This window comes from Strix aluco, chromosome 1, assembly GCF_031877795.1.
Source record: "Strix aluco isolate bStrAlu1 chromosome 1, bStrAlu1.hap1, whole genome shotgun sequence".
Lineage (NCBI taxonomy): Eukaryota > Metazoa > Chordata > Aves > Strigiformes > Strigidae > Strix > Strix aluco.
The window spans coordinates 7325096-7469274 of record NC_133931.1 but is presented as its reverse complement, the minus strand read 5'-3'; the positions used below and the strand labels follow the sequence as shown (position 1 = coordinate 7469274).

General features: G+C 37.3%; 1 protein-coding gene across 4 annotated transcripts; it reads left to right on the top strand.

Moving 5' to 3' along the window:
• The first annotated feature begins 39372 nt into the window (after positions 1-39372).
• Positions 39373-138292, top strand: KHDRBS3 (KH RNA binding domain containing, signal transduction associated 3). 4 transcript variants are annotated; one of them, XR_012624314.1, is made up of 12 exons: positions 39373-39890; positions 65065-65183; positions 76733-76849; positions 83877-84023; positions 89854-89993; positions 101120-101230; positions 102567-102759; positions 115038-115120; positions 130285-130343; positions 133636-133785; positions 135148-135204; positions 137572-138292. XR_012624314.1 is itself a non-coding variant. In XM_074834184.1 (10 exons), exons 1-10 carry the CDS (start codon positions 39803-39805, stop codon positions 133725-133727), a joined length of 1146 nt encoding a protein of 381 aa, XP_074690285.1. In that variant the 5' UTR covers positions 39373-39802; the 3' UTR covers positions 133728-134244. The 4 variants fall into 4 exon arrangements, 3 of the variants coding, with proteins under 3 accessions (XP_074690285.1, XP_074690153.1, XP_074690377.1); XM_074834184.1 differs by lacking the exons at positions 135148-135204; positions 137572-138292 and having other exon boundaries at positions 101123-101230; positions 133636-134244; XM_074834052.1 differs by lacking the exons at positions 135148-135204; positions 137572-138292 and having other exon boundaries at positions 133636-134244.
• Positions 138293-144179: the final 5887 nt, after the last annotated feature.

The following is a 144179-nucleotide window of genomic DNA, read 5'->3' as shown; positions in this document are numbered from 1 at the left end:
AATCATCCTTATGTCAACAGAATTAAAAATTCAAATGAAGCTGTATTATCACAATCAGTTACACACTTAGATGAGAATTCATATTAAGTGCAATATGAAATATGGGTATCATAACAGCTGAGCTATCTCTAGATGTCTTTCGGGTATCATAACAGCTGAGCTATCTCTAGATGTCTTTCAGGTTGGTAAGTAATAACATGCTATTCAGAGACGCAGATCCATACCCTTCATCTATTCTAACAATGCAAGCACAGATTTCTTTTTTGTTCAGTGTCTACCTATTTTGCTGTAGATAATTTTAGTACTATAAGTTCTCTTGATGGCTATTTACATAGTGTTTCTGCTCTTCAAAGTGACCATGGAGCTCCACAAGTATTGCATGTCAGTGCTTTTCATATCAAATGAGTTCAGTTTAAAATTTGAAGGTTTTTTTCTTCACTGCTTCCATCCCTACAAAGTCAAGCCCGTGCCCACACTGTGATAGCCAGAGCTGGGGTTTTCCACAGCAAGTGCCACATGGACATACCCACCAAGAGTCTGGAGGCTGTGTTTCAGGGCCATGTTTGCTCCAGCATGTACTTACACATCCAGAGTTTCTAACTCCCACAGTCATCTCCCCAAGACCCAGCTCTGGTATCTAGACCCACTGAATACACATGGCTCAGGTGTTTTTTCCTTCTGTATCACTCCTGGCAATAAAGGTGGTGTCACATTTTTATCCATGCTGTCTTCAGGTTATGTTCCACTGTCTCCACATGATGCTAATTTCCATCCTTACAAGGATATTTTCTACAGAACAGTTTTCTCTTGGTGTAACTTCGGGGAAAAGCAAATGGCAATAGGGTTATGGAGGTGTTATTGAATTGTTACTGCTGGCAATAAAGTGCCAGCAGAGAAAAGCACAGTTTGACTGCCATATCCCAAACTCAGTTACCAGCTCTGACAGCCAAGGAAATGAAATGAGTACATATCTTTTCACTGGTAAAGTGATCACATTTGACTCAAAGTCCCTGAAACACTGTGCATTTGGAATGATAGGTTACAATTTTTATAGTCACTAATCAGAGGCGAAACATGATTTGCTACAACTTCTTCTAATGCAGACATCTGGATGATATAAGCTAACTGCACCCAAAAAATCCTACAAAAACTGAAATTCTCACCCAAAGTTTTGCAATAACCATACATACCTACAATAATAGCTTGAGCTCCCTAAGTTTTATAGCATGTGTGGTGCACCGCTGTGGTAGAATAGTATACATTACAGTCATTTGTTTTTCAGCACTGAAAATTTAAATAATGTTAACCTCTCTTTAGGTTTGATGTAAATTTAACTTGCTTATATAGCAAACTTCAGTCTTTCCCTGGATAAATTCTGCATTCCTCTTCTGTCTTGACCTTTGAAAATCTTCCCCATGACTACCAATCAAAACACTCTATACATCAGAAATTCTTTCAGATCTTGCTGGAAGATTAATCATTCTGTATTCCAAAATATTCAGTTGAGAGTCTTTTAGTTAGTTAATTTCCTCAAATCACACTCGAATAGTGTCTAAGTAATAAAAACTGGCAGAAATGATTAGTGGCAATATCCTACATTTGCCATTGAAAAGGACACGAATACTTCCAAAGATATTAATTCCCCAAAGTGTACTTTTTGCTTCCTAAGCTAGACCCAGTAAGAGACTCCTATGCCTGGAAGCTAATATATGACATTTAGAGGTCTGATTCCCCCCAGGCAGAATCCAGAACTCTTTTCTGAGTGTCTGGACTCTGGGTATGAGACATAGAGAATAACATACCACAAAATGAGACTCGGGGAAGCTACTGTGCTGAGCAGAAAGCTGACAAGAGTATTTATGCTCGGAGTGCAGCCATTTAGGTGGTGTCAATAAAAAGCACTGTTGGGATAACTTTGGACACAGCTTTAAAAGAGTTTAAAACCACCTCTGCTCTGTCTCCTTACACAATCTAGTTTCTTTTCAGGAATAGTGAGAATCTAAAGATAATCCAAATATAAGAGCAGACAGGTTTAAGAAAGGGCTGTCAAGCTACATCCACCAACTCTCCCAAAGCATGCTGGCAATTAGCACAGACACACTCCAAACAACTTGCCAAATTCAAGCCTTGCCATACCCAAGAATATGTGATGAAGGTGTATGTGTGTTTGCAGAGAGTGTCCATGCTAATTTCAAATCCCTGCTCCTTCATCTGTTGTCCGATGGAAAGTAGAAAGGTAATTGGATAAGAAATAACCAAAAAGGGGGCTCTGGGATTTGCTGCTCTAACATGACGCACCCTCTCTCACAGGGCCTCAAAGTTCCTGTGGTTGCTATTCCTACAAGTTTAGTTTCTCCTTTCTATTGCATTGGAAACATACGTGTCCAAGGGAAAGCTCTGAATTTAAGCAGAGGGGGGCAGGTCTTTAACAACAGGGTCATGTGGGTGCTCATCCCTTAATCTCTGCGCGTTCTCACAGAAAGTTATTTTAATTCCCCTGCATATCAAAGATTCATTGTATAATTACGTTTATAATAATTTCTCCTTGGAAAGTACCAACAGGGTTGTTCAAGATGAAAGACACTTCAACAAAACATTAGTTATCATCGTGATATTGGGATTTATCATTTGCAAACTGTACAGATAACAGTCTTAGTAGCTTTTCCTAACTTTATGTTTGTGCTCTCACTAATTGGTATCTCTCTTGGGATTCTTCACCACCAGATGGGTGACCATATGGATAGGGACACTTGTTTATAAACCCTGTTATTTATGCACATACAAGGCTACCTAGGGAAAATAAACTTCCCCTAGATTTTATTAGGGAGACAGATATTAAAGTATTGTCATTCCATAGTGGCAGAAATTGCATTTTTCTTGTCCCTTTTCAATAGAAGCTAGAGAAAAAGCTCAGGTTTCAGTTGGGGTTTTTTTTTATACTTCTTAAAGAAAGTGAGGACTTAAATCAGTAGTAAGGTAAAAAGCTATTAACTGTTCAGCTGCATCGCCTTTTCTTCTCCAAAGAAAGAACACAGAATGTTAAAAGGGAAAAAAAAATATATCTTGCAACAGGACTGACTCTAACAAAGAATAGGTTGTTTGATTATTGTAGAGTGCACCAGAAATACCAGCTGGAAAACCAGCAAATGAAACCTGCATTTTAAGTCCCACCAAGAAGGACAAGGGGTCCAGATTTTGATCTATTACATTAGCAAAAGTTCAGAAAAAGTTTAGTAGCTCTAAGCCAACAATTATTTGCATTCATGCTGGTGTACTTGAGATCAGACCCTGGCCTGGAAACTGTAGTAAAACTAATAATATTAGAATAACACTTTAGGCTAATGATAATTTTCATTACTTAATTTGCCGTTTACCTAAAGCCATTTAATCCACCAGAAAAATTAATTTGCTGTTAAAAGACCTTTTATATCCCATTGACTTCAATGGACATTGGATAAACCTTTATGAGTTCACAGTAATTTTCAAAAGGAAATGAAGATAAATAGTAGCTAGTTTTAATATTGGTCAGTTGAGACAGTACAAGGAATACTATGAAACAATTTATACTAAATAATTTTTACATAATTCCTGTAAGTCAGCAAAAGAGTTTTTTCTCACATGAAGTTAATAATTGTATTACTAACACATACAACAAGTGCTGTTGCACAGGGCCTTACATTGAAAATGCAACTGCTTTGCATGCTGTCTGTGACATCAGTCCTGTACTGATACACCATATGAGTAAAACCTGCAAAATCATCAGCCCACACAACAAAACATCTATTTATATTTTTCTGTAAGCATTAAACATAGTCTGATGTCATTGTTGGACAGAAGGACTGAAACATGGCCAAGTGGTATAAGCAATGAAAGACAAGAGTTCTCTCCATCTATTCCTAGCAGGGCTGTTATGTTCATCCTTAGGCATCACTGTCCAACCTCCAAGGCCTCATCCAGTTTCTTCCAGCCCTTGATCTTCCAGGCTGGGAACCTTACTGGGCTCTGATGGGGGCTTGTTCACCTTCCCACTTCATGGATAAAGGGAAGAAAGAGATAGTGTCTGGGTCTCATCAGGACATGAAGTCAAATGTGAGCAGGGCCTGAATGTGAATACAGGAGCTGGGAAACAGAATCCAAGCTGCTGAGCTTTTTTGTTTGTTGTGTTTTGTTTTTTGTTTTCAGATATAGCTCAAGAAACTGTTCGATTTGTGTTTAGCCTCTACAGCCACTTAAAAGATAGGTTGTAACAAAGCACAGCTTACATTTTCAAACTGTTGGTTTCATCAACACAGCACTGCAGGGAGTTTTCACAAAGCAGCTCAGTTCTAGAGCCCAGTGTGCAGGAATGCCCTTTTGAAACCCTGTAAGGGAAATAACAAGACAACATGAAATGGGAGAAGTACTCCTCTGCGCTATGGTTCTGCAGTTAATTTGTCTGAAATTCCACCTTGCTTGGATATCAATCGAGTTAATTCAGCTGTGAGGTTAAATTTAGGTAGAAGGTTTACATCGGCACTTCTCCCCCTTCCCTATAATCCCCCAGTAATACTCACAGCAAATAGCTGTTAGGAAGCATTTCTTTACAGAACGAGTTGTTAGGCGTTGGAATGGGCTGCCCAGGGAGGTGGTGGAGTCCCCATCCCTGGAAGTGTTTAAGAGTAGGGTCGACGTAGCACTGAGGGATATGGTGTAGTTGGGAACTGTCAATGTTAGGTTAATGGTTGGACTGGATGATCTTCAAGGTCCTTTCCAACCTAGATGTTTCTGGGATTCTGTGAAATGCAGCAGCAGGTTGGCTACCCAAGTACTGATTTCTCACAACTACTTAAAAGATCCACACTTTAATGACAGAGTAGCACAGAAAGTGTTTTCTAAGGTCAAAGGTTTCTTCCTGTTTACCCAACAGCCACATTAATGTTGCTTTCACACAGAATTTACGGCTATGTCTATACAGTACATTAAACAGTGCCAGGAAATAGCCCCAGCCACAGGTATTCAATTCTCTGTATGCACTGTTAAATCATTCAGCTGGTCCCTGGTGCTCTTTTGGCCCACGCTAACCAGCAGTCCCCCAAACAATGTCCAAGAACAGTCTGGGAGTTAGCACAGGCCAGGGATCACTCCTAAGAGGAAGTTTGGATGTAGCCACCCTATTTTGGGAGCTACAAATCTTCAGTAGTATGGACATTAGCCATTAGTTTCAGGGGCAGACGATGGTCTTGGTTACTTTTGACTTGTTAGAATAATAGCAGTCTATGATTTTGTTGTATGAAAATGTACATGTCAAGAAAGAGATGCTTACAAAAGGATGAAATTTATAGCCGTCATAGATCATAAAAATCACATTTCCATTGTATCAGCCAGCCGTGCATGTTATTGAGGCAGTTTATGAAAATAGTGGATATAGGAGATGAAGATAATTCCAGACAAGATGGATCCAACAGATACAATGTACTGTGAGGGTGACCGAGCACTGGAACAGGTTGTTCAGTGGGTTGTGCAGTTTCCATCCTTGGAAATATGCAAAAGCTGTCTGGACATGGTCCTGTGCAACTGGGTCTAGGTGGCCCTGCTTGAATTTCAGATGTCCTTTCCGATCTCAACCAATCTGTGTTTCTGTGATGTTAATGAAGAAAAATAATTTTAAATTCTTCTGGTTTAATTGTGTCAAAGGCCACAATGAAGATGAAGGAAAATGTCCCTCCTTCTGGACTGTTTTGTAACAGAATTGATTGTCTTAGTGTGACTGCATAAGGCATAGGCAGCAGAGAGCTTGACCCATAAAAATACTCTGCTCCTGGATATGTTTCTACACTATAGTGCACAGGAAAGTGGGAAGGAGACTGGTGAACGGGTGATCTAAGAGATTTGAACAAAGATGAAAAAATATCTTTGCCACCTTTCCTTTGTAGTGATAAAACATCAAACCCTAGTACAGACTAACTCAAGCTGGAATGCAACTTTTTCCTTTAAAGGCAGAATGTATTTCTCACAAAAGGTGATGAATTGTCCAGTTTCTTCACAGAACAGGAAAAGCACAGGGTATGAAAAAGAAAACTTCTTTGTCATGAATTGACAAGCATGTTATTAAGGCTATTTATTCTGCAAATATGCCTCCAGAAGAAGTAAGCTGTCATCCTGTCATCTGAAAGAACTGCAGAGGACAACAAGTAGGGTGGACATCTGACCACTAGAAACAGGGCTAAGATCAGTGCACTCACTTTTGTCCACAGGTTGCAGGATAAAAGGTCCCATATCCCATAATTCATCAGGCTTATTGAGCCAGATATATGGCCACATCTGTGGTCCTATTTACTGAGTATGCTCGAGTGGTTAAAGCACCAATAAATCAACTTTTACGTAAAATCTGCAAAGGAAACATCTCAGATGTGTCTTTAATATTTCACAGCTTGAAGAGGGTTATTGCTCCCTTACCTCTCACTTCTCAGAGGGTTGAGAGTTTGAAAGGCATGTCTATACCACGTCCCTCTCATATCAACTGCACCACATGTTATTCTGTCTAAATAACTGACATTCTGGATTGGAGTTATCAAATGTTTCTTGATAACTAAGTAGAAATATTTTGACTCTATTAGTAAAATATATATTTAATCACTTTTAAGAAATCTATATTCATGGATTTTTTTTAAATTGCCCTTGGACACTGGAGCAATTGATGGTACTAGGGAGAGCAACAGTTCTTACCACTGAAAATGGGCCATGGCTTCACAGAGATCACTGCTCATTAAATGACTGGTGTAAGAGGAATTAGAGTCAGATCAGGGTGGAGAGGCAGGAAAGGGTGTTGCCAAGTAAAACAGAAGTGGAAGGAGTAATTCCAACATGGGGCTCAGCTCAGCTGATACCTACCAGTGAAACACCTCAGGCAAAGCAGGTTTCTCCTCCTGGCCTTGAACTCATTGCTCATGCCCAGAATTGCCCTGGTCAATCAGATAGGTCCCTACCTCATGCTTTCTACCTGGGCCATGACAGGGTAAAAAGAGTAAGCAAAGTACGTCCACAGTGCCTTGACAATCCCATCTAGTCATAACCAGCATATCAACAGCTGCCTGGAAGCTGCAGATTATGTGTATATTCTCAGTGATACTTGATGGCACTACCAACATTTTCTATACCTTGTATCACTTTGTACATTTCTCCCTGGTAGCAGACTACAGTAGCTGGAAAAGAGGATTTCTGTCCCTGCTGGTCACTAGGATGATGTTTGAACAGGTAGGTGTAGCTTCTTCAAAACCACTGTGGCTGACAAAAGCCTTGGACCACGGTCTCACTTTGTGAGTAAGAGCTTCTAACCACTTGTCTTGAAGGTAAAGGAGTGACACTACCACTGATTCTCTTTAAAAAGACAAGAGTAAATCATCATCGTATGAGCTCTTTGAGAGATAATTGTAGGGGCTTCTCCTAAAGAGAGGACTTTGGGTTCTAGCTTCCAAATAGCTAGGTAAATCTTTCTGAAAGACTTTGTTGAGACTTCTCATCTCTGGGAGACAGGGTTGAAAATTCATCCACTTGCTTAAGAGATTCACCAGACCACATGGAGAGAGGTCAACCTGAGATCTGAAATGGCTGAGTTGATCGAATACCTCACGATAATCAGAGGAGTGGTTTACTTATGTTTATATGCTCTCATTGCATCTTACATTCATGAGAGACCTTGCACCTTACTAATCCAGAGAAAACTGTTCACTCATTCTTAGGGCAGTTTTCTTGCATAAGGGAGGGAACAAAGAGAGAGGAGGGGAAAGAAAACTATACCTCTGGTTGAGTTTAGCCTTTTTCATGAAACTTCACCCTCATAGGTGCACATTCTTAATTTTCTTTCTCTGCCTAAATCTTCCTGTACACTGGATAAAAAGTCAAACCTCTGAGATCTGGATGCAACCCTAGGCATCAGGGAACTCCACTTGTAGGTACTTAAGTCTTACATTGAATTAATTCAACAAGAGTCAATACGCTACTGTTCAAAAAATCTCAAGGCCCAGTAACCACAGGTCAAACCACCATCAACAGATTGGAGCTCTGTTGCACTTTTCTAAAGACCCTCTGGCTGAGTTAAATTTTCTTCTTCTTCATTGCTCAAAGACAATGAGTAATATGGAGAAAATTATATGTCTTGGAATGGGCAAAACAATTCAGGAATCCCCCAAGAAATGGGTATTTTGTTGTATAAGTGAAAAGTATTTGCACCATCATTTTAAAAATAGGCCCTTGTGTAAATCTGCAATAAACAATTTGGTGCCTGACCTCGTGAAAATAGATATTACAATGGATAATTTAACACTTCAGTAATTCAGTTATTTACCATTTTTATTCCTGTTATTAATAATATTTGCAACATAATTCATCCAGTTTCTTATCTACTTTTGTATCATTAGGATTAAGTCACACTGGAATTCCATTTTTAAAAACATATATTAAATGGTAGTTGTTGCTCTCATGAAGGTAATTCCTAATGGACAAGACACGAGGTGAGTGTCTGTGCCCTCACAAATACACCGACTAATGGAAAAGCTTGGAGAGCTGAATGAGATAAAGAAGGAGTAAGTAAAAGTGGAAGAAGAGATTTTGAAAACAACATATTATTTCAGCATTAGTCATCAATATGCATAATTTAGAGTTAATCAATAGTGGCAATTACAACTCCTTACTGACCTAACCATTATCAGATGGCAATATTATATAAATATTCATGTTATTGGAATGGATTACCATTATTATTCACAGCTATATTAATTTTTATAGTGACATAATGGTCAAAATCCTTTTCATCCATGTGTGGCATATTAAAATTTTAGTTTTGGTAGAAAGAGATCTGCTCCATCCATCTTAGCGCAGTTCAGCTGCTGATGAATTTTCTGATTACTTAACCCTGAAGAAATATTCCTGCTAAAATGCCATTTTCTCTCCTCTAGACACAATTTACATTTCAGAATAGCAGGACAAGTGCTGGGAGGTGTCAAGCATTTATAATTTGACTTCAGTGAAAGTTACAGATGCTTGATACTTTTCAGGTCATGAACCAACGTCTGCTTCTCTAGCTACTGAAACACCGATGCTGTCCACTGTAATTTGAGCTCACTTTCAAATCATGGATTTGATTGTCAATTGCTGGAGTTAATGGCAGTCTTGTCATTCATCCCACATGGGCCAGAGAGAGCTACATGCACAGAAAAATAGAGATTTATTTCTCATGATTGCATTGAGTATTCTGTGAGGGAACTAAGTAATAGTAAAGCTGTATTTATAGAACAGATTTTATACACAAGTCATAAAAGTACTTTACAAATAGCAAAGGCCTATGCTTCATGTCCAACTCTCTCAGCATTCGGATTAACTCTTGTGGTAACATTTGGTTAGCCTTTGCTCCAAGTTCAAAGCTCCAGGTAATCAACAAAGTATTTGTTTATCAACAAACCAGAAGAAAACACTTCTGGAAATAATTATTTAGTTTATCTAGCCAGTAAAACTAGCCATAAAAATATCAAGTTTGGGTTTTATATTTTATACTTAAGTGACAAAAATTTCAGTAAGTATTGGCATATAAATAAGATAAAAATCTAAAGAGATAAATACATAAAGATATTACTCTGATGTTTACATATAGCCATGTATTTCTGTGCCTAGAGATTAGATGGTGTTTTGAAGATGATCATATGTATTTCACATATTCACCTTTGGTGTCTATAGTATTTCTGATAAGTATTTTCTAGGCAGAAATGCAGAGTTATACTGATGTTTCAGCAAGGGTCTGCACATGTGTTGGCCAGCTGATCTGCGTTTGCACAATTCTGAAATTTCCCAAATGGGCTGACCATCTAAGGAGTGGAGACTTTGAGTCTTTCTGCGTCTGAAGGGACACTGGACACGTTACAGTTCACAGAACTGCACAAAATCTTCTAACTCCACTCAAACTAAAGTTTCAGGCCAAAAAAAAGATGTGACTGAGAAAATGTCGACATATGGTAGCCATAAACCATGGGTTCTGCAAAGCAGAGATGCGAAGCAGAAGAAGAAAGGTAAATTAAATGTCTTGCAAGATGTTACAAATGAAAAATAATTCCATTAAGAGTTGAGTATTAAAGAAATCTCACCAGTGGGGTGACAATGACTGTGCACCACTGTCAAGATCTCCACAAGTTCACAGCTCTATTTATCATAGTTTTTGAAGGATTTTGATCTTGAGAGATCTTCATCACTTATAAATGAACCAGTCATTAGTAGTCTTTTATGTATCTCCAGAGAGCTATCACAGCTCTCATTAACCGCTGTATCTAAACAACTGAAATCTCCTGTATTTTCAAGTCTGAGTCCCTACCCATTACCATGTCCTGTCTTACAGAAGCAGAATAAAGCCTGAATAAATTAGGGTAAACCACAAATCTTTCAACACTGCCTCAGTGTTTAGGATGTATATAAGATATATTGAACTTAATAGTTCAGTCTCAAAGACTTCTTCAAGAAAATGAGAAGAAAGTAAAGGACTGTCACAAAATATTTCTTCTGAACTGACAGAACTGGGTTTTTTCCACCAATTGTTGGTGATCTAATTTATATCATTAATTTGCAGCTATAAATGTAATCATTTAGGTCAGTAAAGAAACCTGTAATAAGAAGGTTTTTCTGCAAAACCAGTTTGGGCAATTATTGAATCCTATCAAGAAAAGCAGCTGTGTTGCTTGTTCTTTTTTGCCAGTTTTCCAGAGGAAAAAAAAAAATAAATCCAGAAATGAGTTGTCACCTACTTCAGTTTCCACCCTTTCCTTTATATGGTTCTTTGTCTAAGACTGTGTAAAAATACTGTATGTACTTAATTAATGAAATAATTTTGCTTCTCTCAGTCTTACTATTATCCTTTATTTTAGCTAAAAATGTAAAACATATCTGTACTGAACTAGAGAAAAGGTCCATCTTGCTGAGTCCTATCTGTGACAGTGGCCAGTAGCTGCTGTTTATAGGAAGGTATAAAAACAGACTAAGGACCCAATTATATTTTCCCTCATCCACCCTACCAGCTTTCAGCAAAAATATAATGGGTTGCTTTGTACTCATCTTTTCACCCAATTTCTTCCCTTACTGCTAACTTGAAGGATTTTATGAAGCACTATAACTACACAATCACTGTCCTCTTTTATGGGCACAGACAACATTTCTCCCCATCCCCCTCTTTTATTACATTTATAGTCTTTGCCTGCCAAGATACTTTTATGGTGGTGGGAATGATTGCCTCACTCTTGATAAAGTCTGGAGTATCCCTTGGTGCTCCATATAACTTGTCACAATATTCTTAACAACAGCTCGTTGCGTATTCCTGAGCGACTGATGCTTGCTACGAACTCCCCTGGTATTCTTTCTGATACTGTTAAAAAATATTCTTCTTTACAGCATCTCCCACACAGAGCTGTGCACCAGTTCTTTCCAGCTTCTGCTCTTGGTTTCTTCACTTGTCTTAACTCCTGGGCTTTTGCCTTTGGAGACAATGAAAATTTATACATTTGCTTTGCACAGTAACTACACAAACAATTTGAAGTAAAACATTTCCTCTGCTGCATCACATTTCTGTTGAGAGTGCTGTGTGTGTTCTAGTAAGGGGTATATCCTCAACACCTTTTTTTTTTTTTAATGTAACTGGAAACCAGGCATGTTTACCTCAAAGTATCTTGTGGAGAGCAGCTTGCATTGTTACAAACTCTTGGCTTTCCATTCAGCTCAGCCTTGCTGCCTGGTTCATCTGCACTTCCAGCTCACAGAAGATTGCATATGTACTTTCTGTACTGAACTGTGTGACCTAAAGGGAATAAAAGACCAAGCAATAGTATAGATTTGGTTCTTCTTCAGAGATCTAAATGGGAAAGAATTATTGAAGATACTGTTAGGGCCCCTTGCTGAATCATCAAACTATTTTGCAGTGGTAATTGAGACAGCATATAAATACTGCATAGATATCTCTTCAGGTCCTCTTCATAGACCAGTTATATTCCATTAAAGTGCTTTTCATGTACAGGTTAATCTCTCAGAATAAAAGTGGAAAATACAGCAACAAAACAAGATGATATTTTCACTACTCAATAAACCTCTCTTCCCTTGCCTGTAAATAAATTATTCCCAGAGGCATCCCCTCCAGGACTTCTGAAAACGCAAAAGGGCATGGAAAGGAATTAAAAAATACCACAGTCTGCTCCGACACATTCATAGTATTTATTAAAAAAACCCAAACAAACAAAACAGCACATCAAAGGCTGTCCTGCCTCACTGATTTACATGGTATGCAAGTTAAATCAGATTTGGACCCAATCTGACTGTAGGAATACATGCCTCATACTCCCATTGATCGAGGTAAAGGTGAAAGCAACCTCCCAGTTGATATGAAGCAGAAAATCTGGTGGTTTTGAAAATGAGAATGGCAAATCAGGCTTGATGATCAAGAAAAATCCAACGTGTGAAAGAAGGAGTAGAACAAGCTGCAATATCACCTCTTGTGATTTCCTGTACATCACTCTCTTTTTTTCCTGTCCTGTGATTTTTTTTTTTTTTTTTTTTTTTTTTTAGTACCAGAACTCTATCTACAGCAACTGAACAGCACCTGATATATTTTGGATACTATGACAGTGTAACTACTGGTGACAAAAATACATTCTCACTGCAGCTGCACGCATAGGAAAGTATTTCAACACTCATTGTTGGATTGATTTCACATTACAGGTTAAAAAAATACAAATGTCCCTCCTAAGGGAAGTCCTACAGTATAATGTCTAGATTCCAGTACCAGGGTACTTCGATAAATTGAATTTATTTACAGTCTACATAATTGTATACTATGTGCCATTCAGTTTTGACACCTCTGTCCTCCTCCTATCCCAAACTGTTGTATAATGGTATTGCATATTCTGCCAGAAAATTGTTTCTTGCCCAAGCAGTGGTCACACTTTCTTCATGAGCCTTGTATTTCCTCTCAAAAAGGGTGTTTAAAGGAGTTCATAAAATACTTTGGGATCTTTGGGGGATGAAAGGCACTATATAAATCTCAGTTATTACTATTAAAAGAACACTGAGTGAGTTGTCTAGAGGCAACTCCAGTATGTGGTTTGGCTCTTTATTGATAAATCATAGAAACCTGCATTACTGGTCTGCTTTACTGTATATGAAACAAGTGTTGGATGACACCTTGTATTTCACCAGCTGCTTTCCTGCACTTTCTCAAAGAAAGTAACACAATATATGGCCCACCTGCTGTGAGAACATCTGAAATACCACAGACAGTAAAAAGCCTTTGAGTAAAGTTCTTCCAGAGAGTCTTTTGTTGATATACTCAATTTTCAGACAATATCTCTAGTTTTCCATGGAAAAGAACTATGCTTATATCACTGTTCATTTTTTTTTATGTGCATCAGAATTTGATGAGAGTATGTTTTTTTAAAAATGTTCTTTTTCCTTTTGTTTTAGGCTTTTGGTTTTTTAAAATTTTCATTTAGGTCTGCACAAAGGATCAATCAGCCCATTATTACCTCATTTCTAGCAAGTACAAATTTAGCTCCTGCAAGAGTCCTAACAAAGGACTAATCTTGTATCCTTCACTTATGTAAGTAAATTGTCAGATGTTAGTGGAACTAATTACAAGAGCATTGCTTTCTGCTTTCATCAGGACTTCAAGGCCTGATTGAAGCATGGTCAATATACAGCATCGTCTTCCAATAACATCTTTATTCCAGATGTTGATTTAAAAAGTAGTGTCCTCTTTGAAGAGTGTGAAAGAACTTTATAAGCATTAATTCCTCCAGTGACCTGGAAGGGGGCTACACCCATCCTACCAGCAGGTCAACTGAGTCACAGCAAGGTGGTTCATCCAACACATCAGCAGCAGCAACTGAGCCACATTTTCCATAACCCACACAATTCTCGTCATTAAATTCCACTTGATTCCGTACCAGCACTCTGTGTCTTTGATTTATACTCAATTCCTTTAGACCCACAAAGCAGCCACTAATTGTACTCTATGTACACAGTGGAATGGGACCTTAAGGGATAGGTTTTTAGTAGCTCTGATGACACCTTTCTAGTTAGTGCGGTGTAGCAGTATCCTATTTAAGATTGCTTTGTTTAATTATTTAAGAGCCATTATGGTAACTGGATATACTCTAACTGTAATTTATTAACTCATACACTTGAATTATCCAAGCCTGTACATCCACTTCACAGAATTACAGAGGAACTTGAATAAGGTAATGGTATCAAAACGCTATGGAATATTCCCTCTGCTGAGAAGTACAGTTCTCATCTCTCATAGCAAAGGGGTTCATAAGCTTTTTCAAACTATGCACTAAGACCTTAAGAATCATTTTATACCAGCAGCAGTTGTTCATATAGACAGTATTAAGAAATGTGTGCATTTTATATATATGTATGTATAAGTAAATATTTACACATATGTATGCATTCATAGATACATCTTCAATGCAATACTATGTTTTGCTTCCCTTTTTTGTATAAAAAAATGATACTGCACCCATCTGTTCATCCCTCTTTCTCTGCTGCTCTGAATATGCCTTCTTCACACCCTGATCCTTGTCTCTTTTTCTGCTCTTGTGCTTTCTTGTTGTCTACGTGTCTTGTTTAAGACAGGTTGCCATATTAGATGATTCCTTTCTCACTAGAAATACTGCCCATTCCCCTGAATCCCTCTTCACCATCTTCCTCTGCATACACTGCCTGCCTGTCTCCTGCCTGCCTGCATGGGACATCATTTTTCTCTGGAAAAAGACAGCTCTGGGAGCAGCACCTTGAGAGTAGTTCTTCCTTGCTCCGATATAGCGTCTGTTTTTGCCATCAGCAGCTAGATTCTCTTCTTGCCATTCAGGCACTTTTACACATCTCAGAGCTGTCATTTGCAAAAAGAATAGAGACACATGGAGCAGCAGATGAAGAAAAAAAATCTAGAGTAAATCATGTGAGCAACCAGCTCCCTGAAAGCCATAGCAAGCACTCACAGACCATCTCAGTGTCATAAATTAATTTGGAGCTGCTCAGAAAGGAAAACTTTTAGCACTTGAGATTCTTACTTACAGCAGTCTCTTCAGCAGAACATTGCTTTAGTTACAGCATGTATCCTTCTTAACCCAGGATGCTTACCAGAATTCTGCTGTGCTCCAGACAATATGTCATAACCATCATGAACCTGCAGAGCCATTATAGCTCCTGAATTCTGGGCTGCAGCATCCCTGCTGATCAAATATACTGGCACAGGACAGAAAACTGATAACAACAATTCTACAAAGCTTTTGAGCCAGGAGAAGAAAAGGATTGCAACCAAATACTGCCTTGGAGGCTCAGATGTTCTAAAACAAAAAGGGGGAAAACTCATAATTTACCGGGTCTGATCATTCTTGCAAAAAAAAGTAATTTGCTCTAAACTAAGAGCTTGCCAAAAATGAAAAGTTAGGCAGGCATGCCTGAGAAAGATTATTAGCAGATACAGAATGCTTTCCTGCACAAACAGAATTGTGTAATCACTAATGTACAACATCCCTCTTACACTTAACCTTTACGTGCTACCAAAGTACAGTGTCAAGATTGTCCTTCCAGCACATGTCTGTAACTGAAAGCTTTTAATATCCTCCTTCCATCTCCCTCAAAGCCAAGTTATCAGGAACATAGAAAGATTTAACCACTTATTAAACAGTGCTATATTGTCAGGCAATATGTTATTTTCTGCAGGGCACTAGTGAATTGAATGTGCAAGAGAGACAAGTGTCTAACAAAGAAAAAGTTGCTGCATGACAAGGATTGCTTCTCCTCTCCCAAGGAACTCGACTAGCAAGGAAACCTCCTTGTGGAGTACAAAACAAAGCAACCCTATGACAGCAAATGAGGCAATAGGAAATCACACAAATAAAGATGTAGAAAGAGACTGGGTGACATGAAATTTGTAACTTTTATTGTAAATATTTCTTCGATAATAAATGAAAACTTGGGCCCAAATTGCTTTGATCAGCTGGCTCATGATGAACCCATCTCTCCCATTTTTCTGCAAAATGGAGTTGGAAAAACCAACTCTCGCTGTCATGTTTTACACCACCACTGCACAAACATGGCACAGCAAGCTGAGTACAGGAAGTAGCTGAGAATCAGGCCTTGTGGCAGGCACTCATGTGCTTAAGAACACGAAACAAATATCATTATATATCTATGGGCATTTAACACTGTGGGAAAGCTGTCATTGGGTATTGCTCCAGTGAAAGAAAACGCAACAAACAGTCCTTCCATGGCAATATTAACACATCTTTATTGCACGGGATAGATGCATGCATACATACTCACACAGAGAGGTCAGAATGAGCCTATATTCAGCTTTACTATCCCACAGCTTCAACGTAGCGACACCTGCACTGTCTGTGGAGACAAAAGCAGTGCAAACAGTTCAGGACTCCTACATTTCTATGCTGGTAACTCTCATCTTCTACTGAGACTGCTGCTGATATAGAGTCATTCTAGCTCACACTTGTTTCCTGTCTTTAATGCTATGTCTAAATCCATAATTACAAGTTGATGTACAGCTATGAGTCATACACAAAAATTACCAGCACTTCTGCACTCTTCAGTTTCTGAAACCCAACACGAGACACACCAACGAACCTACAACATCTCTACTTGCCTCTTAATAATTGGAGGACACATGGGCCTGGTCGTATTCTTCTTTTGTTTTTTTTTTTTTTTTAGTTTGGACAGAATTCCACCCAGAAAAAGAAGATGCAGCCAAGAATATATGGGTGCATGGCAACTTTGAGTCTTGGGCTTCCTATCAGTAGCTATTTTAAAACTGTAGGCTGTAACTTTTACAGGGCTTGGAGCATCCAGTGCAGCTGCTCTCACATGACCAGATGAAATACTAAGCACAGTTCTAAGGTGAGGAAGAAAAAAACCCGCAAAGCCACCCCCAAAACTACACCCCCAAACTGAAATACATTGTGATTTCAACAGAAACCAAAATATTAATATAAAAATCCAAATTCAAAAATACAGACATATTAATTTCACAGTTTAGATTTCTTGTGTATTTCACCTCTAAAAAAAGGGGAATTGTTTTACATTCAGCAAAACAAACATTTAATTAGGCTTTGTAATTCACATATAATTGAATAAAATGCATGAAAAAGGGCGTATCCATCTCAACTAATTTTACACCATTGTTTGAATTAATATAGCATGCCTTCATAAACGGTGGCTGTAGCCTGACAAAATAGAAGTGTATTGTTTTTAAATGAAACATTAAAACCAAGGACATTTGCAAATTGTTGCATATTCAATCATTTAAGCTCCTTTCCTCCTCCTTCCCACATTTAGTATGGGACATGGCTAGCAGAGACTTCTTGTATCACCCTTTGTAAAGCATTACATTTCTCATCCAGCATGTGCCAGGTAAAGCTGACAGCCTCTGAGACAAGCTTTTGGAAATGATCTAAAATAGCAGTGTTGGTATTAAACTTCAAGATCTCACTCTCTAGGGGTTACAAACAAAGTTCCCCTACACACTAATGGCGTCCTGTGCATATTTGTAGCCACGTCTTACCTCATTATATACACATATATAAGGCACATATGCCTGTACTTTGACCACGCTTTAAGATTTTCAGCTGCTTAGTACATGAAGTGTTAAAAAAGAAGCTGGCTATGAATGTGACAGTGGGAGCTGCCAGAGTCAGTGCCCAAAACTTTACAAAGGCTGACCCTTCTTTTAACAGTGACTTTCAGCTTTTGAAAAGGCAGTCATCTCCGAGGTCTGAGCGATCCTCTAGTCTTTGTGCAGACAGGTCAGGTGGACCTGGGTGTTCTTGAAAAGTCATAAGCAACACAAAAAAGCTAATGCATATAATTAAGTTGAAGGATACAGACTCATTAAATCATTTCTGCAAAATGATGAGAAGTTGCTAGCAATTAGATTGCTCAGTATGCTGCAGAAGAAATTGCTCTGGACCTAAATTTGACTCAGGGAATATAACACTTTGTGCATCTTCCTAAATAATCACACCAAGCCAGAATAAGAAAACAGCACATTGGGGTTTTCAGTCTGAGTCTCAATTACTGCTACTGTAGTAGAATAATCATATGAAAAAGTCAGAAAAAACATCCTGCAACTGCACATATGGGTGTAGCTATGTCTTATTGTATACAAAAAAAAAAAAAAAAAAAGAAAGAAAAAGAGAGAGTGTGCTTACCTGTATGCACTTACCATTCAAAATACAAAAGAAACAACATGATTTCTTTCAGCCACAAAGCATCTTTGAAATTTGCAGGCATCGAGCAGGAAGGCCGGCGGGAGCCACCGGGAGGCAGCATTGCCCCTCGGCCGGCGCGGGGTCCAAACCCGGCTTGAGGGGCTGGCGCGTTTGAGAACACCTCGAACAGCGTTGAAAATATATGCAATAAAAGTGATGTGCGAGTTTTGCTAGTTGCCCAAGACTAAAGTGGTTCGGGTTCTTTTTTTTTTTTTTTTTTTTCTTTTTTTTTTTCTTTTCTTTTTTTTTTTTTTTTTAAATAGCATCCTCTATCTTTATCCTGAACAACCATGGTATAACAAATAAAGAGGGCTATAATGAACAAACCAAAATGTGATGTGCTTATGAAAGAGCTTCTTTGTAAATTAGATATTAAGGAATGTCTACAGAATGAATACTTATCTTTCAAAACTGCACAATGCTATGCAAAAGAAGAAACTGAAAGTGGTGATTCAATATGGCTCTCAGTTGACAACACCCCTTACATTTGTGGTTTATTAATTTTCCACTGTATCATCCCCCTTGATTATAACCTCACAAGAAGAAACAAAGCTATGTGTGGCACAGATGAAAATCAGAAACCACAGAAGCCTAAGAGACATCCCGTTCTTATACTGTCCCTCACCAGAATAAAAGCCCACAAAATCCAACCTTATCTGTTTTTCTTCCAGATACACCTAAGTAATTTTTTTTTCACGTAATTAACAATTCCTTTGCAGCTTGAAGAATGTTGTAGGTCTTTTTCACTTCTGCATTCCATGATTCTGAAGGAATTTCCTAAAAACATTCAACTCTTGCTTACATAGTATCACCGTCAGAGAAGGCTTTACTTAATATTTTTGTCTTATACATTTATTATATTTTTAAAAGCTGCCATAAACTTGGAAAAATACAGTATTAATTAGGTTTTTTGATATTTTATAATTAAAATAACATATGAAAAATGCTGTTTCAAATAATGCTTTATGGTCTCTATTGGTCCATATGTACAAGAGTTTAATTCCTGAAGCTGATCGTGCTATAACATTTTCCTTTTCTGCTGTTACCCACAATATTTCATATGCAGGATATTTGCCCTTTTTTACCCGAAGATAGAAACACACATACCTCTAATTATTGATAAATGTGATATCATGTCCCTTGACTGCCCAACAACAATTAACCCAGAAAGATCTGCTGATAGCATGAAGTATAGAAACCCTTATAATGTAAAGAAGCCAAAATGAACAATTTTGAGGAACATCATGCTTTGAATTATTTAGCTCACTACACAGAATACATTGAGAGAAACACAATACACATCTCAACTGAAACTCCTCTTTAGTCCAGAGGTTTTAATGTTAAAGTGAATCTAGTAGGTTAATCCATGGGAATATCAGATGTTGCCTGTGCCAAAAGCATGTGCTTAGGCAGGTGGAAACATCTGGTTTTAATTTTGCTTCCACTCAAAGCCAGCAAAATGCAAATGAGCTCCAGGTTTGATAGCTGTGCTCCTGCAAGAGTGTGTCACCTGAGATGATGGATATGAGCAGAAACCTGAGCCAATGACATTAAACAGTTCTGCTTTTACACCTGGCTTGCACTCTGCCGTGCTCCAGAGTAGGCAGAGTTAGCCCAGTCAGAACATGAAGATAACATCAGGGCACCAGAGAAAGATGGTTTGCTGTATGGGGGGCTAGCTGAAATCTAATCCACTGCTCTGTCATAGTTTATCTTTGGACAATTTTCTGTGCTTTGGATCTTCATCTACAAAAGATTAATTAATTATCATGGTATTGTAGAAATAAATCAATTTATGACTGTCATGCACTTTGATACTGTTGTAATGAGGTTCATATAAAATACTTCAGAGAGGTCCTTAGAGCTATCTTCTACAAAAGTGCAGTAAACTGGACAAGAAGAGTTTACATGCCTCAGGCATGAGGTACCCACCAGCTTCAGGAAGAGGAAAAAAATCTGTTCGTTTGATGTATTTATTTATTTTTTCTTGCTGGACAAAGGGAACAAAGAGCAGTCATTTAGTTCTGCTCCAGAGAGAGAAAAAAAAAAGCAAAGTTTAACCAATGTTCTGGCTGTTTGCCTTTATTAAAACCAACCTGTGAAATTATAAAGTCAAGTTAAATGTGGGATTCAGACCGATTTATGAGTCACACAGTCAGTGGTTACAAAGCAGCTCTGCCCCCACACTGCTTACTGTCTGGAAGAGAAGTAGTGCTGAGAGTCCCAAAGAGTCCACTCAGGAACCTGTGATGACATGGCGGTGTGTTTTCATTCCTGTATTAATGAGAGTTAGTGATATTACAAAGAAAGTTCTTTTTTTAAAAGTTGCCATTTCCAACCATGATGTCAGAGGTAACCTGCAGGTAGGAAATAGTTTCACTGATGTTATTAAACAACTTAGTTGTTGACTTAGCCTCAGACTTCTGGGGTTACAGGCAACCCGAACAGGTTTCTTGAACCATTTGAACCCAGTAGCTCATCAGAGAGCATATAGGAAATTATATTTCCAATGTTGTTGCTACAAATTAAGCCATCCAGGGAAGACAGTTCCAGAGAAATCTGGAATTTGACCAAATGAAACTCACCTACCTGCATTATTAGGATCATGAATTTGTACAGGACCGAGTATTCTTGTTTCTTTTTTTTTTTTTTTCCTTAAAGAACAGTATTGTTTCTACAAGTTGGTGGGAGTGGAAACCTATAAACAACTGTTGATTGGTTGTGAATTACAATCCGCTTGCAATTGTACAGAGTAATAATCATAATTAATAACAGTAATATTCTGTACAATGTAATGACCTGGTAGAAAGTCTTTCATCTATAATTAATTATACTCCTCATTTTGGATAGATATTTTTTTAGAAATAGGAATGACAGTATTTGTCCTGATCTATTTAACTGCTAACATTAGTCTAATTTCATTCACCATGAAATTTTGTTTCTGATTTGCATCAATGAAAACAAAATCAGATGCATAATTCCTGAAAATTACCTTAAAACTAACTAAAGCTTTGCTTCCTTTTACCAAGGCACAGAAATAGAATTTTTTCCTTATAAAAACAAGATGAAAAAATATGCATTTACTTACCTCTACTATCTGGAAGTTGCTGTTCATTTCTTCCATGTTGATAATGCAGCAGCTGCAGAGCTAAAAAATCAGCTCAGAGGACACTTGTTTTAAAATTTACTCTTTGGAGAGTTACTGGATTTATGTGCTTTTTTATGGAAAAGGGCAAAACAAAAATGATGATGAAAATAGAATGCATAAATAGACCATGTACCTAGTTAGGTACTATAAATCATGCAGATGAGTATTTTTAACTGGGGAAAGGCAACACAAGAACAATGAAGAAATGTAGGTGTTTCTAAACCCTAATGTGATGATATTCTGCTGTTCTAGAGACACTAGAAATGCACATATACACAGAGGTTTATAGAGCTTTGCTTACTTCTCAAAGGGAATTGATGAATGTGTGAAGGTATCCCAAGGGGTTCCCTTAGTTTAACAAAAAGAAAAGTACTTTTCTGTACATTGCTTTTTCCTCACGTCTTCCCTCAAATAAAATGAATTATGCACACAGATTGTTTATTGTCAGTTTGCATGCTGTGGAATTCCTGTTGTAATAAACAAGGCTCTGAGGACTTCTCTTTAAATGCTTTTCCTGTTTATTTATGTTTTTATCAATACAAATGCTTATCTCAACCCCAACATTTTATCCCCCCCCTTAAAAAAAACCCCAAAACATTATTAACTTGGAGATGGTGAGATACCTTGTAAGTTGCTGTCTCTCTGCATCTTTCCATCTGGCAAAGCAAATGGAATAGGAAAGTTTACGTTCCTGCAGGATCGATTGTCAGATCTTTTGCATTTCTTATATACTTAGAAAACAGATTTGTGAGCTGTTTAAGTTAATTTTGTAACTCAATTTGCTGTAGGATTTAGGAATAGTCATTCACAACTAAAAAAAAAAAGAGTGCATATAAAAAAATAACCTGAGGATATTTTTATGGTAACTCCATTCTGTACACAAATATGGCAATTTTTTTTCAAGCAGATGCAGTTCTGCCTTCTTACCCCCAATAGCTCAAAGCATGAGATCTGTCAGGATCCAGAAAATATGTAGAGCAATGCCTAGCAGTCAAGACACCCGGTTTGGAAGATGTCTTCTGAGAATGGTGGGGACACACACCCAAAAAGACAAATGCTGCCAAAATGCACTTGTAGCTTCTTTCTTTATAAAAACTCATCTGCAGCAGTATCTATCATTATAATAGCCCAGTAGTTGCACAATTTACCCAGAAACTGTTGAGAACTAACTTGTATGCTTTGGGAAGATTCTCCCCTCTCAGAAAGCTGCTCTGGTCAGTTAGCAGTTCACTCTTTCACATCCTTTCTCCTCCTGTCATATAAAACTTTCCCCCTTTTCAACACAGGGGAACACTTTGAATATACCTACAGGCTACTATGTTCTGCATTCAGCAATGAATTTAAAAAAGAAATAATCAAGTTGATTATTTTAAGCAAGTTGAGACTCCAGGACTCCACACTCTTAAGTCAAGGTATTAGGCACTAGTGTAAATGCATTTCTGATTAAGTGTTAAAACCAGTAGGTTATTGAAGTGCTAAGGCTTGGACAACAGGCCCAAGCCAGAGTTGACCTATAGATGAATCCTGTATATTTTATAACTGATAACCATTGTGCTAGTAGGTATTGTACTAAATTATAACAACCCACTTATGCTGATGTAAAGAGTGCTAAAGCATTGTAATACTGCAGCCTGAACAACAGGCCCCAAGCTGAAGCTGCTAACTTAGTATGTAATCATTAACAAAGTATGTAAGCTCGCTAGTGAAAGATGCAGCTTAGAATATAATCAGTAGTGAGGACGAAATGCTGAGAGAATGTATCCAACTTCCCTTGTTTAGCCCTGTTCAAGGCTGAGAACCCACGATTTGGCCTTGTTAGAAACTCCCTTGGTCTCCCCCCCCGAGCCCTGGCTAGGCTTTGGGTGGAATCCAACAGGAGAATGAAACCAGAAATTTTCCACTCAAAACAAAGGTGCCAGCTATTCTGGCTTGCTGATTTTTAGCATATAAGGCTGGGCCCGTTTGCAGCGACTTTGGAAGCCTCACCTATGGGTGGACGCACCGCGTAGGATTTCCCACTTGCCGGGACAGGCTCTCCAAATCCTCGCTGTAACCGGGGCTCCCCAGCGACTGCGGATCTGGATGATGGTAACGTATGCAAGTGGTGATGGATCTTTCTTAATCACTATTCTTTCTCTCATGTAGTAATGATTTGATGCATTACCCTGTATTTTCCTATTTGTTGCTTTAAGTGCACTATTCTGCCTTTTCTTACTGCATGTTCTCTGTATTACTCTGTTACATTATTTGGTTATCCCTAGTAAAATACGCCTACTCTTTTCACTCTGGTGTCCGAGTTTAATTGGTATCCTTAATCAGCAAAACAGTTATTTTGTAGAAGGAGAGATTTACAATGTTTTTAGCACAAGATTTTTTCCATTCTTTCAGATTAGGCATCTTCCCCTATGAACCAGTTTTGACTCTGGACTCTGAGGAGGCTGTGTAGCATCTCCCTTGCAGAACTGACTGTGGTGCCTAAATTGCAGTGAGGACACAAAATCTGGACTTCTCCCATGCTCAGAATTTTCCACTGCTAACCGCTGAGGTACTAGAAATTCCCTAATGAATCTGAGAGTCTTTGGATTGTCTCCCCAAGGGAACTATTCCTCTCCACAGCATTGCAGAGAGAGCACATAGTCGGTTTTGGCTTCCATTTCTCGGGACCAGCCACCTAAAAAATAACCACTGCAAAAAATCACTGCAGTTCTTTATCCATCTGTCTTTAGTGGTGGTGTGAGACAATTTTACTCTAAGTTGCTAGTACTGAAGGAGCCCTACTTCACTGAAGTATTGCCATTGAAAACAGCTAGGCAGAGAAGCTGTTCTTGGAGGATATCTTTGCTCACTGAAGCAGATTATAGTACTCCACACACTTACACAATCTTGAAGAAGTAAGAAGATGCAGAAGGCTCATTTTGGCTCAGGTTTCTGTGGCTCCCTGTTCCCATTATAAATGTGCTCGTTAGAGGCCATCATAAAAGGTCTGCATATATGCTTGAAGTTAAACACCTGCACAACCTTTGGTACAATGGGGTCATAGCCATTACCAGTTATATTGGTAGTTATTTTCATCTCCTCTCATGCTAGCTTGTTTTCTATATTTTAAAGAGGCTACCAAATCACCATAATTTCATTAAATATTGTCAGGACACAAAAAGCTTGGTGAAGAACTTCAATTCCTAGAGAAAAAAAGAAAAACTAAGCAAAAGCTATATCACCCCTTTGTCTGAATATTGAAATAATATAATAGCACTCAGGATTTCAACCACTACTACTACAAAAAACCTATCGTAACAGATTTCAACAGATGATTTATTGCGTGTGGCTCACAGACCCTATTATGAAGCAAATAATGAAACCCAAACCAAGCTATCTTACATTATGCTCATAAAAAGCATCTGGCTTCTTTACTGAAAGAAATCAAACCACAGGCTCTAAAACCACCAGATAACTTAGACCAAATGTAGTACAAACAAGGTTATGGACCCTTATTACACCGTAACATTCTCCTGCTAGTGCCATGTTGTCTTTAACTATAAGAGACAGTTTAATCAAACACTACCAGCTTTTCATCTCCTTTTCCCAGTGTGTTAATAAGGTTTAATTATCAAAATAATCACTTGCAGTAGAACTACATTTCCCAGACTGTTTTGCAAAGCAGTTATTTTTTCAATAGCTCTCAAGACCCAATAACAGGAAACCTTCTTCTTAAACCTTTGTCAGGGACTGGATTTTAAGACCCAGTCAAATCAGCCACAACGTATAGCAGAGTTGTTCTCAAATCAGGGTTTGCAGATATTTGTAAACAAAGAGAAAAGATTAATTTTTTATAGGGACCGTATCTCATCTCAGCTTACTGTACTGCAGCATCTGTACAATGTTTCCTTATAACAAAAATTGAAGGGAGAACAAAATTTTCTGAGGATTTCCTCACCACAGGAAGTATTAAATGACATGTACCATGGGAGACATCTAGGGCTATATTGAGAGCTTCAATTTTGAGGGCTTTAAAAATCTTAAAACCCACAAAGGATTTGTTAATATGAGATAATACGATTTTTCACATTTTTAATGGTTGTTAACTTTTATTTGTTTCAAAATTTCTAATATTAGAGCTAATCCCCTTTTTGGTAGTTTGGTTCTAAGGCTCTGAGGGATCAAAAATGGATTCAGAATTCCAGGGCTGCTGCTTTCCAATTCGGGTAAAGAAACGTGTTACAGACATCACTAGCTGTGTGTGAGGCTTTAGGGTTTTGTGTTTTTTAAGGGTGGAGGTTGACAGCTTTTTTAAAAACAGACTAGAAATTACCTGAGTAAAGACTCCTGCTGGATCAGCAGATCTGGATGGAAGCAATCAGTATAAAATGATGTATGGGCTTCTTTTCTTTAATAAAAAACACAAAACAAAACAAACCCAAAAGAAAACAAAAGTTGAGAGCTCAGTGTAAGTAAGAAAAAGCTAGCTGTGATAAAGATTTTATGAACATATGGACTTGTGCAAAGCATTTGACACTATCCCACATGACATCCTTGTCTGTAAATTGGACAGACATGGATTTGATGGATGGAGCACTTGGTGGATGAGGAATTGGCCGGATGGTCTCTCTCAAAGAGTTGCGGTCAACGGTTCAGTGTCTGAGAGCAGTGACGAGTGGCGTTGGGACCGGCGCTGTTTAACATCTTTGTTGGTGACATGGACAGTGGGATCGAGTGTACCCTCAGCAAGTTTGCTGGTGACACCAAGCTGTGTGGTGCGGTCAACACGCTGGAGGGAAGGGATGTGCCATCCAGAGGGACCTGGACAGGCTGGAGAGCCGGGACTGTGCAAACCTCATGAAGTTCAACAAGGCCAAGTGCAAGGTCCTGCACATGAATCAGGGCAATCCCAAGCACAAATACAGGGAGGGCAATGAGTGGATTGAGAGCAGCCCTGCAGAGAAGGACTTGGGGACGGAAAACTGACTATGAGCCAGTAGTGCGTGCTTACAGCCCAGAGAGCCAACCGTGTCCTGGGCTGCATCAAGAGCAGTGTGGCCAGCAGGTTGAGGAAGGGGATTCTCCCCCTCTACCCCACTCTTGTGAGACCCGCCCCTGCAGTGCCATGTCCAGCTCTGGAGTCCACAACATCAGAAGGACATGGACTTGTTGGAGTGAGTCCAGAGGAGGCCACAAAGATGATCAGGGGCTGGAGCACCTCCCTTATGAGGACAGGCTGAGAGAGTTGGGGGTGTTCAGCCTGGAGAAGAGAAAGGCTCTGGAGAGACCTTATTGTGGCCTTAATTTGAAGGCCAATTTTTAATTTGTTAAAAGAAAGACAGAGAGAGACTTTTCACTAAAGTCTTTAGTGACAGGACAAGGGGTAACAGTTTTAAACTGAAAGAGGGTAGATTTAGATGAGATATATGGAAGAAATTCTTCACTGTGAGGGTGGTGAGGCACTGGCACAGGTTGTCCAGAGAGGTTGTGGCTGCCCCCTCCCTGGCAGTGTTCAAGGCCAGGTTGGACGGGGCTTTGAGCAACCTGGTCTAGTGGAAGGTGTCCCTGCCCATGGCAGGGGGGTTGGAACTAGATGATATTTAAAGCCCCTTCCAACCCAAACTGTTCTGTGATTCTGTGATTCTATGAACACTAAATTAGCTTATAATTTATTCCTTTTTCTTCCTGTGTCTCTTACACATTTGAAATTACATACTCAATGTAATTTTATGTCTGAAATAAATGTGTGGACTACATTTTTTTGTTTTAATTAATAATTACTTATATAATTGAATATTTTTCTTCTCCTGAAGGACATAAATATTATTCCTTTCAATCTCAGGACAGTCATAGCAATGAAATGTCATAAATCCAGCTCTTTTAAGCTCCTTGATATGTATGAACCATCTTGTAAGATTCGGGCCACAAATAGTCAACAGACTTTGCTTTCATTCTTTCAGAACAAAACAACTTACTTGTTTCTCAAATTACAGTGTTTGCTTTTTTCATCTGATATCAAATTCCTTTAAGTTTTTATAAGTTTACAATAGAAAAGAAAAATTAGACAAACACACCTCTTTTGACTTTCTTTCATATTTTTTATTGAATTAAGATCTTTTGTCTTACCACTACTGTAGTAATAATACTCTCCACATCTTTTTTCTGAGTCCTTTCCATTTGGAGAGTTTTGAGATTGAGTATTTTTTTCTGAACTTCACCAATCACATATTGCAGTGCATAGCAATCTAACTAAAATGACTGAAGCATTAACATTTTAATTATGAAGATTTTATTCAGAATTTATTCTTCAAAAGCCCATAACTTTTATGTTAACCTTTCACAAGTGCCTTCCTCTGGCCTTTACATTTAGTGAGACACAGAAGACCATTAGTCTGCAGCAATTTTATTGCAGTAGGTTTTAAATGAAAAATAGACTAACCATTAACCTTTTCAGCTAAAAAGGGGTTAATTGGGAGATAGTATTGCTAGTATAATTTTCATAATTGTTGAAGACTGAAACATGTTAGAAGAGAAGTGTGGAAAACACGTGGACTCTCACGTGCGATTTACTCATTCCACATGTAGATACGGTGATGCCAATTCAGCATCATCTGTGAGCTCTGAATTAACTTGAAAAAGAATTCATACCATGGAAAATAGTATAGTGGGGGGAAAGTTAGGTTTTTATCTTACGTTTAATATAAGAAGGGGTAACTAGGTACTTGTATAGAGACTTCGAGTCTAAAAGCATAATTATTCATATCTTTAGGGTGGGTGAATATTAACAAACAAGATGCAGAATGCATAAGAGCAACCTGCATAACCTGAACAAGTGGGATAAACATATATGTTGTCTTATAACTTTGGGGCAAAAGCTCAAGTCCTACAGTGAGCTCTGTCCTGGTGCACTTGCATCCTGTAGAGGAAAAGGCCATTACCAGGGGCATTGTATCCAATTTTCTGGTAAGGCAGTTCAGCAGATATTAGTGTCCCCTGGACTCTTTCCCTGGGCAAACTGTTGGATTAGATGACCTCGTGGGGTCTGTTCCACTCTGTTTTTTTCTTCGGTTCTGTATCATGCAGCTCACTGTAAGACTGTGTTGTCAAGAAAAATAAATTCCTGTTGATTTTTTCCTGCATGTAAAGGACAACAGCATCTGCCAAAGTCATCTTTTATAAAGTTGCAGTTGACCACTGGCCCATTATGTTTAAGGAAATTTGAATATTTGTATTTTCTTCCATATGAAAAAACAGCAAGTCTTTAACACTGCCATAGTTAAATACCATAAATCTTGAAATGAAAGCATATGTTTCTTTCACACATTCCCACTTTTATGCTTTAATTTGTCCCAGCCTACCTGAAAGTGTTTTTACTCAAATTAGATCTGTTACTAGCATAAAATTATAGTGGTTCTATTTATGTGATATAAAAAAATGAAATAGAAATGTATCTGCGTATACTTACAATTGGATATTTTTAGGATTGCTTCCTAATCTTGCTGTGGAAATCTAATGCAATATAGAACATAAGAGATCACATTATTAGCCTTATAGCTATAATATAGGCCATCATGAATGAAAAAAAAAGGATACAATAATGAATATTAAAAATCTAATAATTTGTGTCATTTAGAACATTGTATTTGTTTTATAATACAACCAAGAATATGGCACATTTGTGTAACACATTCTGTTTATTGAAAAAACAAATACAAAATGAGATAATTTTAACTGCATATTGTATCATGGGAACAAAAGATCTGTGGCAAAACACCAGAAAAAAAAAAAAATATCACTGTAATGAATGAAAAAATCAGTAGCTGAGAAACTTACAGCTAGGGACCCATTTGTTCTTTAGGATTGTTATGCTAATTTTTGGGAGTTGCTGCAGCAGCAAAGTTAAGATTTAGGATGTATGCATCAATTACTAACTACTAATGCTATAAAGATATCCTTAGCTTCTCAAGGTAATTTAAAAGACCCATTCATACCCTGCTTTTCAAGCATTGCACTTTTACTTGAACTGTATAAGAGGTAAACTCTTTAAAAGTCAATAAAACTTAACAGTTTCCTTAAGAAAACAGAAGTGGTTTCCTTGGGAAGTATTATGTTTTAATTCTCCACTAACTTAAAAAAAAAAAAAATCTATCTAGAGGCCTGTGAATAAGACCCAGAATTGAAGTATTAGCCCATTGATGTATTACTTTTAAGGAAATGTCTGCTTGGATACATTTTAAGCCTTACTAAGCATTTCTTACCCAAGCTTACCTTCATGGCTGTTCACTGCCAAAATAAGAGTGCATCAATAATATTCAAACTATTTATTTTTAGTAACTTATTTTTGACAAAAATATATTTCTCCATTTAAGTCACAGAACTGCATTAAGTCAATATCCCAAATTATTGAAGAAAATGATTGGGTGAGGGAAACTACATTTAAGTAAAATCTTTTAGCAGGAAAGTAAAGACATATTCTGTCTAAACATTTCACTTTATAGACTGGTCTATAATGAAACAGTCCTTCTTACTTTCCCTCATTTTGCTAAAACTTAATATGTGGACAGAAGTGCTGTGATATTTGTGAACATATGGTCAGGACTATTGTTTCCTAATTGAGTTCTAAATTAAAAATCTGAAATCAGGTCATTCTTACCCACTGAATTCTCAAGCATACTTTGTAGAAACAGGTTATTTTTTTTTCCCCCAGTGACTTATCTTTCTTTTCTCACAGCCACATTTCCTTTTACCATCCCCCAAACAAACAGCTCTCTCAACTCTTCTTGTATTGCTCTATTCTATGTGTTCTGTCTTGTTTCCACAACACATTGAGGATTCACAAATCTGAGACAACCTCTGGAATTGCTCTTTAAGCCTCAAAAGCCAATCTCCTAATGTACAATGTCCAGACCGTATTCCCAGAGCACCTTCCCCTGAGATTTATTAGTGTTCAGATATTTTTTTAAAATGTAACTAGATTTGATATGTTTGTAGATTTTTTTTCTTGTTACACCATAAAAATTCCAATACACTCTTTGCAGTTATAACCTGTCCTGGATTTTTTTTTTTTTTTAACAAGGCAGGCAAAACTGACTTTCATCTCTTAAGCTGAAATTTTGAAAATAGCTAACATCTTTAAATACTCCTAAAACTGCATGCAGTAAAGGAGGCTGTAAGACAGCTAACACGATACCACCTTATAACTGTAAAACTAACATGAGGGGTTGTGACAACTGTTGTAATAACTCTCTGTCCCCTTACCCCCATGTAATGCTACCTGATGTTGTGACCACTCAGCATTTAAACAGTGACTGATACTAATAGTGTTTTCCTCCTACAGTTAGACAATTAAAAGGAGGATTATTCTTGATAAACAATTTTAATTGATACTTCCATCCAGACTACTTTATCTCAAATAGAGACATAAATATATGGCTATAGAATTCATATAATTAGTATAAGACATATAATTATTCCCAAGAGCTCAAGATTACTGTTCTAAAGCAGTATCATATTGCAGAGCAGGCACTTTAAATTTCACTTAATGTCTGATATAAAAGAAAACCTAAAAATGAAATCAGACTGTTACTGAATTAGAAATTACCTAGTCTATTTACCCTCCAATGCAAGAAATGTTAAACTTAAAGGTATAATATTTAGTTTGCTTATGGGAAAAATTTAGAGAAAGTTAAGTTTAAGGAAACATTTTATTTCAAAATATAAGATCATTCAAAACACAATGATTAGAAGTTCTATTAGAACTCAATTTAAACTTATCAAGTGACAGATTTAAAGAGGGGTTTACTTGTGCAACAAAATTCATAAATATAGAAGCTGACACAACGCTGCCTTGGCACCATAGGTACTCGTTTTTTCTATTACTAAGAATTATCAATATATACACAGCTGAAATCTTTTTCAAAACAACTGTTTTGCATATACAGTCTACCTGCTTCATGATATTACAAAATTAAGCAATGAGATACATATGTAACATTCACATCAACATTTCAGCGTGGAGCTGGTATTGATAGGTGGCTTGAAAGCATTGGGCCTTACAAGACAGAACTACTTTGTGTTAAAAGTACAGATGACATTATTTGGAGGTAGGCATAAAAACACACTAGCCTTTTCAGCAATTGCTAGTGAGCTGAGCAAATCTCTGATGGCAACTGTTTGATGATTCCGTTTCTGTCCCTTAACTGTCTGTATTACCAAGTACATCGGATGCTGAGAACATTTTGTATTGCTTGATCCTTCCATTGTAGGACACATGCCTGGCACTTACAAAATCAATGTTTCACATACTGATTTGCCTGTATACCTTGAGCAACGGCTGAGTCTTGCTGTCCTTCATGGCGAGTTCATCCTCTTTCATCTGTTGCCTGTAGAAGGTGCAGAAGGAGCATGCTCCCATTCCTAAACAGAAGATGGAGTTAGAATGTTTTACACTTTTTTTTCTTTTTTTTTCCCAACAGTTCCTTTGAGGCTCTCCTACAGCTGCTGCTTTGCTTCATAATCTCACTTTCAGATATGCAGACTCTTGAAGGTCACTTAGGAGCATCATTATTTTTGTGTGTACTTTGGTCTCATCACAGCGTGCAACGTTTTCAAGAAGTATGTGCTGGCTCATTCTCATAGAAGTAGCTGGTGCAGGTGAGCACCTGGACTAAAACCCCGCATCTTACAGCATTTTAAAAAAGAATTTTTTCCCAAAAGAAAAATGGGCATTTTACTGTTATCCCTCCTCTCCCTTAAGAGAAGCTTGAGAAATGCTTTTTATAAGACTGCTTCATGATTATTGTGTCTGAGTTAACTCTGTTTAAAAGCAAATGCGATAAACTACCATCGCCAAATGGCCTCTATTATATAATAACTTTAGTTTACCCTAGCTCTCTGAGGATCTGAGCAGTCTGAACAACGATAATTTCTGATATATTATCAGAAGAAAAGAAACTATCTACAATTTTCATTCAGAATAATGAAAGAAATGGGCCATGGGTAGATCAGAAAAGAAGTCTTACAGAAAATAGCGGTATGTAGAAGATATTAATGCAGCAGGTTTCTTTCAGGGTCAGAGTAGATAGTATTCTTCACCCTGAATAGCCATTCGTTCCACTAGGTAACAAGGAAAAAGGCAGGGGTATTTTCAAAGCTCAGGTGTCCAGTAAACTCATACAAGCAGACAGGAAAACACAGATTATCATTCTGAATTGAGTTCTGTTTCTTTTAAAAGAAAACATCACTATACAAAGATAAATGTTGTGAGACACATCAAAGTCTTACTAGGACAATTGATAAGTAATGGCTGATGAAGCCTTGGTAGTTAGGAAAGACAGTCTGAAAGTCAGGCTTTTAATGGCACTGAATATAAGAGAAAAAATTAGTAACAAACAATTTCACACTGGAGAAAGCTGTCCTAAGAACAAAAGAGAACATTCATTAGCACACAACTCAATGTGCTAAAAGAGGTGCAACCAGGAAGGAGACAGGTATAACAAAGATAAGGGTGTACTGGATTTGGCATCACCCACATTCAGAGCAATAAAAGAGGCATGTGGGAGGACCAGATGCATCAAGGTTTGTAAGTCATGTTGATTGTCCAGCACTAGAGAAGACAGTCACAAAGAGCACAAAGCAAACCACTTTTATATGCATACTACACAGGAAAATAGGAAAGTAAAGAGCATACAATTTTGCAAAAGCTTCTAGCAGAGGAATTTATCAATAGTACAACATTCCTTTTATAGCTACAGTACAGGATCAAGAAGGTCTTTTTACCATGATAATATTGATATATTTTGCATCATTAGAATTACATGAAGTGAGTATTACCAAGTATATAAAGAAAAATGTAAAAATCTAGATTTTTAATAAATACATGTACAAAGCCAATACCAGGACAGAGAGCCGTAAAATCATTGCACCTTATTTAAAACAAAATTAGAAAAGACTCTTTTTGTCTCGCAAAATACTTCAGAGCAGAGAAAATAAAGTTCGTCATGATGCCTACAGGCATATCATTTGTTAAGGTATATGGGCATGCAGCTCCAGGACTACGTGCACTGTTACAACTGCCATTAGCAAAATGCCTAAAGGAAAGAAAAAAGCCTTTTAGATCATGGCATACATGAATATAATGAAAAAGGTGGTGAACTCTCTGCAATGTATTGCCTCAATTACTGCACTAGAAACTGGAGAGACTGTTCTGATACAGTGCATTAGCTTTTAAGACCTAAAAAGAACAATAACGTGGAATGCTAAAATTTACCTGCTACAGATGATGTAATCTTTTTGCTCTGCGGATCTCACACAGTCTACATACTATGTGTTCTACCTGGACACCAGGAGTTCAGGCCAGGCAGACTCTAGCAACCCACTTTTCAGCTCTTTGGAAGATGGCAGTTCAAGAAAATGCTTTTTACCATGACTATTGCACCTGAGATTTTTAAGAAAGCTGCAGTGATATACTAGAAGGACTGTTTGGAATTAGCCATTATTGACACTATACCAAAACAACAACAAAAGATGGCAAAATCCTAATGTCACAGGCAAAAGATAGAAGGCGATGCAATCTAAAATTCAATTACACTTGATGGAAAACTGGTGTTAATCATTTTGGTTATGTCTAGGAATAGAGATGTATCTAACTCTCTAGAGTTAGTGCTTAAAGCAAGTAAAAATATTTTCTTTTTACAAGAGCTAAAGAACATAATGAAGATGATGACTAAGACTGGCAGAAATCTAGAGCAATTGGGGAGGGAAGGATGAAAATGGTAATGGGAACACAGTCTGAATGATTTCACAGATGATGTTTTCCGTAACATGAAAGATTTAGTCATTTACTTGTTCTACTGTAGTATTGAGACGGGGAATCTTAACTCATTCAAGGAAACACACTGTAGGCCGATACATAACAAGGAGAAGAGTAGCCCTTCATTAATGTAAAGTTATGCTTATCAGAATAGTAGTTACTTGTGGATACTATACTTTTTTTTTTTTTCTTCACAGATATGGGCACACAGGAACAGTAGAAACTCAACATAATCAGTTCAGATTCAACAAAAATCTTGATAAAACTTCAGCTCTCTCAGTGCTGACCCTGTGACACAATACAAAAAATACAAATGTACAACCTGAATGAGGCATATAATCCTTAAAAAAAAAATATTTTTTGCCTATCTTTTGTACAATACAGGATCTTTGATGCTGGAAGGGATCTGTGGAGGTGTTCTGGTCCAATCCCCCTGCTCAGGCAGGGCCACCTAGAACCAATTGCCCAGGACCATGTCCAGGTGGCTTTTGAATATCTTCAGGGATTGGAGACTTCACAACCTCCCTGGGCAACCTGTGCCAATTCTCAGCCACCCTGACAGTGAAAAAAGTGTTTCCTGATGTTCTGAGGAAATCTCCGTGTTTCAGTTTTTGCCCACTGACTCTTGTCCTGCCACTGGACACCACTGAAAAGAGCCTGGCTCCATCTTCTCTGTACCTTCCCTTCAGATATTTATATACATTAGTAAGATCTCCCCTGAGCCTTCTCTTCTCCTGGCTGAACAGTGCCAGCTCTCTCAGCCTTTCCTCATAGGAGAGATGCACCAGACACTTCTTCATCTTCATGGCCTTTTGTTGAACTCTATCCAGTATGTCCATGTCTGTCTTGTACTGGGGACCCCCAAACTGGATACAGCTCTCTGGGTGTGGCCTCACCAGTATGAAGCAGAGGATAAGGACTACCTGCGAGCAACACTCCTAATGAAGCCCAGGATACCATTTGCCCTCTTTGCAGCAAGGGTTCATTGCTGGCTCTTGTTCAACTTGGTGTTCACCAACACCACCAGGTCCTTTTCTGACAACCTGCTTTTCATCTGGGTGGCCCCCAGCATGTACTGCTGCCTGGTGTTATTCTTCCCCAGGTGCAGGACTTTCCACTTCCCTTTATTGAACTTCATGATGTTCCTGTCAGCCCATTTCTGATATTTAATACCATGAAGCAAGGTGCAGAACAAATAGAAGACTTGGATGAACAGATGCACGTGACACTATGGCATGCTATAGTGACTACAAATATGGTGGCAAAGAACTTACATGCCTGAAAGCCTTTTTTTTTTCCTAACACAAGACACTTTCTTCCTGCAAACCTTGTTTCTCTTAGAAAGAAGAGAAAGAGTAAATAATATATGAAAACGATATAACAAATCTTTGAAGAGAAAAAACCTTAACATAGCTGATAATTAAATAAGTTTCATTAGGGACAAAAATAGCCTAACCTTTGAACTATGGGGCAAAAGGTATGAAAGAGAAAGCCATGAATTCTTAGAAGAAAGCATCCAGAGCTTTTGAAAATGGTTCATGATGGATGTCTTGATATGACAGTATACTCTCACCTATTTTTTCATACTGTAACCCATATGCAAGTTTAAAAAAAAAAAAAAAAAAGAAATGGGCACAGGAATATTGGAGAAAGGAGTGCAATGGTAATTTCAATGTGCCTAACAGAAATTGGCAAGTGATGTATTGGAACACTGAGGAAGCCAGCACCTACTTAGCAACATGCTAATCAGAACTGTGGTGAGTCACATCAAGGACATATTCAGTAGATGTGGTATTTGTGACAAACTATTTCCCAAAATAGACCCTGCTTCTATAGGTCTTCAGCTGTGTGCATTTTAATGAGCTGAAGTCTCAAATAAATAATGATTCCATAACAGTCTGTTGTGGTCTGAGCTTTAAATCATGAACCCAGAGGTAAATCAGAGGCAAGAACGATATTAGAGTCATGTAAAATCTACCATGGTCAGTGGCAGCTTGATATGATCATTGAATAAATGGAATAACAGTAGTCACACAAAAAAAATGAATATGAGTGGACGGTAATTTAGGCAAAATTACACATATTTAAGTGGACTTACCGTATTAGGAACAAATACTTAATGGTGAAAATACTGTTTGTTATGTTGATCCAGCAAGTAAGGAATATGTGACTGCACTAAGTTGTACAGAACCTACATACCAGAGAGAGGATGAAGCTCAGTTTTGGCCTCTTCACACATAGTCCCCAGATGTCCCATTGGCTGCATCAAGAGGTACAAGAAGTAAGAAAGCGAATCTCACCCCTGAGAGCAAAGGTACTAACACGTTCCAATGCTTCTGTTACGTATGAATATTAATTTTGGCATCTACAATTTTTGCGTATAATTAAGCAGGCACACTGTCAGGTCAGACAACCGGTGCTTTAAGAGAAGTATTGGACGTTAGTCTGACACCGGTTCCCGACTGATGTACACCTACCAAACTAACTTCCTGAGACTACCACATGCATATAGACAGCAGGATGGATGTGTAAAAATCCCTGGTTAGTTTACTATTGGAGAGTAGCGATAAACGCATGTAAATCATGAATTTTAAAAGTTTGGACTCATGACTTTTAAACATTTGTGTGTACTAAAGCTAATGCTGGGCAGTTCCTTTACCAAGCTGCTTTTCAAGCTTTGTATAGATTTCAGTAGCAAGAAAGAAACCAGTCTTTAAGAAGTTGGTGTTTCCGGCCTTTCCTGGACAGTAAGAACTATGCTCAGCAGGCTTTTCCCAGCTAACCACATCCTAGCCTGCTTTCTACGGCCTGAGGCTCATAATTTCCCATCCTTTCTGTTCTCCTCTTGTTTTATTACATCCTAGTGAATTTCATTGAAGAAAACAATATCCTGCACTTGTTATGTGCAGGCTTGAGTTTGAACAATAGGGTAAAATGTGGATAATTTTATAATTCTTCTATTATTATAGACCTCGTGAGAAACAAATCTTCAGACTTTCAGTAAGTCTTTCTCTATTGTAAACCAGAGGGAATTGGTGTAATTTGGGAAGAAATACTGTGGTCTCTTGAAACACCAAATGTTTATTTAATCAGTTACCAGGGAGAATGTGACTCTTTCCTAGAAAGGTACATTGTGTCTTACACCATTCGTAATAATATAGCTACCTTTCTGTCTGAGGTGCTGCATGCTATAGAGGGACTTTAAATGCATTTTTGGCTTTACTGGCAAAGATAGGGATTATTTTGCTCCAGGTCATTCAATAAAGATTATACTCCTACATATTGTTCTGTGTCAAAGTTGTATGTGTCTGCCTGTTTCACAACAGATGGCTACATTTCAGTAGCTTTATATAGATGTATATTGAAGGTTGGAATAAAACATTCATTGTAATCCAAGTTCTTCCAGTTGCTTGTATGTTTTAGTTGTATCCATCAAGCTTGATGTCACGCAGGAGAATTTTTAAAATATAACTTTGTAAATTTGATTCTGTTCATCCTGCATCAAGATTTATTTGGAACGGTTGTAGAGAGAATGTAAATCAAGTATATTTCATATTATAACTTATCAGACATTGTTTTATGAGATATTCCAGTGTGTAAAATACAACAAGAAATAAGATGTCTTAATATATGGTCCTTCAGTTTTAAGGGTGAAAGAGCACATGTAATTCTGAGAAGGGAGCCTTAACCTCTGCTTCCAAGCTTTGAGTAAGTGATTTCTCATGTTAGCCTTTTTTTTTCAGAGCTTTTTTCTCCCCATCTTGCACGGATATGACTAAGATACATGGCAAACCTTTTTTTTTTTTTTTTTTTTTTCATGAAATAAAAGAGTAAATGTGTGATTATTCAATTTACAGAGATAAGAACATTTTTCAGCAGTCTTTTAACTGTAGCTTATCACTTAAAGTTTCTTACTGGCTTTTCTAGTAAATGCTGGTTTAAAACGCTAGTTTACCATTATGGTTTTGGCTTCAGTGATTTAGTAATTTTCCTGTTTTGCCTTTGTGCTCTGTTACAGAAAACAGTCGGTCTTGCTTCCTTTGGGCTTTTGTCACCAAAGATTCATTGATGAAGCACCTAAGGTCTAATAAGGAAGAGCCTCAAAGCTAAAGATCAGAGTGAATAATGATCTAATATACCAAGTGTATCAACTGAAAAAATAGGAAAATAGGCTTGAGCAAGGTCTTTTAAACTTTGCTTCTCTTTCCTGTAAAACAGGCTACTCCTGAATCACAAACCCACTTACAACGGCCCATCAGTGTAATTCATCGGAAATAAGATTTTCTGGCTAGTATTTATGAAGTGCTTTGTATTACTAAGGGCGTTAAGTACAAAATGTTGGACAAATAACAGAGTACCGCTGTCCGAGGGAGGAAATCGCGGGTTTACTCCTCCTTTAAAAACGAATCTTGCCTTTTTTTCCTTCCCCCTCCCCTAGGTATTTGACAGGGAGGGTCAGGACGCTGCCCTGGCTCCCCCGAGCCCCCCTCACACCCCCCGTTGCCTCGGGGAGCGGGATCCGCGCAGTGGAGCGCGGCGGGCAGCGGCGGGACCGGGCGGGCGGCTCCCTTCTCCCCTCGCCCCACTCCAGCCCGGCGCTCAGGGCGCTCCCGCAGGCCGAGCGCCCGCAGATCCGCCGGCGCCGATGGGGTTCTCGCGTTTCGACGCGCCCGCGAGCTCCCGGGGGGGAAACAGCGCCGGCTCTCCTCTCAGGAGAGGGTCCGCCGGGGGTTTTAAGGGGAGGCCGCGCTCCTCGACTCCCCGCAGCCCCCCGGCCCCGCCGCACCCCGCGCCCGCTCCCCGCCAGGAGTCCGTGTGGGCGCGTTACCTCAGCGCCGCACCCGCCCGGCGCCAGCGCCACCCCCTACCCCGGTACCGAGGCGGGGAAGGACAAGAACAACAACCAACCAGAAGCTGCGGGTGGCTCCTGACTGACAGGCCGAACCACCCAATAGAAGCCGTCACTTGAGTAGGCGGGACGACAGTGGCGGGAGCTCTGCTCTCCCCGCCCATTGGGAGGAGCCGGGGAGCGGGGCCCCGGCCCCGGGCGTGGCTCGGCTTGCAGGGGGCGGGGATTACGGCCGCTTGGGGGCGTGGCCTAAGAGGGGGTATTTAAACCTGGCGCGGTGGGGCTCGGCCGGTCAGTCGGCGCAGCGCCGCTGGGGTGTGGGTCTGCGCCAGTCGGCTCACGGGCTCCCTTCGCTTCTACGCGCGTGTGTGCAGGAGAAGGAGGGGGTGGGGGGGAGCTGTCCCGCCTTGGTCAGCGTCTCCTGGGGTGCGTCTCTTCCTCCGTCCCTCCCAGCCCCCTGCGCCTCCGCAGAGGGATTTCTCCGAGCCCCTTGTCCGGTGTGGGGGGGCGTCCCCCCGGCCCGCGCCCCTTCCCTCCCCGCTCCCGGTCGGGGGTTTGCGGCGCTTCCCTCTGGATGCGTCCCCGCAGCCCCGGGCGGGAGGCGGCCAGGGGGAAGCGCTGCCGCCGAGGATTTACCGCCGCCTGGGACTCGGACCCGCGCCTCCGCCGCTCCCTTCCCCGCGGGGGCACCCGGCGCCCCGGCTCCGCTGCCGCTCCAGGCCGCCGCCGCCATGGACGAGAAGTACCTGCCCGAGCTGATGGCGGAGAAGGACTCGCTGGACCCGTCCTTCACCCACGCCCTGCGGCTGGTCAACCAAGGTGAGGGCCGGCGGGGGCCGAGCGGGGCCGCCTCGTCCCGCCGCGGGGACGAGCGGTACGGACGGGCTGGAGTTCGTGGCGGCCGCCGAGGGTGCTCGGGGAGGGGTTTACTGAAGAGAAAAACAGTTGGTGGGTTTTTCTTGTGTTCAGGCTGCTGGTGTTCACTGGCTCCTACCTCCTTCCCCTGGCAGGGCTGCGCGGAGGAGTCGGGGGTTCTCCCCAGCACCGGCGGCCGCTGCCCGGGCAGGGCTCTGCCCGCTGGAGCTCAGCGGCGCTTCCTGGGCTGCTCCTTTAGCAGACGGAGCATCTCCCCCGAGCAACAGCAAAGGCTGGGCTGCCTTCCCAAATCTCTCCTCTTTCATAGGTTTCTCTTACAAAAGCAAAGGCACGATCGCTCAGTGCTTGAGTTATTCTAAGTTGAATTGTTGTGTAGAACAGCTTGGGTCTTCTGCACTCTGCTTGGGTTTCGAGTCGATTAAAACCCTGATAGGTGTTTCTGTTTTACCCTGCTAATGTGTTTCTGAACAATAAATAGCTTATTGTTTATGTATGGCCGAGCCTTTTTGAAAAGGAGCCTACAACCTGTGTCCTTTCCTAGGAACTTTTGGCTCTGCAACTAAATATTACAGAACCTACAATACGTTTTGGTGAATCTCTTAAAAACCCAAAAGTATATTTACTTTTGCAATTATGTAAGTCTAAATAATAAGCGATTCCTAACCCTTCTGCATCTGACATGTCATATAGGCTTTACAGTGCTAGCTCTGTTTTGATGCTGTACTGAATAGAAAAGTAATTCTGTGATCTACAATATGATTTACTGGAAACTTGGAAATATTGTATAATTGGCAGGTGACTTTCAGGTACAGCTGTGGAGAGACAAACACTTGCGATGGTCAAGGGAAATAAGTTATGAGCTGATCTTCTAATATAACTTAATGACAGCTGAAATGATTTTGGCTTCAACTGAAGTGATTACAAAGCTGTGCTAGTGTACTCTACTTCCTATAACAGGAATAGGTCTAAATCAATGTGGCTGCTTTTAATGCATGGTTGTAGTTTTTGATGTGTAATGGTCTGCAAATGCCCATCTCTAAATCAGGAGGAGAATCAACTATTGTCAGAAATATTCTGGAGTTAGGAGTAGCTGTCTCAGTTTCAGCTGTGGAATGTGTATGCCATGTGATTTGTAGCTGTGTGCCCTTGGACGATTGGTGTTTTGTGTTTTTTTCCTAACTGAATTTGTAATAATGTCACGGTTGACAGTGAGAGAAAGAGAGCTATGTTAATAAATAGATATTTGTATTGTTTGCTATAAATAAAAAAAATTAAAATTTAGCTTGATGGCTGAGAATTTAAGGCTGCAAATTAGTGAAGTTCTCCAGATAGTGAAGGAAGAATCTTTTTTTGCATATGTAAATTATTTTAGGAAGTTACTGTAGTATGTGATCTACTATTTTACAGCATTTATGGAAGTAGATATGACTGTATAACAGATCAAAATTTTGACTTTTGGGACTATGATAGTTTTTTGAGGTTCTCACTGAAATGAGAAATGAGAGGACAAACTTCTGCCTGCTTTCATCATGTAATACTTGGTATCTACATTTGTACTTTCAGTTCCAAAAATAAATTGTTGTCAGTGAAAAAAATGAATGTAGGTGAACATGTATCCAACCTTTTTATTCTAGTATATCTCTAGATTTTTTTACTTTGAAAGCGAAGTCTTGTGTTAAATCTGAAGTATTGCTTATGTTAGAGGCAGGTGGAAGAAGATTAAGCAGGGTAACTATCAACTGGTTAACAGTAGTGTAAAATGCAAAATTGTATAGTATCTATGTAAAACAGATATTTTAGGCAGCTGTGGAACCAAAGAACCACATAAGGTGAAGTGACTGTGTAATACAAGTAGGAAATGTCAGATGTTTTACAAACCTATCCTGTCATGACGGTAACTATCAGTGACTGTTTTTTCCATCTCAATTGTAATAATTCTGTGCAGTTAAATGAAGCAGAATATTAGTGGAAATATATGTAATAGTTCTGACTTTGTACTTCATATCTCAGGTGCACTGAATTCTTTCTATGATAGTTCAGTGAGCAGGTAAATGAAATGGCTTGTCTAATTTTAAGTGGGTTTGTGTAGTTTTTAAATTTAGAATAAAACATGTTTCTAAGTTTGGCTTTTTCCAGGTATGTGTGAGAATGTCTTAGCAGAGGTTTAAGGGCTTAAAATAACCAGCTTAATTATGTAATAGCATTTTGATGTCTTAATACTATTATATTTACTGTCTGTGTTTCCTGAAACTGAGATACGGTAGATCAGCCAACTTTCTTTGGAAACTCAAGGCTGATTTATAAGAATTGTGTAGTTGAATTGGTAAATCCTTCTGAGATGCTGAAGGAGTTGAAGTGTGTGTACTGCTTAGACAAGAGCCAAATTGCTAACAAATTTCTAACCATGTTGAAATTTGGTTTCTAGGGAAAAGTCCTGTGTCTAGACTTACAAAATCTGTTAATTATAGTTCTCAAATGGAAGTGGACACATTTGCATATTATGCTTATAATTAGAAATTGTAATTTGGGTATGTACAAATTACATAATTTTAAATGATACAGGGAAAAAGTGGAGCTTGACATGCTTTGAGTTCCAGGGTAGCCTTTCAGTTTAAAAAAAACAATGTGGAGATAACTAAGATGCTGCAAGAATACTTCTGTGGGCAGTATTATTAATCTATATTTCAGAATTAAGAGGTGACATCATCTTCTCTTGACTGAATAGAACCTTGTTTTAAGCATTTTGAAAACATTAAAATCCAAGATCAGTATCCTCTATTGTGTCTGCATGGTAGTGCTGAGTTTTCTTGCTGAAAACTCTGCTCAGGTATTTGACTTGTCTATTTGGGATACAAATATGAGCTATTACTTAAATTTTGCTTTAAACAGTCATTGAAACATTCAGCTGCTGCTTAAATTTTAGAACAGTAGGAAACTTGCAGGAGACTAGACTGTGTCCTTTGCTCTAAGATTTGAATATTAAGCTTTCCTAAAAAGGATATTTTTTCCTGTAAACCTTTAAATATGTTACATAGATTGGAATTAAACTTATTTTACATGGGTAGTAAGGTGACCATGCTAATAGTGTTAATTTCCAGCTGGTACCAGACAATGGTAACTAGAACATTATGTCCAATTATTATCTTATTGTAACTTATGTAATTGAAGAACCTTGTGAAGAATGACATTCTGTGAAGAAGCAAGAGTTTAGTACATATGGATTTGTATTTTTCCCATTTACAACTCAGGTGCTAATTTTCATGCAAAATTTGAAAAATGTATGTGAAAGTGATGCTTGATTCTTGTTCATCATTGCAAGGCACTGAGTAGCTTTATTTTTTAACCTTTTTGAGACCTTTATTTTGAAGACTGACCTTATTTGTGTTTGAGGTTGTATGTAAATGTTGGCAAATGTACAGGTGTAATGTTGATTGTCATAATTAAAGTTCATGAGTGATGCTGTAAAAATATTGAAAGATCTGTATAGAGAAGAGTTGCTTTATCTTCATTGTCTTCGTTACATCTATGCATAGTATTGATTTATGAAAGTATTTGTGAATGTTGGGTGAAGTATGTGAAATTGCAGATGTAAGAAGCTGACTGTAAATAAAACATGTTGATACCAGACATGTTTTGTAACAGGGCAGACATTAAAACGGTTGCCTGGCAGTTGTTTGATTTGTGTACTGTTAAATGTGTAGGTGGAGAGGACTCTGTAATCAAAGTTAGGGCAGCTGAAATCCTTATGAGTCCCGGTGCCATTGCTGAGAGAACTCTTACGGCTCTGTATGTTGTACCAGTGGAATTCTTCCTTACAAGCTCATTTTAGCTTTGAGATGTGAGGTAATAGCTTAAATTGGTAAGGCTTCCTTTAAACTGTCAACAAGATGTACAGGAATAACAAGCCTTCCTATCAGTAGATGGCTGTATGTGCTAGCTGTATATTAAATGATGTTACTGAGCCGTGTGTCTAGTTGTGAACAGTAGAGACTTGCTGGTTCTTGTGTCAAATTTTGTGTAGGAGTTCAATAATAAAATAGACCAGCACCTCCCTAAATAGCAGAGAGCATGGAGTGTGAGGAAAAGTATACTGACTTTCTGCATTGTGGAGGATAACTGTCTTAATATTTAGCAGCTAAGGGGTAGCTTTGTAAAAATGATTGAAGTAGGAACTTAATAAATTAATGTTCTGTAGATGTTATTGATTTATGAATAAATCTATCTTGATATGCAAGGGCTCCAGGGTGCTTAGCAAGGATTTTCTTTAATTTTTCAGAAATAGAATTTTATTTTTTCACAATCCTAAAAGATATACTTGATGATATGTAGTAAGTATCACATACATATGCTGTGATATAAATAATCAGTTTGCTACTGAATCATCCACTTTCCTCTGAGAACAGGCATTTCATGGCATGGAACAGACATGCACGGTGCTGCTTGTTTCCAGTGCCTAATGGTGTTACCTGTACTCTGTTGCTGTGTAACCTCAAACTCTCCTTCATTTCTTGCAGTCTCAATCATATGAGCAGCACTTGTTTCAAGTGTCCTACTCTTGGAGGCTGGCAAAACACTTTATGAAGGGCATAGGTGTTTTGTAAAGCAAATTATAGCTGAAATCTGATTGGGTTTTAAGATTACTCAGGGCATCCTATTAATTTGAATAAAATAGTTCTGTAATTTGCCCTTCAGACATATTTTTTTTAGATGGCGAGTCACTAAGTTGTCTTAGAGGTTAACTAGAAAGAAGAAACTCTTCTGTCTTCTAGTAATCAGACTTCAAAACAACAGTCTATGAAAATGCACGGCGGGAATTGGTTATTTGGCAGGCTCAGTGTGATGAGAAATTTAAGTGACAGTAATAGGAATGGATATGGTGTGATGGCAGCACCGTAAAACCAGGGAAGGCTGACTTTGGTTCTATTTCTGTTTTCTTAAAACAGCATGAAAAGTAATAAGACTTGGAGTGAAGAAGGCATATTTCAGAAGATCGTCCCTCATGTCTCAGCCTCCCTTGCTCAGTAACACTTCAAAATTTCACGTTTTTATAATGGTTGGCTCCTTGCTTTTACTGCAGTGAAACTGTATTGGGAAAGTCACAGGATTTATTAACAATCAGATTCTAGTCTTGGTCTCTTAAATGGCTGGGGAAGCAATTTATCAGGTATTCCAGTCATGTTAACAGGGCTGCTGTGAAATGCCGCTAAAGATAATCATACATACTTCACCCTAGGCTCATCTGCTCTGAAGCATGACTCTAGCCTGCAGCCACCCACCAATGATCACATTTAGTCTAAAGCTGACTTCTAATTCACTTGCACACTTACTTTGGCAGTCAATGAGAGAGATCGAATTTAAAGGTTTCAAATTTAGACTGACATGGTTTGTCACTTTCAATCCTTTTCGACACCAGCCATGCAAATTAAAACTGTAACCTTCTGAGTACTTATTTACTGGAGAAATCAGAAAGAAGGTCACAGCACTGAATGGCTGCTCTTCTGGCCTGTGGCTTGTTTGACTTTAACTTGCATGTACTTAAAAAAATCTATGTATGTAACCTTTCTGCCCTCTGAGTTTTTTTCCACCCCCTCTGACTTCAAGTATAATTAAGAATTTAGGATGAGCTTTGATTTGAAAGAATTGGGTATCAAAGTTCAGAGTTGAGTAGCCTCTGTAAAGCATTCAGTGTGGTATTGCATGACTTTTTAATTAGTATTTAGCAGTTTCAGTAAAAAGCATGTTTAAACGGATTAACTGGTAACTGACACACCTAATATTTTATGGTGAATTAACTGACTGTTCTTAGCTGAGCTCTGCAGGAATCTTGCAAGCTTAATGTTTACATTACTAATACAGTTTTTCAAATAGAAAAATGATAAAGGACAGGGTGCTTATACTGGGCAAGTGGAGTATCTTGATGAAGTGGGATTATCTACCCCTGAGAGCTGTGAAGGCAAGTCTCACCTGCACAGTGGGAGCTGCATGGCAGGGGGTGGTAGTTCTGGGAATTACTTTAGAGCCACACATTGCTAGCTGACTGTGACTCCCAAGTACAACACTAGCTAGAAAATTAATATCTTCATGGCCTTAAGCTAAGACCATAAGGACATATGGAGTAGGGAATTTCATTTTCTTGTGACATTCTAGGTGCAGAAGTCCATGTGTCTTAATCTTTGAGAAGATCATGGAAAAAACCACAATGCTTTGCAAGCTTGAGAAGGTCTGTAGGCCTCTTGCTGGTCTAATTGCTTTGTGAAAGTGATCCTTAACCTGTGGTTTGAGTGCTTTACTACCTTCACAGAGGTAAATAAAGGTGCTAAGAGGCCCTTTAAACTGATGATGAAATGCCTGGCCAAAAAAGTGCAAATGAAAAAAAGCACAGTGCTTTAGCAATGGATGATTAACTCCTAAATCAAATATGGTAAAACTGGTAGATTTTTGCATCTCTTAACATCTTTGATTCAAAATTAGATGCATGTCTGGACACTGGATCTTGACTAAATTGTTAGGCTCTTTACTGAACTGTCAATGACTTGGTATATACAGTGGATGTAGGCTGGCTGCTTATGACAAGGAGCAAATTAAAGAGCAGCAGCTGGAGAGGTGGAATAAAGAAACATTTTTAAGCTGAAGAAGCTGTATTTTTGAGTGTCTCAACAGCTGAGCAATGCATGTGTTATCCTTTCTGTTTATCCTATCTTAAAATATTCCTTTGCTTGAACTCAACTTTGTCATGTTTATCACTTAATGTTCTTTTGTGTTGTCATTTTTCATCATTTTGCCTTATTGTCAAGGTGAAATTAATAAGAAACTGGAAAGTTAAATGGATTTCCTTCCTTCCTATTCTCCATTTCCAGTTGCTTTTTTGCTGGCTGCCTTCCATTTCTTATTTTGATGTGTTTATCAGACTTCTGGCTTCAGCTAGCAGCTCAAACAGTAACAAAGTTGCAAGGTGGCAAACAAATGTCAGTTTAATTCTTGTAGTTGGTAAATCTTTCACTTTTTTTGGCCTATATAGGTGTTCTTTTATAGGTCTTTATTTTCTAGGAAGAATTTCTTGACAAAATAATTGGAAACCTAAAAGATTAGAAATCATTTCAGTAGACCTATTGTTCTTGCACTTAATCCAAAAGAAAATTTGTAAAAACAAATGCTGCTGTGCTGATCTTGGTATAATGTAGTGACAGTCAACATGTGAATTTGCAAATCCTTTGAGGATTTACTGGTTTTCATCAACTTTATTAATCTGTTTGGGTTATACAAAAGGAATAGTCAGTAGGGGAAGATGCCTTTTCATGGACCAGACAGAAAATCTAGGAAGTCAGAATTGTTGCTGTTGCTCTGATACTGAATGCTTGAAGAATAAATGCATTTGTAGTCTCTTACAGCCTCTATCCAGTAACAGTACTCTGGAAAAGAGATGTGTTTGAAAGCAAGAAGTTTTAGATATTTTCATCCAGTTTTTCCTGCTACATTGGGATAATGATGTTTTTGAAAGCTGTAGAAATGGAAGGACTGCTTTTAATGAAGTCATTCTTCCTTTCATGTGTTTCCAGTTACTGATAATGGACAAAAGTTTTTGTTACTGGTTCATTTTGATCTGTGTCTTAATCAACTAGAGGTGGTGGTGAAGCACCAGTCCTGATATGTCTCTGGTCAGCAGCCCAGTTTCTGCTCCCTGGGCTTCTTAACCCTCAGATACTGAGGATCTCCTCTTTTTGTTGTTTTCTGCAACTAAGCAGAAATGATGTACGCTGTTGTATGCAGACTTGAGCAATACAGCTCTATGGGGTAAACCTGTAAAGTAAAAAAATCACCCTTTTCTGCCCACCTCCAATGTTATGTGATAAATTCCACTTTTGCAGAAGTGAAAAAGACTAAGGTCCATCATGTCTGGTTCTTTTATGGCTTTTTGTTATACAGCATATATCCCTTCCAGTATTTTTTCTCTTCTAGACTTGCCTTCACACAGTTTGAGTATAGTGTTCTTGGTTCATTTGTGCAGTCATAAAAGTTCAGAAACCTAGTGTTGATTTTTCTTTACTAATTGTCTGTTTCATGACCACTTCCAGCCAGCTTTTTTTAGTATAAAGAAGTCCTAATTTTAAGGAAGAAAGTAGTGCCACAGCTGAGTGTTCTGCCTTCCTTACAGGGCTTCCCCAAAACTTCTGTGGGAGGTGGAGTTTCTCAAAGTGAATCAGTTTCTTACTCATGATTTGACTCAGTTTCTCCATTTAAATCCTGATGTGTGTGGAAGGGCTAATCTGCTTCACCGTCTGCTTCACAGCAGATAGGCTGCAGTGATACCTTTAGTTTTAGTTAACACTTACTGCTCTTCTAGAGATATCCTAATGGTATCCTAGGCTGACTAGTCTGCCAGGTGAAATGTGGCACTTTAGTACTCGATTTTAAGACTTGGACTACAGTGGTCCAATTTGTCTTGTGTAACACAGAGTGGCCTTAAAGATACTTTTCACTTATCATATACCCTTGACCTTTTTATTATACCATGCATCCATGGTCTGGAAAAATGATTAGGTTTTTATTGGCCTACTGTATAAAAGCATACAACAGAAGATTTATGTTTTAAAGCTTAATGTATCTGTTCAGACATTTTTCTGCAGACACTTGAAGTCTTCACAGAAGCCTGTTAATACCATGTGAAACAAATGTTGGGAATGATATATGTGTAGTCATACAAAATGCTTGTGAGGGAATTAATGGCTTAAGATTTCTTCCAGCCTTATATTTTCCTGTGAATTTGGATAATTATGAAGTATTAATATGAGCAGAGTGGAAAGAGCAGAAGTGTTCCACAATGAGCTTTCTTGTAGGATACCCATAGAGCGTCTTAAATATAGTGATGCTGAAATCTTGAAGATAAAATTCACCTGGGAAGGTTTTTGGACGCTATCTCTGTATCGGGAAACTCGGTTGCATTAGCAGCAGATCACAAAGTATTAGAAATCATCACGCAGCTTTTATTTTTGCGTGGAGCTTTTTCTGAAGGGCTTTGTAGACAGTTTGGGGGGATTATTTCCGATAGAGCGCAGCCTGTCTCTTCAGGCTGACGGCACCGCGCCGTCCCTGCAGTGCGGGCGCGGCGTCACCAGGGGGAGCGGGCGCGCCCCAGCCAGCCCCGCCGGGGCTCCGCGGGCAGACGGGCTGGCGGGAGGGCTGCCGCCCCCCCCCCCCCCCCCCCCCCAAGGAACGGCGGGGGCTGCACATGAGCGCTGCTGCCCTCGATGTTGGCTTGGCCCAGGAGCTCAGGCAGCCACGTGTGATCTGTCAGAGGGACCTGGGGGTGTTGATTGCCAGCCGACTGAACATGAGCCAGCAGTGTGCCCAGGTGGCCAAGAAGGCCAATGGCATCCTGGCTTGTATCAGCAATAGCGTGGCCAGCAGGGACAGGGAAGGGATCTTGCCCCTGTACTCGGCACTGGTGAGGCTGCACCTCGATGACTGTGTTCAGTTTTGGGCCCCTCACTACAAAAAGGACATTGAATGACTGGAGCGCGTCCAGAGAAGGGCAACGAAGCTGGTGAAGGGTCTGGAGCACATGTCGTACGAGGAGCGGCTGAGGGAACTGGGGGTGTTTAGTCTGGAGAAGAGGAGGCTGAGGGGAGACCTCATCGCCCTCTACAACTCCCTGAAAGGAGGTTGCAGAGAGCTGGGGATGAGTCTCTTTAACCAAGTGACAAGTGATAGAACAAGAGGTAATGGCCTCAAGTTGCGCCAGGGAAGGTTTAGACTGGATATTAGGAAGCATTTCTTTACAGAACTGGTTGTTAAGCATTAGAATGGGCTGCCCAGGGAGGTGGAGTCCCCATCCCTGGAGGTGTTTAAGGGTAGGGTTGACATAGCGCTAAGGGATATGGTGTAGTTGGGATCTGTCAGTGCCAGGTTAATGGTTGGACTAGATGATCTTCAAGGTCCTTTCCAACCTAGATGATTCTGTGATTCTGTCTGCATCAAAACCACAGGTCCCTCCTGAAAGCTGGTACTTGGTTAACTGAGACTGCAGCCCTTAAACTCATTTTGTCAATGTTACTTCCCATGTAGATTCACTATGTGAATATAAAAAGTTGGTGCTCAAGGTATAAAGACTTTAATTGGTAACTGACCTGTTTGAAATTAGCACTGGTTGCATCTTTCTGCTCAGCCATCTCGGAGCTGTTTGTCTTTACTGCTCATACCTTGGTCACAAGCTTAGGCTCAAATACAAACTGAGTGCTGCTGCTGTGATGGAACTGCCTTATCTTTGGACGCAGGGTTTCCAAATACAATTGAGATATGGATGGGACCTGAAATAGCTTTGGCCTGTGTGGTTCTCTTGATATATACTTTATTAAGACTGCTGTCAGTCAGTCCAATTTCATAAGTGTTGAATGAAGTTTTAAAAGAAATACTTTGCCAGACTTCTGAACTTCTCTTTTAGAATATCACATTATTATCAGCTGATTAAATGGAGAGTGTGGGGAAACTACCATAATGTTATTTATAAATAATTTGTTCGTAGATGCACTTACAGAATTTACAGATCTCCTGAAATAATAGGCCTTGTTTGGAACACCAAGTAATAGTTCACATAGCTCGATATAAGGTTAATTAAAAGTGCTGATGTATATTTCATTATCACATAAGTGGCAAGTAGCTGCCTGTGAGATCAGCTCTATGAAAAGCTCTAGACAAGTTATCCTTTCTAAATTAATGCCCTGATAGAGGAACATGGATGTGATTTGCTTTCTTAACCAGTAGATCAGTTTCTTTAGACTTCAGTGTATGCTGAGCATTGTGCTAACATAATGTATTTTCTACCTCTGAGTAGCTTATAGGTCCTCAAGGCACTGATCCTTTATTTTTGTCAATGTGCTCAAAGCAATGACCAAAGCTTTCAATGACTGCTTGTCTAGGCTAGAAGGCTACCTGTTATGGTGGCTTGCATGAAGATGATGCTGAGAAATTAGCTACTCCAGGCACTAAAATACTCAGCTTGCTGGATAGCCTCCTGCTTGGTCTTTCTGATGGGGAAGACAGTGAAACGGATAGAAAAAATTGAGTCAGAAGTACTTTTTTCACATTTGGATGAAATAGGACATAAAACTATGGGTTTCATTCTGTACAGTCCTTTCAAAATCCTTTGCTTAATATTATTGTGTTGGGGTAATACCTGACTAGAGCTCAAACCTATATCTTATAGTGAGTGAATTTTTCAGAAGTGACTACTCATTATTTGTAAATCTGTGAATTATGCTAATAATGTAGGTATGTCTTGTCAGTATTTGAATGAGGTATTTTTAGGCACCTCATTTGAAAGGTTTTGGTGCTGTTATCAAAGCTGGAATTTGAAGCTTTTCTGCAGTGTCATCTGAAAAGAGCTGAGTGCAGAGAATACAGAAAGCAAACATAGTTGCTTTATTCAGATTCAGCACCTTAAAACATGGCTGTGCATGCTTGTCAGTAATGGATGTCAAGCTGTGTTGTAGTAAAGCAAATGTCAGAGCATTATTTTCTCTTTATTTTACTGATGACTAATTAGCTATTTGAGCTGTATCAATTATAGTCAATCAGCTTTTAGTAATAACCCCTTCTCCTTTACCTGACAGTAGTTCATTCTCAAGACAGATATCCTGACATGGGAGAAATTTTTACTATTCTGTTAGGACTTCAATTAGTTACATGTAAATGCAATTTCAAGCTAGGCCATGAAATGAAGAAATAAGAGCAGATGGCCCCTTCAGAAAAATAGATTAAAGAGAATAGATGCTCCTGGCCAGCTACATAGTTAATCCCTTGCTTCTTGTCAAGAGGTACTGCCAATAGTTATTATGCAAGGGTAAAATAAAAGCTGTATGAATTCAGTGGAAAAAAGCTTTTCCTCATTCCCAGTTCTTATAATTTAGTGTTCATATTTTTAAGATACAGCTATATATAGTAAACTGGAGTAGTAACCTGTTAAATTAGTTGTGTGTTGCTTCAGAAAGCGATATTACAGAAAAGAGCAATCCTGGGAATGGAGTTGAATTTATATTCAACAAAGATTCATCCTAGCATTTCTGGTATTTTCTTGCTCTGAAACACTGATGGTTGAGCCTTTAAACCCTCATGTCAAATTTCGTGGAGGTGTATTTCTCCCGATGGCTTGAGGAAGAGTTTAACTTCTCCCTTGTTAAATGTTCTTTCCAGATTTATTATTAGTGGACAGTCAGATCTTTCAGTTCAGTTAAGCACCTTTATTTCTTTGGTTATGCAAAGTAGCACATTACAGCATTTCAGGTGGTTATTCTGTTTGTAACTAGTAAATCATTCCTGCACTTGCTCTAAAATCAATGAATCAAGAAGGGGAAGTGGATTTGAAAGTTAATATACACATGAACCATTTTTTAGAAGGACTTATGCATGGAACAATAAGTACCCATTATGACTGCTTTGGTCTTTTGTTCTTCCCAAGTGCACATCTATGCTTTGCTTCTCTCTATTAGCAAAGAGTGATAGAACAATTGACCATATTAAGTGGTTATTGCTGTCTCAGATGTCCTTCATCCTTTGGGCACCTAGACCCTGAATTTCTTAGGCAGCTGCATTTTTTAAATGAATCCCCTTTGTTACCTCTTTTAAATGCATCCCCCTCTGCTACATCTAGAAAGTAACTTGCTTCTATACTTCTAGAAAGTGAAACATAGAAATTTCCTTTCCCGTATAGAAGCAATTCTGACATCACTGAACCAAGCAGTAATGGCACCTCAGGTTCTTGGTGTTGACACTTCTCTTATTGTTTCTTGGCAGACAGAAGTGATGAAGGAGCAGTAACTTGAATATATGGCATTATGAAGGCAAGTGGGGGACAGGCAGTGCAGGTGTCTGTGGCTAGTAGCAGCTTCTGCATTTTCCCAGCACTACTAATATCAATATGACAGTACAGTTTTGGTTTTGCTGTCTCACCTGGACTGTAGCTGTACTTCCCTGGCTGTGAATTGTTCCACTGCACTTAAAGATGTCAGCTGCCTTGTGCATGTGGCACCTAGTAGTTATTCTATGTAAAATCTGTAGAAATGTACTGAAATCTGCTATTTAAACCATTAAGTACAGGAATTCCTCCCATAAGAAAATTCATAGCACACACAGTCATCACTGGGAAAACAGTTGTATTCAGTGAAAGCTGGGATTTTGAAATTGGCTGGATTAAAACTAAAACAGTAACATTCCTAAAATTTATCCCAACTACAAGATAATGTGATTTCTGAAACTGCAGTAAAACTGAGGTATTACATTTTCCACTTCCATATAAGCACTCAATTTTAAACGGTCTTCAAAACAAATTTGTAAGACAAATGAATTTGCAGTATCTTGACTGCTGAGTAGTCACACTGAACATCATGCAGGTATTCTGTTTCTTGTAGCTGTAACATAACCATGTCTATTGGAAAGAAACTTGACCTTGAGCTTTTAAAAATACTTTTTACTGAAGAAGTTTTTCTATAAAGAAACTTACTAAGCTGAAATATATGATGTAAAAGGAACTGTATGGTTTTACTTAAGCCAAAGACACTGTCTTTACATAAAAAATTATAATTCAGAGCTGTTTCCTATAGCAGGGAAAACCATACCATAAATGCTCCTAAAACAGTAGTGTATTTTAACTTCTTTGACAAGGTATATTTCAGCAAAAGCTCACTGGTGTAAGTTGGTAGTTACTTCAGATACTTATGCAAGTATAAATCATGAAGGTCTGTTTCATTTTTTAAATCTGCAAAATTATGAGCAATGTGCTATTAGGTGAATGCTAGAAACACTAGTTAAAGCCCTTTCTCTGACAGATGCCACAGAAGTTGGAAGATGCTTTCTTCAGTGAAGGTGCTATGTGGATAAGCATGTGATCCTACAGAGAACAGGCTTGTTGCAGACCTAGATCTCACTACTTTCCTGGAGAAACTGGTTTGTTGGCAGAGATGTTAGTTCCTTCCCTCATGAGTTGCACTGGAATGAGTCCATAAGATGGACTTCAAAGGTTTATCACACTTCTAGGGAAGTGTGATCTTAGTCTAACATTCCATGAAGTGATTCAGCTGATTTTATGAGAATGAGTTGAATAGAATAATAATTGGAAACAACTGAATGTGATAGCAATATGCTTAGTTCTGGGTAATATCTATCTTCATACACAGAAAAGATATTTGCATCCACCTGCTATTGAGCATGTGGAAGGGAGAGTAATTAATGTTATCACTCTGCTAGTTAATTTTTAACTTGGATGCTGAGAGTTTTGAACACTCAATTTATGTTGAAGCTCATACATAAAATTTCCACATAAATTTTTTTAAGCTGCACTTTCCCATAGGGCATAAAAGTACAAGCTGCCTTTGTATGTTTTTTCCTGCCAAGCTATGTTACTGCAGCCAAGGACTGTAATGGATGATAAATAATAAAATAAAGTACTGCCTACAATAATTGTATCAAAAGTAGTTTTTGCCTCTTTTATCTGCTGACAGTGGGAGTAATGGCCTTCTGAAGGAGTTGAGGTGTTAGTCATCCAGAATGGTGTGCTGGAATTAGTCCCCTTTCTTCTACACGCACTAACTAACCTCTATAGGTTTGTTTTATACATCTGTGGACCAGAATACATGGATGCTTCAGGATCTCTGGGTTGCTACCTATTTCATAAGTATTCAGAAAGCATTTTTCAAATTCTTGAGCTCTAGTTTTGTTTTATGGATTAAAATACAGCCTATCCACAATGCTATGTCCCTTCACATTCACCTGTGGTTTCATGTTCTTTCTGTACAAGTTTACCTTTTCACACAGCTTGCACATCAGTAGTTTGTGCTTTAGTAGAACTAAAGGAATCTGGGCAATTTACATCAAAGGACCAGGAAGCTTGTGTTAGAATCAGCAAGCTGAGAAAATTGTGAACAGTAGGTTGAATCACCACAGATACTCATGAAGGTTACTCCAGCATATACTGTTTTCAATAGTTAATCTTTTCCAGGCTCCAAAGCAGTGGTAGCATTCACTTTCCTAGTTCACTTGACCAACACAGTATCACAGAATGTGTAGGTCTTCTCAGCTTCTGTAGTAGCAGTGAGATTATGCTTGTTGGTCGTGGTTATGTTGGATCCAGTGGGTATGAGTTTTCTAAGCCCCAACAGTGTCTGGTGCTAACTCTGAGTTTCACTAAGTTCAGCATAAGAATTTAGACACATTACAGGTACTTGTAGTAGCCTCATCTCTGTTCCTTTCCCTAACACTGAAATATGAATAAGAACAAGTTTTTATTGGACAGAAAAATGTATTTTAGACAGCATGGTGTTCTGGGAAGCAGTGGGAAGAGATGTGTGACTTTGGAAGAATGTGTAAGCTTTCAGCCATGCAGAGCAGAGTCATGGTGGGGTGGTGGAGAGGGGAAACAATGGACTGCTGTATGCTGGATCTGTCCAAATCTATTCCTCTGGACTATTGAGCATATATAATCCTATGATGCAACATTAATTTCTAGCATGCTTTCAGGTAATAAATTATGGCTTTCTGGGCTGCAGTATTTTATGAGAAGTCTTGAAGTGGGGGCAGAGTTCACTAGAACTAGTATTTTTTAAAAAATACCAAAGATTGAACAAATCTTTCCTTCAAAAAATCCTTTAAAAACTCTTCCGCAAAACAACAGAAATCAAACAAGCAGCTTGTTAAAACTTGCATCAGTGCTGACAAAAGAGGAAGGATCACCACTTTCACTGTGCTGGCAGTGCTGTTCTAGTGTGGCTCAGGATGATGGTGGCCTTTGCAAGCATGTGTTTCTGGGTAGTGTTCAGCTCAGGTCCTTGTCTGCAAAGCTGCTTTCTAGCTGTTTGGTTGCCACTCTGTTCTCGTGTGTGGGTTTATTCCACCACAGGTACAGGACTTTGTACTTCCCTTTGAACTTTGTAAGACTGCTCTACCCATTTCTCCAGCTCTTCAAGGTACTTCTGAGTGTCATTGTAACCCTCAGGTGTTAGAATCACTTTGCTCAATTTTCTATTATCTGTAAACTCGCTGAAGCTGCACTCTGTGCATCATCCAGGTCACTGATGAAGATGTTAAACAGCATTGACCCTTGGAGCACACCACTAGTGTCTGGCCCCCAGCTGGACTGGTGGTGATGCCACTAATCACAACCCTTTGAGCCAGGCAGGTCAGTCTTCAGTTGACCTCACTGTCCATTTCTCTAGCCTTTACCTTATCTGTTTACATGAGGATGGTATGGGAGATGGTATCAAAAGCCCTACTACAGATGAGATGAACAACATCAGCTACTTTTGTCTCATCTGTGGAGGTGCTCATATTGTTGAAGCCTCTCAGTTTTGTAAGATGTGGCTTCCCTGCTATGAATCCATGGAGACTACTCACAATCACCTTGTACTTCATATACTTGGAAATGGTTTTCCAGGGCTGTTTACAGCATCACTGGGATCAAAGTGAGTCTTACCATTATGGTGTTCCCCAGATCCTCCTCCTTGCTCTTAGAGATAGGACTGATACTTGCTTTGCTTCAGTCATCAAGAATGTTTCCTGATGACCATGACCTTTCAAAAAGAGTGGGCTGTCAATGACATCAGCCAGCTCCGTCAGCACTTGTGGATGTTTCCTGAAATTTCTGGTTTAGTGATGATTTTGGGGAAATTGTGACTTACAGAAGATGTGAATTGTGTTTTAATTGTGTTTATCAATAGAATATGACACATTCCTGAATTAAGAGTTGCCAGTGTGTGATGCTGTACCCTGGCCTTCTGTCAGTTGAGATGAAGGGTGCTGGCAAAGCTCTGGAGTTGTTAAAAATGATATTTAGAGAAGTAGGGGAAGATAACACTTTGTCTTGCTGATGGCTACATAAATCTTGTGTAATGCTAGGTAAACAGTGTACACTTATTTGTATAACCATCAATTATATAAAATAGGGGGATGGAATATACCCTACTAAGATGTGTTTTGGTAATGTAGGTATCTTCGAGATTAAATGTGATTTGTTTGAATCTATTGTCAGATTTTTAGACTATGCTGTCTTTGTCAGTGCCCTGAAGCTTTAAGTGTGATGTTTAATAGTGCTCAAGCCTGTCTGCTTTAGGGTTCAATAACTGGATGCGCTATGGCTAGTGTTTCAACTTGGCAATAGTTTAAAATCTTATATGCATATTAAGAGCTGGAGGTCCATTTTTCAAATGAGATCTGAATTATGATTTTCCTTCTTTTGTAAGTTGTCCAACGAATTGCAGAAGGTTTGAGTACTGCTATGTATATAATAAGGAAGAAAGGATATAGACCCTTCTTGATGATGCACCAAGATGACAAGTTAAATCTTGTGTAAGGACAACCTGATTGTGTTCATATATATAAATGAAAAAGGTGGAACAGCTTTTTGTAAGGGCTCTTGATACAGAATATTAATCTCATTTTGTCTAAGCCCTGTGCCCCGAGTAGTGTAAGATGATATGTGTTGAATCCCCTTCTGAAATACGTAATGGCTTTCCATTTGAAATCTGCATCCAAGGTAGCTTTATATCTATACTGCCAATTGTCATGTTTGCACATGCTGCTTTGAGGGAACTCCCTGAGGCTCATGTTTAAAACTCTAAGCAATGTCTTCTAAAGATAAAGATCACTTAATACTACCTCCTCCATTTTTTGTTCCTACCATACCATCTAAATAGTTTAGAGGGCTTCCAGAGCTTTGACTCTGGGGCTTGTGGGCTACATGTACTGTCATAGGGAAGCACAAAAAAGTACTTGCAGAAAGGGAACCTTATTAGCTACAGGCTATTGTGCAGTAGATACAGTTGGTGAAAAGGAGACAGTAAGGGTCCTTTTTCAGACACATGCTACTTCTAGGAAGGATCATAAGGTGCCTGAGCCTTTAAGAAATGTCTGTAGGTCCAGCCTTCTGCTCAAAGGACAAAAGCCAATGCTCTTGCCAATATTCAGGCAGCAAGATTAGGTGTTGTGGAAGCAGGGAGGAACATGTTAGTCCAGTATATTTGTCCTGATAGGATGTAGCATTCAAGTTTGAAGTATTTGTGTGTAGGACATCGGGTACTGTTTTTCCACATGTATGTTGAAGTTGCCTTTGGAATTCTTTTATTTTTAAATTATGGAACAAATGAGTTAACTTTTTTGCAGTTAGTGGATTCCTGACCCTTGCTAATGTAAAACACTCATGTTTAAAGCAAGCTGTCAACAGTAGGTAAATCATATAAGAAATTTTAGCACTTTGTTATGAGTTCAGAAACTCTTCACTGAGATAAATAGTAATTTTCTGTGGAGTAGGGTGGGTATATGGGACAGAAGCCTGTGTTTACATCTTGTTTTTTTCTGGAGCAAGACTGACAACATCTGTTACTATCTTACATTATTTTTGACAGTTTCTACTGTGGTACTTTCTACTCTATTGCTAATATTAATCAGTCTAAACGGATTTTAGTGGAGTCACTTTTGATGTGACGGTAATAGGTGTTCAATTAGTTTTGAATTGCTTAAATAAAAAGGCCTATTCAAAATATTTGTCATATTGGTGACTGAAATGTATTTTCAGATCAGTGCAGACAGTAGTACTTAAACTGTAAAATAGAACTTACAATGCCTGTGAATGCAATTTAAATAAAGATTGGTTTGAGTCCTGCAAGAGGGATATTATTAATTTGAGTATTCTGAATGCTGTAGACATCATTCTAGCATGAACCACTCATTTTGTTGTAAATTCAAATTAGATTCATTGTCAGTTGCTTCTACAATATTAAGGTGGCATATGAAAGAGTTATTTGGAATTCAACTATTGTAATAAAGTGTGTTTGTTGAAACAAATTCCTATGTTTCTTATGCACAGTTCATGCTCTAATGTATTACTTTTTATGCCAGATCAGAATTAGGACCTACTGTGGAGGCTAAACTTGTGTTCTAAAAAGGCTTTTTTAAAGTATCAAAATGATGGCTGAAGAGGATAGGTGGAGTTTTCTGAAGCTCATAGAGGAATGGGGATGGATGCAGTAATAGAGCAGCTGCATTAAAATTTGAAAAATTTATTGCATTTTTGATTTGAGTCTTTTAGGCCCATTCAGAATGGATCTAGATGTAACCATTCCACATATTCCACTCCCTTATTTTAAAATAATTTTTCAGGCTATTGTTTACTTGATTACTTTGATGCTCTAATTTGCCTTTTTCATGAAGATACACTAATTTTGCTTTGGAAATACCTTGTGGGTGAAAAAAGGGGTATTTGTCCAAGCATTTACTTATGTCAGAAAAAATGTTTCATTGCTGCTCTTAATTGTGTTTTTTCTCAGGGATTGAGATGCTACATACAATTCAAACTGAGAAAATCTGCATCTTTTGTGAAGGTATACACAGAGAAACTGCTTTAAAGCTAACTTGACTAGTCTAGACATGTTTTAAGTACTCAGAAGCAGGAGGGTAAGTTTACCTCTTCTGTTTAGTGCAAAAATTAGGAAAGTTGTCCAGCTTCCTACTGATAAGAGGACAGGGAGAGTGAGCAGTTAAGTAGGTCTTAGAGCCTGCTTTCAGGAAATCTGTGGTTTTAGAAAGTCTTTTGAAATGTATTAAAGCCTTAGTGTGATTCTTGTTCAAGTTTATATTGTGCAGTACTATTTTCAGCTGAAAAAAACAAGAAATATTTGTTGGAGAGCTACTGTTTCAGATAACTTCTAATCATCCCATTAGTGGGGGCAGAGAATAAAGGAGTCCAATGTAAGAGATACATAATCTGAAGCACAGTTGAGACCATTTTACTATGATGATGAGATTAAGCTCTCAATATCATCAAAATTAGAAGTATTGTTGGGTTTGTCATTGTATGTTACTGCACTTTGGATTTGCCAGAACGAGTCATGGAAGGACTGTGAGCATTAAATCAACATTCACCATAGCAGACTTTCTATGATTTGGCTTCATTGCAAAAGTTCTAACTGCCAATATTTTCAGAACAGGTGTGCTTCAAATGTGCCTTCTGAGATAAAGTGTGGATCTTGCCACAATGAAAATTTTCAAACAAGAAACAGTGTAGAATGCTCAAAACTTCAAAACATTACTTTTATATCATGAGTAATCACAAAGGCTGTTTCAGCAGTACTTACTGATACTCTGAACTGTAAGGATTGTAGAAAGTTTGAAGAAACTCAATTAATAATATCCATGGCTTTTTCTTCATTAAAGAAAAACTATTTTTGTTCTGAAATTCTGCTACAGTGACTTGGAGTCCCCCTCCTTCTCTGCAAGCTTGTCTCTTATTAAAGCTTGGGTGTGTTCCTTAAAGGAGATATTTATAAAATGTAAAGTAGTAAGCCATTTTCATTTTTTCTAATGTGAAACTATAGGTAATCATACTGTCAGACCAGATATCCATCTAGCTCTGTTGTATCTCCAGCAGTGGTCAATTGCAGTGACTTTTTCCAGGAAGTAGAAGGACAGGGAAAGTATATGAAGATACTTCCACAGCCTTCAATTTGACTGAAGAGCTTTCTGAATTGAAGATGGTGTGTTTAAGTCAACTATGAAATCTTGAGAATTTATTGAGCAGTACTGTTATTGGGGCATGCTTCAGTAGTTGTGTAACAAACTTGTTTGATCAACTTGGTCTAAATTTTGATGCTTCTTAGCTACAAGCCAATAAAATTGGAATTGTCCAAATACAACAGCAGCAATATATTTTGCTTTATAGTCTTAGTAATTTGCAAAACTACTTCAGTGTATTTCAGTCAGACCTTATTCAGGAGTATTTCTGAAGGACAATGTTGTTATTACAATATTTTCGTTTTCAGAATTAATGTGGGAACTATTTCTAGTGAAATTGCAGTGCAGTTCTGTCAATCCCCTGTTTTCTGAAGCCATGATCATTTTGGATGTCCTAGAATTTGAGCCTTGGATTCTTCACTTGTTCTTCCATCTGAAGTAGAAAAAATTAGTATGAAATGATTTGGATTTTATAAGATGTCTGATAAGCCTTCTGAATCTAAGGAAAAATAGTAGAATGTAGAATACCTGGTTCTTGTTTTGGAAACGTAGTACTAAGGACAAATGCAGTAAACTTTTCTGTGTACTCTGATGTTTGATCTTACATTGATTGTAATGCTTTAGTACGGACAAATACAGAGCATCACTTTGTTTTGTGTTAAACACAAGTATTTATATTGGCTTAGCAGGGAGAGCTGGAATCCTGGTTTCTAGTTCCGCCGCAGGAAGATTAATTCTACCTAAAGATTAACATGAAACAATTCTACTTTGTCATTATCTGATGTATCTAGCAACATTATTCAGTGAATTAACTGAGGAGTAATCATTGCTTAGATAGATGTCTCTGCTATGATTAAATGTAAAGAAAAAAATCCATGCAGTTACTGCTTCATCCAGTTAAGTTCCTGGACTGCTGCATTAGCTGCATGCTTGGTCTGAGAACATGGGATTTTAATCTCTAGCATTATGGGAAGCTTTAATGACATGTTTACTTACTATTTGTGATCTAGGAAATGTCATTGCTTCATACAGCTAAGCAGTACAGAATGTAATCTAAGGATTAGGAAAAAGCAAATCTTCCTATCTATTTGACCTTGAAAATCTGATTGGATTTCCTGTGTGATCTGGCATGATTTTTCCCTAATTATCTAAAGCTTGATATATGTGAATGATGGATACTGAATGAGCTGTTAAGATATGGATAAAATTCTAATACTTTTTCATATACAACTTAGCTTTGAGTAAAGAAATCACAAAAACTAGAAAAATCTGAGAAAATGTGGTCTCAATGTAAGATAAATTTTCAGTAATTCAGTGGCCTGGACTTTGTTAATCCAAAATGAAAGTCGTACAATAGCAGTGAATATGTATCAAGTCTAAAGTCAGTTTGATTAACTTTGGACCATAATAGGAATAATTTCTTACCTTGTATTGTAGTGCTATGGCTATTAGAAGAAAAACAAGTCATTTAACTTTAAAACAAATGGGTAAGATTGTGATCCATTTTGCTGAGTTATTTGCAGCCTTTTATAGGTTTCAGTAGCTTCTTAAAGGAAATGGAAAGTTGATTAAACAGTGAAAGTTAAAGAATAAAGAAATGGTTGTTCTTAAAATGGTCAATAAAGTATGTAGCTATTTGGAGTAGGAAGACTGATCTTCAGAATAATGAATGGGTTTCTTTTAATGTTTACTTTGGCTACTTCAAATTCACTGATTACTAAAGGAAGAAGGGAATGTTCTTTCAATGACCTTAACTTTTTTGTATTAACTAAATCACAATACTATGAAATTATGAGTGTATCTACCATTGAGTTGCAGTCCTTCAAGTACTGAATTCAAATAACTTAAGCTAAAATACTTAGGAAATACAAGTAACAGTGTAGTGATCTCTTATGGAATTTATGCAGCTGGCTCATCTGAGGAATGTAATGGAGATATTGTTAGAATTCTGCTCTTAACTCTTCAAATAAGTTATAACCTTGACAAGTCTGAGACATCTGAATGTTCCTGAAATGAAACTCACTCTTAGGTCCTTAAACCACTGTTTGTTCATAAGCTTGTAGTTCTAATTTAAAATTTCTTACTACTTCTAGAAATACAATTTTTAGAACACTAGATTTTCAGATGGGCAGGGGGATTGCACTGTATGCCATACTATGCAGTTGTATACAATAGTATATGACTTAACAGGAGAAAACAAATTTTTAGCTTTACCAGTTCATAAAAACTTGGTGGGCTTTGTTAAACTTACAAAATAAGGTACCTTTAGAGTATTTCAGGAAAAAGTCCATAACTGTAACAGTAATTATAGCTACTAAAAACTTTTAAAGATCTTGTATCAATCTAACTACCAGGAGTCTTCAATGCACTGATGTGTTCCAAAATACTACAGCACTGTGCATTAATTTTTAATCTTGAATGAAGTTGACCTGTGCTTTGCTGATTTTTTTGGAACAAATTCTAGACCTAACATTTAAAGTCAATACTAAATGGAGTCATACTAAACTGTTGTAACTGCATTTGCTTCAGTCATAACAAAATGGGTGTATTATTACAACTTTAATAGTTGCTATTCCTTGGTGTAAAATGTTGCTAGAGAACACCACACATCAAATCTGTGTTGCTTTGTGTAATTATACTGTTAATAGTATATGCCAACAGCATTAGAAATGTTTTGTATTTCTGTTTTCCACTTGTAAAACATACAAACCTCAAAGTGTCTAGTCTTGTTTTCCAAGAGAAATCAAAGAGCTTTATCATAAGTGCCCTTGTTATATCAGGAAGTAGGGGTGTTAAAAGTAGTTTATTTGTATTTGATTGCTGTGATAGTACTGCACTTTCGTCTGAGTATCACATTCAGGAACTTTGACTTCTGAACAATACCAGTCACCTGCTTTGAGTGTGAATATCATGCCTATAAAATTTCAGTCCTAATTTCATCTGGAAAGGAGTTTCAGTGTAACTTTACATCTATTTAATTGCCCATAATTCTCTAGTCCATAAAGTGGCACATACAAAGAACATGCAAATTCCATTTTTATCTGGATTCAGCTGTTAAAATATGTTCCTCAGTAGTTGTTGTCAGCCTGTGGGCTGAGGGCTTTGGAGTTTTCTCTGAGCATGCTGCAACATAAAGGACACTTCAGAGGAAGGTTGCTTTGATAGGGCTCCTCCAGAATGTTTACGTTAATATAATCCATATGACTCAAACTTCCTAGGGACTTGCCAAGAAGACTTGAAAGTATAGATGGAGCAGGCCTTTCTTTGAAGAAACCTTCAGGTAGTCTGAGGCTAGTTTGGCTTTCTTAGTTCTTCAGTCACTGAACACTAACTCAAGTAAATGCAATTGTACTTAATTTTCTGTTCTGCACTAGTGAGGTGAAAACCTGCATAGAAGACTGGAGTTTGTTATTGGGAAAGATGTTGGTGTTTTCATTTCTGGTGGTAAATGGGAATGGACTGGTATTCATTAAAAAGCTATTGATGCATAGGTTTTTTCAGTAGTAAGTAATGTGTGGGTGTACTATTTCTGTTTTTCACTGGAAGTAATTTGAAACTAAATTGTCTTTTAAAGTATACCTAAAGGATGCTTTCTTTAGTTTTGATTGGTTTCTTTGCACTCAAAAGTTTTTGTTACTGTCACTTGTTGGCATAAGATCACATTCCCACTAAAACGTCAAAGTTTTGATGAATGTCTTTAACTTCTACCTGTTAAGTAGAGTAGAGGGGTGTTTCTTGTTGGGAAAAACTTAACAAGATATTTGAAGGGGATTGTGGAGGATAAATGTTAGATGTCCACAGAAGAATGTGTTGCACTTCTGAAATTGATTGTATTTTGGTATGTCCTGTGCTAACATGTTTAACACTGCAACCCATAGCATGCTGGACCCAATCCAGCAAAGACTTCAAGTAATGCTTCATTTTTAGTCTCCTTGTATGCTACTCATGTTTCCCCATCAATGAAATAAAATCTGCAATTTTTCATTATCACACTGGAGAGTCAATATTTGGAGAGAATTATAATCAAGAATCAGTTTTGTATGTATCTCCGGAATAAGCAGAGTCATGCAGCCTGGGTTTGAATTTCTAAATCTTTCCTAATTGTTATTGGTATAACACTAACCTCAGACTTTTGGATATGATCTATGTGCCTCAACTGTATTCCTGAAATTTTGAAAGGTTATTTTGACACTTGCTCATAAGTGCACTGTAGACAACCACCATTAAAACTGTTTACTTTATAGTATAGAGGAATAAAATAGTCAAGTATTAGATACCTTTATTCATTTTTAAATTCAAAAGCTTACAACATAATGTAAGAATAGATTTTTACATTTACATTTCATATGGATCAAGCAGTATCATAAGTGTTAAAAGTCAACATTTAAAATGCTTGCAGTGCTAATTCAATGTGCTGATATGAACATGAATATTAAAGTCTGAAAAAGCAAAACATGGTTTACTCCCTTGACCTATATAACCTGTTATATGTATGTTACACAATATGCCTTATGTATTATGCCATACAGTATTAGTTCTAAAGTTTTTAATTTATAGTAATTTTGAAGATTCTCAGCTTTTAGATTGTTGTATTAAACTGAGAAAATAACTAACTTTTTTCTTTTAACAGAAATTGAAAAATTCCAGAAGGGGGAAGGAAAGGAAGAAGAAAAGTATATTGATGTGGTCATCAATAAAAATATGAAGTTGGGACAAAAAGTTTTGATTCCAGTAAAACAATTCCCTAAGGTAAGCCCAAGTTTCATACTGATAAATAAATCTAAGTGCTTATAAAAGATACTCCACTAACCTTAACTATTTTTTTAACTGTTACATTTAAAGTTATTAACAATCTCTACTGTTACTGTTCTGCAGTTTGTTGTATAGAAGTTCTAAGGTAGGACTGGTTCTTGGAATAAATGTGCAGGAAAGGGGTGCTGGTGACCCAAAACAGTACATTGACAACAAATGATAAATGAATCATTTTCAGGATAGCAGAATCTTCAAAATATCAAAAGGAATGAAGTATATTTAAGTTGACTCTGATGCCAGGCTTTGAAACTTTCCTATTGTAAGTAGAAGTGCAGCTTAAAATGCACCAGTAAGGAACTTGCTGTGTGAACTTTTTCTTCTCATCCTCCTAAGTTTCAGCCACTATTAGTCTTGAGTTAGTTATATCTATGCTACTAAATTATGTATCCTGTACTGGAGGGGTAGGGTCTGTTTTGTTAATATCTTTGACCACCATGAATTCTTAATACTACTGCCAGGTATTATTCTGCACTGAAATGTTGCTACCTGGAAGCATTTATTCAACACTGAATAGGCTGTGGAACTTCATTCGTTTGGTCCCTTTTTGAATTTTAAGGTTAACGCTACGAAAATCAGATTAGCATTTTTTTCTTGTTTGAAATGGCTTCTTTCTACTAGCGATTTCAAGACTCTGCTCATGGAGGAAAGGAATTCCTTCATTTCTTTAGGAAGACTTTATAAATATTTTTCCATAGTATCAGTGTTTTTCTCAGACTATGCTGGGTAACTTGTGGGAATTGCTTCACTGATGTTCAAAGTTTCTTGAAATACTGCTTCAGTGAATTCAAGACTACATACCATTTATATGTGGGAACCTCCTTGAACTCTGACTTAAAGTAATCTTATGACTGAAGAGATATATACAAGCATACAGAAACATAAAGATGGGAAGGTAATAGATAGGGGAACCTTACATGGTTCATGTTTGCAATCAGGATGTTTTTCTTAGATGCTGAGATGTAGATACTTGAGCTCAAGGGAAAGAAAGGCAAAACGCATATTAAAGGGAAGCAGTGCCTTCTGAAAGGTGCTTCTGCTTCTTTATGTGGCATCAACTTTCTTTTAAAAGACTAAACACTGAAATTCTTATTTAGGATAGCTAGTAGGAAAGCCCTTGCCATCTTTTGAATGGTCAGGTATGCTCTGCTGTGTGCTCAGTAGCTCTGGATCATGGAGATGGCCTTTGAGCTGGAATAAAGCCTGGTATGTGCTATGGAAAGAAACCTGAATTTATATCCAGATAGAGCTTTGTAATCCTGTATGTCTGTCTTTAGACTACTAGGATGCAGGGGTATAGAGTACAACTGCTGTGCAGAATAGACATACCATGGCAGTTCCTGTGGCTCCACAGAAAGCAGAATACTGGTGCCTCCACTCACACAAATCTCCGTTCTGTCAGAGTCAATAAAATCCTAGGTATCTTCTGTTTAAGAATATTTTAACCCCAATATAGGGGGGCTCAATCTTTCTTAAAATTTCCACTTTATTACATATAAATGTATACTTATATTAAAGTTTACTTGTTAAGGATTCCATATAGTCAGAAGGAAATAAAATTCTCACTGTATAGGAGTAGTCTGGGAGGTAAGTATAAAATCAGACTTACAACAGGTACAAGATGATGTTACAACAGGATCAAGATGATCTTCCCTGAAAAACACCCATCCTAAACCACAAGCAGTCGCTACAGTTTAGTATCACTTGTTTACTAGAACCAAGCTTGTGGTTTTTTTGAGATCTAATAAATTTAAATGCATTGCATGGAGTGATGTAGCTTTGACATGGCAAACTGAGAGCCTTATTCTGGCATACTGTAGTCTACAGTGAGTGATGTGAGTTTTGAATGCCTGTACACAGGGGTATAAAGTCTTTTTACATCCTAATGTTTTCTCTAAATGCTAATCCTCTTCCTGTTAGGTGTGTTCAGAGGAGGGCTCATAAATTAGGGATGCTTTGTCAAGTCTTTTGGGGTAGGTATGGAATTATTCCAGTCATCTTGGTTTCACTGAGCTGTGTTTAGAGGGCATGCATTACATATTCAGATTCTGCAGAACTTAAGCAGAAAGTATTACACGATTATAAAATCTGAAATGATGCTTCATGTAAATGCTTTATGCCTCTCTGCTCTTTTCTGTGCATTTGTACAGTTTCCTAGACCATTTTGCCTACAAGAGATGTTAGTATTAGTGCAACGGTGTCATTTGTAGAAGGTGTCAAGTGATAGTTCCTCAGAAAAAATGGTTAAAAGATCTTCTGTTTTGTGAGCAATTTTCTCCTTCCTACTGATCAGGATTGGTGACAAATGGCTTCAGAAGGAGTTTAAGACTTAAATATGGATGAAATCTGTGCAAAAAGCTCTTCTGCATGTGAGTATTGAGTTTAGCAGTTCTCGTAAACTGGCATCTGTTTCTGTATGCCTGCAGTTCACACTAATGCTATTAGCTACTGTGGCAGATCCTGAATAAAAAAATACCTCCAGTCTTTCACAAGATGTAGTGGTTTTGGTGTTAGTGAACTGGGAATCTGCTGTTTGAAGCTGACGAAGTCACTACAATAATTGATCAATCTGTCAAACTAGCACTGGGGTGTACCAGTTGGGCTTGAATATGGCAAACTTGAGTATCCAGAAAGTGTTGAGGAAAACCTAAGGTTGTTTCAGCTTTATGAATAAAGTAGTGCTTCCCCAAATAAATGATCATGCTTTTAAACAAGATCAAAAAAAGCAAGTTATTAAAGTTATTAAATCCTTAATAGGGTTTAATGTCTGAAAATAAAACTATCTACAAATATAAGTGGTTTTGCTAGCAGGAACTATTGCTTTGTTTATATTTGCCAGTGATTCTCTAGCAAGCATAGATAGGATTAATGAAATATCAATGTTTTGTGATAAATGAGGTCTCTGGACCTAAACAGCACACCAGTGCACTACCCCCATTCAGACAGCTTACTGGACCTGACACAGGGTTAACTAAGTTTCCTTTAAGTATTTCATTGCCCTTTCCCTCTTTAAAACTTCTCTGACTCTTTGAATAAATCATAATAACCTCAACACAGGTCAGGCAGTCCTAGCTCTGATCTGATCAGCCTGGCATTGTAATGCCTGCTCACATTACCTTTCCTGTCAGATATATTCACGGGCTCATAGCTAGGTCCTGTGCAAATTTAGCCTCATTACCTCTGACAGCCCTGGAAGGTGACAGGTTAACTGCAGCAGAAAGCTATTCAACTGAATTTCAGAGCAGCTGGGTTCCTATTGGAAAAGAATCTGGTAGACCTCAGATTCAAAAGTAGGTATTCTACTTTTTTGGGCGTCTCGGTCTTCCTGCAAAAACTGTATGAGTTGCTGGTCTTCTGCTTAGTGTGCAGTTGAGTCTGTGGTGATGTGCTTAACGTGCCTCCTACCTAACAGCTCTTGGTTGCTTCTGCAGTGCTATATATGTATATCCTTTAGCTGGGACCTTCTGTCTTGCTTGAAGCTTGGCAGTGTTAACAGGCTTGATATCTAATGCTAGAGCTAGCTGGCCTAAATGTTTTTTCATGTCTGGACCTTGATAGAAGGTGATAGACTAACCAATTTTGTCTGCTTTATGAAATAATGTAAGATAGTCCCAGAAGTTACATTCAGTTTTTGCTTGAGGCTGGTTGTGCATTTGAATTAATTTCTTCAGTTGTGTTCTTCAGACTCCTCTACACATCAAAAAAAAAAAATGAATTAGTGTCTCTTGATATGGTGACAGATAGCCTTACTTAGCAAGACAAAAACTTGTGGAAACTCTTCTATAGATTGCAGGTCCAGTCAAGCCTTCTCAAAACCTGTTTGTTACAATATTATGAATTTTTCAGGTTGGTGCAGCTCTACAGATTCTTCTGAGAAGTCTGAATTGCTGTGAAATGGAAATTACTCTGAGGTACTTAAGTGAGGAATGAATATGCTTTGGTCATGCTGTCTGCAATCCTGTTGTAACTGGGACATGTGCTACAAGCAAGGATTAGAGAGGTCAGGGCTCTTATGCGACCTTATTGGGAAAGGGCCAACTCTTTGAGGTAGGATTCAGTTGTAAATCAAGTTACTACTGGTAGGAGTCCATGTGGATGCAGGATGTCTAAACTGCCATTAGTGGAATAAGATCTTGTCAACTTAGGCAATGGAGTTCAGGGTGATTTAATATACCTTACTATTTGATCAGCCGAGTACCTCAACTGATTCTAGGTCAGGTGTGAAAATGTGACCCTTAAACCTGTATTTTTGCATTTCAGGCTTGAAAATAATATTAAAACTTGCACAGACTTCAAGGCAGAAGTGAGCTGGCCATGGAAGGTCATGATGTTGTTGTCTTGGTGAGGGGACTTTCTGGATCAGCCCTAACGGTGCTATGAAATGTCAGCATGTGAGAGGTGTTTCATAACTTAGATACATACAAATCAGGCAGGAGGGTGTTATCCCCCCTCCCATACATTTAATGAATATACATTGTGAGGTAGTTTAGTCTCAGAAATCTGATTTTGCTTTGACAGTTACTGAATTCAGGTGTTCTGAATTCAGAGATAAAAATAGCTTCCATGGATGATAAATGGAATGATGATGGTTTTCCATGAAATGATTCAAAACTATGGGAACAATTATTTTTTGTGACAGGTTACCACTTCAAAAATTGCTCATAGATCTACACTTAAATACTGGGTAAATCTCAGAAGTCAGTAAGAAATGGTCTGTGTTGTGTTCCATGAAGTGGTACTTTAAATATATTCTCAAAAGTTACTGGCTTATGAAACTGGTGTCAGTTTAAGCTTTTTAGCTCAACATTAAAGTGAAAATATCTATTTTAAAATGTCATTGTCATATATATCTGCAGTTGTTCCATAAAGTTATGGAGAGTTTAATGTTTTTATCACATGACTAGTTAGAAAACAATTTTTCATAATAGCTTAGTTCTAAGGATTTCTTAGAAATGAAAAAATGTGGTTGTATAACCATAAGTGACATGGGGGAACAAGCATCAAATGTCATATCATAACTTTTGAGCAACTTTATAGTAATTGACCAAGCTTTCAGTGAATAAATGTTTAAAGACCTATTACTGTGTTGTGTGAAGGAGAGAGTAGTTTGTGGTACAATATAGATGCTTGAAGTATTTACCTTTCTATAGAAACCTTATTTTCTTGAGGGGGGGGAAAAAGTGGTTTTACAGTCTTCCTGGTTTCAAGTCATTGTAAGGGAAAGTGCTCTGAATCTTAATTTAATGATTTTTTTTTTTTCTAGTAACCCTATCACAGAGGAACCGTTGCAGAAAACTAATATGCCAAGAAAGCTTTCTATGGCTTTAATGACAATGGCTTGCTTAGGGCTTTACAGGAAAGCATTTGGTCAAGCATTTATACTTCCACTAAGTATTTTAAGCTGGATGAACCATTCTCAGCACACTTGTCTTGGTGGAGATAAACAAGGATTACTTTTTCTGTTGTATCCCCCTTCTGTAATATATACATTTAAAAATGCTGTAGCACTGGCATCAATTTGTCTTCTGAAATTCATATAGTAGGTCAAATGCTTATGGAGAGAATGTCTCACTGGTATACCGTTTGTAGCTGTGTTTTTTCCAGAACTGTTTTCAGGGAATAGTAGTTTCAAGCAGTGATCTGATAAGGAAATCAGTCTCTAGATGACTGTTAGTCATATTTTGATTTGGGGATTCTGAAGAAATGGGTGTTAAGCAGTGATGTCTCTAATCTCCATTATATTTTATCTGCAGAAATGCTTCTTAAAATGAAGATTTATGAATGTCTAGAGGAAACAATTTTCAAGCAAAACCACAATTATTGATTATTTTTTTCTGTTTCTATTGGAATAAATTTTCTATATTAAAAATGTATTTTAAATTGGAGATTTTTTGGTTATACAGTACTTTAAGGTAATCTGTTAAAGGGAAACATATATGCTTTCAGTATTGGTGTAGTTAACCAGTATTTCTGGGCTAGTGGACACCATGGCCAGGGGGTAGAATCCCATATCTGAGGAATTTGAGAAGGAGCTGTAGCACTTGATGGTGTATCTTTACCCACAGAGTAAACCAGAGGTGTAGGTATAGGAGGATGTGCTTTCAGTGATAAGTTTTAGGGAATAAGAACACCCCTTAAATCTTGCATCCTTTTGCTCAAACTAATGTATATCCGGTGATACTTTGTAATGATGTAAGACTACAGAGGGTACTATTTATCACTACTGGAATGTTATTTGGCTTGAACTGTAGCTGAGGTAACAATTTTTCCCATCTCTTTCAAATTGTGTCCTCCCAGGTCTGTTAATCTGAATCCTGATACTGTTTTTGTAAATATGCCTTAAATGTTTTGCTGTAATTTTGTTCGAGGTGCCATATGTGGCATATCCTTCAGAGCTGGTCTAGAAGCAACTTTGAGTTGGGGACTTTATCTTCTGTTTTATGTACCATCATCCATAATATCCTGGGTCTTACCTAAGACATCAGAAGCTGTCTAAATGTAGAGACAATCCTTGATTTAACACAAGTGATTCATCTGGTGTTCAATAACATTCATGGCTGGCTCCTCAGAGTTCAGTTATCCTGTAGAACTGTGTATTGGGCAATAGCTTCCACATCAGCTTGTACTGGAAAGCAGTGTGACTGCCTTAATACAGTTAAGCTGAAGCTAGTGAACTAGAGGACAGTTTTGAGTATTTACAGCAGTTTGGATGTGACCATGCTGTACTAGAGAGAAGGGTGAGAAGAGGGGAGTCTGACATGTCTGATTCTGAGCCAGAACTAGTGAATGTGACTGATCTGACTTGTACAGAGCTGCTTAGATGTCGTCTTGTTGCTATCCAGTGCCTCTAGTTCAGAGATAGTTTATAAGCTTGAATTCAATACTAGACCTGATTTTTTTTATTTTTGTGCTCTTGGGCAAATAAACTCTAAATGTGAAACATGGGAAGGGCCCATGAAACTTATACATGAGCTATCTTGTGTAAGAGCTGACTTGGATATGCCAGACTTACTGATTTCTGTTTCACCAGCAGATAGGATGGATTTGTTAATTTTGTAACAAACTTGTATTACTGTAGTGGTTTTGTACCTATAGGTCTGAGTCCTCCTACTTCTTGATTGCTGGGGATAAAGGGTATAAATAACCATAGTAATTTTGTGGCTGATATCTTTTTGAGTGTTTCTGTATCTCTGAAATACTTCAAAATAAACATTTACTGCTCAGATGTTTCCCATTTGATGTAAAAGAGAGATAAACCAGTGGTTCGAACAAAATCCAGTACCTGTTCAAAGTAAATAATTTGTTTTCTACTGAAAGAATTCATTCAATATCATAAATGGGTTTTATTTATGGAATAATTAACTGAAATGTTCAAAAGCTTTTTCACTTTGTTATATGGGAGCAAAAAGGCTTTGGGACTGTTGTAAGCCATTTTTTAGCAACCTTCAATGTTCATTGTGTTTTTAAGCTACATCTAGAGGTATTGTGCTTTCAAATCAGCAGAATTTCAGACTTGCAGCACAGGTTTCTTATGCTTCAGACTTGTCAAATCTAATATTTAGAGCCTCGATGAACAGGAAAGAATAGTTCATTGGACCTCAGAATACAGCTAATACATTTTCATGTTCATTAACTGTGTTGTCTAGAACATGTCATCTGTGCAGCTACTTGTAGAGCTACCATAATGTCCAGCTTCAATGCTAGAGTTTTTTTGGTTTTGAGAAGGTGACAGCTTCTAGTGGTGCTACAGTTTTGTAGGTCAACTTTTAGATATACACAACATATTAAACTATTTGGCTTCAATTAAAATAATACAGCTGCAGTAAATAAAATGCTTTGGAACACCCCAGTATTCTCCAAGCACCGAAGCCTTTTAGCTATTTTGATTACATGCAAAGTGGATTTTGTTTTTGTTGCAGATATGAGCTTCCATTTGTTATGATTTGTAGTTTGTATTTTAATTGTCAGATAGTTGTTTGTTCCAGTTAGGAAGATATGTTCAGAGCTATGCATTGTGTTGTGGAATACATACTTGCCTACTCCTAAATTGCATTCAAAAATTGAGCAAAACTTCACCTGAATATTTTAACTAAGATTACTGCTGGATATTTAGGCTGTATCAGACTGCAGGTACTCAATCTGAAATAATTTCAGCATACTTTACTGTAAATGGGAAATCTCTCATTTTAAGTGTATGCAGTGTTTATTTTTGTTCCTAATAACTTACAAGGCTATTTTAAAGTAACCATAAGTAATCTTAAGTAATGCTTGAAAAATTGATGTAGTATTCCACTATATGAAAGCTTTCATTTGAGCTTAACTATGAACTCCCTGTTCATAAGTAATGATCCTTTATTTAAGGAAACTGTTCACAAGGAGTTACTGACTTTTGGAAGTTCAGACTTGTTATGAATTGTTTCAATTTGTTTGATTTTCTTACAGTTACACCTCCAGAAATAATAAAATCAGAAGTCCAAGTTGGAAGAGACATCTAGAGAACATTTGGTCCAACCTTCTGTTGAAATCATGACTAAACCAGATTATACAGGGTCCTGTCAGTGACCTTGATTCCTGAATATTCTCAGCAAGGGATATTACTGTTTTTCTGGGCAGTTTCTTTCCCATGAATATCTTCCTTGGCTGTATCTTAGAATATAAGAAAAAACAAATTGCCTGAGGATTTCTTGAGATTTGGCCTGATAATTTCAGAGGACTAGTTCGTGCAAGGCCTTAAATTTAATAGCTTCTGTGGACTGTAGTCATCCATATGCCATTTGTTCCATTGTATCTTGGTTCTAACTCAGGTCTACATTGGGAGTTGATCTTGCAATTACTAAGGGGAATGAAATAATATTTTCATATTTAATAGGCTTTTAATGCTTGCATTTCTTGTCTAAAGCTGAAGTGGGTGAACTAGAGCTGTAGACTTTCTGCACTGTAGGTTGACTGCAGCTGGCCTCTTTTCTGTCAGCACTTCCAGTGTAGCAGTAAAGGATTTTGAGCTGCTACTACCTCATTCAAGTGTTTTCAAACTTCTCCAGAGGAACAGAGGTGAAAGAAGCCAATCTTGGACCTTTAGTGACACAGTAGTAGGGGAATAATCAGAAAACTTAAAAGCTGTTAAATAAATTTGAGGCTACAAACGAAGTAATTTAAGCCTGTTTACTTTTTAGCATCACTGTATTTTATTTGTGCTTAAAACTATCTTTTTGTTAACATGATTATGTCACTCTGGGTTCCAACAATGAGCATCCTGGTTTTACAGGGGATAGTAAATATTCCTGAACAGTAGCATTATAAAATAATCTCTATTGCAGTATTGTCAGGATTTGTGGTGGGTTGACCTTTGCTGGCTGCCAGATGCCCACCAAGCTGTTCTAGCACTCCTCTTCCTCAACAGGATGAGGGGAGAAAGATGGAAAGCTTGTGGGTTGAGATAAGGACCGGGAGATCACTCACCAATTAGTCATGGACAAAAGACTTGGCTGATTAATTTATTGCCAATTAACTGTAACAGGAGGATAGTGAGAACTAAAACTTAAAACCACCTTTCCTACAACTGCCCCCCTTTCTGGGCTCAACTTCACTCCTGACTCTTCTACCTTCTTCCCCCGAGTGGCACAGGGGGATGGAGAATGGGGTTTGTGGTCAGCTCATAACACTGTCTCTGCTGCTGCTTCTTCTTCCTGCTCTTCTCCTGTTCCAGCCTGGGGTTCCTCCCCCAGGATAGTAGCTCATGAACTGCTCCAGTGTGGGTCCTTCCCATGGGCTGTAGTTCAAGAACTGTTCAGTGCGGTTCCCTTCCTGAAGGACTGCACCCTGTGGAACAGACTGCTCCAGTGTGGGTCCCCCACGGGGTCAGAAGTCCTGCCAGAAAAGCAGCTCCAGCGTGGACTCCTCTCTCCATGGGACCACAGGTCCTGCCAGGAGCCTGCTCCAGTGTGGGCTTCCCACAGGGTCACAGCATCCTTAGGGCATCCACCTGCTCCAGTGTAGGATCCTCCGCGGGCTGTGGGTGGAGATCTGCTCCACCATGGACCTCCATGGGTACAGGGAACAGCTGCCTCACCATGGGCTGCACCACGGGCTGCAGGGGAATCTCTGCTCTGGTGCCTGGAGTGCCTCATCCCCCTCTTTCATTGACCTTGATGTTTGCAGAGTTTTCTCTCACATTTTCTCACTTGTCTCAACTTTATAGTGGTTTTACCCTTTCTTAAATATCTTATCACATAAGTGCTGTGTGGCTGATGGGCTAAGCTTTGGGCAGTGGTGTGTCTGTCTTGGAGCTGGCTCTATCCAACATGGGAGCAGCTTCTGGCATCTTTTCACAGAATTCACCCTTGCAGCCTCCTGCTACCAAAACTTTGCCATGTAAATCCAATACAGGAATAAATTATTACTTTTGGGGAGTGTTTGCAGCATTCCATACCAACTTCCAAGTGTAGTTTTTGTCAGCTCTTTTTGGGTGTTTTTTTCCCCAACTAAAATAGTTGTATGCATACTTTAAGTGAATCCTCAAGTCTTCTCTGTAACTATCCTTCAAATTTTATATACCTTCCAAAACACAGTGCAGTGATATATGAAAGTGGGCTGCTGAATGTATACAGCTTTCCTCCTGGTAGGTGTGACTGGGAATATATGCCCTATGGGACAATGCTCATGAGACCTTTCATACATCCTGGCTCTACAAAGCCCAGTTTTTGTGTCACTAAAATGACAACAGGCAGATTCTCCCTTGTTTTTTTCCTTTATGAATGGGTTTTTTTGAGACCAGTTTTCTTTAGCCTGCTTTCCCTCTGAAGTACCCTTTGGGCTGAAAACACCAGCTGTATGTTTGGGTATTTTCTGTGAAAGGAAATAGTTGGATTTTCCTTTTCTTCCCAGTTGTGGCTCACCACTTCTCCCTGGTCATCCTAATGGTGTAATGCCATGGTTATGAACTCCACCTGGCTTTGGTAAACTTCAGTGATAATGGGAGTTGAGTGACATTTGAGAAGATCTTAAGTGTAGATTCTGGTTTGGGAGTGCGTTTATGTGCTTATGTTCTCTGGATTTAGTTCCTCGTTTCTGTGTTAGTGTAGGGTACATTGTATGGGTTACTTCATAAATCTTCAAGGGAGGATAAAGCAAATAAGATATTTTTCTTTAGAGCTTTGGTATTGTATCTGGAGATTGCTGCCAGCTTTGTTTTTATGGTTATGTACCTGGTAACAATTGTTGAAAAACTGAATTGCAGTTTGAGTACATCTGTTCGCAGTGTTGAATGGGATAAACAAAGTTCTTTTTATACTAGAGTTCAGATACTTCTGTTTCTATTGACACCTGGTGGACATGCTATTAACTGTTCTACACAGTTGTACTTAATGACTGTAACATGATCTAATACTTTTTTGCACCTAGAACGAAAATGTTTCAGCAAAATATTCCATTTTGCATGTTTGTTTATGCTTAAAAATCTAATGAGCTTAATGTTTTTTGTTTTCTTACAGTTCAATTTTGTGGGAAAACTTTTGGGTCCACGTGGCAATTCTCTAAAGCGTTTACAGGAAGAAACACTGACAAAAATGTCTATTTTGGGAAAAGGTTCTATGAGGGACAAGACAAAGGTAAGTGTTACTGTTATTGAGTGTTACTGAGTGTTACTGTTAATGAAGTGTTTGATACCTGTATTTTGCTACCTAAAATTTCAGGGGAGGTGAATGAACCCTGTAACAAAAATTGGAGCTAGTAGCATAGGATATCCTCATACTGGTTAGATTCAGATGGCATCTGTTTTCCAGGCAGTGTGTTCTCCGAGTATTTTGAAGCTATCATGAGTTGTAAGTAGGGCCCCCCAAACTGTGGTCCTTGGGGATGTGAGTAGGGCATTACCAGTGGCATGTTCTAGGTTGGTCTTCTACAGTTTATAATGAGCAATGCCCAAGTGAACATGACAGTGTTCTTGCTTTTGAAGGAACCCGATTTTCTAGATAGATCCAAACATTTTCACGTAAAAGAACATTTAATGTTTAAATTTAATAACATTTAATAACACTTCTAGACAAAGAGGAAAAACAGCTGATGAAAGGAGATAAAATACAACCATAAAAATGACACAGCTCTGAGGATGACTTATGCAGCTTGAGCAGGTGACAAATTGCAGTTGTTTCTTTGGGAAGTATTTGGTTATACTGGATGTATCCATTACAAGAGCCAAAGTACACAGCAGAAGAGACCTTTAGCTTGCTAGGTGTTTGTACTAATCAGTTTCACTCCTCACGGAAATAAATCTCTGTCTAAATCTGTAGTGGCTAAGTGTATATCAGTGAGGAGATATGTCAGCTGTCTGGTAAGCTACATTTTTTTAATTGGAGCATTCCTAATGATACAAATTAAAACACTGAACATATTTCTTGCCTGTAGCATACCATGTTTTATAGTCCTCTAGTGAAATCTTTCTGTGCTTATGTAATCTGAAATTTAAAAACTGTGTGCTGTAAAGACTGGTAATGAGATGCATATGGAAGAGTGAATTGGAGGGCTGGCTACTGAATTTCCTAAACTGTATGTTTTAGCACATTTCTTCAGCAAAATATAAATGTTATGTGATTTATAGAGTATTAAGAACTTGATCAGAGCCCATAATTACTTTGTTCTGTGCAATTTAAGAGGTAACTCTTCCTTTAATTCCTTCTGTGCAATTTAAGAGGTAACTCTTCCTTTAATTCCTTCTTGGGAATATTTTTATTAAATATAACAAGTTTGTACAAACACATTGTTTTATTGGCTTGAAGATGAGGGATTTTTTTTGAATGGGAACTGTTATGTAATACAACTTTAAGATTTAAGTGTTTCACAACTAGTTATGAAAAACTACATTGCTAGTAACTTTAAGAGGAAATATGATGATTCAACCAGAAAAAAGAATATAAACTAAACTTGCTCTAAGCCAGGATGACAAAGTAAGTCTCCAAATTGTTTTAAATGATGCTTGGTGAACTTTCCAAGTACTTGTGGAATGTGTCAAACTGGCATTCTTCTGTTGCTGCATTACATGTTTCTCTATCAAAATGTGATGTGTCATGGAGTAGTAAGGCCCCTGGGTTTTTCTAATGGCTTTGCAGTATAAAAAAGTTTGTTTTATTAAAAGCAGATCACACTGAAAAGTTCAGATCCTAACTTGAGTCTCAATCTTGGGGAAATTTTAAAGGTTTCTATTGAAATAATATGAAGTTCTCGTTTCCTTTGGTAATGAAGTAATTGTTCAAATTGTTATTAGACTTTTCCTTGACCGAGATGCTAGCCAAAACTGCTTAGGTAACTTTTTAAAAACTGTTTAATAAAGTTGTTTGAGCTATTGTTTGGAGAAAACTTCAATACATTTAATCTTTGAGTTCAGAAACAGTAAGATTTCTGTCATTGTAGGTCTGGCTGTTTTTAAAAGGTACAATAGAGAGGAGCCAGTTGGATACTTTGGAATGATACATCTAGAACGACTTGTATGTACCTATTTAGAGTAGTCCTTAGAAAGTATCCTTCAGAATTAAAGCGGACTAATGACACTGTTTTCAGTACTCAATTGAACCTAGAGGATATGTGCAAGAAAGTACTGGTGCTACAAAGGCATCTTATCAGCTAATAACCTAAACCAGGTTGCACTCATCCCTAGTTCTTTGGGGATGCGGCTCAGCAAGCTGGAGGCTCTGTATGTGGAGAACTTAACCAAACAAGAGAACATAAGAAATTTTCTCTAGTTTCATGTAGGTTATCTATGTACTAATTGTTTCAACCATATCTCTTTAACAAGTAACTTACTTTTTGCTTTGATCTTCATACATCCATTTAGCATTTCTGGAACTACTGTATTGGCCAGAGAACTCTTGAATAAGGGAACCTTAATTATACAATTTTTTTTCCGTATGAGAAAGGAGTAGTCTTTGCTGAAGGATTGAATTACTCGGTGTCAACACGTTGCTGCTCAGAAAAGCTGTCAAATTCTTGCATGTAGCCAGTTTTTCTATTACTTGGAAAATCTGGTGGAGTCGTCAGTGTGGTATTGACAAATAATGAAGTACATTGCTCTTAGAATCATGGGTTGGAAGAGACCTTTAAAGGTCATTTAGTCCAACCCCCCTGCAATGAGCAGGGACATTTCCAACTAGATCAAGTTGCTCAAAACCCCATCCAACCTGACCCTGAGTGTTTCCAGGGATGGGACATCTACCACCTCTCTGGGCAACCTATGCAAGTGTTTCACCATGCTCATTGTAAAAAACTTCTTCCTTATATCTAGTCTGAGTCTACCCTCTTAGTTTAAAACTATTGCTACAGGCCCTACTCTTGCCCTGTTGGTTATATTTCAAATACAGAGAGAAGTCTGAGGTGCTCCTATAGGAGAACAATAGTTCAATAGTTTACATTACTTTTCTACTCACAAGTAATCCAGGTGACAAAACCAAGCAGTTTCATTGCTGCCTTGGCAATGCTCAGAGCACTAGTCTAGAGAAGATGAACGGTGAACCAAGGTGATGAGCCAGCTTAGAGACACATAGGGGAGAGACTGCCTTTTCATTGCACCTGTGACTCCAAACATGACTTATCTACCACATAGTTTCTCTAGCATACTTGCTTCTCCCTGTTTTCTAATGGTCTACCTGACCAAACAGAAAATCCACAAGCTTCTGGCCTGCTATTTTGCATCTTGTAGGACAGGAGGAATCATTTAAAAAGTATGATTGCCATTATGTAGGATCTTCCAGTTCTCATTGATATTTTATCTAAGGGTCAGATGAAAGTGAAATCTGAACAATGCTATATTCTGGTAAACAGGAAATTGGAGCAAACCTTGTCAAAAGTGCATATGTGTGATAATATGTTCAATGGCATGAACTGTAATTTAAAGTTTTAAAAAAGTCTGGGAAATCCCCTAATTTCAGTTTTGAAGCTCTAATGTGTTTAGAATTTGCTACAGGTAGCAAAATCTTTGGGATTACCAGAAGTCAAAAAAACCTTCAGCTGATGTAAATTAGAATCCTTACACTGAAGCCAGATTTGCACCACAACAGCTGAGGATCTAATCTATTGTCTCTAACAAGTTCACTGCAGCATCTTTGCTGTCACTAGAAGTGAGACAGCTTATACTCATGGCTACTTAATGATGGTGACCACAGATTCTGGGATGAACTAGTTGCTGGAAGCTCTGGATCAGATTGTCAGGTATTTCTAAACACTTGCATGTTAGCATACCTGCTGTATTACCAGTTTTAAATGAATAATGATTACTACTACTTTGCTGAAGTGAGGAAAAGTGGCAGTAAGCTTCATAGACTTCGCTAACTTAAACTTCTAAACACTATTTTTTTAACTTTAAGAGAGCTTCAAAGGCTCATGGAAGAAAACTAATTGATGTGGAAGGTTGAGAAAATGTAGCAAAGATCACCATTACCTTTTGAAAGTTCCCTAGAGAAACATTTAGATAAACCAGGGTAATAGATACAGATAAACCAGTCTGAATTGAAATTCATTTTGGGCAACAGTATTTCTCTAGCTCTGACTTGTAATTGCCCTTTCGGAATGTCCAATCTGCTTTGTAATAAGAGATTTGGGTTTAAGAGCACATTCTGAAGTCTTATTTTTCATATTTTTATTCCTTGTTAAACTGAGCTCTAGAATCAGTCTAGGCTTCCATCTTTTGTCAACATCCAGAGGACCATTTCATATATCTACTTGTGATATACAATATCTAGATTCAGTAATTCTCCTCTTCAATTAACATGTTTTTTTCAAACTGTGCTGTCACTTCATCACTGACTTTTCACTAGTCAGTGCTGAGATACCTTTTGCTAGACTACTCAGGCTTTCATGTGTCTACAGGAGAGTGAAAAAAAGGACCCATTTCAGAATTTCTTTATTCCATGACAAGATTGCTTTTGTATTGTAAATCTGAAGAAATAACTTAAAGCTTTCCACCCCAATTAGTTATTCATGTGTTACCAATAGTTTGAGACTGGTACAGGCCTTTCAAGAACTTGAGTGTTCTGAATGGTTTATAAAATCTGACAGAAGCCAAATTTAAGCTAATATTAAAAATAGATATCAGGTAGTACCTGAAGAAATTTAGAACCTAAATCAAAGCTGATGTAGTGAAGATGAAAACAGACAGTACTATGAGCATGTTCTGATAAATACTGCTACTCAACTTCTGATTTAAAGCAGTAGACTTATAGGGCTGGTATCTGGTTCTTGATAGCTTGACAAGGATGATGAGAAGCAAAAAATTCTAAGTATGGTAGAATACAGGGCAGAGTAGATTAACTGTCTTGTAGGCATATTGCCAGATGCCTTGTGCTGCCATGCATCATAAGCTGTGCTAGTACTCTGCCTTGTTCTGGACCACAAAGGAATGAAATACAAGAGCACAAGGTACAAAGCAAATAGGATAAGCTTTTTCACAAGGCTCTTGCAGTGCATTACTGCACTGAAAACTGTACTGAAACCATGAAGTTTAATCAGATTGTCCCAGCCATGAGCCATTTGGTGTGGTACAATTTATGTGAGAAGATGGAGATTCAAAGGACAGATTTTTTAAAAAGTGGTGACCTTGCTGTCTTAGCTCCCTTGTTCCACATCTGGTGTGGCTTCATCCTTTCAGAAGCTCTCAAATCTCCATTTGAGAGTAGAGGGGGGGGAAAGTTCTCTGTTTTGGCCAGCCAAACATCATCCACATGCACTAGGCAAGCCTAACCAATGTATGTACTGTCAAGTAATGGAAGGCAGAGGATTTTGTGGGAGCTAAAAATACTGTCAGGCAGGGATACTAGAATGGGATCAAGCTGTGGCTTTTGTGTTGGTCATCATGGGGAATAAAAAACTGAAATGCTTAATGTGTGCCCAGGTTTGGGAGATGTACGCCAGTGAGCTCATTCTCATTTGGGTGGTGTTAAGAGCTGTGGAGAGCAGTGTGTTGCCAATTCATGTAACAGAATTGGAAAAAAAAAAATTTGTAATCAAAGTGAACTTCTCAAGTGAAGCAAGAAAAAAGGATAAAATTACTTTAAAAGTTTGCTTATGGAATGGTTTTAGAACAACCGGCACTGAAATTTCTTAGCTTTTGTTAAAATTACTGATTTAAATCATCTTTCACCAGGCATTGTATGTAAAATTGACTTTTTTATTGCTTGTTGCTATTACCAGGCAAGTTGATTGATAATCACAGAAATGAATTTTTTAATTCTCAATTCTCTGCACATCTAACTGCACAGTGATTTTTCTTTTCCCCTTTAAAAAAAGACAGGGAATGCTTGATAGCATATCTATACTAGAATACATATATGGGGAACTCCACTGGTGAAAACATCTAGCTTCCAGTACTAGATGACAGTTCATGTCTTGAATAACTGTGCTTAAAGTATTTAAGTAAGAAACAGTTCCTGTTAAAACTAAATGTTTAAGAGTGTAATGTTTATATTGTTTTACTTCCTGTTTTTAAGATCAGTTATTGATAATGGTTTTGCTGACAAAGTCTAATCCTGCTGTCTCTAGCCTCTTAATATTCTTTTTGTGGATGCTGTAATGGCTAACTAGATTCTGCTGATTTTTTTAAACATCCTCATAGTCAAACATTAAGTATGATAGGAACGTTATTTAAGAAGCAAAAATGGATTGTCACTTACAAACCTCAACCCATAATTAAGGGGTGTGTGTGTGAGCTTTCAACCATCATTGAAGCTATAATTTTAGTAATCTAAAGGGTGAAGTACTTACCTGGTTCTTGCTAAATACAATAAGCAACAGGGGTGAGTTCTTAGAGCTTTGTTTTTAGATAGCAGAACTGCTAAGAAACTGATATAATATCTGGTAATACAATGAAATTGTTTTTAATGGTGGTTTAGTCTTTTGGAATGCACCTGTCAGATACACATGGGAGGAGGAGAGCCTATCTGAGTCTAACAAATGATGTCTTTTAGGTCTGTGGCCACTTTGCATGTGAATGCAAGTATTTAAGAACTGAGCACTGCTCCACTACATTGAAATTGTAGTTTCTCAGTCCTATTGAAGTGGGTTGAGTGAAGCAGAATAAAAGAAACTCTTTTCTGAAACAGATGTCCTTCTCCCTTATCTCATATGCTATTAGTTTCATGTCCAAGTAGCATGGTTCTGTGAAGGATGTACTCATGGGGTAGAAATCTGTGAAAACAGAAAATAAGATCTGAGCAGTGCAATAGTACTAAGATTGAAATAATGTTGGTAAGAGTCTTGCTCTTGTGGAATATTAGATCAAACCTGTTTCTAAAGACTACTTTTGAGAAAAGAGGCTTCAAGTTCACTTTTGTTTCTGTCCTCTGCATGAAACTTGGGCACTTGAGAACTCCTGGGAACATTCTTTCTTGTGCTGCAGTTTCTGTATGTGAGCAGAAGGGTGAGATGGTCCTACTTTGTGTGTTACTAGTGACTTACTGTTAAGGAAACTGATACTGTTTTGATACTGTAGCAATGTGATTTGAAGTGTATCAGGAAAGGGTATGATGTTATACTTTTTTAGTTGACATCTGAGTATGAGTAAACAATATGTGCAAATGCCTCTGAAGCAACTTTCACACTTACATTATGTTTAAAATAAGAAGGTGGAAAAAAACCAACTTTTTTATCTCCTAGGAGGAAGAGTTGAGAAAAAGTGGAGAGGCAAAGTACTTCCACCTAAATGATGATCTGCATGTTTTAATTGAAGTATTTGCTCCACCGGCGGAAGCATATGCCAGAATGGGACATGCGTTGGAAGAAATCAAGAAGTTCCTCATCCCTGTTAGTATTTGAATTTTTTCATAAGAATTCTGGTGGTCTTGAGTGAGAAATTCTGTCTCTAAACCCAACTTCCTGTACAGTATTAGTCAGGTCATGTTGCTTAATTTCCTTCACCTGTGAAAGAAATGGTGATATTTACAAATATTTTTCATTTTGATATAGGCAGTTATTGGGTGAATGCATAACTGTCCAAATACAGTTTCGTCTTATGATATGACCTATAGTAAGAACAACTTACTCTCACTTAACTGGTCATATGCAAAGTATTTAAGTTTACAAATAATTGTACAAATCTGTAAAATACGGGAAAATAACTTTGCTTAAGGTAGGGTTTTTCTGTGTTCTTGGTACACCTGAAGCATCAGCATAAGGTTCTGTTCTACTAAGAATAAATAAATTTAAAATTGCAGTATTGCTTCCACCCATAATCCTGGTTTAGTGTTCAGTGATGAGAATCAATACAATTTTATCTTGTATCTTTACTTTTTCACAAAGCTAGTGATACATGGGTTATACTTGTCTTCTGGTGTATACTTCAACTTGTGATGTACAGATGTATAAAATGAAATGTGATTTCCAGTATAAGTTTGCACTCCAGGTTTCGGATATGTGTATAGACAAGGGTGTTGTAGGGTTTCCAGTGTCTTTCTACAGAAGGTTCCTGTATTTGCTTCTCATGTAGAGGACCAACCTTGATTTGCTTTGATATTAAAGTGCTTGGAACAATCCAAACTCTCAAGAAGCTGAGGCATTTGAGGTGGTAGCACTATATGTGAAGTTCCTAACTGTATTTGCTCTTTAGTGAACGTTCTTCTATTTTAACTGGTTCTCAAATAAATAGAGAAAGCAAAGCATCCTCAAGGTGCATCGACTTCTGTTTACTTTTACTGTTGAAAATGTTACCCAAGTGTTCAGTTTTGATTCATGTCAGATCTTGAAAATGTGGGAGACATAGCTCAGGAAACTTTACTAAGGTGTGTATCTAAGTGACAGCAGCACATGAATGTGTGAGTATAGTGTAGCTGTATTCAGGACCAGTTGGGGATGCCTGTTGTGTGGCCACTACAGCCTGTTGGGGGTAGAACTGCCAGCTGTACTCTGTGGTGAAGCAGTTGGTGCTGATGACCTGACAGTGCTACCATATGCATTTGGGAGTTTTTGGGTTGTTCTAATCCTAGTCTAGTTCCATGAAACTACCTTCCCGAGTAACTGGAGTTGATTATGTGCTCCTGGAATATTTCTTCTGGCATGTTTTAGTCTGAATGGAAGTTAGTTCATATGCCCCAATGCTACTTCATGACATGAACCAAAGCATAAGTGAATCTCCTGATGATTGTCATTTAGGAATACATCCTGATTTGAAATAACACACCAATGTAGATGCACCTTAAGACAGTGTAAAACCAAATAAATGGTCTGAGCGTTATGTTCTCAAGTTATAAAGAAGCAAGCACCACATTATAACTTTGCAAGTTCCAAATGGCTTTAGTCTTGATTTATATGAAAAGGTAAATAAACATACCACTGTTCAAACATTCTAATTGATCAGGTAGGGGATGCTCAAAAGAATATTTGTAAGAATGCTGGGATGTCAATATTGAAGGTTACTGTATTTACATGATAAATGATTTGATTGTGTGAAGAGATAAGGCAGAATTAATTTATTGGGTATTCTAGTGAGCAAACATCTGCTTTTTAGATGAAAATATGCTCATTTTGATAACTGCTTTTTGCATGCACTGGAAGTAAGGATGTATCTGGTCCCCCTGCCCCCTTCACTAAAGACAGTTTTCTTCATTAAGCTTGATTCACCTAGTGTCATAATAAAGTAAGTTTATAAAAACCTAGCCATTACTTCACTGCTGTTAAGCCAGTAGAATTACAGACTGATAATGAGCAATTCCATTCATCGATTGTACACATTTCCATCTCAGTTTTTGATCGTTGCATCTTTATTTTACTGAGCTGAACTGATGCTACATAATCTTATCTGAACTATGGGATCAAGCCAACACTGTCTTAATTTCTCCTTGTCTTTTCCAATGTAATCTTATCCGAATGGTTCTAAATGCCTTAATCTCTTCTGCCTTGCCCCCCCTTGCAGCAGGCACTCCAGGAAGCAATAAGGAGTGACATTGTCCTCTCTAGAACTGCCATTTTGGTTAACTGCTGCCAAATACAACTTGATTTTTATTTTCTATAAGGTCTGTTGTGGCTTACTTCGCAAATTAGCAGTTTTACTTCAAGAAAAGTCCTGCTATCAGTATATATGACTATGATCTTAATTTGTGTTCTCCTTATAATGTAAGTTAACCATGCTTTCCAACAACTTTAGGTGCTGAATCTAATTTATGAATGTGATCATTGTTCAGCTTGCAGATCGGGCCTGGAATATACAGTCACAATTGGTTCTAGAATGTAGGTAGGATACAAAATATTCTTGTAGTACTTGTAGCAACTGACTATAGCAAAAATGCTTTAGCCTCTCTTGGATCTCTAGACCCATGAACAAGCACCTTTGCATTGAAGGTCAGACTCAAGCAGCTGCAGTGGCCACTACACTTCCTTTAAACTATTGGTATAACTCAAACCAAGACACAAAACCTTGACTCGAGGGTTTTTTTGGCTGTGCTTATGTTGACTTGACTCTCACCTATCTTCTGCAGGTAGAATTGTGGCTTCTGACTTCTTTTGTCCTCCTCTAAATTAGCCAATCCCTCTGTTCTGGCCAGACCCTCTGGTCAGCAGTCTGTTTGACTGTTAGATTGGTGGGTGTTGTGTTTGATATTAATTATCCCAGAATTACTTCTGTCAGGACAAAAAGCTAGGTACTTCCACCCTCACCTCCTCCCCGGGTCCTGTATTATACTGTGATTACTGCAGTTTTGGCCAATAGAACTCTTAGTCTAGTTTAATTTTTGAGTGGTGGCAGGTATTTTTCTTTTGACAGCTACAGCATTAATTATGCTTTGCTCTTGGTTACCCGAGTTTCTTGTTTTCCTTGTCTTTTAAGAAAAGTTTAGAAACATCTTTGAGAGAACAGTCTGTTGCAGTCAATTTACAAAGTGAGCAGAATTTACGATTTTTTTTCCTGTAGTCTGTCTTGCCTCCTGCATGTGCAGTTTCTAAGGTGTGGTGATGAAATAGCATTTAATGGCATTTGGAAGAGCTTGGTGGGCTTTGGAAACTCTAACAAGCTTTAAGCAAGCTGGTGAATAACTAAGGTGTGTGTAGAAAGGTGGCTTGAAACCTGGTAACTATTTATTGCTCACTGCCAGGATAAGAATCTGCTTGGGTGTTTTCCAGAACTGTGTAAGGTTTTGCAGGGATCTGTCCAAACATGAAATCAAAAATGTTTTCATTAATAGTTTGAATGATAAATTTGAATAAGATCTTAAGTTACAGATGATCCTAAGGAGAGCTGCTGCCAGTGTGTTGATCAGGGCTGGGTGGAAATAACAGATAAAATCTCAATGTTGCTTAGTTGGATCATGTAAGTAATTCTGTGTAGGGAGAAAATCTCTCGCGTGTATCTTGATGACGTAGTCATTCCTACAGAAGAAAACATTCACCATCTTCAGAGAAGGCAGTAGTCAGGATGGGCAATATTCATAAAATGAGAGTACATCTGTTCACTTGAAATTAATCAGCATCATTTGACTGAAATTCAAGTGTTGCTTCTGCCTAAACTGTACAGGGGAAGAGCACAGTCTAAAGGGTTTCTGTGTATGTCTTGTGTTCTAGGTGAGGAGATCGTTGTCTCCTCAATTTGACTTCAAGTGTGCTGCTTTCCAGCAGTGGGTATTCATAAATTGACCATCTGTTACTTTTAATTGAAGAATCCATTTCGGAGTCTAATGGATTAACACTGCTGCTTATCATGGCTTCCTTCTATGTCCCTTCACTCTGTATCCTTCCTGCTGCCTCTGGCATATGTGATAAGGACCATTTTTTCTGTTCTGTGCCTTCGCACAGTGGAGCCTTTGTCCGTGACTAAGGCTGCTGATATGTTTAGTATGCTACAGAAAAGAGAAAACACCAGGGAGAAAAGAAAGATCCTAAGCACATCTTTAAGAAATTAAATGAAATGAATATAAAATCAAAGGTATTTTTCCAGGAGCCCAATTCTGAGGAGGATGTCTTGTGGAGAATTTATAAAGGGCATCTCTGTTATATGCTATGTCAGAACTTTGAGACCTAAGTCTTGTGGTACAGTTTTAACAATTTCTTAGCATTTTGTTTCAAGATTGAAGTTCTGGCCAGTTCTGGTCCAGCAGCAAAGTACAAATATAAAGTGGGTTTCTGTACATTAGGTGACCAGAACAGTGTTCAATTGCCCATTTCAATTCTACTCCCTGTGATGGTTTGTCTGTGTATTGGTTCCAGGTTGTTTTAGAGTAGAATCTGTTTCTCAAAAGCTTTAGTTACACAGTTTGAAACAGTTGATTCAGTCTTCTAGACTCTTTTCTTCATCCTGCTTGGTTGGTTTCTGCTGCTAAATAGAGGATGATCTCAGATGGACAGCTGAGTTAAATTTCAGAGTCTATTTAAGAGTTTGGAAAAATGCCTTTGTAGTGCCACTCTTTTTAACACTAGTAACTATCTTCCGCAATGGTGTATAAAGGAAAACTCTTACTCCTGTTAGTGGAAGATAAGGGAAGTGGAATGTTTCAAGGATAATGGAGACCTTTGAGTTCATAGATGTTTTAATCTCCTTTCAATGTGGAGTTATGTTTCAGTGAGTTGACTGATGCAAGGCTGCCTGACAGTCTTCTGGTACCTGTCTAGTGCATAAATGTATTAAAATGAGATTTCCAATAAGAGATACAGATCCTTTGTTTTGCAATTGAAATGTAAAAACAGACCGTATTTGGACAAACCTGCCTTCTTTTAAATAGGATTTGCAGAGATAAGAGCTGTTACATCAGAAGTATCACTTCATTCTTCTTAGAGGACCTGTTAATATTTTGATACTTAGTGTGTATGTATCACTTTCTGATTCACCTTTACACATGCATTCTTTGGTTCACTTTAAGTGGAGGAAAAATGGCAGAAAAATATGTACAGCTCAAGAGTTCATTGCTGTATCTATTTTATTCCTGTGCCATGTGCTAGTTTTGGAGGTTGGCTCAAGGTCCCTGAAAAGACTCTTACGTGTTTGAAGTACCCTGTTAATTCCATGTAAATAACTCGAGCTTTCTTTTCAATTGACCTTGAGATAAGATTTGTGCAGAAGAAACAAGCCATGTGTCTTCAAATTGTTTATCCATGCATGTTCTAGAATGGAAATTTTTGAAGCTCTTACTAGATAATAGTGAACGTTTGTATTGAATTAGTTTCATTGTTTATACTTTAACTCCTGATTTTAAAAGTGTACGTGTCTAATAAATTCCTTACTTGTCAGGGGCTGTTCTCTACAGTGTATTCTGTATTGCTTTGCAACACCAGGCAATGCAATTTTTCCTGCTTTTCAGACTATTGTTCTCCAGCTGGAACTACAAACAAGATCTCAGCTCAGGAATGGGACCTTGATTTCTTTTGTTGCTTCCCCTTATCTACAGCATTTTAACAGTGGCATTTTAGTTGGTAAAACTAAGTGGAGGTAATACGCAGTGGGAAAGAAAAACATGGCCAAGCAAAAATTGCAGTTAATATGTAGATTTTTTCTAGAAGTTTTTGACTTAATATGCCTATAATGTTCTGCACATTAAACTTTTCCAATGGAATGTTCAACTTCTTAAGAGAAAACTTTCAGGAGTGGTGTTTGCTGATACTAACTTAGTATGGTGGTTGAACAGTTTGTTTTTTCTCACTCCGCCCTCTGTTTTAGGACTACAATGATGAAATCAGACAGGCACAGCTTCAAGAATTAACATATTTAAATGGTGGTTCAGAAAATGCAGAAGTTCCAGTAGTTCGTGGAAAACCGTCTATTCGAGCAAGAGGAGTACCAGTTCCTGCGTTGTCCAGGTAAGTATCTCAGCTGCAGTGGAATTTAATTTGAATGTCTGTAATTTAAGCTTCTTCCTTCAAATAAAAGAAAGAGCACAATAGTGAAACATGTTAAGGACCCCCAAAATAAGAGCAAAAGATAGGGGAAACAAATCTTGATTTGTGGAACATAGTCTAAATAACTTAGACTGAATTAAGTGGCGAAATTTCTTATGGAACTTGAATGGTACCTAAATGGAGAAACAATGTGCATCATAAAGATGTTCAGTGCTGCTTGACTTCTAACTTTCAGTTACTCCTTATCTGTGTGCACGGTCTGTTAGTCCTGTGGAGCTCACAGCTTTGAAAAACTGGTAAATCTTGCCTTGATTGACATGAATTTCAGATCAGTTTCTCTAACTTATGGTATACACATTCCATTTACTGTATTACTAAGTTTATAGTCCTGATAAAATAATGTTACAGAAGTGTGTTGGTGGTAGAATTTGGATTTAGTCTCTGCACTGTGCTTTTTTCATAAAGTGGCTTTTGTTTGTTTCAGGAATAGGGAAATCTGCTGCTTCTTTTGCTTTATTTTTCTTTGACATGGGAGGTGTTCTATTTTTACTCTAGCATCCCCTATCTTGATTGCAGTACTGAGATGACAGCTTCAACTCCTTTGAGTCCCAAAGTGTGAAAACAAAAACTAAATAAAGTCCATAACTGTTTCTATTACAGTAGAGAGACTGTGGCTGCAGCAGTTAAGTGTAACAGTTTTCTACAGTGAACTATTTTTCTCTCAGTTGTGGCTATGGTGCTTATTAATGCAAGCTTGACACTTAATTTCAGATTTCAAAATAATTTCAAAATTTTCTGAAGTGTTTTGACTCAGTTTAAGCATGTTAGAAGAAAAAGCACTGTGGAATTATTCCATTTATACAGATCTGTTTAGTTATGTCTATCCTGTAATAATTGCAAATGCAATGCAGAATGAATTTTAATTTAGAGAATTTACACATACTGTTTGTATCCTGTAAGTATATAATTTTCTCTAAATAAAGAAATTTTTGTTCTTATATTCTTAAGTAATATTGTGTAATATATCTAGTCTGCTGCTTTTCTTGATTTTAACGTTCAGAGTAGTGGTAATTATATACCAAGGTTCACTTCTTTAGCACTGTAATCAGCCATACAAAAGTGCTTGCAAATTAGAATCATGTTTTATTTTCGAGATGGGTTTTTTGCTAACTTTTCTTCAGTTCTTAAATATTTGTTTTTAACTTTCCCATAGATGCCTGTAACAACTCTGCTACAGATTGTCAGTACAGAGACACTCAGTTCTATTTCATGTTTTCTTCATTTTTCATATGTCTTTAAGCTAGAGTTTGATGCAGAAGTTACTGTTTAGTCTGCTCTTACCACTAAAGTTTCATACCTAATTTCCACTAATAGTGTCTAGCACATGCATACATAATCAACTTTTCATAGTACTGAATTTCTAACATCTCTAGTTCCATCCTCTGGACTCTGGTAAATTATTTTTTCAAACATGCATTTTATGTAAGACATACATGCTGTTACGTCGCTCACAAAATTCTTTGTAGTTCATACTATTGTCCTACAACTATTGAAGTGTCTTCAGGGTATAAACGTAAATGTTAGTAGCATTTGATCTGGAGATGACAGCTGAAAACTGTATTTGTTACCTCATTTTTTATGTTCTAAGGGGAACTGAAAGGTTATTGCTTTGACTTGTCCTTACTTTAACGCTTGTCTCACAAACTCCAAGACTCTTTCCCTGCAAATTGAAGAGCTCTGTTAGCATAAAAGATTCCTTAAGTGAAATGTAATGCCATTGCAACTGAGATACTACAGCTATTGAGTTAAAGATCTTAAACTCAGTTGTAATGCTCTGAGTCTTTTTTAGCCCAGATAGATTTCAGTGAGTAATACTTCCGTTGAAGGAAGGCTTTGTTAAAGGCTTTGTCTTAGTGTTAAATAAAACAGTTTTAATAGTAAGCATCCTTGAGATACCCAGGAGAGGTTGAAGCAAAGCTTGAAGATTTGTAAAATGAAGTCTAAAACCTTGATCCTAACCTCTCTTTATAATCCAGATAATATTTTTAAGATACCAGCCTTGATATGTGAAACATCCTGTTGAGGATGCAGCAACTGAGTGTGTTTAACTTCCTATTTTTTTTAAGCTTTATTCCTGAATAGTTTCACTTAAAAGGACCAAAGTGTACTAATTTATGCCTTTCTTTGCTCCTTATCAGACATGTTGAGACTGGAGATAATGAATCTTATCAAGTGCCTTCTTTTAAGAAGACTTGTTACATGTATGTTTAGCTCCATACCAAAATTTTACTTTGTAGAAAACAGTATGTCTGTGCTTGCATACAAAATTGTAGCTTTTGCACAGGTATTTCCATATATGGTAAGTAATTTCCTAACGGCTGTGGTTTGGTAACTCTTTTATTCTGCTATTTCTGGCTTGTTCCATATTTTCTTGACTGATTTTCTTATGACTTGAGCCACATAAGATTTTGGGAATGGATGGAATTTGCTGTAGAAGAGTTGTGTTGTGTTTTGAGCTTTCCCTTTAGGAATATGCTTTCCTTCTCATCACTGATCTTGGGCACATAGCTGCTTCCTTCCGCCCTCTTGCCCCCATTTTTTTTTCTTCATCCTAATACTGTTAAAGGTTACCTTCAGATGTATTCGCAGTACTTCTGTTTTCTGTGGTGTTTATGCTCAGCATTTAACCTCTTTAGTACCTGACTCATCTGTGGAACAAGAGAAGGGACATGAGAATCTTTCCCTTGTGAAAGTCCTGGTTTTCATTCCTTTTGTTTTTATTGTAGACTGACATTGTTCTTAAACAGTTTTTTTGGAGGTGACTATACAAAATTAAGGATCATACTGGTTACTTTTTAATGTGCTAGTAGGCTTTGAGGATCCATAATGATTACTGTGATGCTGTTATAATGAGTAGCTAGAGGATGTATCTCTTTGGAATCAATGTCTTTAATGCATTTGAATTTCTATCTTGAATCAGTGGAATAAATACTACTACTGAAATGTAAATTGAGATTTCTGATTAACTAAAGACTGAAAATAAACATGTAACATACATGTTATGTATACCCCTGAGGATATTTTGCAAATAAAGTAGCATTTCCTCTGTAAAACTTCACATTGCTATTTTAAGACTAAGCAAAAAAAATGTAAGGATCACTCATTTCTTTCTAAGATATTTTGGAAAAGTTATATTCTAGAGGATAAGATGATAAAAGTCTAAGAATATGGGTAAATCTTCTTTGCCACCTGGGGGTGGGGGAACCAATTCATAGTTCGTGCCACTTAGAGCTAGAAATCAGTTAGAATCATAGAATGGTTTGGGTTGGAAGGGATCTTTAGAGATCATCTAGTTCAACCCCCCTACCATGGGAAGGGACATATTCCCCTAGATCAGCTTTCTCAAAGCCCCATACAGCCTGCCCTTGAACACTTCCAGTGATGGAACATCCACAGCTTCTCTGGGAAACCTTTTCCAGTGTCTCGCTACCCTCATTGTAAAGAATTTCTTCATGTCCAATCTAAAATTGTTGAAAACCATTGCCCCTTGTCCTGTGACTACAGGCCCTTGTGAAAAGTCTCTCTCCATCTTTTTATAAGCAGCCCCCCTTAAGTATTGAAAGGCAACAGTAAGGAAGAGTGGTTGGGTTTACTCTCCAGACTGAGAGGAATTGTATTTGAAAACAGATACTTTGATTTCACTAAGATGAATGGAGGAAAAAGTAATTTCTCACAGAGCTGAAATGTAGGAATAGTCTAATTAAAGAAATAGCAAAATTCTGATTTATGGTTGCATCATATTGTTGGGTTTTTTACTGTTCCCATTTATTCGTTTCACTCATATTTCTTTCTGTGCATGGCTGGGATCCTAATGGTTGAATGACTGTCACTCTATCTGGGGACAAATACAACCATTGCAGAAGTTGTAGGTTAGAATTTGCTGTCTTGTGTGTCAGAGGTAATATGAGGCAATGTGGATCACTGCTGTAATGTGTTCACAACTTCCAATTGTTCTTTGTTAGTCACCAGATAAAACTTAAATCATTCCTTTCATATATCTGGAATCAACTGGTTTCTTTTTTTTAAGAACTTCTTGTTGAGAACACGTAGGACTGCAAAAAGTTCTGTAACATAAAAATATTTTGCAACGCTGGTTCAGGATCCAGGACAAAGGCAGGTATTAAGTTTAGTGTGTTTTGTTTCTTTAGTCTTCTGATAAATCTCCCATTTTTCACAAAATTAAAACATGAACATACATATTACTGTTTTCAAATAAAAAATGTGAAATGAAACTTGAGTAAGAGTGTTAACGTCAATGGTGACTCATCATAAAAAAAAATTAAGACAGGAATCCTAGCTGAGTGGTATCTGGATATCAGTGTTCAGTGTTTTGGTGCTGACACTTTAAAATAACAGGTCTGTTATTTTTCACATGTCTAATATAAAACCTGAACAAAAAAACTTAGTTTGAGGAACATGAACTGTAGTTGGCTCTGCTCAAAGGAAGCAGAAATACTAACATCTGGTAACAGAATTTGTTACATCCTTCTAAACAGTTTAAATCCTTACAGATGTGTGGAACTATGAATGCTAAAATTAAAGAATTCCAAGTGTTTCTTCATTGAATAATACAGTGTAGGGAACTGATCCTAAATTTCAATTATTTTTCTTTTGAAGCTATTCTTAAATTTACTTCCCTTTCCGGAGAGGAGATAACTGAAAAGGAGCTTCATACTTCATAAACCCATTTAATTTTTCTTTCACAAAAAACAAAGTGAAAGAAAGCTGTGAACTGACTCTAGCTGTGATTTCATAAGTAATTTTACTAAGTCATCCAGTAAAAAGAAACTTGATATAAAAATCAGTGTAATACTAGAGAAGGAAGTGATAAATGAAAAGATAAAGTAGAGCTATTGCTGAGGGAATCTGGGAGTTTTGGCTTGACACTGTGTGCTGTGGTCAAGGGTAATAACTTAGTTTGCTGGAAAGAAATCCTAAAAACACTATGGGACTACTGTAAAGTAGACATGTCAAATGATTGCTAATAAAGGCTGAAGAAGAAGTATTCAAGTTGTATGAGTTGGCAAAATACTATTTTAGTGACAATTAAACATTAGTACCTGTGCATTACTTCTAAACTTTAATAAATTATCTGAGTCTAGCATAGTATAATGTGGCTGAGTAGAACTAGTTTTAGAATGTTTTTCCACATATTAAACTCTTTGTTCAAACAGTGAGGGATGAATCAGTTACAAAATGCAGTTCTTCAGTAATATTTTAACTGTACAGTGAGGCACACTTTTCAGATTTTTCTTACAATTATGTTCTATAATTACTATACTGGATTTAGAAATCACACTAGCACATTCTAACACTTTTGTGAAAGGCTGGTTCTCCCATTATTTAGTGTATTTGATAGCTTTGTAGAAATGTAGTGCTTCACTTTTTTATTTTTTCCTCTCATGCTAAATTGCAAGTATAAATAATGAAATAATGCTATGCGGGAAGTTTCAGGTTCCAACTAAAACAGTTTTCATTATGTTGTCTTCAAGGGATGCTGTGACATGAGTTGAATTAGATTATTTCCCCCTGCTATTCTGGCACACTGTTCAGTGTGTAGTGAAAACAAAAGATCTTAAATGAATTACTGGGATTTGCTTTATCTTGTTTAGTGCATGGTACCCAGATTGAAGAAGACCTTTTCACTGTAGAGCCTGTAAGTTAATTGCATAGTTTTGAGTAAAATTATTCTTTATTTAACCACTTATTTGTGTGTTTAATGGGAAAGGGTTAACTTCCTTCACTAGGTTCACCACTGCTGGATTAATAAATTCAGAAAAATCACAGCCAGACTGATAAAGACAAAACAGAAGTTTCAGATTTTCTCACATAGCAGTACTAATCTATTTAAGGCCAGCAAAATGTTTCTTTCTGAGTGTGACTCAATGATCTTGAGTACATAGATGATCACTTTGTTAAAGCGTGTCTGGAGGTAATAACAACATCTGGCCAGAAGCTAGGATTTACTGAGTATGTTTAAGTACTGTCTAACTAGTACAGTCTGTGTTTAGTATAAAATACAGTTAATAGGTACTTAAGGAGTAGAGTTTTCCTCATCCAAAGAAATCTGAGCTGCTGGATAGCATCCTGATGTAAGATTCAGAAGAGCAGAGTTTTCTTCTTAAAAATGTAGCAAAAAGAGAAACACTAGCATCTCCTGTGATGCTTCAGTACTTGTGTATATGCAGTGTCATAAATCTGAGGGATCATAGGCAAGGACCTTTTTATTTCAGGTGTCTTGAAAATAAGGCACACTAACTCTGTTTCAAAGTACTTACACAAGCAAAGTATACAAGAATTTGAAGATGAATATGTGGGGGATTCAGTGCCCATTTGCATACACCATTAGTCTGGATATATTGGCAGTGTCAATACTGTAATAGATGTTCTTATGGGCACTGGGGTAAAGAGCACCTTCAAAAACTTCTAAAAGGGAATGAGATGGCAGCATGGTAGTGAGGAGGAAAAATGAAGGCAAAAAGACCCCTTCCATATTTCAGAATATGAGCAGGTAGTCCATGCTGACATGGGCTGACAAATGAGTTTTGATAACATAAAACTTTCAAGGTTTGGACATAGTGCTTTGTGGCCTATAGAAGTGGAAACAAAGATCTTCTGTAACAAAGAAATAGTGGAAGGATTAAGAGGGCTATCAGGCAAGGAAATGTATTGAAAGACTGATCAAACTTCAGATTTGGAAGCATTCTGATTGAGGGTTAATACAGCAGGTTTCTCTATCAAAAGAAAAAGTTATTTCCAGTAGTTGTGCTACTTGTAGTGAAATGATAATTATGTGCTTGAACCAAAGTTGTGGATCAAGACTGCTTCATAGTTATTTGAAGAAATATGCCATAATTTTAGTTAAAATAAATGGGAATTTGGTATCTAATCACTGATGCTCCAGACAGTTTCTAAATATACTTTTTGAAACCCTGAATTAACATGAAAGAATATCTGATTTTGAGAGGAGCTTTTTATTGTCTTAAAGTTTTGTCACCTGAAATCTTCATGCCAAATAATTTTTAATGTAATTTGAAATGAAAGGCTATTTTAGTTTTTTATAAAGAAAAAGAAAAATCTGTAGGCTGTATGCGAAGACAAGAGTTGGTGATAGCAGCTGAAATTTGGCCTGCAGAATTATGTCCTTGGTCAAAGAAGCAAGCAGTGACAGACTTGGAGAGACTAGAAGCCATGATGAATTTGATTTGATGGTGAGATATCTCTGTGAATGTGCTAAACAGAGCTGAGATGTTTTGGTTTGGATGAAATAAGTAGAAGACTTAATCTAAATGTTAGCAGATGCACCAAGGCTTTTGAATTTATGGGTGAGATGGTTATAGAAGTGTAGAGAAAATACCCTCTGTGCAGTTTCTTCAGAGACCTGAGAAGCAAATGGATACCCCCTCAGAAGCAGTTGACTGGGAGAGGGAAGGAAAGCCCAGGAAAGTGAAAGAACAAGATTCCAAAAGGAAAAATGTTATTGGATCAGAAGTGCTAAATACAACATGGAATATGTGGAGAAACTCTGTAGGAGATCTGAAAAGTTGTTGGATACCCACTGGGAGTGATTTCTGATATGCTGTGTATATTTGTGCACTACTGAACATGCACTAAACTTAATTGTAGTAGTGGGTTACATTCAAGTGAGTGAAGCTTTTACTTAAAAAGTAAAATAAGACCACTTCATCCTTAAACACCTGGAGTAACATGTAAATTATAAAGGAGTTAAATGGAAAACAAGAGTAGGCAAAATGGATCAGAATTGAGCTGTGGAAGGATTAGCTAAAGCATAGATGGAAGATGAGAATTAGAAGAGATGTGTGGAGACTAAACTGTGCTAGAGCCATCAGTTCTGCCCCTAATGGATAGACATGCCTGCTATGTAGACACAAGTAGAGATGACTTGCAGGAGTCATCAGCAATTTGGTAAGGGATGGCAAAGTCAACAATTGCTTCTGTGAGTACATAGATAGCAATAGGAAGACTACGGAAAATGTGGGCCTACTACTGAATGGAGCGGGGGCCCTGGTGACACAGGGCATGAAAAAGACTAAGGTACCTAATGACTTCTTCAGCTCAGTCTTTACTAGTAAGAGGGGTCTCCTGAAATCCAAGGCCCCAAAGATGAGGGGAAAAGCATACCCTTGGTGGAAGAGGGTCAGGTTAGAGAATAGCTAAGCAAGCTGAACACAAGTCCATGGGCTCTGATGGGATGCACCCACAAGTGCTGAGGGAGCTGGCAGATGTTGTTGTGAAGCCACTCTCAATCTCTGAACAATTGTGGAGATTAGGAGAGGTGCCTGAGGACTGGAGGAAAGTAAATGTCACTCCTACCTTCAAAAATGGCAAGAAGGACCTGGTGAACTCATCAGCCTCACCTCAATCCAGAGGGTTATGCTGTCATCCAGAGGGACCTTGACAGACTGGAGAAATGATCTCACAGGAACCCCATGAAGCTCCGCTAGAGGAAGTGCAGAGTCCTGCATCTAGGGAAGAACAACCCCATGCACAAATATATGCTGGAGGTCACCCACCTGGAAAACAGCTTTGCTGAAAAGGACCTGGGTGGACACCAAGTTGAATGTGAGCCAGCAATGCAAAGAAGGCTAATGGTATCCTGGGCTGTATTAGTGTTGCTTGCAAGACAAAGGAGGTGATCCTTCCATTTAGTGCTGGTGAGGCTCCACCTGGAGTGCTGTGTCCACTTCTGGGCTCCCAGGTACAAGAGGGACGTGGGTGTACTAGGTAGAGTTTGGCAAAGGGCCACAAAGATGAGGTCTGGAGCATCTCTGCAATGAGGAAAGGCTGACAGAGCTGGGACAGTTCAGCCTACAGCAGAGAAGGCTCTTCTCAGCAGTGTCCAGTGACAGGACCAGAGGCAGTGAGCCCAAACTGAAACATGGGAGGTTCCCTTGGAATATCAGGATGACTGCTCAGGGTGACTGAGCACTGGCACAGGTTGCTCAGGGAGATTGTGGGCATGGTCCTGGGCAACTGGCTCAAGGTGTCCCTGCTTCAGCAGGGGATTGGACTGGATGACCTCCAGTGGTCTCTTCCAACCTCAACCACGTTGTCATTTCAGTGATTGCATTTCATAGGAGCAGTCATAGTGGCTCAGATGTTAAGGCAATCTGGTTTAATACTCTATCTCTCCCAGTTGATGTCCCTTGATTGTTAGACTGAGAATGACTCTTGATGTGCCTTCTCCGTTCCCTTGATGTTGCTATTGGGTTCTATTGTATAAGTCTCAATTTTTTTTTCTAGTATGAAGTGCCTTAATCTACTTAATTGTTGCTTATATGTAAGCTGTTCTATACTGTTGATCATCTTTGACATAGTTTCTAATGCAAATACAGTTCTTTTATGTTCTTTTGAAATTAGGCAACAGGACTGTAAGTACACGCAGTAGGGTAACAAAGTTTTCTGTATTCTCTTATTTTTCTAAAACACGATTTGTTTTTTCACTGTGCTGACCTGACCACTGGGCCAATCTTAATTATGAATGTTCTTTGGGTAGTGATAGCTCAGAACCTATTGCTTTGTATAATATTAGGATATAAAAATTTGTGTGTATATATATATTAAGTCCTGAGTGTTCCCTCCTGTAGTTTGCTACTTTGAAATTCTTTTTGCTCTTTAACCATTCAGTTTGGGATTCAGCTAAATATCAAAGAGATAGACATCTGAACTCCTGTTGTAGTTTATAGAAAGATAGTGCAATTACTCTTAATTGCTCTATTTGTTCTGTAATTTGTCTAAAGTCAGTTGGCATGACCATCCAGTGCATTCCTCATAAGGAAGGACTAGCATGAGAACCTTGTTGGTCAGTCTTGATTATGTAGCAAAATGAATGTATGTATATATATATATCTCCTTACTGTTCTTCATTGGTCACTTGGCCTCAGACTCTGGCAGGTTTCAGAATTCCAGAATGTTTGAAAGACTTTTTTTTAGGCTTTCTATAAATTCTTTAAGTTCTCACCTGCTTTTCTGAGTATTTTGTATTTGTTTTACTAGCATTTGTCTTCTGATGCCAGAGATGGGTTTAGTTTTTCAAGTGAATCAAGTGACCTCTTTTAATACCTCTCCTTACCCTGCTGTTCTAGCCTTACTGAGCTCCTTTTGCCTTTTCTCAAGTTTTTCTTTTTTGACAATTGTTGTGTATGTGCTCTGACTTCCTCTGGGATTTCTCTAAATGTCTTCCCATTTTATGTATATACATTATTACTTTTAAATATTTTTAAACACAATTTATATAGCTACCCTTTTTCAAATTGAGCAATACCAGAACTCATCTGTTTTGGCAAAGGTAGGCAAAGGTTCCTATTCAAAGTGATTCCTCAATATTTTCAGTTAATTTCTGTTTATTGTTCATGTCAATCAAACTTCTTGAGTTCCCTGATAACTTACTGAAATAACAATTTACAGTTTCTAAAAATATGCTCTTAGCATCATACCCTGGTATGACTCAAATCTGCATGGTGGTAGTGGAACTCTCCTGTTACTGGTTTCCCATCCCTGCACCTTTCTAATCTCCTCCAGCCTGGTGCAGTAACCATCTGAGTGGTGTAATACAGAACTATACATCTCAGATTGTTTATTCTTCCTACAGTAACTTTTTTTAAAAAGCATGTAAATGGTCTCCTAATATAAGAGAAATATGACTTCCCACCCATCACCACTGCAATCTTATTAACTGTTTTTAAAATGCAGAAAAGACCTTCTCATCACGTGGATCTGGTGTTCTAATTACTCTACAGGAATAAATCTATACTGGCTCTAAATACTGTACTTCTTCCCCCCCTCCCTCAAATGTTTTTCCATGTTTTTAGCATGTCCCATTTCCTGCTGCTCTCACTTGCACCCTGTCTAAAAGGACACCATGAAGATTAGGTGTAGTGATTCTTGAGTCTTTTTACTGACGTTTTTACTTGGTATTGACTTTTGTCTATGCCAATAGGTTCATTTCCCTTTCTTTGGCTTCACTTGGAAAGTATCACATTTGCTATTTCTTTATATTACTTCAGCAGGCTGTGTCTGGGAACTTCACTGCTCACCCCTGCCCCCACTACAATGAAGTCAAATAAGCAGCTGGTACCCTGTCCTGAGGAGGCATTCTACAGATTAGCCAAAACCAAGTAATAAGCACAGTTTTAAATCACTTACTCTCTAGGCTTGTTTAAAATACTTTGTGACTGTGTTTTAATCAGTAATTAGAATTAATAAAATCTAACCTGATTGTATCAACTATTTAAGCTTTTGAATTCTTCATTTTGTGATGCAGTTTTTCAAATATTTTGTGCTAAAATGATTATATTTTCTGATAAGCTTACCAATGAGAAATTATGATTTATGTGAAATGGGATAGGCCAAATCTCGATTTTACTTTATAATGTTTAAGTTGGAAATTTTTATGGAAATCAGGACAGAGTATTTTCACTCAATTACTACTCGAGATTAATCAGATGATGGCTTGATAGGTAGGAAGATAGTGTAGAGCTTGTGTGTGTTTGTTTTCTTCTGTATATCTGTTACAGTACACAATAAGGGTGTGACTTTCTTGGAACAAGTCTATACGCCTACAGAGCAGTAGTTTAAACTTAACTATAGTCCATGGGGTGATCTCCTTTAAAAAGGAGATGTCTATTAGCAATGTCTTAGACATCCTGTTTAAAAGAGGATAAATGATGCAAATTTCTCACAGGTTGTACCTCTAAATCTCTCCCTTTACTATAGGGAGGTGGGGGGGCACCACCTTTAAATGGATCAAATGTGTTTGAAAATTGTTCTGGTTTAGGTCTCAGATTTTTCATCTATATGTTAAGAGTTGAAGTAATGGAATGCAAGTTAATGCTTATCATTGTTTCAGAACTCTAAAAATAAACTGTTACTGTTCTTAAATATATATAGCACATCAGGTTATATCCCATAATCACCCTGCACATTTATTACATGTTTGAATGTTTCCTGCAACAGCTGGAAATGTCTTCTTTAGAACCAGAAGAAAATGTAACTCAATCTCTTACATGCAGTGTGATCTTTGGATTGCATTTAGAAGCTTACACGGGATCAGAAGGGAGTTGCAACTGATTTCTGTGCTGGGTTTGAGTATGATATAGGCTGACAGCTTCAAATTAACCTGTTACTCTATGATTGTGTTTTCACATACTATAAGTCAAATTTCTAGTGAAGTTGACTGATTCCAGCAAATTGATTTGGGTGTCTGTCTATGTGAGAATGTCTCAAGCTAGTGAGAAGTTCATCACTGAACCACGTATCTAGTTTGTATCTTTCAGCATTTTTTGCATAATGTGTGTAATTGGATTAAAGCGTACCTAAAAATGATGACTATAAACCTCTTTTAGACCTTTTATGGCTGTAGCAAAGCAAAATTGTCATGATGTGAGGGAGGGAGCTGTTGAAAGGGAGGCCAAGGGTATAGTATTTAACGGTAAGTGATCCCTATATTCACAGGGGCCGTGGAGGAGTGCCTCCACCACCAGCAGGAGTACCAAGAGGGGCACCAGCACCCAGAGGAGTGCCTCCCAGTAGAGGACCAGTCAGTCGTAGCCGTGGACTTTTAGCACCCAGAGCGAGAGGAGTACCTCCACCTTCAGGCTACCGCCCCCTTCCACCACCTCCAGCACAGGAGACCTATGGTGAATATGTAAGTTGAGCTGTTGACATACCATGCACAAAGTGTGTAATTTTGGAGGGATGATCCGAACTATCATTTTAGAACTCCATAGAATCTCTTTAATTAGTACCTAAATAAGACTTTTACCCAGTATCTATGGCAAATGTGGTCATCTTGTGTCACCTTTTCTGACTTGGAACTGTTTCATATTAATAAAATTTCAGGTTATGTGTACTACCATAAAGACATTTACTGTGCATTTGGCAAAATAGATGTGTACCTCTTAAATGTATTATATTAGGGTTCTGCTTTACAAAAATCTGTAAAATCCTATTGTCAGTAGATTTTTTTAATTCTTAACTAAAACTGAGAATAGTATTCTACTCTTCTTCCTAAACCTATATTTGTGGTCATATAACTGTTCAGTGATTAGAAATTAAAGTATTTCTATGAAAGCCTCAGAATTAATCCTAAAATGTTAACAATATACAGTGTATCTCTATAAGCCATACATATTTGTCTTGATTTTATTGTATTAAAAATTAAAAACCATATCAAGATACTTTATATTGTACATGACTGATAATTATAGACAGTTATGAATTCTTAGGATAAATTTAACTTCTATTGAACTTAGAGCAGTGCGATAAAGAAAAAAACCTTATTAAAGCAAAAATGTCATAAAATGGATTTAGTCTTATAGAAAAATAACATTTTCAAGGACAACGCTTTTAATGTTTTATATATCTTAAAGCTTTTAGCGTGCCTTCTTTACAGCCAGGTCTGTCTGGACTTTATTATTCAGACTATCAGGAAAGGAGTTCCTAAATTCCAGGAAATGCTTTTGCTATTTAAACATTTTTTTTTCTTAACACTTTTATAAATATTCTCCCTCTTCCCTCATCACCCCTGCGAAAACCCTCTAAATGAAATCTCAACCTTTGTCCTTTTGATCAGAAACCTAATTTTCCCTATAACACTTATAGCTTTTTGCAGGAAGTTTAATGTCAGTACAAACATTTATGCATGTACCTGAACAATTCAGAAGAATTTAATGTAGTTTATTAATTTTGAGAACTAGTACTTGAACAGCATATGTAAGTGTCCCCTGGCTATAACTGACTTGAAGAGTCAAGGTGAGTACTGCAAATAAGTGGTTATTTCACAATGCTTTTAAAGGAATTAGTCCTCATTAAACACCCCGTTTCCAGGGCATACACTGTAGAATGCATGGTGATGTGGTAAAAAATAAACCTCTTTAAGTAACTTGATATTCATGTGTATCTGCTGTTTATAGCATGTGTTATAGAAGTGGCATGGAAATAACAGCTGTTTGAATCAGTATCGTGATGTATATTTTACTTCTGAGTAATTAGAAAACAGCACTATAAAGTAAAGTAGTGCTGTGCTAAATTTCTAAAAAGAATGTTCTCTAGAACTGGATCACTTGTCTTCCAAACAAGAGATCTTAACTGGGATAGATATATTTAAAGCTGTAATTGATAAAGCAATGCTAACGGGTCCATTTTAAAATTAACATATTTTCTGTGTCTCCTTTTGTTTAAGTGGAGATTCATTAGAATAAAAGTTTTGCTGCTAGGACATAAACCACTAGAATATTTTGTTAAATTTAATGCATTATATTTTTATACCTGCCCATTTGTAGTACATTATCAAAGTACCTTAATTGTATCTTTTACATATTAAGGTAACATGGTAGAAATCATTAGTAGAATTTTTATCCTTTCCTTACTAGTTGCTGTTCAGCCATATCTAGTATTAAGCACTGGTTTTCCAAGCTGAATATCTGAGTAGGTGTCACTGTTTCCTGAGAAGTGTCTGTAGAATGAGAACTTCAGTGAGATTGTGGGTGTCATAAGAAGTTATTTTAAGCAGCATATAGTTTCAGAGCTTCGGAGATGGGGATATCCAGAGATGTTAGAGGAGCCTTTGGAAGGATATTGGGTTTGTGTGGCCAGGTTTTGGTATCAGGGTGGCCTCTGTGAGAAGCTGATAGCTTTCCCCCATATCCAAGAGCCAATGCCCACCAGCTCCAAGATGGACCTGCTGCTGGTTAAGGCTGAGCCTATCAGCAATGGTGGTAGTGCCTCTGAGATAACATATTTAAGAAGGGGAAAAAAGCTGCTGTGCAACAGCTGGGAGAGAGGAGTGAGAACATAAGAGCTGCAACTCTGCAGACACCAAGGTCAGTGAAGGAGGAGGGGCAGGAGATGCTCCAGGTGCTGGAGCAGAGACTCCCCTGCAGCCCATGGTGCAGCCCATGGTGAGGCAGCTGTGCCCTGGACCCATGCAGGTCCATGGTGGAGCAGATCTCCACCTGCAGCCCGTGGAGGACCCCAAGCTGGAGCAGGTGGATTCCCAGAGGAGGCTGTGACCCCCCAGGAAGCCCATGCTGGAGCAGGCTCCTGGCAGGACCTGTGGCCCTGTGGAGAGAGGAGCCCACACTGGAGCAGGTTTTCTGGCAGGACTTGTGACCCTGTGGGGGACCCACGCTGGAGCAGTCTGTGCCTGTAGGACTGCAGCCTATGGGAAGGACCCACACTGGAGCAGATTGTGAAGAACTGCAGCCTGTGGGAAGCACTCACGTTTGAGAAGTTCATGGAGGACTGTCTCCTGTGGGAGGGACCCCACGCTGGAACAGGGGAAGAGTGTGAGGAGTCCTCCCCCCGAGGAGGAAGGAGTGGCAGAGACAATGTGTGATGAACTGACCACAACCCCCATTCCCTGTCCCCCTGTGCTGCTGGAGGGGAGGAGGTAGAGAAATCAGGAGTAAAGTTGAGCCCTGGAAGAAGGGAGGGATGGGGAAGGGTGTTTTAATATTTGTTCTTATTTCTATTATCCTACTCAGATTTGATTGGTAATAAGTTAATTTTTCCCCAAGTTGAGTCTTGTTTTGCCTGTGACAATAACTGATGAGTGATCTCTCCCTGTCCTTATCTTGACTCATGAGCCTTTTGTTATATTTTCTCTTCCCCTGTCCCATTGAGGAGGGCAATTATATGGTTTGGTGGGCACTTGACATCCAGCCAGGGTCAACCCACCACAAGAGGCTTTCCATTGAAGATTGGAAAGTCTGCGAAGATTCATGAATCTTTTCATTTCTTTACACTTACAAGCCTTTGCTTTCTACTCATTAATCTGAAACTGCAAGTTCAGAAGGAAGCAAACTATCTTCTGGATGGAAGCCTTCAACGATTTACTTGTGTAACTCTATATATCTCAAAGATGATGTCTCGAAGATGAGCAGGGCTTTCAGTACATAAAATCGTTGCCCATTTCCTCTGTAGAATACTATTAAGTATACCTTAATATAGACATATATAATAAAGACAGAAAATGAGGCCATCATTGAGTCAAACATCTTCCCTTTTCCTTCACTCCCTTTGTTAACTTTTTTCCATAGTCCTTAAGACCAATAAGTCTTTAACATCATGAGGACCTTATTCAGTTCTGCCTTCTGTCTATCCTAATCTCTCTCCTTCCTCTTCTTGATTGTTTAAGAAGTTCTTTTCTAAAAGACAATTATCAAAATGGCTAGGGGATTATGTATTTCTTTCTGAAAAATTGGAAGGGTTAATTCTGGAGGCAGTATCTCATGTGGGGAAAAATCATACCACAGGCAAAAAAAATCATTAATTTGAATTTAGATGCATTTTAATGTGGGCTCAAGATAAACAAAACTAGGTGACTGTTGCTGTCCTGTGCTTGGAGCCCATAGGGAAGTTGTCCCAAACTTACCTGTTGGAAAGCTCTACACAGAGGTAGACTATCTCTGTCAGCTTTTTGGGCTGTTTGTAATGCTGATTTGGGCTGCTTGATTTGGCCTTCTCTGGAGAAGTCATGCAACGTATCAGACTAGCGGCAGTATCTGCATGTTTTTCCAGTTCAATATAACTAGTTTTCCCATGCTGCTGTTGCCAGTCTCACTTATGTATCTCTGTCCCAGGACCCATTCCTCCTGGGATCTTACCATATTGTTAGTACCATGATGAAGTTTTTGAAGCCATTAAATGACAGCTGCTTGTCATTTTCTGTGAACATTGTCTTTTTAATAGCTGTAGCATCAGCTCATGATAGGAAAAATTCATGCTTCTACAGCCAGTCAGCTTTATAATTACTGTTCTAACCTCACTGCTCTGTCTGGTGTGATAAACTTCTTCTGAAGGCTAACATGCCTCCCCTTTTGATGTCCTCAACTGCTCAGATCAGGAGAGAGCCTAGTATGACATGTGAAGCATGGCCAGGATTATTTTTATAATCCTTGGATAAGGGAAATCATACTAGGTGATTGCTAGATACATTGAAGCTCTTATGGATGGTTTCAGGGTCATCGTTCTCTTAATTACACGAGAATTTTTCTCTACTTATTGAAGCAAACTGTAAAAGATAAATATTTTCATGTATTTTTAAGTGGACAATTTATTCCATGAAGCTAAGAAATAGAAATTGTGTTTAACTACTAGCTGGATACATTAAGCTTTTCCATGTTTTTCAATAACCAGGAAATTAGTAACAGTATGCTAGCAATTCACTGTTCTTTAATAGTGTCAATTCCTTAGTGGATGTTCAGTCAACATAGGGTAGAACATAGGGATGTTCAGTCTCAGTGTCTAGTAACAGTTGCTGCTCTCTGCCTCTTCCTGTTGTCCTCTTCTTACCAGCTTCAAACCCTTGAGGCTTTTTTCGAATTAGTAACACAGCAATGTGACTGAAGCTTTAAGATTAGGTTTTTATTTGCTGCTATTTTCATTTTACAAAGGTAAATATTTTGCAAATACTGTGTAAATATTTCAATTATGTACTTTGTATGAATGTATTTGTGATGATGCCATGTCAAGTCCTGTTTTGGCTGCTTAAATGGGTTAAATGCAAACTGAGATTTATCAGATTTGTAGGCATTAAGAACTGGACTTTAAACATGTTTTTAAAACCCATTTCTGTGGCCGTGTGGAATGTCTGCACTGAAAAATAAGACTTGTCAGTCTAGCAAGTTATGGCTAAGACTTGCTTCAACACTACATTGGAAAGCAAGCAGATCTACGTGTTCCTCCCTAGTGTGCATGTGGGAAAGTTGTGGCAGAGCTTCAGTTTTGTTTCTGGCAATTTTATTGATGTTTTCTTGTGTTCAGACAAGGATTATCTCAGCAGCAGATTTTTCTAATGCAGTGACTACATGTATAATTTCTAGCAGTTAATGCTTCAATTAAAATGCTTCAATGAGATTGCTTTGTGTAGTAAGAAATTGAATTAAGATAGAATGTCTACCAGTAAGAGACCTAGGGAGCCTTTCTAATGTTAAGTAAATTGCAACTTGAAAAAGAACATTGTGAACTATTTTCAGTTACATGCCAAGATTTTTTAACTTAAGGATACAGATACACAGATACAGGGTACTTAGAAGTGTGTACAGAACACTTGGATGCAAAAAAGATACTGATAACAAACTTCAGAAATCTACACTTTGAAATCTACATTTAGTTATTGCCTGATTCCAGAAGATCCTAAAGCTTAGGGATGGCTGGGTTTTTAAGTTTCATAGTTCCCAAAGCATACATTCCTGGATATTTCCAGAAATACATTGCATTTACTGATGGACAAAGCAGTGCTTGACTTAATTCAGATTTAAGCTTGTAATTTTCACACTGCATCTGTATTATGAAACTAACACTAGATATACTGTAATGTACATAGATATTATAGAAGTTGCAACAGTATGAGGCTGCTCCTACTGTTTCCCATGAGAGATGGGGAAGACTGAAAAGATATTACCATAACCTACTGTCTAACAAGATCTCACCCAAAACAATGAGCAGATGATACGGTGCTGTATGTCTCTTTGTAACTGAGAGCTCAGTATTCCTCCAGTAGTGGAAGGCCCTTGCTTCAAATTCCTGTTGCAGGTATTTGTATTCCCTTGGTTCTCTGCAGAGATGGTGTGCTGACCACCAGGATACTGGCTGTTGTAGCGTACACAGTGTCAGGAGAGTGGTTTCTGGCTGTTTGATTTTTTTCAAGAAATCCTTACAAATTTGTGGGAAGACTCAAGGGAAACTTGTTCACAAATAACATTTGGCTGGATGGCTGAGAATAAAATCCATTTCTTGATCCAGTGATTGCTATGAAATATGCAAGTATGTATCAATTACTGGAAAGAGTGAATGCAAAGTCTTACTATTTACAGGTGAGAGCCAATTCAGCTGAATAACCTACAGTCTATTATTTAGTGCACCTCCCTAGAAAGATAGTGCAAATTCTGTTTTGATATCCAGCATTGAGCTTGATTTCCCTGTCTCTTCATTGAGATCAAATTTAGTTTACAGTTTGAAAAACTGAAAATTAGGATTAATGTGGAAGCAGTTTCTTGGAGCTACTAACAGTGCTGATTTTGCATGGTGAACTGTTTTTAGACTTTTTTCTCATTAACATTCATTTGCTCGCTTGCTGTTCATAGTTGAAGGAAAGATTTGTAGGAAAAAAGAGGAAAAACTTTGTATACCATATTAAAAAAGCCCTAAGCTTTTTATTTACAAATAAATGCTTCTTGGAGTTGAGGTGGCAAAATATTAGGCAAAGTAAGGGCTAGTCCAGATAACATAAGACTTTGAAAAGAATTAAAATTCTGTCAGAATAGAGTTCAAGTACAACTTTAATATAACTGCAAGGGTCAAACCATGTTTTACTTTACCTTGGTCTTCTGAATGTTGACAGTTTCCCAATAACATGCAATATTTCAAATGTTTTTATTTGTTTAGTTATTTTGAGTTTGAAGCTTATTGTTTGGATACCTGGAAAAGGACTTGAGGTAGCTTCATTCTCTGAGTACTAGAGAAATGATCTTTTGTCCATTCTGCTCTGTTCGCCTCTGGATAATGTTGTAGTTTCCACTTTAGTATTATGCCTTTTTTAAGCAATGTATTTACTGAGTTCAGGTTTTTCAGAAGTGCTAAGACTATTATTAGGGTAAATTCAGGTAAGAGTTCTGGAAAGCAAGTTCATAACATCAGACAGTTATTTCTTGGCTTTTTTCTTCCAATTATAGTATTCTCTTTCATGATAGATAGGACAAGCAAGAAATAAATGAAAAAATATTTGAAATTTATGTCCCTCAATTGTTCTGGTTTTGAATCTTACATTTACCTTTGGGGTTTTCAGGATAAGGTAGAGAGAGAAAAGAAAATCTTTTTCTCAAGAACTCAGGTGACTTTGGCTATGGAAACAGTGAAATGTTTTAGAGGGGAGGCTGAAAAGCTTTTCCACCTGCCTGTCTTGAAGTTGAAAATTCACCTATAATGTGCATGCAAAATATTTTATTTGCAAAGTATTTTATTTTAAGCTGCTCATCTAAGTTGACCGTTTTTTGATTTGCTATTATTGAATGAGCATGAGTCGTCCTCCTGATTCTGACACTGCTCCCTGCTGTTATATATTGAAAGACAGAATTGTTTTGGCCTGATAGTAACTTGGTTTAAATTTTACTGCCAATATTCATTAGCAAATCTTTTTTTGTTTTGAGGTGTGTGAAAGACAATCCACTAGTACATCTTTCATTCCAGGAATACCTTATTTGTTCTGGTTGAATATGCACTAGGCTGCTTCTAGATGAAAACAGATGAAAATCTACTAAATAGGAGCTTGCAGTCTGTGCATGTTTGCTGCTAATGTCCTTAATGTTATCACTCAGTCTTGAGATGGTAGTAGCTACACATACTTGTTTTGATTGCCCCATATTCCCTGTTGATTAAATGATGGGGAGATGTTATTTCCATGTAACAGTGTCTCTGTTCCTTTCCTTTCCAATTCTAATTTGCCAAAAAAATTCTTCATTGCACTGCACTGAAGTTGCCTCATGTTCTTTCTCCTTCAAGTTAATCTCTGCGCAAACAATTTTTTTTTAGTATGATACTTTTTATCTAAGACATTCCTCCAATATTCTGTGATAAAGTACTGATGTAAGTATTAATTTCAGAGAATGATGAGGAAAAGAAACAACAACCTTTAGTTGTAGTGATAACAGCTTTAATTTTTTTTCCCCTTGGATGGATTTCCTTTGAGGAGAGCTGGAAAATTGATTTCTTATTGATTTGATGATTTTCTCTTATTGATTTGATTATTTTTTCCAGCACTGCAAATGGCTTTTCTTAAAATGAACTTCTTACCCTCTTTTTCTTCCTAGTTCTGTTTTGTTCTCTTTGAAACATTGTTAATTTCCCCTGAAGATGACCCAAACACTAGTCTGTCATTGTCACTGCCAGCAGATTGTAATTTAAAGCCACCATTTCCTATTCCCCATGAACAAGGGTATGTTATAGAGTACTTCATTATTAGAAAGAAACACTGATGAGCAAGGCTTAGCATGATTTATAATGTTTTGGGTAGTGCAGAGGTTTTGGCTAGGATTGCTTTCGTTGCTTTTATCATCTTTTGATCTGCGATACTAACTTATTATTTAATGTACTCGAAGGTGTATTTTTACATACTGCTTTTGGTTCTGTTCATGAAAAATTTCTGCACTTCACGCTGAACAATTACTGTTGCCAGTGCTGCTCTTTGGATTTATATGCACTGCAGGCGCTGTCATTGAGACAACTACAGGCAGAAGCTCTCTTGAAGAGGAAATATAATGTGATTCTGGTTTATAGGCTGGCTTAATAAAGGAGTTAGTAATAAGGTTTGAGATTTTGCAGAATAATTTCATATTATTTTCAGATCTGTCTTATAATTCTAGCAGTTCTGTTACTTTGGAGGAAGGTTCTTAAGACTGAAATTAACAGAAGTCAGGACAATTGCTCTTGATACCTTCCTAGTTGATATTTTAAATGTTGTGTGGAAAATACCTGTGGTTTAAGGGGAATTTAGCACCTTTCTTATAAGCACAAACTGTACAGCATACTTGCCTTTTGGTCAGAGTAAATCTGAGAGTTTTCTAGGTTATCCTGAAAAGTAGAATAATAACAGAAACAGTGTTCCCATTCATGGGATGAAGATATGATCTTGTTCAGGCTTTTGGTTTTTAGTAGTGGGAGAGGAAATAGGACTTCACCTGGAAACTCCTTGATTACTGAGTACCTATGGGAAGAGCTATTTATAGACTTACTAACTGGAATTGAGAGGGAAGTGCATTGCATTGGTGGGTAGTAGGAACGCCAATGCTGTCATCCACATGAAGAATAATGGCTTTACATACAGAAATGAATGCTTTTATAAATACCTGAAACATGCTGAAAAATCAGCAGGAAAAATGCAATTAAAATATTCTTATGAAGGTGTAATTCTTGCTGTACTATGTGGAAATAAATTGGTATAGCAATGATTGTCAGTGAATCTGTGATATACTTTATTACAAGATATCTGTGCATATTTAAGTTCTGCTCTGTCCATTTCCATTATATGTGTGAAAATATCACTTTTATTTCATTTAGCATGATATATTATTGTACTGAAGCATGCCAGATGGCCAAGGATATTTCACCTAAATACTAAATTAAGTTAAAGAAAATATTTATTGAAGCCACAAGAGGTCTGTGTCAAAATACTCAAGTAGTGTGGATTTAGTCTAAAACGTAAAACATTCTGCCGTGGCCAACCTTCTTTGTAACCTCCTGAAAGAAGGTTTTCAAATACTGCATGGCTAAGAAAATACTGTCAGACCTAATTCAAGGAAAGCTCTGAAACATACTTCAGCTGCCTCAGCCTAATTGCTACTTCAAGGGACTAGTGCACAGTAAACAAATGTTTTGGAATTTGAATCTCTTATCTCTTAACAGAACAAGCCATTGAGCAGCTTTATAAACATACTCTATTTTTGCAGCATGTTGCATGTGAAGTTTATCTTGCTTTTAATGTAAATTTTTGGTTTTATAAATGTAAATACAGTAATAAAAAGGAAAAATTGATCTATTTAAGCAGATTATAGTAATTGCAACAGCACAGGTTGATCTTTTTAATGCTAAGTGACAGGAGTCCCACAAACTACAAACCAGATATCTTTCCATTCAAAGCTTATAAGAGCCACCTTCAACAATCTAATAATGCAGTGCTTAATTTCTGCAGTAGTCAATTTATTAACACACAAAATGATGAACAGTAATGAGTTCTGGGTAAAATTTCTCTGGAAGGGAACTGCTAATACTAGAAACACTTAAGTCTGATACAGCATGGACCTCCACAAAATTTTCCTTTTGTTCTGCTGGCCATCTTGTTAAGGGTCCTCCTATTTCAAATTTACTTTGTTTCTTTGTATTCAAGAAGTTATAGATACAGCATAACTTCAGAGTAGTCTGTTTTCCCCTTTTCTTTCATGATCAGTTTTTTAGCAGTTAACATAAATGTGAAGAATAGGACTGATTGCTTAAGAATTCTCCAATGATTCCTTAGTGGCAAAGCTTTAACATGTTAAAAGGTTAATTTCAGTCCTCTGCTTTCATTTGGTGTCTCTGCTGGGTGTGCATGGATTGAAGTTCAGGAGCCCCTCTTAGGGGTGGCTGATTCACAGTTGGGAGATTCTAAAAGAGGAGACCAAATGTCATGTAAATGTTCTGGAACAGAGCAAATAAGTTGTCTCAGCTTCTGCTGTTGATCAATGTCTGTATTGTTAACAGATGTCTGTGTATTGCATCAATAAGTAATAAAGTGCTTGTTCATAATAACTGCCAGGAGGCAATGGTTTTGTGGGTTTAGTGTGTGGTTTATCAAGAAAAATCCATATCAGATGGGCAAAGAAATGCTGAGACTCTATTTTAATTTTTAGTTTCAGGACAGTGAATTACTGAAAGAGAAAACAATGCATTTCCTTTTCAATTGGGACTCTTTATCCATGGATCTCTTTGCAACAGAATCCTTGTTTCTTCTTCCAGACATAGGCTGTCACTCATTTGTGCTGGCAAATGTTCATAGACACCCTTCTACTAATCATGTTCAGTCTTCTAGTGGTGATTAAGCAGTACTGATGGGCAGATTGCCTGGTTTTCCATATAAGCAATTTCAAATGACTGGAAAAAATGCTAAAAACTCTCAGCAAATTCAGTTTCCTATCGGTTTTTGAGGATGGCACTGGATTCTGCTATAGAAAGCTTTCCTTACAGTGTCTAGAAAGCTGTCAGATTCCTGTCACTGAAGGTGTTTTCTACTAGAGTTGGACAATCCATCTGCCATACCTACCTGATTGATACTGCTAGTTGGTTTGGTTTTGTTATTGGTGAAGGATTCTTAAAGGTTCCTTTTCCTGGGAAAGAGTTTGTTCTTTCATGAGACTTTATCATTATGTTGCCAGGGTTTGATACACACTTATACAATACCATATATAAGACAATACCAGATTTTAATTTTTCTGGATCTCTATCTTCAAAGTGTCTTCTCATTAGGTCATTTGCATCTGGCAAAACTGGAGAAGTTAACCCTAAATATCCATCAAGGTCTTTAGCATATTTAGATATCATTTGGATATTAGGATTTCCTAAGGAACAGTACAAAGGAAGTGCCATTTCTACTTTTCATGTGTTTAGCTTAGGTTTATTACTGGAAAAAACAAATTGCTTACAGTTCTTTTAGATTTCTCATCCTTCTCTGGGAAAACACAGCATCATTGTCACTTGATTTTTATCTTAAACTTCTGTATGGCTTGTAGCTGGAGTTAGTGTGTTGTTCAATTTGGTATTTAAATCCAGTAATTTTTTGGGAAGAGTGTTACTACAGTGTATACTTAAGTAATGTGGATAATGTGGAAGGAGTAAGAAAACCTTACTTTTAGCTTAATGGATGCTAAACTTCCACAAGTTGCAGAGTATACAGAGGGCATTCAAAGAAGTAAAACCATCATTCTTACTAGTCTCCTTTAGGGACTTTTTTCCTATCTATATTCTGTGTAGAATATTAAACTTCTTGTCCAGAAATAAGTAAGCTACCTAAGTCAGTTGCACAACACTTATTCAGATGTTTTGATTCCAGAGATGCTTCCCAGCGCTTTCTTGAAGATCAGTAGCTCACTCATCTGAAATTTGAGTACATGGAGACATGAAGCTTTTGTACTGTCTCTGCATAAACCAGTATTAGCTAAAAAAATATTTTCAAAACAAAATAGTTCAAAATACCTTTAAAGTAATTTTAGTCTTAGATATGTGTAGTCTCCTAAATGAATGTAGTCTCCAATATCATTAAGATTCTGCCATTTTGTGGTGTACATATGTCATGCATTTCAACAGAGTATTGTCTTTTGTATTTAGAACTAGGTTACTGCTTTGTTTCTGGAGTGTGCTTACGGTTAATGTTACCTACCTTTTTTGTCATTTCAGGAGTATGATGATGGTTATGGAACTGCTTATGATGAACAAAGCTATGATTCCTATGATAACAGCTATAGCACTCAAGCACAAAGGTCAGTTTCCAAATCTGCTGTAACTACATTTGAAATATTCTACAGTTGGAAAGATAGTTTTACTTAAAGATTTTTTCAATTTCATCTTAAACAACAAAAATGTTATAAAAGTCTTATTAGAAATAACCCTCAGAAGTATAGAAGTCAAGTGAAAGGAAACAGTAATGGGAGCTTGAAACAAAGGGTTTTAGTGATGCCAAATCATAAATCAAAGTTTTCAAAAGTTCAGGAAAACTTAATTCAGATTCATTTGGGGAGGGAGGCAGAGAAGGGAGAAGAGTAGAAATAACTTTATAAAAGGCATTAAATCATCTGAGACAGAGCTGATTGTATTTTCTTACTACTTTAACATGGTTATATGCCAGTATTTTACCTTTACTTGGCTGTAAAAAAAAGTAGATTCTTTAGTTTGTTTTATTTCTTTGTGGAATTGTCTTTGTGACAAATTTGAATCTTTGCCACACATCTTCCTCCCCCCACTTCATTCTCAGCAGTATTTTTAAGCACTTCTGATGTATTTTCATAAAATTTTGCTTTTTTCAGAGGACTCACTATTTGGAAACTCCGTGAATTACAAAGAGTACTAATATGTCCCAGTGATGGAAAAAAATGCTGTGAAGTACAAACTACTTGTATTAGGTGGTAGTTTGAACTTAATGGCAAATATCATGTTGACACATTACTTAGCAGCTTGGCTGATTGTCCCCATTATTAGGTACTTCTAATGTGCATGTCTGGAAAGGGAACTTCTGTGCACCTTTCACTGAGTTGTCATGTATTGTCACTCTTTCTTAGACCAAGCGTTCATGGTTTGATCAGTAGTAGATTTTGTAATGACATTGACAATTTCGTTAAACTTTTATGGCAATAAACTTCAAATGGTTGAAACAAGAATGTTGAGAAAATAATAAAATAAAATGCTACAGGTCTACATTACTGCTTTGGTTATCTGGGGTGATGTGAGCTTCAAACCTTGCCTACTGGGAAGATGACAGTAGGAAAGGGAGATATTGGTGGATACTGTGATGCTGATAAATAAAATACTGCTTAGACTATTTTACCTTCCGCTAAATATTTAAGACTTTTTTACACTGTAGCCTTATCTGAAATAGTAAAGAACTGTTCACAGTGAAGTTGAAAACAAAGCTGTTTACACCTGACATCCGCTTTGCTGTAGTGTTGACACACCCAGCTTAAATTTTGTTGTACAAATGAATGCTTTCCTATGCCCAACAATTTAGTCAATGTGAAAAAACCTAATGGAAAGTTCATCATTATTGTTGAGAACTAACAGAATGAAATTGCCTTTTACCTGATACTTCACTCCTAGAGAGTCTTGTAAGCTACTGAAAATTGATTAGAACAAAATATGATTTATGAAATCAGCAGCATAGGACCTCCAGAATATGAAGCTCTATAGAATGTTACACTTAGAGAGCAGCTGCTGGTAATGGAATTTTTTCCAAACAGAAAATTACCAAAATAGTCCTCAACTTTTATGTTGGTAATTCTGTTCTGTTTTACTGCTTCTAGTGCTGGTAAATGGGTTTATTGCACACAAACATTTGGACTTCATTACAAAGTCATTTGCCTGAGCCAAAACTAAACATTACTTGGATTTTATTTTTTTCCATGTTAATGAAGTTTTCACTAAATTTTTTTCCTTTGAACTAAAATTAGCAAAAAGCAAATCTCCCAAGAAATGAAATTGCTCTTGTATAGGACTTACACATAAGAATATGTATAATATTTATAGATACAATATGTACACATGTCTGGAAGGTGATACTTCATAAAATGATTGCTCTACTTCATATTTTAACTGCAGTTTCACAATACATATACTGCTACATTTTGAGTTCATTATCTTCTGAATGATTGTTTCACTTTTTTCTCCTAATTTTATTAAGTGTTGCATGGTAAAAGAAAACAAGAAATGATTCACTTGTTTGTTTCTCACGGGGTATCGACACTCATTTTCTGGCATATTTTCTGGCTTGGCAAAAAGATTTTTAGGGTTGTATTGGCAGGCAAAAAGTAATAGCTGTAAACAGCCATCTGAGCTACCTAGAACAGCATTCCTATCTTTAATGTGAATATCACATAGTGGTCCATATTGCAAGATGTCACTTTGTAACCATTAAGAGATACGTATCGTATTTAGGTGCATTGTAATGCCTTTACTATGAAGGAAATTAGGGAAAAGTCTATTGTTTTCATAGCTTAGCCTTATATCATTCTTAATATTTTGGCCTCATAAAGCATGGAACAAAAATGCATTTTAAATACGTGAATGCCCTCTATGTGCAACTGTATCATTTAGTGACTAGCATGTCTAAACTTTTCCTCTTTCAAATTGCAAAAGTAATCTTAAAGTAATAGTATTTCAAGTATGTCTTCTGATGTTAATTTCTTCAGGAGATTGTGATACTAATGATATTATGTATTAAAGAGCAAATTTGAGAAACAGCTACTAAACTGAAAAGATGGGTTTGCTCATAAACTATTTGCAGTAGTTAGTATATGAACTCTTTTCCTGTACCTTGCCAAACTTAGTTAATGGTCAAGTGTACACTGTGTGATCCAGTGGAGACAGTTGAAATAGTTGGTTTTGTTTTAAAGTTTTTGCTTCTTTTAGTGATTTCTGTTAGAGATAGAAACTTGCAATAGAATTAGAAATATCTCTAGGAATGTTGTAGATGTATAAGATGTTGCATAATGACACATTTTTGATATGTGTGCAGGGAGTACATTCTCAAAATTTGACCATTCACTACACAACAGTATGAGTCCAGTTTATTGGTTTTAATTTTGATGTTTCTAGTGTATTTCCCAGAAATGGCCAAATCTGAGATTGACTAGGATGGGTGATATGTTCAGATGTGAAGAATAGCACACTGTGTATTTCTGTATGCATTAAGGTAGCTGAGACTTTGCATGCCTCTGCAAACAATTCCTTTCTATAACCGAAATGCTTGCTTGTACTAAATCATGTGTGTTTAAAAGTTTAATGGCATTTTATTTGACATTGTGTGAAACTGTGTCCTTGCTGTGCTTGGCAATCTGAAGCTTTAGTTAAAACCTGTCACAGCACTATTAGGTAGCGAAACATCAGACTTTTCTCAGAGTTCTCATCTATCTTAATGCGCTGTAATCCTATAAAAAATTGTTTTCCTTTAAGATACTTTCTTATACGAAGTTGTTTGTTCATGCAACAAAGCCTCAAATAGTGCTTCAGGATGTCTTTAACTGAATTATTTCTTATGGGCAAAAAGACATAAAAAAAATCCCTTGGAGCTGTACAGAGTTTTACTAAATATCTTAACTGATTTTTAGAAGAGGTGTGACTAAATTATATGTATATTTCTTGCACAGGATGATTAGATAATATTTTTACCAGTATAAATTGGGATAGCTAATCAATAGGGCTGTTCAGTATTGTTATAAAAAATAAAAAAAATCTCAAATTAACAGAATACTTCTCCATTTCTAACAGTCAAAGGCTAGTAAACACTTGAAGCAGCTGAGACAGTTTTACCTTAAAGCATAATGCATACTGTCAAAATCTGTGATCAGTTACGGTTGATCCTCAATGCCTGTCTAAGGAGAACAGCAAGACTAGGCTAAATGTTACTGTCATGCAGGGCAGATTTCACATTATGCGGTTAGTAATTCCTTCATAAAATTTCTTCCATACACATACGTAGTAATTTAACATGTGCAGTTGTATGCCAAAAACCTTTTTTGGGATCTTGTGCTAGAATGTGAATTCCAAGTGTGAAAAACCATACTCGTGACTCCTGGTGCTGATATTTGCCTTTGTCAGATGCCTGTAGATTGTCAGCTTCCCTCACCAGCATGTATGCATCCTTACACAACCTAGCCAATTCATAAAGGGCTTCCCCAAATCTGTCTAGAACTGTAATTCTTGGATTTATTGCAGAAAGTAGTGGGTGTTTTAATAACCTGATGTTAATGCTAGACCAATTTTACTATGAAAATTCAGAGAAGAATATTGTGGAGGAATCGGGACCATTTAGTTGGGTCTTCGTTTAAATTTGTAGATCAGTTTAAACCTTTTTAGCATGAAGAAAATATTTTAAATGTCTAAAATACGTTTCAAGTTGAGCAAAAGTGCTTTTGTCCCTTAGTGGCTCCATACATGATCTGCACAAGTGTTTGCGAAGACAATAATAGGGCAAAGGGAAATGGATGCTAATAAATCAATTGTCACTGTCAGTTCACTGTTTAATGTTCTCCAGAATACATAAGATTTATCGCTGAGGAATTGTAGAATAATGGTAGTGTATGGAAACAAAGTCCACCAGGGAGATGTACTACATCATTCGGATTTAGCGCTGCCATCTGCTTAATAGCATTGAGATGACTACAGAGGTACTTACGATCAACCATTCATAGCAGTGACAGATGCTGCAGAGAGTTAACATCCCAGAGAATGAGGTTTGTTGCTAAAATTCAGATTATGTGACAAGGTTGCTGAGGAAGGGGGCTGGGTTTGTTACCTCTCCAACAGCATTAAAGGTTTACTGTGTGCTTTTAAGTTTACTATCAAGAGAGAATGGCTAACACAGTTACTGTAGTACAAAAAAATGTGGAGAACCCCATCTGTCTGCTTCATGGCACTCAGAAGTTTCAAATAACTTCTTTAGGCTTTTTGTCTGTTAGCATTTAAAATTAGATAGTTTTCCTAGAAAAAAATATGCTTTTGTCTAGCTGCTTTGGTTTTTACCTACAACAGAGATCAGCAGTCTCAACTATAAAATGAACAATTTGTGTAACTTTATGCCTGTGTCAGTTCAGGGACAAGAATAAGTCGTTCATGTAGTAATGTCATTTTGTGTTTAATTATAACTTATAAATTTAAAGCTGGTTTAGATCTTCAGTCAAGGTGATCTCACCTTCACTCCATTGCAGAATTTAGTCTAAACACTGACATAAAAGGGGAAAGATAGGACTAAGGGCAATTACTGGCTTTGTCTACAGTTTCCTGCAATGGTTTCTGGTTTCCTATTTGCCTATGCTATAGATTTCTCTTGGCAACAACCATCCATTGTACCATTGGCTTAAACATAGTATTGCTCAGTTGCTGCTCTTGCATATCTAACAGTAATTGCTACCACACCCAAAATGTGGTACATTCAACTAGCTGTAAGTTGTCTGTAAACCTTAGAGCCATCTAGTCAAGCCGATCTGAATTGAGGGAATTGGCAAATTCTCTTTAGTATACCTGTGTGTCTCTTCAGTGCCTCTAGTTCACTCTGTTTATTGGTTAATGTGTTGGGAAGTGAGAAGTACGTGCTGCAACTTTATTTTAAATTATTTATGTAAAAGCATAAAAAGATAACTGCCCATGTGGTAATTTTTAAGCATGTTAAAAGTCCAGTGTTGTGAATGCCATGTGGTGAGGACTTATTCTTTACTGCTTGTTTCAACAGTGACTGGTTCAAAACATAAAATTTCTTTACAGTAGGTTAAACTGTTTACAATGACCCTGTGGTTTGAAAGATTTGAGGAAGTTTGTGTTTCATAGCTTGTGGTAGTTGGGAAAAATGTATCTGGATGTCAGATCAAAAAGAGGACTGAAAAAAAAGATCCACCTTGAAATTGGGCAAAGGCCATTGTTCAACTGATGCCTGAATAATACAACCAAATTTAGAGATTTGAATCCTTCAGATCTCTAAATCTCAGATTTTGTGCCACTCCAGAGGCACCTTAGTTTTGAGAGAAGCTGTTTCCTAGTATATAGTTATTGATGAGACCCAGAGTCTTCCCCATTTTCCATTAGGAACTCAAATTTTCAGGTGTATTCTGAAACCGTGTGTAGTAGTCATACAAAAGATGATGACATTGCTGTTTATAAGAGGAGGATTTTCAGAGCTGAGTGTATGGATTTGAAAATTAGCTTATGGAGGTGTTGCTGTTGGTATTTGAAAGTTAATTGCTAACATTTTGTTTGATGCTCAGTGTTTTAAATTTACATTGTTAAGTTTGTCAGCAATCATGCATTTCCAGGGTGTATAAATATGTATTATATGCAAAATAGTGTCTGTTACTGTACCTTTTCAAGATGTAATTCTTTGGATTTTAATGCTAGTAGATTTTTGTATTTCATGCTCTGATTTATAAATTTAATCAATCCACAGCAATTTGATTTCTGGGGATAGTGCAAATGGCAAGTATTTTGCAATTGTTGCTTATCAACACCTGGTATGTATGAGCTTATTGGAGGTTATAATTTTGCACAAATAAAGCCTCAAAAGCATTAGCATAAACAAGCTAATGTATCTTTTAACTGAAAATCCCTGCCATGTGGTTTCCTGCTTAATTTTTATGCTCATATTACTGGAAGAGATTTATTTTCCGCAGTTTTTCAGATCTAGTTCTTCAGGTTTAGATAGATGCTTTCCTTTTTGTTACCTGTTAAAATGTGACAAGATGAAATATTCAGAAATACGTCAATAGCACAGATAGCTTTAACTGGAGTCTAGCATACATGATTTTTTAAATTGTTTTACAGAAATCTCGCCTGAAACAGTAAACATGAATAAGACTAAGGCAATTTAAGTGTAATGATGGAAAAAAACTTACCCTTAAAGGAAAAATTAATCTTAACATAAGTATATCACATGCTGCACTCATAAAATTGGAAAAGGTTTTTAGAATCCTTGTCATGTTGAAATTGGATTACTTCACTATTTGAGAAATGTTAGGAATAGTTTTAATTTGTACTAATTCTGCTTGGTAAAATGCTTTTTAGTTACAAAAAATCTTGGTTTTCTTCATGGCTTTGCTATTAAACTTAACTATGAACATGCCTCAATGCATAGAAAACAAGTAAAACTGCGTTTAAAAGTAAGTTTAGAGACCTGTTGGAAAAAAAAGGTGCTATAGTGGTACAAATAGTAACATGAAATTTTAAATATTTGAGGAAACAAAAAAATTACTTCATAAAACTAGATTATTCATTTTGTGTGATTGGTTTAATTTTACTTGGGTGAATTTACGGCACCTTAAACTGGGTGGTTGAATTACCGCAATATAATTAAAGAGGGTGTGTATTTGGTAGGATTTAGTATTTTTTTCCTTGACTGATTACACAGGTGAAAACATGAGAAAAGGATAGGTCAACTAGGATCTCTTAAGAAGTCCTTACTAGGAAGAAAAACTCATTAACAGTGAATATTTTTTAAATATTAAATGCTGTATTGTTATTAATGGTAGCTTGTGGAATTAGTCATACTTTAAAAATATGTTAATTAAATGACTGCTTCAATTTAATTACAGTATATTTTTCAAAAAAAAGAAGTATTTTAAGCTTGGATGATGGAGGTAACAGAAGAAGGAGAGTATGCAGTTGCCAGGCCTCAGCAGGATGCTACCGCAGTGCCAGTAGATATATGGTCTTTGGAGACCGAACTTGGATAATGAGGCTTCCAAATCTTACAAATTAAAGTTGTTATTCATTTAGAAATAACTTTTCAAATGTCTTACATAATAAACTTTCTAGCAGTTTCATTAAGAGATATCAAGATAAGGAAGAGAAACAACATAGTCTCTCTATGACTAGAGAAAAGACAGCATCATAAATTCATGCTTGCAGTAGGTAGTGAAGAATATATAAAGGGAAGATTTATTTCCCCTGGTGTAGGGTGAAGAAGGAACTTCACTGGAAACTCACACTTGGAAGCCAATGTCTATTAGTTGAATGAGAATGGTATGATAAATCAGGCTTCATCAGTTCAGAACATGTTTTTGTCACAGAATACCTTTTTGTAGATAAAGATTTGACATTATTTTGCTGGTTGACAGTCAACATACCATTTCCGCTTACTAGCAGTAATAGAAAATTGCAGTTTTTATCTTAGAGTATCCCGTATTGGTTGGTTTGATTTCAAGGGAAGAAAAATCTCACCTCTTTCTGATGGTAAGGAAATATCTATTTAATTGGGCAACTTGAGAAAAGGGAGATGTTTGCAGGAAAGCTTCAAAACGGTCTGACTTGTCTCCTGCTTGTATTTTATTTTTGCAAAAATACTAGGAGCTGTGAATTGCACTTTTAAGCACAATTTTGGCATCATTCAGTTGACAGATGATGAAAAATGCAGCTTAGTAGCCATGAGAATTTAAGGTTTATTGTGGTGTAATTGTCAGGTGCGATGTGCTTGAAACATATGTGTTGATAAAAGTGGTAGAACCCACAAGCCCAGCAAACAAGTCTTAGCAAGTGGATTTAATTATCTTTAACACAATAGGAGGAGGTCTGTCTTAGTGTGCTTGGAGAGGCAAGGCTTGAACCCTGCCTGTGTAAGGGACATTAGAGAAGCACTGAGAAGATCACAAACATGGTAACACACTGCTTTTAAGATCTGTCAGATGATTATGCAGCCCTGAAAACAGTTTTATACTATCTCTAACCAAATACATTCCTTGATGGCACTTTATTTTTTTTTAATTACAATCCTGTAAAAATTGTGATGGAATGATACTTCCTCCCTCAAATGCTCTTCAATGTCAACTGATGAGTAAGGATATCATTTATAGGAAACTGATTAAAGTTGTACAGTTCCTTCAGTAAGTTAGAAAGACAAGAAGGTATGATGTGTATCTTAGTAGTATATCTAAAGACAGAGTGGCGGCACACAGTCCGTGCAGTTTTTGTGGATGATGTTAGAGGCAGTGTGGTCTTGTACTCCAATCTGTGACAAGTAATATCTTGGATCTCTAGCAACATCTTATGCAGGACTCAAGAGGGATAACAAAGAATTCAATGGAATAATACCCACAGCTCTTTCCAATATTGCAATGGATAGTCTAAAGATTTTGACTGATACATGTCAGAGCTTCATTGTTTTCTGTTGCTTCCACTGTCCTGAGTAGCCTTATCTGTTGAGTTTCCTCTGATAGCAGTCTAGTTCACTTCCCCCAAACTGCTTTGCCAACCATACAAATGTGACGTGGGGTGGCTGGGCTTCGGTCCTAATTCAAAGGCCAAACCAAAATACTGATGATTACGCAGCCTGAATTTTTAATTTGTCTGCTGGTGCTTTCTTGTTTTTAGTGAATTTTTGATATTTTATTTAGCATTCCTCATGTTTAGTAATGGATTTTTGCTGTATTCTATTCATAGTTTCAAGGTAAAGCTATAGCTCCCTGCTGCTGCTGTTCCTGAGAAGCCTTATTTGTGCTGTGCTACAGTCACCTCTGCTACTTGCCATTTACCTTTCCTGTTTTGAGAGATGGGTCATGAGTGGAGGGCGGGGGGTGGGAAAGACTGAGTTCATAGATAGCAGTAAAGGGACATTTCAGATGACAAAACTGTTAGCTTTAGGGAACTGCACAGAGTTCTGCCAGAAATATGTGGATAGACATAGTTCTGTGCCTGGTAGGTAGCACCAGAATGCAGATGCCTCTGAGGGCATTTCACTATTGAGAAGTGAAATTTATTACAATTTCTGCCATAAAAAGTAATTTCTAAATAGTGATAGCTAAGGGAATCCTTGAGAGGGCACTCTGGTCATCTTTTAGGATTATAGGTAATAGTTTTGCTATTTGTATTATCCATATGAGAGTACAATGGGATATCATTTAAGGAAGATTGCATCATTTTTCTGTATTTTACAATGCTTTCACATATAGGTCTCAGTTGCTTTCTGAGATCATTATCTGTTTTACAAACTGATATGCAGGGATGAGAGTATGTACTAAAACTTCTGCTAAGAAGTGGCAGAACTGGGCATTAAATAAAAATCTATCTGCAAGATGCCAGAAAAGATGTGGATCTCATCTTGATATCCTAGTTTTATGCTATCCTGCTGTAAACTAGATTACAGAATATGGTGTTCAGTGATCCATGGAAGCATTAAGAACAGATACTCAACTCAATGCTCATGACAATTAGGGAGTTATGAGAAGTGGTTGTTGTCTTGACAATAACATTTGGGGCACTTCTTCCTGCTTACTGTTGATGGATGATTTTTAATGTCAGAAGCAGATGAGCATGAAGACCTGATAGGAATGATAGAAAGAGGCTTGTCCTTGTGTAAGAGTTCTGTCCAGATGTGATCTTATCAGTCAGCATTTATCATAAGACAGAATCACAGAATCATCTAGGTCGGAAAGGACCTTGAAGATCATCTAGTCCAACCGTTAACCTAGCACTGACAGTTCCCAACTACACCGTATCTCTAAGCGCTATGTCGACCCTACTCTTAAACACCTCCGGGGATGGGGACTCCACCACCTCCCTGGGCAGCCCATTCCAACACCCAACAACCAGTTCTGTAAAGAATTGCTTCCTAATATCTAGTCTAAACCTTCCCTGGCACAACTTGAGGCCATTACCTCTTGTCTTATCGCTTATTACTTGGTTGAAAAGACTCATCCCCCCCTCTCTGCACCCTCCTTTCAGGTAGCTGTAGAGGGCGATGAGGTCTCCCCTCAGTCTCCTCTTCTCCAGACTAAACACCCCCAGTTCCCTCAGCCACTTCTCGTACGACATGTGCTCCAGACCCTTCACCAGCTTCGTTGCCCTTCTCTGGACATGCTCGAGTAATTCAACGTCCTTTTTGTAGTGAGGGGCCCAAAACTGAACACAGTCATCAAGGTGCGGCCTCACCAGTGACGAGTACGGGGGTAAGATCCCTTCCCTGTCCCTGCTGGCCACGCTATTGCTGATACAAGCCAGGATAGAGATCCTCATCCTACTTTGCTGTTCTGTGCGATCTCTAGGTAGAAGGACAAAGGTGATGCTTGTGGAGCCACTCTTAGCACAAAAGGAAACTTTGTTTGGAAGGGGGTTTTTGTCACTTTTTGAAACTGCCTTGGCTTCAGACTAAAGCAATCAATCCCTTTAGTGATACTAATGTGCAAAAGAAAACAAATTTTTTCAATTTTTCCCTAGTAAGCATTAAAAGAAGTTGAACTGGTGGTGAAGGCTGTTTTTTCATCACTGAAGATGAAGAAAGCTTCCATTTATTCAGTGCTTAAACCAGGTAACCAGGCTTGTCAGTGCTTGTCTGGGCTTTTCCAGTAAACTAGCAGCTTTCGGTCAGAGACCTCTTACTCTCCCATTACCAGTCAGGCTCCTTGCCATACTTATTTTGTTTCACACACAGAAATGGCATAATGCTGATTCCGAAAGATGCCTGTATCAAATTTAAAGAGCCATGGCAATCACATTGATTAATCACAATATATTTTGACTACCTTTATGCATTTTCTGGAAATACTATAGAACACTTGCACTGTGTGGTTGACATGCCTGTTCTAGGATTGTCCCAAAAATAGTCTAATGACCTATTCTGATATCTTCATGAGTGTTAGGTTGAAACTCTACCATTCTGTTAACTGTCCCAAGAGAATATTCCAACATCTCTAGACAATATAAGCTAATAGTTGATATAGTACAAAAAGGTAAGAGTTCTTTAAGACAAACAGTGTCAAGATCAGTTACTGCTATTTGTTTCATAAAGACTTGTTCTTCTATTACATCAAGATATTTTCAGAAACAATCAGCTTAGCAGAAAAGCCTGAGAAATTCAGGTCATATTCCACAAGACCTTTGAAGGCTTACATTGAATACCTCTAAATTAAAGTATTTTAAGACCCTTTTCACAGCACAGTGGTTCTAGAAAAATGTCAGGAAGCTTCCCAGTCCTCTGTCTTACTAGATAAAAAGCTCCTCTAAGGCTTTACTTCCATCAGTGATGCAGTGCTAAAATCTGAGGGTGCTCTTCTCCATCTCAGGCTGTTTCTTGAACAGGCACTTCCCCTGACCTTATTTAAAGTAGTTAAGCTGCACTTCACAGTTCTCTAACCATTGTAGGTTTAATGCGCAGCCCTCAGCAGTTAAGTGACATACCTAAGTTTATTGTTTGTTAATTCTTCCATACCATTAGGTGGTTCCAAGTTTTTGTTGACATGGAAAACCAAAGCATTTTTTTCTTTGCCATCTCTGTCTTTTCTCTTGTCAGCCTAAAGACACTGTGCTAGTATGGGAATACAAAAGTTAAATATGAGGAGATATACACAAGGGTTCTATATCTGTAAAAGATCTGAATCACAGCTGATACTCCAATGTTGAGTGTACTTGCATTTGTACTGTTACTTGATGGTTAGGAAGATGCTTGAAAACTCAGCTGGCTATACCATGTAATGCAATTATCCATCTACAAAGTAGACACCTGGAGAAGTAAGGAAAAATTAAGAAAATGAAATTGAAGAAATGGCCTCAAGAAGACATTTTACATGTGAAAACATAAGAACTCAAAGCAGTCTCTAAGTTTAGTCTTGCTGGGTTAAAAAGAAAAGTATCCATGTCATGTTCTTTTCTCATTCTGGAAGGAAGGAGGCACGTGAGGTAAAGAAGAAAATGAACCCGTTTTGAGGTTTTTGTCGTCCTTTCTGTGAGACAAAAATGAATGAAATGGGAAGAAAAGGGCTTCCCTTGCAGAGTAAATCCATTAAAGGGAAATACAGATTTTGAATAGTCTTCAGTCAGGATGCAAAGATGCCAGAGAACCTACATAAAGTATAAATGTCAAGGATGCTTTTTTAAAACAAAAAAGATGTCATACCTTCTGTCCAGAGGAATTTATTTAATATAACTACTTAATTTCTCAAAACAAGATAGACCTCAACTACCTCAGTTAATGAGTTCAGATGTACAATTTAGGAAGAGGTTTGGTATTGCGGGTTCCTTTTGACTAGGTTTCCTTTTAACTGGTGATTGCTTTAAAAGAAAAATACAGTTCTGTAAGCTGTAACTTCATATACAGTACTAGATTTTTCTGTAATTCCTCTAAAAAAACTTCAGTTATCTTTGGTCTTAGTTCTGAACTCCATGGGATATTCGAATTGTTACAGATGAAACAAAAATAATATTTTTAAAGTTCTCCTTTTTACCCAGAATTCCTTACAACAATGTCTGTACCCTTTTCTTTGGGTCATAATCTTTAAGTTGTCTTATTCAAAGTTTCGCATTTGTTCAACATACAGTTAAATTGAGAGAGTGTTGGCATTGTTCATAGACCACAAATTAAAGCAGTCAGTAGACAGTATTGAATTCCTGTTATAACTTGTACTTTTGGGACAGATTATGAATTTTGAAGGGTTTTATCTGATACTGAAAGTGTATCATGACCCATCTTTACAAGAAGATTTTTTCCTTTCTGATGATTATTTGTATTGCATGCTGTATTTGTATTACATGCTGTATTACATTTGTATTACATGCTGTAAAATTAGTCATTTTTTAAATAGATATTTTAGATCTATGAAATGAAACCCTGCACAAGTCATTTGGACAGGATTGACAGATATGGGGACAGGGCTCAGCTGCTATAGGCACTAACCTTGATGACAGCCTTTAAATAATCGAGTACTGTGTGGAAGGATAGTGAATGTCAGTTTAAGTTGGTTGTCAGAAAAAAGACTTTTGTCACTGGCTGCTGCAGGGCAAAATTATGTTATTTGTTATGCTTCAAACTTTGCCCTTGTTATTCTGGGGTCCTCATTGCAAGGACTGACAAATACATAACATCTAGGTTGTATACAGATACTTTTTTGTGGGTCTTCATAGTGCATTCTGGTTAAGTTTTTGTTTAGGAAGCCTTATAGTAGCAATAATAAGTACTCATCCACACTTTTTAGATACGCATTTGCATACACCAGAACTGTATTATTTTTGGCCTGGATTATTTTGTGGGATTTAAAACTTCTTAGTTTAAAAAAAAGAACAACCCAACAATGACCAAAAAACCCCAAAACTTTAAAAAAAAAAAAAAAACAAACAAACAAAAAAACAAAAACCCACCAAACTAAACCACAAGCTACCCAAGCACAACAAATGACCTTTGTCTTGTGTCAGTTTAGAAGTGATTGTGATGTGGTGTTTTATATAAATGCTTTATCTGCTAATTCATGTTAAGGCTATAATTACTTTTTCTGTCTGGTTTTTATTTTGTTAGCAATCAATCTAATGTTAGAAACAGTTTGTCAATATTAGTAATCACTTGCTAGTGATCATATATTAGTGATTTCCTTCTCAACTCAGAAGGTAGTGACCTGGTAGCATCAGTTTGTAGAGTATTTTCCATATATTGTCAAATTCTGGCTGTGGTTAGAAAGAAAAGGAAAGAAACAGTTAAGAGACTTGCTTTTGATGTCCTACAAACATGTCTAATAAACTTTTGCTCTGTCAACTATGTAAAAGACTATACATAGCTATACTTGCATGAAATATGAAAGCGTGGTGGAAAAGTAGTATGTAATAAAGCTTGTTCTTCAGTTTCCACTCACTGGTCTTAATACAAATAGAAATGCCATTATGAAATGGAAGACTGTTTTAGGCCATGGTTATGGTTATTCATCCATACTTCTGAATCCTAATGACTGCAGATTTCTGCTTTAACTTAGTTCTTACTGTTACCTCTTGTCTGCCTATTAAAATGATAGCACTTACATATGTGCACATTTGTCTTGTTTTGAAGACATTGAAACTTTTACATGTATAGCAGCTATATAACCATCTGATCAGCAAGTTGCTTGTCCTTTTTTTGCATTTTCGTCAGTGAATTCAAGGATGCAAAGGCAAAATACTAGACAACAGTAGGTAATGAGAAGTTTGTATGACAGATGAGTTGGTTCAGTACCTATGCCTCCTACTTTTTCTTCATTGGCACTTGTAAGATCTTCAACCTTCCTAACTATAATTTCAAATATAATATTCCCACATCCACATTTACACTGTAGACCAGGGGCTCACTGATGACAAAAAATCTTAAATGAAAGTTAATGTGGTTTCTCTTCTGTTCTAATTAATGAAGAAGCAGGATCTAAGTTGTCATTGTCACATGAATGATTATTCTTACCTCAGGGCATGTCTATAGCTTTCAAGCTTTCTCTTTTCTTTCAAGCTACTTAAGAGTAGAGTCGACTTAGCGCTTAGGGATATGGTATAGTTAGGAACTGTCAATGTTAGGTCAATGGTTGGACTGGATGATCTTCAAGGTCTCTTCCAACCTAGATGATTCTGTGATTCTGTGATTTTAAAAGGTAGAATGTGTAACGATAAGCATTTCTTCTTAAAATGTAACTTCTTTATTCCTTGTTCTTGTTCTTTCTACTTCCCTCCTCCCATACAGTGGAGCAGATTACTATGACTATGGCCACGGACTAAGTGAAGAAACATACGACTCTTATGGTGAGTAGCTTTGAGCTGAATGACTACAGCATTAGACTCCTGAAAAAATACAATCAAAGAGCAGCTTCCATAAGGCAAGCTTCAGTTCTGCAGTGGGTAACAGCTGTTCAGGGATTCCTGCACCATCACAGAGCTCCTCTTGGTTATTGAGAAAAATACTGAAGGAGTTCTCTGTGGTCTGTTAGCAACATAGTCATGTGAAACTGAAATCAAAGAAAAAAATAAAATCTAAATCATGCTGCAAGTACTCTTTTTGTTGCATTCAATGAGATTTAAGACAAATTAGGGTGTAGGATCTCTTTTCAGGAGCTGTTTGCAGCTGAAAGCAAATGCTTCTAGTGAGGCACAACTGGAATTGAAACTTGGTAAAACAATAAGAATATGCTGCTGTTCTCAACTGAATCGGGGCCTAATGGAGTGCATTTTAGATTTGTATGCTCTTTTGGTATTCATTTCCATGCATCAGACTTACGAAATCAAGCAGGGAGTCATTATGTAAAGGTTGTGAAAGTACTTTAGGTAGCTAATAGACATGAGGGCAGTGGGTTTCTCATATGGAGACAAAACAATGCGTAATGAAGCAAAAAACATATGCCAGTGGTAAAGATCACATTTTTTTAAGCTAGAAGTGTGGTAGTGACAGGTTTAATTAAAGAAATCTGTTATGGATTAGAAGCATAAAGCATGTTAAGACACCTCTACTTAAGGGATAAATGTTAAATCTCTGGCTAGAGATCAGAGAAATATAATCTATATCACTCAAATCTCAAACATTTGAGGGTTGTTAGTGACTAATATAAGAGTTGTGATTTTTGGTAGTGGATGCTTCAGTGATTTTTTTAGAGCTCTACTTAAAATTTTCCATGGTGTATTTCTTGAACTCCATTTGGAAGTGCTTCCTGTTGAAAACTAAAATGACCTCAACGAAGTTGTGATAAATGCACCTAATACAGAAGTTTGCTCAATGTTGTCTGCTTAAGCTAATTATTTTGCTTAAGGGGAAAGTCAGTTCATCAAAAGAAGAGGTCACTTGAAATTCCCCTGTCCTCCAGCAGTTTCAGTTGGTGTTGGTAGATATATAGCTTAAATCTTTATTTCAGCATTAAAATAAACTGTTTGCCTTTAAGCCTGATATTTCTAAGACTATTTCATGAATGCAAAGTTGATGAGGAAAAATGTGAAACTGCTTAATGTAGATAGAGTTGACTGATGGTGAAAAATGTCGATTGCAGTATTTAAGGTTGAAAATATGGGGTTTTCATTGCTTTTACATTTAAAATTGGTTTTCTATTTATCAAAGCACAGCCACTCAGAATATTAAGGGATGTATTTACTCAAGTTAAGACGACTATAAATACCTTGAAGAATGATTGTTACAGCCACTGCAGTTTTTGCACATACAAATAAATAGTTGTACACTTTATTCCTTAACTAGCTGTCCCTCAAGGACATCCTTAAATGCATAGTTAGATAATAATAAACATCCTTACAATATGTAAAGAACATTGGGTGCCTTGAAGTACAATTAGTAAGACTGGATAGTGAGCAGATACTTGCTTAGTGCTGGCCAGGAGGAAACGTAGATTCCCAGGAAGTACCTGAACTTTTCCTCCTCTGAGAAGCTCAGATGCCAGTCCAGAGGATGTAGGAAGAATATCAGTATTTTTAGGATTTGGAGCCCTGAATGGCACCAAAATGAAAAGTTGATAAAAAGGTGACTCTTTACGCTACTGATTTGACCAATTGCTTGAGAAGGAACAAGTATTCCCCTTAAACTGTAACCAAGACTGCAAGGAACTGTTTAAAAGTAAAAAGCAATGGTGCTTAAAAGCTAAGGTATTTTTAACTCTTACCCCTCAGCCAGCTGCCTTTACTGTTAGGCTAGGGTTCTTTTCCTTGCTTAATATAAGCCTTGCTTTTTGTGTGATGAAGAAGCACAAGAGGTTGCTTCTCATGTAGGTTACTCTGTTATCAGATTCCTATAGGACTTGCCTGAGGTACAAGTTTAATTCTTTCAGCCTTACACCAAATTTGAACTTGTTCTGCTTACCTCCTAGGCAAGTGTTCTGACCACCTAGGTATGATATATAACCTAGGCTCTGCAGGCAACCACCTAAATTTTTAAAAATAAAGTAGCTAGGAGAAGATTTCTATGAAGAGATTGTGAAATTGGACGCATGACTTGGGGGACTCTTGTCACCTAATTTCAGATATCTACTGTCTGAGCAAGTTACCTTCCCTTTCAAAGTATGGGGTTCTTTGACTGTTGACTTTGATTTATTTTTTTTAATGTACTAGAAAGACGAAGTGATGTCTACATTTTAGGTTACCATACATTGGATTCTGTCCTTAATTTCTGGATTGCATTGGGTTCACTTGGATGCCTGACTGCTTAGAGCAGGGCAGTTCTCCAAAAGTAGATACAGAAGCACATGCACTGTTTTTAGGTGTGTCTGCTTTCTGTTTTTTGTTGTTTTTTTCCTCTCAGAGGTGAGACAGTACTCTGATTTGTGTTGACTTGATTAAAGTGTACCTGAGTATTGTTACATTATACTCTGGATTTGGTCCTGTGTTTTCCCTCTTCTTGTAAATACCTGGCACAGTAGGTCATTTAAGACACTTCTTTGCTACTTTTTGATAATATTTCTTACCACCAAGATGTGGTAGGATTATGAAGCATTAAATATTGCACAAACTTCTTTTGCTGGAAAAATTAAAACAATTTCCCTTGCCCTTTTTTTATAATCTGCCTTTCTGTTTCTTGCGTTCTAGAGGAAGTGTGTGTTTACAGTGAAGTTGAGTATTGCCCCTAGCTTTTTAGAACCCACAGGTGTTTCTAGTGGTACTTGAGGCTTTTTGCTATTGGATTGCATATTTGAATTAAGCCTAAATTGGTACTGATGCAAAGAAATTTATTTCTGAGGGTAGCTTATTTGCTTATATGTAATTGATATCCTGCATTCATTTCATCCTAGCATAATTATTTGTAGGTCTACTACTATAGCTGACACTTCTGTGTATTTGTAACAGGCAGGTCCAGCTGAATGTCAGAGCCCTAAATATTTTTGCCACTAGCCTGTAACACTCCATGCTGTTATGTGCTGAAAAAGTATTATGGGATAGCTCATATAAATGTGTTGTACCCAGATTTTTTGGTACAAGTGTTAGATTTCACTTTGTATACCTTGGTTTCATTAAATAAAATGTCACTCTCTAATTCACAGTTTAAGGAAAAAATAAGTACAGCATCTAAGAACAGAAAGGTGTCTAACTATATTTTCTTTTCTTGTAGGGCAAGAAGAATGGACCAACTCACGACACAAGGCACCTTCTGCAAGGACGACAAAAGGAGTCTACAGAGACCAGCCATATGCCAGATACTGATTGTACTGTCTGATGTTGTGAAATATCCAATCTCCACCAGTCCTGTATACTGTTCAAAGTAATTTTTTCTATGAACAATCCCTTTTTATTAAATCAAAGCGCATAAAAATCTGAACGGATGGACTGAACTTAAAATATTTTGTTGAAAGAACAACCTGGACAGAAAGATATGTAAAACAAGGAACTTTGTTATTTCCAAACTGTATTTGAAAAAATAGGTGATCAAAAAAATAACCTTTGATTAACTAGTGTTAAACAAAAAATAGGTTTACTAAATATGTTAGTCCGTTCTTTTAACATAAGCGTAACCTTTTATTTTAAAGGTTTTCAACAATTTAGTTTTTAGTTTTTATTTTCAGCCATTTGCTAGATTTTTCTCTTTGCAAACATGCGTAAAAAGGGAAGCAAATTACAAATGCAAATAATGTGGTATTTTGTAACTCAAGTCTTGAAATGTTCTGTAGTGTTAAGCAAAGTTTTACCCTTGCTTGATACTAAATAAACTTTTGAAAGAAAATCAGTGTGTGTGAGATTAATTTTATGCTTTATCTTATACTAAAACTTCATAAATAGTAGTAAACAGGGAGAAATGTTTAACAATGATCAGCATAAAAGGCTCATATTAAACATTGCGCAACTTCTTTAAAAAAATGGTATAAACCTAAATGTATATATATACTCACAGTAGATATAAATGCTGTTTAAAGTATCCAAATGGTATGGATCTGCTTGAGTGCCACATTAAATCAAAATATTTTTGTTAAAAATGGTTTAAAATAGCTAATGAATTTTCTGAAAAAGATGTGACTAGTTTTCATCTTGTTGAGCGTTTTTTCACTAGTGCAACTTTGGAATTTTTATGAGAATTTTGGTACGTTAATGACCACCTCGCTCCGTGCTGGAAGCAATAAACACAAAGCTTTTAAAGACTTTCTGACTTGACTAATTGAGGTCGCTTTCTTCAGAGGCAGAGGATGTGTAACCCTTAAAACGGTCTTCATTTGCAAAGGTAAATAAATCAAATAAGATTTTAATCTCACTTAATTTATCTTAATATAACCAATAAAACCAGGGAGGCTACAACTTAGAAAGTTTCATTTTAGAATGTAGGAAAGACTTTGAGGACACCTAAATTCTCATTTTAAAACGTTTAATTTGTATTAGTAATCTAAAAAGTCTTAGCTTAGCTAGTTAAATTTGGACAAACTATTCCCTATTAAAAAACTGTAAAACCTCATAACCAATAGTTTGTAATATATTATTTTTCCATAAATTCTAGTAACTTAAACATTACAAATGTTATCTAAAGCTTTTTGTTAATAATTGTTTCTATTAATTATAGCTTGATTTACATTGTTTTCTTTAGTTTTTATTTGAAAGTCTTTGAAATGTAGTAAATATATTTTTTTTCTCTTGTCAGGAAACCCACCTCCTTGGACAGCCAAGAGAACAAAAACCTTAATCATCTGATGCTTTGGTAGGTATCTTCACTCATCTGTGAAATTATTAGATAAATAATAGAGTTTTTGATCCTTAATTCTTTGTACACAAGGCCTTAATTTATGTAATTATTACTGCTGCTGAGTTGAGGCCAGCTAAAGTCATTGGCTTTCTTCAGTTGTGGTGGGAAAAGGTATAGTGTTAAACTATCATTAAATGGAACATTAAAATGTCCCAGTGTGTGGACACTGTCCTCTGGCTATTTGTTTATTGAAGGTTATGCATAGTTTTGACAACATTTCAGTCAATTAAGTATTTCACTGGGCAGAGGAAGGTGAAAGAAAATGAATGTAGTTTTATGCTAGTAGTGTTCAAATGGGAATTTAAAACTAATCTGGTCAGCAAATGTGCCTAAAATGGTTTTGCAAAGTTGAAGAAAGCATTTTGTAGAATGATTTTCTAAGTCAAGCATTTCAGCACAAGGAGCAGACTGGTTTTTGACACAAAGGAGAACAAGTCCATTGAGAAACATTAGCTGAAGAATAGCTAACTCACCTGTTTCTGGTGAACTCAATATATAAAATAAGAAATAACTTAACTGTATTTGTGCTCAGATTGTGTATATTTTAAATAGAACAGATTTTTTCTTTATTTCCTACTTGGAATTATAATTCTTCCTGCTAACCTCATGATCTCGATGCCTTTAGTTTGACATGACTTAGAGCTCTATACTTCAAAATATTGCATGCATTGCACTGCCTCAGAGTATCACAGTGAATTTAAGAGACTGCTGTCACAAGCTAAAGGCACTTTTTCTACATACAAAATGTCTTTAGAGCATTTTTGAGAGTATTTTAAAGACTTAAAGCAAGGGACCCTTTTAAGGTTAGCTTGGGGAAGATTTCTGCCCTCTGGGGCTCAAAGGGCAAAAATTTGATACCAGCTGTTAGAACTGCTATGGCAAAATGAAGTATATAAATATCTTTTAAAAACATTTATAATAGAATTGGCCAAAGCTCTATTTTTATTGACATTTTAAATCACATGATATGATGAGTTATGTAAGTCATAAGTTTTCATTAGCAAATACAAAGTTCTATGTTCATATACGATGAAACTTCATGGGTTGAAACTAAAATATCTGCTAGCAGGGGTGGCTAGTAGACAAATAAGTAAATTGGAAGTGAATTCAACCTTCTGTAATATCCAACTCCTCATGCCATTCTTAGTGCCTTCTATATGGAGGATGAATGTATCGGCATACATTTCGTGCCACTTCTCTGCTACTCTGCCCTGAAGTCCTATGGAACTTTAAAATGTTTCATCCTTACTTTGGTGGGGGGGGGGAAGTGTGTCCCTGTCAAACCATGCAGAGGCTGTTTGGATGTGCCATCGTGTGACAGGGTGTCATAGGACTGGATGTTGCTGGTCACATGAGTAAATTAAAAGAGAATTCCCCTCCTGACTGAGAGCACAGCCATCCTATGGTCAGAAGTGATTGTTCTGGTCATGTGCCAAATGTGCCTCTGACCAGATGGAGTAGTCTGTGGCCTTATGGTGCTCCCATTAAGTAGCTGTGGCCCACCTTGATGGAGAAGTTAACCATTTGAGTCCAATTTTATTTGTTCTTTTAATGAGTTGCAAGATCTAAATTTGATACATCTAAGACAGTCTGTATATACTGAGCATAATAGTGGTATGAATCCCAAATCCATTGTCTCCGTTCTTCCAGTGTTCCACATGGATACAATTTATTTCTCCTAAGAAAATGTGTTTTCATGCCCTTCAAAAAAAAGTTATGTCAGATCTTATGTCCTATACATGTGTGTACAACAAACTACATCAGTTCAAACAGCTGGTATTAGATATTCTTAGAAATTACATAATTGCAGTACAGAACTTCTCTTGACAGTTCCTGAAATAACATGCACTAGCATTGTGCTCTGCTATTGCATTTCTGGGTTTTTGTTTTTTTGAGTAATCTCTGAAATGAATTCCATTGGATTTTGAACAGAGGGAAAAATAATCTAAAAAGGTCTCAAAATTTTTTTAAAAAAACAATGTAGAAGGCAGCCTTTCTTTTATTGTGACTAACCTAGAAGTGCTTATCCACAACTAGTAGGGTTTTGTATTCTGACGCTGATCAATTGCTGTATGTTACTGGTCAAATAAGTAATGTTAGTTATAATTAATTATATGATTAATTTGCCTTTATTGAACCTTTTTATCACATTAGCACTGAATTTCAATGATAGCAGTTTCTGCAATGGTTTCCATTAATCTACATACATTATTATATACATAATTACCTGGTCCCACTGTTTATAATCTGACAGTCTTCAGAGAATTCATAGTTACTAGTCTCAGGATGCATACAAATAAATTATATTTTGCTCTTTTTCAGGAACTTCTGCCATGTTAATTACGGACTGCTTAGAGCATTGTACTTATCCGTGTGCCTAGACAACGGGACAGGCTACGGAGTATGAAAACCCTTTTCAGTATTTCTTGTATTAAAGCCTTAAAGTGTATAACAGTATACACTTTTTAAAATAATTGTATATTTAAACTCTTGTTTAGTGATGCGACAATGTTTTATTTGAATCTCAATAAAGAATTTTCATCTAAGTTCCTGTTACAAAGCAATAATGCAACCTCATGTTTGTTTAGTGACTCTTTTTAGCCTTACTCAGCAAGTGTAAGAGAGTGTGTGAATTCTCATGACTTTGGAAATAGCTTGTCTAATGTATGAACAACATGGATAAGTTAAAAAGATTGGTGTTTTATGCTGAAGCTTTACTTAATAGCTAATTGTAAACAGGTCTACTCAAAACAAGACTCTTGGGTAGAAATGATACTCCAACTTCCATTTCCTTCCGAAACTTGTATAACATGAAGGTGTTTTAATCCCTGTCAATTATACTATGCTGCTTATTCTCTTTCACTTGGTGTTTGATGCATAGAAATGTTTAATATACAGTCACAGGTTTTCTAGTAGTAGTCTTGGATGAGGCTTTTACACCTTGATAAATCTTGTATCTAACAGTCATGTTTCCTCAGTGCTTTGTTTTATATTAATTGTGGCTGTGATAATTTGTAACAGAAATAAAATTCTGATAATTTAATTTCTTGAGTTTTTTTCTTAAATACTGCTTGCAAAGTATGAGCGTCCCATTCCTCAGTTGATTCCATCAGATGCATTTTTCTTCATTGAATCTCAAATTCATCCCAAGAAAATCATAATTTGGGTCTGTCGTTGTTTTATTTTGAAAATAAGCAATATCACATAATAGCTTCACACCAAATGCCTCCTCTTCACCATATATTCATAACTTCAATAGTCAGTATATGGTATTAGAAGAATGACTTTGAAATACATGGGGATGTGGAGAAAATTACGTTTTTCTGTTAACCCTGGCAAAGTGTCTTGAACAAGATACCATTTTTAATAGATGAAAAAACCCTGACAGTGTAAAAAAGTCTGTATTTTTAACCTTCAAATGTTTAAGATTTTATCAGTTAATCTCACAATCTGGAAAGATTTTCCCTGCCATTGTCTCTCACTGTACTACAACTGTGTTTTCCACAGCAAGCAATAGTAATTACTTACATAAGTAAAAGAAAAATTCAAAAACATTTGAATAAGCACAAGAGATGTATCATAAAGATTCCCTTCAGACTGACAGGCAGGAACCTCTGGTGTGGAACAGCACCTAACATTTTAAATGCTAGCCAAGTATAAAAATTGTATATAGATACTGTGGGGGGAATTCAGATAAGCAGAATGCAATTTCACTTGCTGTAATTTGGACCGGACACCAGGATTACCAATACAATCTCATTTGAGGAGTGCTATGAACTATTACAGGAGTGAAGTATCAAGCCTTCCACTCTGGAGTTATGAACAACAGAATTGCTTACTAAAATACTTTGCTAGTGTGACTTATTTTAATATGTGACTATCAAAGCTATCTAGCAAATCCTGTAGTTATTCTGAGATCTTGTCCTGAGTGACCTAACACAGGCACTGTTAGGGTCCGAAGGGGGTTGTTTGCAGAGTAACCAGTATTTTGTCTTGCAAGTACTTTGCTTGATTTCACTAAAAACTTAAGGATTGGCTGGTTTTGTGCTTTGAAGTCTGCATTTCATTTCTGCTGGTTTTTATTATCACTAAGATCTGTGTATTGTGGTTGTGTTTTGAGTGAAATAGTTCTGTTGTTCACTTCAAGAGACCACGTATATACATGCATCCTGCCTGTGCTGTTGTTGACTTTAACCTAAACTGTGAGACAGTCCTGATGCTCTCTTCTGTGATACAAGTTCTACGTGAACATTGCCTTACTTAAAGGTTTTGAGCAAGGACATGAGCCTGCTGCTTCAGATGAATTGTCCAGTCTGCATCACAGTCTTTCCAATAGTGTTTATCCTGATATGGGGGTGTCATCACATTTAGGTACATAATGTATGAAATAATATTCTATCACTATGTATTAGAACAAACCTTGAGGTCATGCGTTTTTCTAAATGATATTGCAGAGCATACTTTTAAAGTTGGAACTTCAGCCTTCTGGGTAAAGGAACTGAAAATTTAAAGAACAAAATGCAAAGTTAAAATATATAAATAATGATTGGTGATAACTAGGATCAGATCTGCCCTTGAATGCTTCTGCTTCCATTTCTCCACACAGAACTTTGCAGTCTTTTTTTACTATTTTAGTATTATAGTTAGATTTTGTAGCAGGTTTGCAATTGTGTGCTAAAACGCCCAACTGGCAGTAGAATTTCCAGGTCACCTATGTCCAAGAACCTCAGCCCTCTTGCAGTTGAGTATAAATGCATAAGAATCAGAATATCTTTAACTTGATGAAAAAGATTAATTGGATGAAGGGGATGAGAATTATTTTCACAATCTCAGCAATATTGTCTAAGACAGCTGCATTTGGTTAATGGGAGAAAAACCCCTTTGGTAATGGAAATTATTGAAGGTATTTAGTGTTAAATCACATATTATGAAGATGATAAATGTTTGTGCAGCCTCAGATACTTCAATGAGTTTGCAGCGCATTGACCTTTGTCTTCAGGCAGGTTTTCTCTACAATTGCAAGTCAAGAGAACATCTCTAGCAAACTTGGATTTTAAAAATGCTTAGAAACTGTAGCCAAGGGCAGAAATAAAGCTGCTTCGCTGTGTAGTTCTTTTTTAGGTTCCTCATTGGGAAAGTATTAAAAAAGTATGAAATGTCGACATTCCTAAAAATAGCAAATTAGGAAACAGACTTAATGGAAGCTTCCACTTTTCCGTTAAAGATGTACTTGAAAATTATTAAATTAAAATAATTTAGATTTAATAAAGGTTTATGACAAATTTTCTCATGAATCTTTAGCAAGTAATCAGAATAACTCATGCTCTTTCAAGATGGAAAGCTACTGAGCTAGAATGCCTGACTACACAAGGTTCTGATCTTATTACCCTGAGAGAAATCAAATGTAAATCAGTCCTTGGAGTTGAGTTTCTGCTTTTGCAAAGTTAACACTTAACCAGTTCTTTATGCCTAGAACCATTTGGCATAAAATATCTTAAATGATCTTTTCTTTATGTTCTTACTGAAACTTAGAATCAAGAAAGCTTTCACCTGAAGTGAAGTGCTTGCCCCTTTGTGAAGAAAAAGGGAAGGGTTTTTTTTACTGATCTCCATAGACTGATTTTTTTTTTGTCCTTATGCAAAATACAGTGAATTGTACCAAATGCTTACTCAAGCAGCAACCTATGAACTCAATAGTTCATTGTCTTCTACAGCAAAAGAGTAAGTGGTAACTTGTGCTATTGCTGTTGATCTGTTTGTAAAATATCCTGATGCCCTAAACATCTCAAAGATGAAACACTTTTTATTCATTTGATAAATTGCCCTGTTTCTTCACTCTTTTATGGAGAGTTGGGGTTTCTTAATGTGGAGGTAGCTGTTTCTTGTGTGTTTTTACTGAGAGGAAATATGCAGACTCCATCTCACAGTGTTCACTACTCTTATTAAGCATATATCAAAAAAAAGGAAAATACATTTGTCTCTAAGTTCATTCTTCTGATAAGGCAAAAGAAATCCATGGATCAAGATGCTTTTGCTTCAGAGACTAAGACTGCTACAGAATTGTACTGCTAAACATACATTTACAGACTTTGGGCTTTTATTAAATCATTTTGCATTGCTCATATCAATAATACTTACTGTTTTAAAAATTCAGTAAACCTTTCAGGATAGTTAATTACAGGCTTGAAAGCAAATGAGAAGACTAAGTATAAACTATAGTGAATGCTGCCTATGTGCATATTGGAAATAATCTAACTAATGATTATCAGAATCATCCACATGTGAAAATTAACCTTATTCTGTTTAGTATAAGTTTCACTTTTTTCCAGCACTTGAGGCTCTAACTTGAAATAGTTTACATAGAAATTTTCCTTAGATATTTAAAATATTCCAGTGATTATTTTCTCTTACAGCATATTAGAGAAGTGTGTGTGTCTTTTTCATTATTCACTTGAAAACTATGTTACATCAGAAATAAAGTCTCTCTTAAGACTGAGAGAATTAAGGAAGTGTAGTTCAAGAAATCAGAGATGATCCTCAGGCATTTACTCTTGAAAGATCTGCAGAATAAATGTATAAGGTATTGTGGTAAAGTTTTGTGGTATGTTTTACAGTGGTGATCATGAGTTGCATTTACTTCTTTACACTCATTACAGATTGGAGGAGATGAAAATGGGAAAAATAAGCATATTGTACAACAGGAAACTGGATGAGAGATGGGGAAGATAGGCTGTTAAAAAGCAATCTAAATACTAAAACCCATTTTGGATTTCAGATTCTGGAATGGAAGAGGAAAGCCCCCGTACTCCAGAGCGTATCTTCCTAAACTAGCTTGGGAAACCGTGTAATAGCTGCTAATTTTTAAAATGTCTTTTTTGTTGTTTTGGTGTTTGTTTTTTTATAGAATATTCCAACAATTATTTCCTGGAGATCACTCTTGATTTATACATATTTGATGTTAGGAAGTTGAAGTGATGCATCCTAGTTCAGAGGGGCAAGAGAAACATAGGTCACAGGCATGGTCTGTGATAACTAACATTTGTTTTTCTACTTGTGTCTAGTTAGTCTGCCACTGGAGTCCCTCACATAGTAGGAATAACTTCATTAACTTTTGGTGATACCCTTGAAAGGTATAAGCATATACTTTTGTAAATGCCATAATCAATACCCCTTTGAAAGGTCAATTTGTGTACTCCTGAGTAATATTTAGATGCACATGTACGTAATTTAACGTATTTGGTAAGGGCTCTTCAGAAGAATAATTCAAAGGACAGAAGATGATATCTTACTGTGAGAGACTTAAAAAGCTTGATTATGGTTTATAATTGCTTGCACAGGGAGAAAATAACAAGTACTACATGACTCTAATCTAGTAGTGAAAAAAAGTAAGAAGTAATGCTGAGTGTAAAAGCCCTGCAGTTTTAAATGAGAAATTAGGCTCAAATGACAGTGATTAACCACAGCAGCAAACTACATACAGAAGAATGGACTTCTGTTGGTTTTCCTACATAGCAGACTAGACTGAATGATCTAATAACTGCGTCTAAACTTGAAAGTCATGGATCAATGATTCTTGTATAATAATTCTACCCATCACAAGAAAGCGCTTTTTTCCGATTTGCAGGCTAATAGAGTAATCTGTGAGAGTTAAGATGATCAAAATAACTTTTATTAACAAGGATGAATTCTCCGTTTCTGTATATATATTAAATATATAAAATGAATGTCTTATTGCCTTTACAAACAATGAAAGCAGTGGTAAGTTGATACTGATGCTAACATACCAACACAATTATTGTTCCTCATGCAAGCAACAGTTAGAGGTCTTGTATATTACTGTGGTTAACTGGCAAATTATGCTTTTTGAAAAACAGCATCTATTTAAGTTAGCAGAAGTCTCTAAATATTGTTAAAGAAACAGACTGAATTTTTCAGTTGTGATTTGTGTACCTCCAACTTGGATGACAGACTCTTGACCAATTGCTCAGGCTCCCCTTATAGTCAACCAAGAGAAACAAGCTCACGGGATAACTCATCTTTTTGAGACAGAAGTACATTGAGATCAGGTCACTCAACCTCTGAAAGCACCTGGCTTGATTCATGTGGGTGGTTAAACTTATTTGGATGTTTAAACTTTAGATGTCTGAAGCAAAGCTTGATGAATCCCACTCCTATTTCTGTTCCAAATCCAGCTTTGTTGATACCTTGAAAACAGCAGCAATTGATGGGGTCTGGAAATAGAGAAAATCACTGAAGATAGCTCTCCTAGCAATGTGGGTAGATGATGTGGTTTGCTACACAGTATAGAGGGGACTATTCCAAATAGGTAGGAGTAGGTGAGAGGATATGTATATAACCATGTTTGTTACCTGCTCTCTGTCCTCTCCATCCATCCTTCCTTCAGTAAAAGTCTTACGCTGTTTGTTGTAAGCAGAAGGGAAAAGCAGGCTATCTTTTGATGGCTTCTGCTCCAAACATTTCTGTGACATAGCCTTCTTAGCATATGTATTTATCAGGACATTTTCATGCTCAGTGTTTGTTTCTAGAGCCTTCTGTTAAACATGGCTGTATGTTTTTGTTTGTAAGCATCTTATATCTAAGGATTAGCTTGAATATTGGCTGAGAGGACTTGTACAACAGGGAATTTATGGTTATAGTATAAATGTTAGTCGCTGCTTAAAGGAAGGTTTTAAATGGGATTGGCTGAAGGTAAGTCTAGAGACTAGAAAAAGCAGTTGAATTTCTATGCATAAATACTTAGAACAATAGGAAGTAAAAAATATCCTCTTTCAGTCTAGTGTCTAAAATACTAGTATCCCGCCACTACTAATAATTAGATTCTACACAGTGTACTTATCCAGTTATCCAGAGATTTATAAATAAGATTATCTCTCCTTTGGAATATCTGCAGGAAATCTTTAACTAGGAAC

Coding starts and splice junctions, on each gene's coding strand:
- KHDRBS3 (XM_074834052.1), top strand. CDS start 39,803: ATGGACGAGAAGTACCTGCCCGAGCTGATGGCGGAGAAGGACTCGCTG. Junction 65,184..76,732: donor CAGTAAAACAATTCCCTAAG/GTAAGCCCAAGT, acceptor GTTTTCTTACAG/TTCAATTTTGTGGGAAAACT. Junction 84,024..89,853: donor TCAAGAAGTTCCTCATCCCT/GTTAGTATTTGA, acceptor CCTCTGTTTTAG/GACTACAATGATGAAATCAG.